Source organism: Schistocerca serialis, chromosome 2 (genome assembly GCF_023864345.2).
Source record: "Schistocerca serialis cubense isolate TAMUIC-IGC-003099 chromosome 2, iqSchSeri2.2, whole genome shotgun sequence".
In the NCBI taxonomy this organism is placed as follows: Eukaryota; Metazoa; Arthropoda; class Insecta; order Orthoptera; family Acrididae; genus Schistocerca; species Schistocerca serialis.
The window spans coordinates 1101626798-1101770976 of record NC_064639.1 but is presented as its reverse complement, the minus strand read 5'-3'; positions in this window follow the sequence as shown (position 1 = coordinate 1101770976).

The window sequence follows — 144179 nt, the reverse complement described above, 5'->3', positions numbered from 1 at the left end:
AGTAGAGAATGGCGCGAAAAGTCGTCCTGTTTAGGCACTCATTGTAAGTTGTTCTGAGTTTTTATTCCTTACATACATTACGTATTGACTGAATGTAATATGTGGGCATTGACTGTATTGCAGGTGTAGTTTAGTATTTCTTAGAAATGACACTATAATTCCAGCCACACTGTGACGAAATCAACTGCTGCACAAATAAACGAACAGTAAGACACGCAGGAGTCAAGATGGCAGCAGTTAATGGTTTCCCAAGTGGGAAAGCGTGAGAATCCCTCTTTCATCAAGAGTGATTACAGGCTGCTATTATCTTATAATGTCAAACCGATAAGGAAGTTTAGCGCGCAAAATATTGATGTGATTTCAATGATAACTATTAAGGTAAGCGTTATCAAATTTCCATCGAAAATAATCTACGTTTCCAGGCAAACACTCATCTGAATTATTTATTTATTGAGTATGCACCTGCACTAGGACTTCATCGTTACTTACCGTAGCTCCTTTCGGTATATGCAGGTTCTGAGTGAACAAGTCGACGAAACTGGTCTCTTCAAAACTTAACACAATAGACAGTATACTGCTTCCAATAACTTGCCTCTGTTCTTTGTGTACGTTCCGTTTAGCGACCTGCAACAATGCCATATCGCGTAGTTTAATGGCTGTAATGCAGTAAGCTCGATCCTGATAGGCATATGCGACTCACATTATTGACCGTTGACCGGCTGCAATGTTCGCTGTCATGTGATTCATCATCTTAACCCCACGTACGCATGTGGAACGTAAGGTAAGTTCATCTCCCTTTTAAGACGCCTGCCATGTCCCTTAGCATGCCTTGGGTAAATAAATGAAATACTAACCTAATCGGACACAATACTGGTGACTTCATGGAGAGAACTATTGTCGCTTTTTGAGAACCTTAGGTGGGGAAGAACGACTCCCATCCTGTCATGTGACCCTCCACGGTTTCGTAGGATATGACAGTGACGTGTGTATGTGCCGGATGGTCGTGTGGAATCAGCGCAGTAAGATAGGTCGGCGAGAGGGTATGGCAGAAAGGAAAATATCGTGTTTGGTCGTATTCATGACCTCACCGTGAAAGAAGCTACCCGATTTGTTCACGTATCAACGCAGTATGTCCAACATCTCTCCAAGGAATAGTACACCTCTTGTAGCCGTGTAACACGGCATAAGAAGAACGATCGTCAAAATACACTCCTGGAAATTGAAATAAGAACACCGTGAATTCATTGTCCCAGGAAGGGGAAACTTTATTGACACATTCCTGGGGTCAGATACATCACATGATCACACTGACAGAACCACAGGCACATAGACACAGGCAACAGAGCATCCACAATGTCGGCACTAGTACAGTGTATATCCACCATTCGCAGCAATGCAGGCTGCTATTCTCCCATGGAAACGATCGTAGAGATGCTGGATGTAGTCCTGTGGAACGGCTTGCCATGCCATTTCCACCTGGCGCCTCAGTTGGACCAGCGTTCGTGCTGGACGTGCAGACCGCGTGAGACGACGCTTCATCCAGTCCCAAACATGCTCAATGTGGGACAGATCCGGAGATCTTGCTGGCCAGGGTAGTTGACTTACACCTTCTAGAGCACGTTGGGTGGCACGGGATACATGCGGACGTGCATTGTCCTGTTGGAACAGCAAGTTCCCTTGCCGGTCTAGGAATGGTAGAACGATGGGTTCGATGACGGTTTGGATGTACCGTGCACTATTCAGTGTCCCCTCGACGATCACCAGTGGTGTACGGCCAGTGTAGGAGATCGCTCCCCACACCATGATGCCGGGTGTTGGCCCTGTGTGCCTCGGTCGTATGCAGTCCTGATTGTGGCGCTCACCTGCACGGCGCCAAACACGCATACGACCATCATTGGCACCAAGGCAGAAGCGACTCTCATCGCTGAAGACGACACGTCTCCATTCGTCCCTCCATTCACGCCTGTCGCGACACCACTGGAGGCGGGCTGCACGATGTTGGGGCGTGAGCGGAAGACGGCCTAACGGTGACCGTAGCCCAGCTTCATGGAGACGGTTGCGAATGGTCCTCGCCGACACCCCAGGAGCAACAGTGTCCCTAATTTGCTGGGAAGTGGCGGTGCGGTCCCCTACGGCACTGCGTAGGATCCTACGGTCTTGGCGTGCATCCGTGCGTCGCTGCGGTCCGGTCCCAGGTCGACGGGCACGTGCACCTTCCGCCGACCACTGGCGACAACATCGATGTACTGTGGAGACCTCACACCCCACGTGTTGAGCAATTCGGCGGTACGTCCACCCGGCCTCCCGCATGCCCACTATACGCCCTCGCTCAAAGTCCGTCAACTGCACATACGGTTCACGTCCACGCTGTCGCGGCATGCTACCAGTGTTAAAGACTGCGATGGAGCTCCGTATGCCACGGCAAACTGGCTGACACTGACGGCGGCGGTGCACAATTGCTGCGCAGCTAGCGCCATTCGACGGCCAACACCGCGGTTCCTGGTGTGTCCGCTGTGCTGTGCGTGTGATCATTGCTTGTACAGCCCTCTCGCAGTGTCCGGAGCAAGTATGGTGGGTCTGACACACCGGTGTCAATGTGTTATTTTTTCCATTTCCAGGAGTGTATGTTACCCGACCGGGACCGGAGACGAATGTCAACAACGATTTCAAACCCGATAGGAATTGCTGTGATGACAATCTCGTGAAGAGGCATGATGACGGCAGGCTATTTGTATAACGCCCTCCGGATAGTAATTTGTGTGGAGTACAAAACTTGCAACTTTCGTCTGATGTACCACCTACATGTTGGAGACAAGCACCATTTCAGTTAGCCAAGGATGAGAGAAGGAACTGACAAAGTATTTGTGGAAGAATTTTTAGAAGTAGCTGCTTAAAATCATTTACAGAAACCACGAAATACATCAAATTCGATAGATGGGTTTTGAACTGTTCTCTACACGAATACGGTTCCACCGCCTTAAGCAGTGTCCCATCTCGCTACTCGTGGAGCTAAACTGTTCCATTCTGACAACATCATTCTTTATACTTAATGTCACTGAACTTGTGGTGCAAAGATTCTTCGTAGGTCCTTGTTTGATGACAATGGCTGTATATCACTCGTCGATCTGGGGCCCTTGCCAGGAGCAACACACAGATATAGATCCGAAGGAGAACAGCGCGTTTCTTCAGGGGTTCGTTTACCAAACTGGAGAGCGTCATACAGATGCTCAGGAAACAACAGTGATGGACGCTGCTATAAGAGAAGCGTTTGCATCACTAAGAGCCTTATGTTCGAAGAAGACTCTGACAACACAATAATTTGTCCAATGTACATGTCGTTAAATGATCGTGAGACGCCTGGCTTAACCCACAGGACAGGACAAGTAGTTTAAATCGTGGAAAGGGGCCAAAATGAGGGGATGTTAGTTACACTCGAACATACAACTTTATTACTTGATCAAACATTTCAAGAACCCCAAAAAATCTTTTTTTTAAACATACAGATTTAATATTTGGCACTTAATTACTGGCTGAAAGCCACTTTAATTTAAAAACGGCTGAAGGCCAATAAGCATAATCAGAAATTTAAAAGGCAAGTCTTATCTTACAACGTTATTTATTTAGGCTGAAGGCCCAAAGAATCTGAGATTTTCAGAGCAAAAATTTGAATTCAAAATCAGCTGAAAGCCCAACGCTTAAGGCTAAACAACATTAAATTAAAAAAAAGGCCTTACATACAACAGTTCTTAATTAGGCAAAACTCAGCCAAAAGAGAAATTTAAAAGGCAAAGCCTTATCTTAAACCAGTTCTTTAGTTAGGCTGAAGGCCCAGAGAATCAGACACTTCAAGAGCAAACTAGTTAAATTCACATTGGTTGAAGGCCTAACACATAAATCTCCATAACATTAATTTTTTTAAAGACCAAAGGCCTTACATGAAACAGTTCTTTTAATTTAGGCTGAAGGCCTTAAGAGCAAAACAACTCAAATTCAAAATCGGCTGAAGTCCCAACACTTAAAATTCAGCAACATTAAAATTTTTTAAATGTCAGAGGCATTACGTGAAACAGTTCTTTGAACTAGGCTGAAGGCTTTAAGAGCAAAACAACTCAAACTCGGCTGAAGGCCCAAAACTTGAAATTCAACAACATTAAAACCTTAAAATGCCAAAGGTCTTACGTGAAACAGTTCTTTAAATTAGGCTGAAGGTCTAAAGAATCTTACGCCTCAAGGGCAAAACAACCTTTATTAAAAAAAAAAAAACCAACCAGAACAAAATAAAAAAAAAGGCAGTACACCCAAGGGTGCCCAGATGTTCGAGGGTCGGCATGGAATTCAAACACTAAAGCTTGCTTAGGTGAGACAGGCAGTCGGGCCAACCATTCACAATCCGACGACAACCCAAGCGGCCGATAGTCAGCGAACCCATCATCAAGATAACTTCCACATCACCCAACCAGGCACAACAGGTAGTTCAAGGGAACAATGTAGAAGATATTGGCGCCCGCATAGAGCTGTCAAACTACACATCGTGCTGGACAGCAACAACATGATGAGGAAACTACAATGCCTGAAATTTACGTCAACGGCCAGGGCAGGTAACCGGAACGTTAATGGCCACAAGGCAGAAGATTCCGCTGGTGCACTTCAATTCAAATAACCAAATACAGTGAAACTCCACCTGAGGGTGGCTAGAATTTTCCAACTTGATAACCATGTTTTTGCCCGCGGGAATATCCCAGCAGCTGACAACGAACTCCAAACGACACAATGTGAACAGTCTTGACTTGTTGGTAGATTAAATACAAACTCAATTTTCGTGTCCAGGGTCGGTGAGTCACGGACCTCGTAGCAACGGGAACAGCCGCACACACTCCGACACCACGTAGAGACCGCCCGCGGCCCCAACCAAACTACGTCCCGTGGAGAATTCCTCGCTGCTCCACGCCAACCGACAGACTGGTAGCATACCGCCCAGCCAGAAACTATAAGCGCCAGGTCAAAGATAGACCACGGTGCGCACATCGATACATACCGCTGCTGCCAGGATAACAGCATAATCGCGATAACCGCGGGAGACGTAACACAGAATCGCAATGAAGGTTTAATCCAGCTCATAGCATGAGCCAGCCACGGCTCAGACCCCTTCGGAAAAATCACATGAAATCTACGGAGGCTTACCGATAATCGTTCTTCCTGTGCTTCATTCTCTGTTGGAACAGGAAAAGGTATAAATGAAAGTGAGACCGGAGTTCCAGAGATAGATGCAGATATCATAAATGTCAGATCCATTATTTCCTAAACGATGTGTTACGATGGGCATATTGTTTGCGCATGTTACGTGGGAAAAGACTCTCTTTGTTCTGCGTAAGTATGATTACCGTTCCTTATCTTTAGCTTCTGTTTACATACAATGTGAATAAGCGAGCTGTATGTGCAAGACTTCAAGCTGTGTCCCACCCAGTAACAAAGCAATATATCGCAAGGAAAACACGGAGACCTGTTATTTACATGAATGGACACTAACAGAGACAGACCTGCCATGTACATGAATGCACACTGAAGTGAAAAATGTCATGGAGTAGCGATATACAGATGACGGTAGTATCATGTAAGTAAGGTATAAAAGGGCAGTGCATTGGTGGAGCCATCATTCTTACGCAGCTGATTCGTGTGGGAATGTGTCCGACGTGATTATGGGCGCACGACGGGGATTAAGACTTTGATCGCGGAATGGTAGTTGGAGCTAGACGCATGGGACATTCCTTCTCGGATATCGTTAAGCAAAACGATATTCCGAGATCCACAGTGTCAAGAATGTGCTGAGAATACCAAATTTCTGGTATTATCTCTCTCCACAGAAAACGCTGTGGCCGATGGCCTTCACTTAACGACCGAGAGCAGCGGCGTTTCCTTAGCGTTGTCAGTGCTACCAGATAAGTAACGCTGCGTGAGGTTACCGCAGAAAACCACGTCGGATGCACGACAAACGTATCCGTTAGGACAGTGTCGCGAAAGCTGGCGTTAATAGGCCATGGCAGCAGACGACCGAAGCGAGTGGCTTTGCTAACAGCACAACATCGACTGCAGCGCCTCTCCTGGGCTCGTGACCGTATCGGTTGGACCATAGACGACTGTAAAACCGTGGCCTGGTCAGAAGAGTCCCGATTTAAATTGGTAAGAGCTGATGGTAGGTTTCTAGTACGGCACAGACCCCACGAAGCTGTGGACCCAAGTTGTCATCAAGACATTGTGCAGGCTCGTGGTCGCTCCACAATGGTGTGGACTGCGTTTACATGGAATGGACTGGATCACTGATTGGAAATTTTTATGTTCGGCTACTTAGAGACCAATTTCAGCCCTTTGGACTTCATGTTTCCAAACTACGATGGAATTTTTATGGATGACAATGCGCTATATCATGAGGGCACAATCGTTCGCGATTGGTTTGAAGAACATTCTGGAGGATTCGAGTGAATGATTTCGTCATCCAGGTCACGCGATATGAATGCAATCGAAAATTTATGGGGCATAATCGAGAGGTCAGTTGATGCACAGTATCTTGCACCAACAACACTTCCGCAATTTATTTTTTATCCTATGGCAATGAATATACGAAGATACTCGTCAACATTTAAGCGTAGCTCTCCAGCATAAAGTAACAACAGCTATAGAGGGATATCAAGTTCTTTTATGCACTTTATAACGCCATTCGTCACTGTGAGAAAATCCTTGAAAGAATATTTGCAGGCCTGTCGCTACAACATGAACAACTGTCTGTCGTTCTGCACCACAGTACCATGATGGTAATGGAGATTTGCCCCATTTGTAGAGAGTGTCTGCACATCCTCCATCGCCCGTTCGATGTGGTTCAACATAGTCCAAATATCCCGAGGCTAATCGAATCCAGCGAGTTTCTTCTGGATACAAGGCAGCTTTAGGCATTGTAGGGAACAGTTTTGTTGCCAGCAGCGTTTCCAGTCATCGATGGGATTGAATTCACTCTCCATGAGAGTCCTGGCTGTGATGAGAATGGGATGTCTTAATCTCAGACTTTTTCGCTCCACAGGGAATACGTCACGCATTATTGAAAGGTCGATGTTATTAGCAGTTGATACGCTTGCTAAGCCCACTGGGCAGAATAGGTAATAGGATTGTGGAAGGGGCCAAAGGATGAGATTGGTTTCTCCTTCTAATTGTCATTTATTGCAATTTAATAACCTTTACAACCAAAGCGGCACATAGCCAGACCTTTACCAAATGCAACTCTTTCATGGCTGAAGGACTCCAAACAAGATAAAAATCCAATTAAGATAGCAATAAAGTAATTTAAAAGAAACAGCAAAGTGCAATACAAATGGCTGAGGGCCACAATTAAATTGCAAAATTTTAGAATATATTACCATAATCTTTTAAAGGCAGAAGGCCGCAATGTTTCAGCTTGAAAGGTAAATTTAGAAATTAATTTTGCAAAATTTTGAGAAAATAAAAAAAACAACCATAAGCCTTGAATTTAAAGTAGCTGACAACAGATAATTAAACACCGGTGGCACTCAGAAGCCTCCAGGGAGGTCGGTCTGACCTCGTTCACTTAGGCGAGACAGGTGGTGGGCCCAACTATACTTGATCTGTCGGGACCCAACCAGGGGACAGCTACGTACCGACTTGCTTCCCGTCAATCAGTACATGAGAACTCAAACCGGAAAGGCTACAAACCTGATAATCCACAATGGAGAATGTATTAGCTGTCAAAATTATGCACCATGTTGGACAGCGACAACAGGTGAGGAAATGACGCTGCCTGAAATTACGTTACTGGCTAGGGCAAGTAACCGGAACACTAACGGCGAATAGGCAGAAAATTCTGCTGGTACACCTGAATTTGAAACACGGTAATAGTTAACTTCACTCAAAAGAACACTGCCTGAATTTACGTCAGTGCCCAGGACAGGTAACCAGAACACTAACGGCCAGAGGACAGAAAATTCCACTGGTGCACTCAAATTGTAGTCGACCAAAATAGTTAATTGCACCGCATGGCGGCTAAATTTCAGTAGCTGAAACACCCTGTGTTGCTCACAGGAAAACCTCCCCAACAGCAAACCACCGAAACGAAACACCACAACACGAATGGACGTGGCTTGGGTTGTTGAAACCACTACTCAACTTTGATGTCCTGTGTCGGTAAACCATGAAGCTTGTAGCGATCGAAAAACTTCACACACGCTTCGACACTGCGCAGGGGCTGCCAGCGGCCCCAGCCGAGTGCACCACGCAGACATAACTGTCCTCGTCCGCAACAACCGACCGACTCTCTCAGAATGCCGACAACATCTCAAACATCAGTGGAAAGAACACTAACTACACACACAACCTGACAAACACTTGCACGAAGACCTGGATGATACGCAACAGTAGCTAAGCACGCACGAAGACAAATCGGGAGTCGATGCACAAACACACAGCCGACTCATGAACGACCGGCGAGCCAAAACGCGTCGTCCTGTAGGACGACCGACCGACGATCCACCAAGACCACGGCCCGGCTCAAGTGATTTGTGGCGGCAATGGTCGGGTGAGCCATGTCGACACAGACCTCACTGCTCCAACCCGACTGCACTAGTGCCGTATTGCAACTACCCAACTGGTAGGTCTGGACTGCGCTCCAGACACGTCCCAGCTGACTGGCAGAACCGAACTCGCTATCCGAACTGAACTAACTTACGGCAGACAACGACCGGAAAGTAATAGCAGTCAAGCAAAGATACCACGAGAGGGGATATATCGATACACGCTGCTAGCACTGGTCAGGGTCAGGCAAAGCAGCAACTCAGTGATAGTAGTAATTTAAATTAACGTACTGAGGTGGAAGTACGTTAAAAACGGGGTGTAAAATACATGATGGAGGGAACATGAGCCACGCATGGCTCAGCAGTCTTCTGGTATTCAAGCAGTAGCGCGTTCTTTCGTATGATATCAGGACGTGGCATGTGGCTCAAGACAGGTAGTCAGTATGTGGGAGTAGATCCTATTGACCCACTAACAACCGTTGAGTTGTACGTCTATGTTTTTTACGTGTGGACTATTAAGCCAGACAGGCGCACAGTACTCTGCTGCTGAGTACACCAAACCGACTGTTGATAACCGGAGAGTGTTTGCTGGCGATCCCCAGCGAGAGCCACACAGGTCATGAAGAATGTTGTTTCTGGTTTTGAGCTTAGCAGGTGTTCGTGTCAGGTGCTCCTTAACGGAAATTGTCCTATATAATATGATTCCAAGGTATTTTTGGTGTATGTTATGACCAAGTTTGTCTCCTTCAAAATGGACATCGACAGCTCTGTGTGACAATCTAGAGAACAGATTAAAACATGAAGTTTGTTTTATTTGAGTTTAGTTGTAACCTCCATTTGCGGAAATGGTAGCTGAAGATATATAGGTCAGAATTTAGTATTTCTTCAGTTCTTTCAAAAGTCTTGTGTTGGGCAGCTATTGCCCAGTCGTCTGCGTAGCCAAACTTTCTGGACTCTGTTGCAGGGATAGCAGACATACATGTATTAAAAGAAGAGAGGAAAAGGTACAGACCCCTGTGGTAAATCAGTATTTAACACTTTTGGGCAGGTAGTGTCATTTTCTGTAGTTACAGTGAGTGTCCTCCCAGTTAACATGTTGTCAATTAGTTTTGTTTTCAGTTTGCATGGGACAAGTTGCAATAATTTATAAAACAGTCCATGCCTCGAAACAGTATCATATGCTGCACTTAAATAGACAAAAGTAACTGATGTTTTCTGTCTCATTTGCTATCCTGCTTCGGTATATGTTGTTAAAGATAAGACTTCCACAATTATGGACGGCTATAGAGGCAGTATGGCTCAATATTTCTACATGGGACTTCCAACGACTTGTTGAGTCCATGTCACGTCGAGCTGCTGCACAAAATGAGGTCCGACACGATATGAGGAGGTACCCCATGACATTTTTCACCTCAGTGTGTACCTGAATATACGAGAATAAGATAGTGCCGAGAGTTTATCCAAATTCCTTCTTCACCACACTGGAAGTGAACTACACTGGTAACAGAAAACGGTGAGGTCGTAATCAAAATGGTTTAAACTACTGTCTCATTGCTACGGGAAGATCTACATACTGAATGCACAAACATGATTAATCAAATATTTCGTAATGTTTTATCTACAAATGAAAATGGAAATAATAGAATAACAAAAAAAAAGCACAAACGAAATCTAAGGCATCTGAAAAGTAGCGTAACTAAACAGTAGCAGCGTATCGTTCCTTATTGGACTAGTCTGAATTCCTTGCCACTTACTCGTTTGTGAGTGAAGCGAGAATTGATTGTTCACGTCCTCCGCTAGATGTTACACCACTGAGCCGTAGATCCTCAGGTAGCACCGGACACAGGCTACTCTCTTCTAACCATCATTTTTCCTCAAATTTAAGCGAAGTTTCATAACTGTCTTTTAAGTTCTCTGGTTATTTGGCCAGTAAGATGATTTGTCTTTCAATTTTCGAGCCCCCTCTGTCCCTCAACAACAGTGTACACAGCGACATACAGATCTAATAATAAACTCATTGTCTGGTCGTAGTTTAGCCCCATCGTTTTTTCATCTGTTTCAACAATTCAGACATTCTACAGCGGCGGTGTCAACAAAGTGGTCTCTTGTTGGAAGAAATGTGCTCGTCGCCAGGACCACTTTGTTGAAGAATAAATATGTAGACATGAAGAGTAAAGATGTATAATGTCAGTAAAGTTTGTCTTATTTAAAAGGCTTTAAGAGTTTTCATATAAAAAACATCGGGAGCATTACGTTTCAGCTAGCTCACGTATATATCACTACTAGCTCCGTGATGATGTATGTAATAAGGTAAAATAATTTATTAAATTACTAGAAGATATTAATATTTAATTGTTATGTGGAACTGGGATAGCAGAAAAATAAATAGAAAAAAATGGTTGTAGAACAGTAACTTCGGGAAAGAGCGAAACTGGAAGCCTTCTCGTACTATGCATTAAGCATTGTCTAACCGAAACGAGCGAAATGACTACAAATATACGATGAAGGGATACCCTCGGTGAATGGAGTAGTAAAGACAGGAGAGGAACTACTAAGCAAAATGACAAGGCCCTGCAGAAATCCCTGTATAACACATAATGTATTGGTTTACATGGATAAAGTGGAAAATATAAAAATACAGGAAATGAAGCATCCACAGGGGAATATAGATCTGTAAAAATCTGAAATTGACACAAAGTAGAAAATGTCAAAGCAGGCTAGAGAAGAAATGGAAAACCGTAGAGCCATGCTTCACTATAGGAAATACAGCTGTCGCATGTGGAAAAAATTAAGTAATCCTTTGGGGAAAAGAAAAGCTGCCGTTGGAAGATCAGTACTAAGGAAAGAAGAGAAGGCAACAGATAAACGGTTAAAACTTATATATTAATTTATGTAGATGAAAGTAGAGAATATAGAAACACAGTAAATGAAGGATGCTTGGGGGAATACAGAAGGGACATATAATGAGCAGAAAGTTTAAGTCAGTATCATGGAGAAGGTAGGGAGATGCATCAAAGCGAGCATTATTTGTTGTAGTGCTGTCAGAATTACCTTTAAACAAGGCACCTGGAGTAGACAACATTCCCTCAAAATTACTAATACCCTTTAGAGTACAAACCATGACAAAAGCATTTCACTTGGTACGCAGTATATCTAAGACAGGCAAAATACCGTCAGAATACAAGAAAAATTTAATAATCGAAATCACAGAGATGCCAGAACTTGGTAAGTGGGCGAGTCACCGTACCATGAATTTAAAAATTCATGACTGCAAAACGCTACGAATTATTATTCACAGAAGAATGGGAAGACTGCTAAAAGCCGACGTTCGGGAAGATTAGTTTAGGTTTAGGAGAAATGTAGCAGCACTCGAGAAATAGTGAACTTAAGTCGTCTTAGAAAATAGACGGCAAAAATGCAAAACTACATTCTTAACACCTGCTGAGTTAGGAAATGATTCTAGCTGTGAGGACAAGAATACACTCTTTGGAATTCTAAGTTATCCCGAACAAAGTACTGGATACAAAATGGTATCTTCAATTGCAACACCACTTCCGGGGTGCCTATATCATTGTTAAATGCAATAATTTTTATTTTAGTAACGGTTTCAGTATATTCGTGATCTCTTGTATTACTGTCATAGACAGCTACCTATGTTGTAATATGTTCTATGATGGTTGTTGTTTGTTGGATTGGTATGACTGTATATAAATTAGAATTGTCAAAGGATACGAATTAACCATTCTGTGCCTCTTTTATGTCTGTTATTCTATTGGTTAGCGTTCTTGAATTTTTTGTGGGAATTGTTTGTTATATGTGTAACATTTTTTAAACCAGTTGTTCAACTCTTTGCTTATCATAAGTAAAAATTAAATTGAGTGATTAATGAAACTAGTCTGAAATAGGAGGTCCTTTTGCCAGCAATGAGGTTATAAGATAGAGACAGTGCAACAGTGCGGTATGGATGTAAGTAGCAACACCAAGTGCCACAAAATTGTTATTAGGTATAATTCTGGAACTGTTAACAAAATGTATTTGTCTAAAGATACCCTGAAGGGAGCCACAGAACTGAAACAGGCTCTATTGCTGCTGTATAAACTACAGCAATAAAATTTATAGCAGCATTCTGGTTCAGTGCTATTCTTAAAATGTCACTACACGGCATCAACAAAGGTCTGAGGCCAGTCTTATTTTTATCTGTTATGTCATTAACATACAACATGATTAGCAAGTTTCCCAACACAATTAGCTGGGACAGACCTAGTCACTTCCACTTCTGTCAATGACTGTCCATCAGCTTAAACAGCTGATTTATCCATACGATGATATCCTCAGCAGAATTACAAGTTCTGCCTTACAAACTGTAATAATGATATCCTACCTGTAGTGAGCTGAGTTGGGAAAACAGTCGAGAGCTAGCAGGTTGACAACCAAATAATGGGTTGAAATGCCCGCTAAACCCGCTGGGCAGAACAGGTGATTAGGATTGTGGAAAGGGCCAAATAAGGTTGGGGTCAGTTTCACCTTAAAATTGTAATTTATTGTAATTTAATACTCCGCCAACAGACCCAGCCGACTGCACCGTATGGAGATAACTTCCCTGGTCCGCAGCAACCGACTGACTCCTCTCACAATACCGACAACATCTAAAATAGTCGTCAGTGGAAATAACGCCAACTACACACACAACCTGACAAACAGTTGCACGAAGACCTGAATGATACCCAACAGTAACTCAGCACACACGAAGACAAATCGGGAGTCGATGCACACAAACACGGCTGACTCATGAACGATCGGCGAGCCAAAACGCGTCGTCCGGTAGGACGACCGACCGACGATCCACCAAGACCGTGGCCCGGCTCAAGTAATGCGTAGCGGCAATGGTCGGGCGAGCCATGTCTACGCAGACCTCACTGCTCCAACCCGACTGCACTAGTGCCGCATTGCTACTCCCCAACTGGCAGGTCCGGACTGTGCTCCAGACATGTTCCAACTGACTGGCAGCCCGAACTCGCGACCCGGACTCCCTTATGACATACAACGACCAGGAAGTAATAGCAGTCGAGCAAAGATACTAGGAGAGGGGATATATCGATATGCAATGCTAGCGCCGGTCACAGTGACAGTAGTCATTTAAATTAACGTAGTGAGGTGGAAGTACGTTAAAAGCAGGGTGTAAAATACATGATGGCGGTAACACGAGCCACGCACAGCTCAACCTCCCCCCTCAAACAAGAACCCGGGCGTGATATGCCGAAACAAACTAACTGCCTCTTCTAAAAAGCCACAAGACAGTGCCTGAAAAAGGCCTCATGCGAAACAGTTGGGCCCACCCGTGCAGAGGAAACACGCCCATTGGCTACCCAACATCCCTTCCCCGGGAAGAGACCGTCCTAAGTCCGGCAAGACGACCAATTCACAGCCATTGTTAAGCAACGAAAACAGCGAGTTATCTGCCTGGGCTTCAACAATGCAGAGGAAACATGCCCCAGGCAACCTGACAACCCCACACAGCAGAAGGCACCGAGCTAAGCCTCACAAGATGACCAAAGATGAAGGGACTATTCGAAGCTGACAACCAAAGAGTTACCAGAGCTTTAAGACCTGAAGGTAATGTCTGAACTTAACGGATTATCAAAGCCTGCACTCAGTCCAGCTGACTGTCACCAGGTTGGGTTCCCTCTAGAAGACAAATAGTGTCTTCAAGGCCTTCAATAGCCTTAAAGGAAACCGAACAGCCGCTCTTGTCTCTCTGACCACCGCCGACCTGACGTCAACCGGTTGCAGCATGGCATCACGAACGTGCTACCAATTCTGGAGCACTACCCTCAGTTGATTGGCGCCTTATTGCTAACCTGTAAACAAGATGGGCTTCTTAGCGGGCCGATCCCTAGACTCTGCCATTATCAAACTCCTGAAACAATAACAAGGCAAACAATACGATGCCACAGGAACAATAGAGACAACAGTGAAACTGACTGCAACTAGGTTGGTAAGCACAAGCGTAACCATGCTCTGCTACCATTGAGACATCTGGTAAACCACTGGGCAGAACAGGTGATTAGGATTGTGGGAAGGGACAAATAAGGCAGGGGCCGGTTTCATCTTAAAACTGTAATTTATTGTAATGTAATACACACTTACAACCAAAGTGGCACATAGCCAAACTTCTACAACTATGAGTTTCAAACTCCAAATCTTTCATGGCTGAATGCCTCCAACAAGAAATCTTAAAAATCAACCAAGTAAATTTAAAATGACTGAATACACTCATTACACTTACATATAAAATAACTAATATATATATATATATATATATATATATATATATATATATATATATATATATATATATCACAGCTACGCTGAAAGCCTCAGAGCTAGGGTGGATAGACAAACATAAGCAAGATGCAATACAAATAGCTGAAGGCCCACAATAAAATTTTAAAATAAATTACCATAACCTTTCAAAGGCAGAAGGCCGCAATGTTTAAGGGGATACGGAATCACCTATCCCCGCAATGTTAATATATGCCTACTATAGGGAACATTTTCTCACAAACTACTGGAGACAGAGAGGTAAAAATTTTACTGTATGTGCATTCATATGTTACAACAATACTGAAACAACAGTTTATTGTCAAAGTATTTTCTTACAGAGATATTGTACATTTATTTTTAAGTAAATTTTTTCCATCGCTTTTTACTAGACTATCACCCCTAAGTCTTTTGTAAATCAAGTAATTAAAAAATCGTTGTTTCAGTATGTAATAGGGACCTATGTCACTACGTCATAAAAATTTCAGACTTCTAGGTTGACCAGTACCTGAGATAATGTTCCTAGATGAAGTAAAAAGTAAACTTACGGGAAACGGAGAAAGAAGATTAAAACATTCCTGATCCGTAGCTAATACCCCCTTCACAGTCTTCATAATCATCTTCAAGTCTTCTTTTGGCACCCCTCTGCACCTGTCTTGCTTTTTTCACTAATGTCTTGATTATATTATCAGCATGCCTTAGTCTGTGCTGATCTAAAAAGAACATAGCACGTACCGTGCGGGAACCAACACACATACCCAACTTTTGAAGGACCTGGCATTTACTTATATTTCCAAGATTGAAGGTTGCCACAGCATCATACACACCAAAATGTAGTGTATTAATTCCGACAAACACTGTTTTTGGGAGACGATGCCATATCACACTATTCAAGCACTCGTTGGGGTTCTGCGTTTTTCCGTGAAGACATTTCATCAGAAGACTTCTGTCAGCCAGATCTCTGAAAATGGGCTTTATTTCTGCCATGATGGCTGATGGTAGACTGTGGTGGTGAATGTATTTCTCTCCTGTTGTTAGTCCCCTATTGTATTTACACCAGCTGTTTTCACCTTTGGGGCACAAACCATGTTGTGGATGCTCATCCGTGGATGCGGTGTGGAAATATAAAGCCCATATAGCTCTCCTCATTTCTTCAAGATTGCCTGTATTTTGCCTGATTGCAAGGCCATAGCAGTTCTGAATGTGGTCTATTATGGAATCAGTCAATCTTCCTCTGCCATCCAAGGTTTTCCCATCATCTAGTTTTTTCCCTTTCATAACTGATTTTAACCTTCTCAGCCTGGCACCCATTCTCTTCTGCACATGTCCTATACATTCATGTTTGCTTATATTTACACTGTTCCCATATGGTTTGCTTTCCAAAACTTCTTTGAATGCTTTAGAGTCACCATCTCCCAGATATTTGACATAGCGAACATTATACCACTGTGAAGAGCGATGAAAAATTTTCTTCACCCCAGCAACCTCCATGCCACCACTACCACCATAATAATTAGCAATACAGTCATCACTGTGTTCATTTTTCAGCCTGCCTGTGCACCTACAGTATTTAGAGATTATTGCAACATCAATAACCTTGCCAGTATCAACACTAGTTGCTGTTACAACACCATTGTTGGAGGTGTGGCCCCTTTTCTGCCACGTGCCATCAAACGCCACTGTGAGGTCACGACTGCCGTCATTTTCTTCCACTGCTTCTTCCACAGCAACCTGCATTGACTTCTGTGCTACATCTTCAACTGCAGATCCTAGTACATAATTGTAAGCTTCAAACTTTGAAGGTGCACTTGGAAGATTTAGAACACCACATAGCATATCACCAGCTGCTTTGCCCTTACCAATTGCTCGCAATCCATAAACTAACCTAATATTTACACTATAAAGTTCGGTTTTCTTGTATCCATTATTTACAGTTACTGAAACCGAACTTGGAAACTTACAGCTGTATTTACAAACACTGCATATTAAATTAAACTGGGCAGCCAGGCCAACATGGGATTCTACTTTCAGAGAAACGTTTCCATGACATTTTTTGCAGCACAAACTGTTTTCAAGAGCTTCACACAATATATTCGTATCAATGAGTTCAAAAACTTCATTCCCTCTATCAAGTAAATTATATTTCTCTTCCAAATCTCTTAGTTTTTTATGAGAAGCACTGTTTTCATTTGGTGTAAGTTCGTTCGGCAAATCAGTAATAAGTGGATTCACATTTTCCAACAGTGATGATGATGAACTGCTTTGCTTTGCTAATGAATCATTATTTCTTTTCTTTTGCCAGTTCACACGCTTTTTAAATACTTTTGCTTTAGCTCTAGGCATTTTCACTGCGAAAAATGAAGCACTAAATACGAAATAACTCAACAACAACTACTTTCTTATATCACACTGTTTACAAAACAGTCCCGCCACAAAGTCAAAGAGTAACTTGAGGAAACCAGAGAGAAACATTTTCGGGCAACTAGTGTATAAATAGTCGCTGGAAACCGGGATATTTGAATTCATGTCACTTTAAAGGTACTGCCAAAAAGTTCATGGTCAGCCACGAGAGACGTGTATAACTAAAGCGCAATACCCGATCTCACAAATATATAAAAATAAAATAGTTATAATTGTAGTAGAGCTATGTATGATACGTCATTTTAAAGAGGAAACATGGCAGAATATAATACGCCAATAAAAAAAAATTCGATTTTTTAACCCAAAATCCGATTCCGTATCCCCTTAAGCTTGAAAGGAATTTTTAAGAATATGATTCTAAACCGCAAAGTTTAAGCTTGAAAGGTAATTTTAAGAATAATGTTCCAAGGCTGAAGGCGCACAATTAATTCTACAAAATTAAAAAAAAATATAACGATAAGCCTTAAGTTTTAAGTAGCTGAAACCGGACAAAAAAAAGAAAGATAACACAACAGCAATAACATTTCAGCAAATATCCACTTGCCGGTATTCAAACTTACTTACATAAAACACAGTAAAACCAAGAATTTTTGTATCATTGGCTATGATAGATTATAAACAGACAAGTAAACACCGGTGAGAAGTACAGTAAAGACAACAGCACTCAGAAGCCTCCAGGGTGTTGGTCTGCCCTCGTTCACTTAGGTGAGACTGGTGGTGAGCCCAACTACACTTGATCCTTCAGAACCCAACCAAAGGACAGCCACGAACCGACCGACAAACGACTTTCTTGCCACCAATCGGTACATGAGAATTCAAACACAAAATGTTATGGGCGTGATTATCCACAATCAGATATGTATTAAGCTGTCAAAACTACACACCGTGTTGGACAGTAAGAACAGGTGAGGAAAGGACACTGCCTGAAATTACGTTAGTGGACAGGGCAAGTAACCGGAACACTAACGGCCACAAGGCAGAAAATTCTGCTGGTGCATTTGAATTGTAGTCAACCAATGCAGTTAATTCCGCCACATGACGACTAAATTTCAGCAATACAAACACTCGGTGTTGCTCACGAAAACCTCACCAACAGCGAACCACCGAAACGAACGACACAACATGAATGGACGTGGCTTGGGTACTTAAAACACCACACAATTTTGACGTCCTGGGTCGGTGAACCACGAAAGTAGTAGCGATCGGACAGCTCCATACACTCTCCAACACTGCACAGGGGCTGCCAGCAGACACAACCGACTGCGCCGCACGGAGATAACTTCCTTGGTCCGCAGCAATCGACCGACTCCTCTCACAATACCGACAACATCTAAAATAGTCGTCAGTGTAAATAACGCCAGCTGCACACACAACCTGACAAACACTTGGACGAAGACCTGAATGATACCCAACAGTAACTAAGCACACACGAAGACAAATAGGGAGTCGATGCACACACACACAGCCGACTCATGAACGATCGGCGAGCCAAAATGCGTCGTCCACTAGGACGACCGACCGACGATCCACCAAGACCTGTGGCCCGGCTCAAGTGATTTGTGGCGGCAGTGGTCGGGTGAGCCATGTCGACACAGACCTCACTGGCCCCCACCTGCACTAGTGCCGCAATGCAACTCCCGGACTGGCAGGTCCAGACTCCGCTCCAGACACGTTCCAACTGACTGGCAGCCCGAACTCGCGACCCGAACTCCCTTATGACAGACAACGACCAGGAAGTAGTAGCAGTGAGGTGGAAGTACGTTAAAAACAGGGTGTAAAATACATGATGGTGGGAACATGAGCCACGCATGGCTTAGGGTTTACTTGGCCTGTTCTTCGTTTGTATATTTTTATCCCTGCAGTGATAATCATAGCATGGCGAACGCTCGAACAGGGCACCATGTGTGGCTTGTACACTGGAGGCACAGCTAGTCTTCAGTGTTGTGCCACAGTGGCGCACTGTGATGGAACAGCCTCTGTGTACCAACGTGCGGCTTGACGAGGGCTTGGGACTTGTCAGTGAGCAACATGTGGTACTACTGGAGGTGGAAGCAGTGGCAGTGTGCACCATTCTTCTCATGGCAGCATCCACTTCCTCCCTTGTTGGAGATACAGTTCTGCAGGGGTCGGAGACTGCCTCTGAAGAGGAACCACAGTGGTGCACCCTACTGGAAGGCTGTTCCTGTACAAATATGTGGCTGTTCGAGGACATTATACAAACCATGTGCGAGGAACACATGCTCTCTGCTCCTTTTTGACTTTCCTCTGTGAGGAAGTTCAAGTGGAAGTTTGTGGCCTATTTGGCCTTTACTCCCCCAAAAATCTTTTGATGCTTCTTTCTTGGACTGTTTTATTACATCTGGAACTGGCAAGGAGTGCCGATAATTTATTTCTTGTTCTTGTCGATGTGACGGTTTTTATTTTTCTTCTTACTGGTGACAGAGGACTGTTCCTCAGTGTTGGCTTGATACGTAATGTATACTGTCTTCAGTTGTTCTCCGTAAACCAGAGAAATGGTTACACAATGCATCTGCAGAGTAGTGAAGATAGGGTAGGAATTAATCAGCTCATAATCCTCCCTGGAAAGTCCTATACGGCCTTCTGGATAGCTAACTGGTTGATGACAGGGTGGCGGTTTTGGATGGTTTGGTTGTCCAAAAGGATAGGGATTTTCGTGGTGGGGGTATGTACCATGACGAAGCGAACTAGCAATCTTCTTCAGTACAGCACTTGTGCTGTACAAGTCCGGAAGCGGGAGGAATGGGGCTTCTTCACACTCTTCTTCCTCTTGTGCAGTTGCTTCGGTGTTCTTTTGCTGTGTCGCCTGCTCTTCGGCAGGTTCGTCGGTTTGCGTGGCCACTGTTGCGAACTCCTTCTCTCGTGCACCAGTTGTCTGGGTGGCGGTGTCTTCTCTCGTGGCGGAGTCTTCTTTGGCTGAGGGAAGTTCCTGCGTCAGCACAGCAGCCGTATGCCGAGCCTCGCCCAGTTCCGCCAACATGGCCGCCCTCTCTTCCGCCATGGCGGATTTGAAGGGGGACGTGGCTTCTTCTACAGCGTCCTTTACACGCCTGGAGACGACGTCTTCTGTACAGGAGACCACATCTTCATGTGTGGTGATCACTTGCTTCTGCGTCTTCTTCTTGTCCGATCCGTGCCAATTCCTCTCGTAGGCGCAGGAACGGGCGTTCGCCGCTTGTGCGCCGCCACAGTTGACGCAGGCACAACGGGTGTCCTCCTTCTTGCAGTCGCTTGTGTCATGTGCTTGCGCACACTTCAAACACGCGACTGCACCGCTGCAGTGCTTGGCGATGTGGCCAAGCTTTTGGCAGCGAAAGCACTGCGCTGCAGTCCTCTTCTTCCTGTTGCCGAACGTTTCTGCTAGCGTGAGCAGCAACTCCGCTGGGGCTGCAGCTTTGCGTCCCCTTCTGCGTCCCGACATCTCGAGCAGCAACAGCGACAACAGCGATCCGTATCTCTCCGCAGCCTGAGCGGGAATGAGGAACACATGGCGCTGCTGGAGGTGGAGAAAGTGATGGTGCACACCAGTTAGCTCAGGGTTACCCACCGCTCTTTCTGTAGCTGGCACTTACGGCCTGTCTACAGGAGTCGGAGCTGGCTCCTCATGCGGTGCCGCGGTGGCGTGCAGTGCTGGAGCGCCGTCCTTGCGCCAACGTGTGGCGGGACGAGGACGTGGCGCGGGTCATGTGCGAGGAGCACGTGGCGCTGCTCGAGGTGGAGGCGGTGGCGGCGCGCGCCATGCTGCTCAGGGCTGCCAACCGCACCCTCTCCCTGCCCAGCTGCCGCCTGCGGCGCGTCGACTCGCTGCGGTATGCGCAGTCCAGTGCCGCGTTTCAGATGCGACGCGGCTTCCGTCTGGCCCCGCTCATCAACAACAGGTTCGTTCAGAGGGACAGCGCTTTCCTTAATGTTGAATTAAGTTGTTATAAACTGGATGAAGTTAACAAACGCTACAGTAATTTCGGTAATGCACATAGGAAGTGTTGTAGGGTCGTTACTGTTCACAATATATTGCAATATATACCGTGTATCACATTTAATAACGACAACTGACAGAGCTCGAATTATGCAGAATAGAAGCTAGAATTTTCCAGTAATTAGGGGCTCATTTGTAAGGCATTTCAAGATAGTCAGAAATGTGTTCTTACAACACGACACAGACTTCAGTATGAAGTACAGGCCTAGTTAGCACAAGTATATTTGAATGGAAACTTCTCGGGTACATCCTAATTTAATTATGCACAAATATCATCCATGGCGCATGGGTGGGAAATAGGACACACACATTAGGGAGCACCATCCCTGATGCTGCATAGAGCACTAGGCATAGCTTTGGGATATCCAATGGATGAATGGCAGTGTTCGTAGATGAACCACTCGTCACTGAATGCCAAGCTCTATCACATGATGCAATTTACTGCTGATGACTTTTTAGGCTCCTATGTTGGTCAGACTGGATAGTTAGCCCAGAACAAATCCCGTGTCTCAGCGTCCAAGATTTTTATGTTTTTTTTCTTTATTCTGAATGGTCTGAGATGGTCCGCCACGAATTCATCTCCTGTGCTAATGTTTTCATCGCACAGTAGCAGTTCCAACATACATCCTCAATTATTTACTCACCTCAGCCTGGATTTTCCAGTCTGGCCTACACAGAAAGTCTGAGATGGTCCGCCACAGATTCATCTCTTGTGTTAAAGTTTTCATCGCCGAGTAGCAGTTCCGACATACATCCTCAACTATTTACTCACCTCAGCCGGGATTTTCCAGTCTGGTCGACACAAAGTAAAGTATACAGCACTCCATTTGATGTAGTTGAAGAACTGAAGCAGCAAATTATATAGTTTTGTGAAGAACAGATCGCAGCTCCCTGATGAGACATGGAACGTCTTCTTTGACAGATAAAAATCTATAGTAAATTTTAATGTGCAAATCTGCTGCACTACTACGGTATTTCCAGTTAAGGTAGCTCATAGGGGTTGACCCCAATTAGATGGGGAATAAAAGGAAAAAGATGATGTTTCATACACATTTGTACTAACTAGGATATTACTTCGTACTGAAGTCAGTGGTGCCTCGCAACCACACAGTCACCGTTATCCCTCAAATATCAAAGATCCATGTTTACTTGAATGTTATTGCTTCCAATACCGTATATTCTCACCAATTCGTTAATCCTGAAAAGGTGGAATACCCAGCAATGATGATGCAGAAGCTAATCGAAGCCATTGCATTCAAGACACATAATGTGTATCCACTGGGCATGTGTCTTGTAATTGAGAAACTATGATGATGATCTCTCCATTGGCAAAAAGATTCTGGACTAGTCCCCAGTTTGGATTTTCAGAGAAAACCACCAAGGGAGAGGTGACCATGACAAAAATACTGAGTAACCAATGAAAGGATTACGTTCAGCGAGCCTGGACGTGGTTCAAGTGGCTCTAAGCACTATCGGACTTAACATCTGAGGTCGTCAGTTCCCTAGACTACGTAAACCTAACTAACCTAAGAACATCACACACATCCACGCCCGAGGCAAGATTCGAACCTGCGACTGTAGCAGCAGCACAGTTCTGGACTGAAGCGCCTAGAACCGCTTGGCCACTGCGGCCGGCACCCTCAACATGAAATGTCAAAAGTCTGAACATTGTAGGGGTTAAAAAGGGAAAACCTGTAAATGAGGATTCTACGAAGAAACACCAACGACATGAAATGTCATACTATACCAGCTGAAATTCATTGCGCAGTATTGTCTGGCAAAAGCCGCTTGATAGCATGTATCAGTGCTCAAGGTCATCATTTTGAACCCTTGATAAGATAGTCATAACAATGATCACATGTACCGTATCTGAGTTTAGTATTCGCTTACTTTTGATCCAATAGTGCTGACATTTGTGATACTCCTTCTCCTGATGATGGGACAGTGGTTTGTGGCGCTGTTAGCTTGTTGCTATTCCATCAAGTTCCACAGGTGCTATTGTTCCACGGCGTTTCGGTGGAGTGCGATTTCGGCTCTGTGTTATGCAAGTGCAGACTCCGTTTTGCAGGGAATTTTTTAAGCATGGCGTATTTTTCTTTGCAACAGAGAAATGATACCGTAACTAAACTTACAAATATGGTTCTCGGGCAAGACTGACATCTTCAAATGCGGCGCATCTGAATATGTGGGTCAGTTGCACCGACGAAATATTGTCGTATTTTCACAGTGACATCCGACCTCTCGCCCGAGAACCATGTTTACAAGTAGTTCGTTGGGAAAGCCTCAAGCAACACATGTAGAACTTAATTTACAGTCCAACACAGTTCTTGAGAGAAGAACTCAACAAGAGAATTACAACATAAAAAACATTTAAAACAATGAAAGCGAAATTCATATCGACTTTACTCAGCTGATAGGTGGGGATCAATAATAGGTTTCAATAATAGTTTACAATACGTGGCCAGTGGTCAAAGGCAACAAAAAAATGGCTGTGAGCACTATGGGACTCAACTGCTGTGGTCATAAGTCCCCTAGAACTTAGAACTACTTAAACCTAACTAACCTAAGGGCATCACACACATCCATGCCCGAGGCAGGATTCGAACCTGCGACCGTAGCGGTCGTGCGGTTCCAGACTGTAGCGCCTTTAACCGCTCGGCCACTCCGGCCGGCTCAAAGGCAACAGAATGACAAGTTAGCTCCTTTAATTAATCATAAAAAACTAAACTCCGTCCAAACAGGCCATGAAGGCCCAACGGTACCGACCGGCCGCCGTGTCACCCTCGTCGACAGGTGTCAACTGTATGCGGATATGGAAGGGCATGTGGTCAGCCCACCGTTCTCCCGGCCGTATGTCAGTTTACGAGACCGGAGCCGCTACTTCTCAATCAAGTAGTTCCTCAGTCTGCCTTACGATGGCTGAGTACACTCCGCTTGCCAACAGCGCTCAGCAGAACGAATGGTCACCCATCAAAGTGCTAGCCCAGCCCGACAGCGCTTGACTCGGTGATGTGACGGGAACCGGTATTACCACTGCGGCAAGGACGTTGGCTTTTAGTTAAATATACGACAAAAAAATGGAAGACAACTCTCTGATTTAAATAAACGTATTTCCATTAGCACTTATCTAAGTATGAATTTACGACCACTCCCGTCACGAACTAATAACTAAAGCAAGATAACTTTGATACCACGGCATAAACAAAGTTAGTGACGCTCACACTGTAATAATAACAAGATTACCTTCTGCACAATGGCACATACCAATGAATGAATCTCCCTGTGTATCAATAAGAAACTCAATGTCGTTCTCGCTTTTAGAGAAACCATCCGGAATACCAAGCGTGCAAGCACACAAGAGACGTAAGACGCTGCGCTGTAGCAATCGACCACCCATGTATTAAACTAATTGATCATGGAATAAACTCATTGCACATACTCTACACTGTACACTACGCTGCGTCTTTCTAGCGGCCGAAATACTACCAATAACCCAGCAGCGGAAAAACCGTGATATTGTGTCCTTGAAAGAAAATCAGAGTTGGATACTATATTGTAATGTCTTAACTCCATCTGTTACGGAATGGCCAGAATCACGTAAGGGGTTACTTGAAGTAGATTTCCAGTTCCTCAGACTCTGGTGTTCTTGGAACGTAATGGAAAACCCACTGGCAGTTTGCACCAGAGATCTGGCAGAACAGCTGCCTCAACTGATGCAGTATACACCAGTAGCATCATATTTTCCATAAGCTACCTTCTCTCTATGTACAAGTCTTTGGCCAAGATGCTATGGAATAAAAAATGCTGGAGTTCTCTTTTTTCTCCTTAGCTTTTTGCAGCAGTTTATTTACTAAATATGATTACCCTCAACAAAAAACTATTAGGACCATTATTATTTTCGGAAATTTGGGAAACTAATAATATTCTTGTAGACTAGTGGCTTGGTGTTTCTCTTCCTCGTTCTATGTCCCTCGAAACCAATTGTTAATGGAAGAAGTTTATTCCTGTAATTAGCAAACAACTCGACTCTTTGCTTCCAGAGCCATCAAACGAGGACTTGGTGAGGAACAGTTGTAGCCGTGTTTCATGCTTCCTATAATGCAGGAAAGATATTAATTAGTGTCTTTGTGATATTAATATTGTTTGAGGGTAATCATTAGCTATAACTCTGCTAGGTACTTAAGTGTGATTTACAGAGTATCCATCTAGATGCAGATGTATTACGGAACGATAGATAAAGGATACAGCCATTGATCCATGGAAGAAACCATCCGGGAATCTATATCAAAATACGGAAAAAGTAAGATGAAAATTCTCGGTATAAGGCCTCTCCTGCAAGTCAAAAGTCTGTCGCATTTCTCTGTGTGTGGAATAAAATGACGCAATATACGGCCTTCACGCACGCTGGTCACCAGATTATTTCACAAGCAGCGTCCTGTTTACGGAAGTATTGTGTATGCTTAATTGTCACTGTTGAGTGCCAAGTGTCAGCTGATCCGTAGTATAAATTCTGAGAGATATTATCATATGTTTTGTTTGGCGATAAGGGGATAACAAGATATTGGCGCTTTGTATTTGCTGCATGCCATATACGCCTAGAGAGAGAGAGAGGGGGGAAGTGGGGAGGGGAGAGTACCTAATGGTAGCTGAACGTCTGAGGATGAAGACCGTACACAGTACCAAGTGGTAATGTATTCCTAGCTTTGCATAGTCCCTTTGAAATTTGATGCAAACCTAATTGTCTTTTCTTTCATTAATATTTTCGTTAACTTGATGCCAAAAGTCTGGAACTCACATTAGCGCTTGTGCCCAACGTCCTCAGTTATTTATTCTATATCATCCAATCACTGTTTCCCTCAACTTACTACCTCCAGAATAAGACAAATTATTCACTGGTGTTATAACACGTCTTTATTTTGTTCCCCATTTGTCATGTGGCCGCAAAACGATCATCAGTCTGAAACAAGTGAACAACCGATTGGGAATGGAAGCTGATCATAACGTTAGCTGCCAAGAATATGTCACTTTTGAAAAGAACTAGCGGGTGGACTGCAAACGATGCGACAAGTATCTGCTGTTCACAACAGTCGTGACAGTGGGCAGTAACACGTGACGTCACCTAGTATCATGCTTGATTTTCCTCCCACATAAAATTATGAAAACGACTCTGCACGACGAAACATGTACAGGAAGCGTCGGTGGCAAAGTCTGGATAATCTTTAGTGACAATATGCTATAGATGCGTTACCTGGTTGCTTTGCATCTGTTGTACCATTCGAATCGCTATTACAGTTCAAATGTCTATGGCAAAAAAGGACTGAACGGAATGGACAGTGTCTTGAAAGGAGGATATAAGATGAACATCAACAAAAGCAAAATGAGGGTAATGGAATGTAGTCGAATTAAATTGGGTGATGCTGCGGGAATCAGATTAAGAAATGAGACACTTAAAGTAGTAAATGAGTTTTTCTATTTGGGGAGCAAAATAACTGATGATGGTCGAAGTAGAGAGGATATAAAATGTAGACTGGCAATGGCAAGGAAAGCGTTTCTGAAGAAGAGAAATTTGTTAACATCGAGTATAGATTTAAGCGTCAGGAAGTCTTTTTTGAAACTATCTGTCTGGAGTATAGCCATGTAAGGAAGTGAAACGTGGACGATAAATAGTTGCCGGCCGAAGTGGCCGTGCGGTTAAAGGCGCTGCAGTCTGAAAGCGCAAGACGGCTACGGTCGCAGGTTCGAATCCTGCCTCGGGCATGGATGTTTGTGATGTCCTTAGGTTAGTTAGGTTTAAATAGTTCTAAGTTCTAGGGGACTAATGACCTCAGCAGTTGAGTCTCATAGTGCTCAGAGCCATTTGAACCATTTGATAAATAGTTTAGACAAGAAGAGAATAGAAGCTTTCGAAATGTGGTGCTACAGAAGAATGCTGAAGATTAGATGGGTAGATCACATAACTAATGAGGAGGTACTGAATAGAATTGGAGAGAAGAGAAATTTGTGGCACAACTTTATTAGAAGAAGGGATCGGTTGGTAGGGCATATTCTGAGGCATCAAGGGATCACGAATTTAGTATTGGAGGGCAGCATTAAGGGTACAAAACGTAGAGGGAGACGAAGACATGAATACACAAAACAGATTCAGAAGGATGTAGGTTGCAGTAGGTACTGGGAAATGAAGAATCTTGCACAGGATAGAGTAGCATGGAGAGCTGCATCAAACCAGTCTCTTGACTTAAGACGACAACAACAACAATGAGGATGTATATTTGTCATAAGTAAGGATTCATCAGCAGCAGCATACATGCAAATGCCGCCAACGTGGTTATCTTCTCAGCTGCCTTGACATCTCTCATGTTTTCCTAAGCTACTCGTAAGCTTCTCTACAACCACTGCAGGATCCTTTTCAGGAGGGTTAAGAGTACTGTAGAAATCTCAGTACCTATGGTCTGCCAGGAGCGCACCTTCTACAGTAGCATCACGTGCGACTGCTTATCGTGTTTCGATATGTCAGTCATCAAATGCGACTGAGCACCTGCCTGCCTGCCATAGATAGTTCGTTGTGGTTCACATTATCCTCCATAGCAAGTTATATTGGTTACAGTCAATTCCTAGGGCATGAGCTAGCGATTAATTTTGTGTTTCCTAGATCGTCAGGAGTGTCAGGCATTCGACAAAATCTCCGTGGAGTGTAGAAAGGCGATAAAGAGGTAATTGAAGCTAGAAGTTTCCCGACAATCTGGATTGATTGGATCAGGTCAAAGAGCAGCTGCAGAGTCATTCTCCACCCATAGAGAGAGAGATATTCGATTTCCTGTCTTGCCTCTCTATTTGGGAACCATACCAACTGCATCTACATGTCATTTATTATTTATTTGTACGCCTTATATGACAATTAAAGCCATGTTTTTGTCCTGTTCACTCATACTCCTTGTAATAATAGTCTTTGACACGAAGTCTGCCAACTGGCCGGAAACTGCGGAGAGGCACTCGGAGCCGTGCACTTAAAGGCGGCAATAAAACTGGCTGTTCGACAGAATTCCAAGTCCAGCCATCAACACGAACTGGCAACACTGCAGCACGTTGAAGTTAACTGGAGGAACTGTTGTCTTTCGCTCGAGTTGTTCTGGTGGTGTATATGCTTGAGCTTTAGTGAAAAATATCGCTCAGTGTATACGAAAAATCGGAAGTCTAAGCCCAGTCATTGCCCTATTTTTAAATATCACTTCACCTGTACGCCACAGTCACCAGCTTGATGCAATATTTGAAATACTATGTTTCACTCTCGAAGTCACCAGCACTTGCAAAAACATACAAAATCATTTCAGTTAAAGTTCTCGTGGCTAACTGTCCAGGTAGGAAAATTTATGGTTTAGAGTTTCCTCTCGATTCAGAGGACACTTTTCACCGATCCCTTCCCATGACGCGTGTTTCTGTACTTGCACTGGCGAGCAAGAAATTATTTATTATTGTACTTTAATATTCTGCATGAAATACTTTCGATAAGAGAGTGAGCATTGCGCTGTAACCACAGTGGTGTGTTCATTGCTCATGCTGGATACGACGTGGCAAATACTGAAGTATGTAATCTACAATTACTGCAGCCGGTAGTTAACTGAAAATCGTCTTGGTGCATAAGTTCGTGGCATTTTTGTTGGACGTGTTGCCAAGAAGTTTGCTATGAGAGTATCAACTGAAATTTTTAATTTGAGATTATAGTATTGTACTTACAGTGACGTACTGATGGTTGTATAGTTGAAGGAAACGTCGGGCGTTATTTAAGCTTTAAAAAACTGACTATGACACGCAAAAGTTCAGTTGTGATTTAAAAGATGAATGATGGCAGCGGAAGCAGCGTATAAGGCCACAACCATCGAAGGAAGACCATCAGAAATAGTTTTCTTTTTGATGTGAACTATTTGCCATATTCATGAAGACCAACGGGCTTCGTTAAAGAACGTTTAGACCCTTTATTCAATGTCAGTGTGCCACGTCATTGGCAAAGGTGAAGAACGGTAACCCACATTGAGCGACATTTGTATTCAATGGGAAAGGTTTAAAAGTTAGTTACAGGGGTATCACACTCCCCCATTCAAAGAGGAGTGGGCGAATACTGAAGATAATATTTTGCACTGGTGCCCTAAGATCGGTGTTGTGTACTAGGAAATGCTCCCCAGTGGTGTTTGCTTATCAGGTGCCTTTTGTTACCAACAACTGAAACGTATATTGGAAAACGATCAAGATGAGTGCGTCAAGCGCTGAGCAATGCTGCTTTGAAAAATATAGCTGACCAGCTGCTAAGTAGGAAGATCACCCCTCACCAAAATTTTTCTCTTGATCTTTCGCTCTCAAATACTTTCATTTTTCGCGCTTTCTTGAACTACCATTGTTTTTGGGACGAAAATCCTTTGATAACATCTTTAACTCCAACTAGATTAACACAGCCATGTAAGACTATTGCTGTATAATATTTTGTTGGTACCCTTACGATGATAGCATATTTTAATAAGACAAGAGAAATCATGAGCGTTCCGTAAACTTCAAGCTTTAGTAATCAATCAAACTGTGCGTTCACAAGAAACTGAAACTTATGTCAGCAGAAGCAGAAAATTTAACACGTCAGTGATTTTGCAGTTTCATAATTTTTCCACCGTCAGGCTTTTCCGTAAGGGATAGAGATTTATGGTGACTAACGGCGGAGATTATATGCTAAGATTGCCTTGCTGATTTTGGATCTGGCTACTTGTAGTTCCGACAGCAAAAAGCAAAGGGCTACTTATGTATCTAGCTTCTCTGCAAAAATGCGCCGGCCGATATGCCAAGCTTTTCTAGGTGCTTCAGTCTGGAACCGCGCGACCGCTACGGTCGCAGGTTCGAATCCTACCTCGGTGATGGATGTATGTGATGTCATTAGGTTAGTTAGGTTTAAGTAGTTCTAAGTTCTATGGGACTGATGACCTCAGATGTTAAGTCCCATAGTGCCCAGACCCATTTGAACCATTTTTGCAAAAATGCAACTAACAGTTATATCAGCTTCCACTCCACAGAGTGACCAGTCTTAGCTAGCATGTGTGTGCTGCATGCATTTTTTCTCATTGCCATATACAGTAGATTGACGGCGCAAATAATTTGCAGTGTAAGAGTGAAACATCCGGTCTCGGAAACTGACATACGGCCAGAAGAGCGGTGTACTGACCTCGTGCCCTTCCATATCCGCATCGAGTGACGCCTGTGGGCTGAGGATGACACGGCGGTCGGTCGACACCGTTGGGCCTTCATGGCCTGTTCGGGAGGAGTTTAGTTTATTTGGTTTCAGTAAGAGTGAAACAGTTGTAGATTCAAAAGCTTAAAATTTATTTACGCGATGCTCCGTCATAAATGAAAATGACCTACCTTAATAAATGGAAATGACATGAACATATCAAGTTGATTTAGCAGGATAACTCTGTGTTAACCCAGGATGTAATTAAATGATTAACGAGTTGCCAAACATATTATGCCAATTACATTAGCACTATGAAGAATACATGTGTTACCGCATCTCACTTCTTTCTTGAGCCTGCTCCCAGACACAGCATAAACAATCGCTTACTTGACTCAGGACCGAAACAAGTATTATAATTCTGTAAGTAGCTGAACGTGGGGCATATTTTCACTGTAGCGCTTACACTTGGTGAGGTTTGATCTAAATTTATTACCTGATGGTTTTATATTAACAAAGCCTCTAGGTTATCACATTATTCAAATACGAATTATCGAGGGATACTTGTTAGATCACACTGCACTGTTAACTGCCAATTATAGTCTGATTAAAATAGTTGACAGTCGACAGTTCACACGGTGGAGCTGGTTTCCTCCAACCAGAGAGCTCAGCGTCACGGCCGAAGCCTCCGCCGTTGCCAAACTGCCACAACAATTTGGTTATTTCATTTCCTGTTCCTTTTCCGGCATTCTTTCTTGATTTGACTGGATCCCGAATCTTGGGTCTGGCACTTTTGTTTCGTAGTTCATCATACATCATAAAGCAAATAGCACACACACATAACGACGCTAATGAAGTACACACGTTTCACACACAACACTAACTGAACGCTACTGGATACTTCCGACGAGACGCGACCCAGCTTCACGTATGCGATTATAATCAGAGATCGACTTACATTAGATAAGCTTCGCACGACATTGCGTGAAATTGAATTTTTGAAGGCTACAATTCAGCATTGCGACTGGGTGACCAGTCAAAAATGTAACAACTTCACTCTGTGTTGTACCTTAACGGATATTAAATACAAAATTAGCGCAGTGGTTAGCGGATAACATTGTCATGTTAATGGTCGAATGTTCGAATCTCTTCACGTGCCATGTAATTTTTAAGTTCCCAAACCTAATTAAAAGAGTTCAATTACACTTTTTATTTAATTAATTGATTGAAATTTATTTTTTATTTCTAATTTCATTTTCATCATCTTACTGACTTCTTTATTTGCTGTCATTTTTCTGCCTATCGCCATTTTTCCGTCGGGAGTCTGCTCGTGTATTCTATAATCTGCAACCAAATGCCAATGAGGACTGGCCATCGGCTGGTAACGCGACAGCTCGTGTAACCAGTGAGAGAACAGTTGCAGGTAACCAACGATAGCAAGAAACACAAGAAACTGCAGTTTCTTTTTAGCGCTGAAACTGAACTTTTCCGTCTTGTGTTTGCTCGTAGAGGTCAGCTTTAGTAGCCGTGAACGAAGCTATTGTGATTTTATTTCTGCCGTATATTGTTGATCGCCGTTTTCTCAGAACGCGAGGTTGTGGTTAGCTTACGACAAGAGTTTAAATCACGGCTACAAGACTCGTCTCCTGCCGCAGTTCAGTCGGTGGTCAGTTAAAATGGGCTGTCGACACAGCATCTCGCTTTGCCGACATATCTTTTCGCGGCCACTTCCAATATTGCTCCGCCTTACACACTAACAGGATTTTTGAAGTGATAGGGCCATCACAGAAGTTGGGATGGAAAACATAGGTACAAAGAAGGTAGTTGCGAAGAAACCATGGGTAACGGAAGAAATACTTCAGTTGATTGATGAAAGGAGGAAGTACAAACATGTTCCGGGAAAATCAGGAATACAGAAATACAAGTCGCTGAGGAATGAAATAAATAGGAAGTGCAGGGAAGCTAAGACGAAATGGCTGCAGGAAAAATGTGAAGACATCGAAAAAGATATGATTGTCGGAAGTGCAGACTCAGCATACAGGAAAGTCAAAACAACCTTTGGTGACATTAAAAGCAACGGTGCTAACATTAAGAGAGCAACGGGAATTCCACTGTTAAATGCAGAGGAGAGAGCAGATAGGTGGAAAGAATACACTGAAAGCCTCTATGAGGCTGACGATTTGTCTGATGTGATAGAAGAAGAAACAGGAGTCGATTTAGAGGGGATAGGGGATCCAGTATTAGAATCGGAATTTAAAAGAGCTTTGGAGGACTTACGGTCAAATAAGGCAGAAGGGATGGATAACATTCCATCAGATTTTCTAAAATCATTTGGGGAAGTGGCAACAAAACGACTATTCACGTTGGTGTGCAGAATATGTGAGTCTGGCGACATACCATCTGACATTCGGAAAAGCATCATCCACACAATTCCGAAGACGGCAAGAGATGACAAGTGCGACAATTATCGCACAATCAGCTTAACAGCTCATGCATCGAAGCTGCTTACAAGAATAATATACAGAAGAATGGAAAAGAAAATTGAGAATGCGCTAGGTGACGATCAGTTTGGCTTTAGGAAAAGTAAAGGGACGAGAGAGGCAATTCTGACGTTACGGCTAATAATGGAAGCAAGGCTAAAGAAAAACAAGGCACTTTCATAGGCTTTGTCGACCTGGAAAAAGCGTTCGACAATATAAAATGGTGCAAGCTGTTCGAGATTCTGAAAAAAGTAGGGGTAAGCTATAGGGAGAGACGGGTTATATACAGTATGTACAACAACCAAGAGGGAATAATAAGAGTGGACGATCAAGAACGAAGTGCTCGTATTAAGAAGGGTGTAAGACAAGGCTGTAGCCTTTCGCCCCTACTCTTCAATCTGTACATCGAGGAAGCAATAATGGAAATAAAAGAAAGGTTCAGGAGTAGAATTAAAATACAAGGTGAAAGGATATCAATGATACGAATCGCTGATGACATTGCTATCCTGAGTGAAAGTGAAGAAGAATTAAATGATCTGCTGAACGGAATGAACACTCTAATGAGTACACAGTATGGTTTGAGAGTAAATCGGAGAAAGGCGAAGGTAATGAGAAGTAGTAGAAATGAGAACAGCGAGAAACTTAACATCAGAATGGATGGTCACGAAGTCAATGAAGTTAAGGAATTCTGCTACCTAGGCAGTAAAATAACCAATGACGGACGGAGCAAGGAGGACATCAAAAGCAGACTCGCTATGGCAAAAAAGGCATTTCTGGCCAAGAGAAGTCTACTAATATCAAATACCGGCCTTAATTTGAGGAAGAAATTTCTGAGGATGTACGTCTGGAGTACAGCATTGTATGGTAGTGAAACATGGACTGTGGGAAAACCGGAACAGAAAAGAATCGAAGCATTTGAGATATGGTGCTATAGACGAATGTTGAAAATTAGGTGGACTGATGAGGTAAGGAATGAGGAGGTTCTACGCAGAATCGGAGAGGAAAGGAATATGTGGAAAACACTGATAAGGAGAAGGGACAGGATGACTGGACATCTGCTAAGACATGAGGGAATGACTTCCATGGTACTAGAGGGAGCTGTAGAGGGCAAAAACTGTAGAGGAAGACAGAGATTGGAATACGTCAAGCAAATAATTGAGGACGTAGGTTGCAAGTACTACTCTGAGATGAAGAGATTAGCACAGGAAAGGAATTCGTGGAGGGCCGCATCAAACCAGTCAGTAGACTGATGAAGAAAAAAAAAAAAAAAAAAAAAAAAAAAAAAAAAAAAAAAAAAATGGCGTATTTGTATGTTACCTATAATCCAGAGGTAATCGGCGGCCGATGTCGCAACACCCTAGTGGCAAATGACAGCCGTCGGCTATCAAGTAATTTTAAACGGACTAAAGTTATGTATGGTTCATTCTGTTGAAAGGCTCAGTGGCAGCAAATTCTTAAATCAATATTCTTATAGAAATAAGTGTACAATGTGCGTGCCGCTAAAACACAGAAACGAGTCCCAGTACGATCAAGTACGATCAAGGGAGTTATATGGTGTGGCGGCCCTCCATCCACAATCCATGAGCAAGGTTCCCGTTTTCACCTGAAGGGCGTGCGTTTGAACAAACAAGAATTGGGAAGTTCCACTCTAAAGAAATTTCTAGAACATTCCAGAACATTCGACAATATTCAACAACATTCCGAAAATTCGAGAGTATTCGAGACCATTCCACAATACTGAATGTTCTGAAACATTCCACAATGATCTGGGATGTTCTAAAATGTTCGGGAATAGTTTGGAACATTCGAGAAGATTCCAGAATGTTTGGGAACATCCCCGAACATCCTAAATCGTTGTGCAATTTTCCATAAAACTCTCGAATGCTGTGGAATGTTCTGGAACACTGTAGACCATTCGAAGCATTTTTGGTGTGTTCTTGAATTTGCCACTGATGGGAGTACCCGTCGGTAGGGGTATAATGCAAAACCCCGTCGTGGGGTCGAAAATCACTTTTTTATCAGTGACGAGGGGAGGAAGCGAAAAAGTAGTGCAGTGAGTGAATAAAGACGAACAGTGAAAAGTGAGTAGTGAAAGTAATACAGTGACTGAATATAAATCAAAAACAAAGTGTGTAGAGTATGTAAAGTGTACTTAGTGCCAGTTAATACAAAAATTGATTTGATTTATATTTTAGACAATGCCAGTTCTGAAACAAAACAGCGAAAACAAAAAGAACAGCCGGAAAACGAAACAGATGAAGGACGCGAAGTACGTTTAAGTCCTCAACGAACGAGAATGGGTACCGTGAGAAGCAGAGAAACCGAATAGGGAAGGAACAAACGGACTGAAGAATCCATGCTGGCCGGAGTGGCCGTGCGGTTCTAGGCGCTACAGTCTGGAACCGAGCGACCGCTACGGTCGCAGGTTCGAATCCTGCCTCGGTCATGGATGTGTGTGATGTCCTTAGGTTAGTAGGTTTAATTAGTTCTAAGTTCTAGGCGACTGATGACCTCAGAAGTTAAGTCGTATAGTGCTCAGAGCCATTTGAACCATTTTTTGAAAAATCCATAATTTTGACTGCGAACTCAAGTCAGCCGTGATAATATTACCCTCCGAGAAGCGCGGACGAGGACAAGTAAACAGCACAACATAGCAAATGAAGCATCCAAATAGGACCCGACAAAAGCATGTAACAAACACAAAGACGTCTTGTTCGTAGAAATGGATAACATCTGCCGATTTTGCAACACGAAAAAGTTCAGTAGAGAAACAGCAGGATTCTGCTCCATGAATGGAAAAATTCTACTACCACCTTTCTTAACACCTCTGCCGAAATTTTTACATTACGTAACCAGGGAACTCCATAATCGAAACACTTTCTTCAAAATATAGAAGCGTACAACGCCTGCTTCCGAATAACGTTTTTCGGTGTCACTTCGATCAAGACTAACAGAGATGAAATAGATTATGTGTTTTTTCCATCCAAGTACAAATGTATCACAACATGGGGACATTAATACCACTACACAACGAAAATCGTAAATTTCTGCAAGTACATTTAATCGGAAATGAAGAAACAGATCGACGATGCTTGATCAACGATGCATAAATATCAGTGCATTGAGACGAGAAGTAGTCCGAGATGTACAGAGGATCTTACACGAATACACTCAACTGATTCACATACTCAAAACAGCACTAGACAGAATGATTTCTGATGATTATAAAGTTCGAGCCGACAAAAGACCACATGGAGAACACTAACGTCAATTTAATGAACCTCACATAGACGAAGTCGCCATTGTATTTGTAGACAGTGAAAACTCAAGCCGTGGCATAATTGTACAACGAAGAGGAGACGACTACAGCGCAATGCAGAGACACACAGTTTATAAGGTGCCCTCCAATATCCATTAATATTTTTTGACGAAGAGGACAAATATCATTTTAATGTGAAACAGAGCCAACCTGAAACAGGCGTAGAAACGAACAAGGAGTTCTATTCTTAGCGCTTGATGATCAGAGACAATGAAACATACAATCATATTCTCAACACTTGTCGTTTATTCCAACAGTTGCTGACAAATACGTATGCATAAATAGAAGCGGAACGGTAACTGATTTACATAAGACTGAATCAGAAGAAACTACTCACGAAAGAATATTTTCACCTTAGAGACACAATCGTAAATGACGGAAACGTAGGAAGTCCAAGACACATGCACGAATACACTCAAGGTGCCATGACCGACATAAGAAAATGTGGACGACCTAACATCTTCATAAGATTCACATGTAACTCGTAGAGGCCAGAAATGAAACAACATCTAAGATACGGGCAAGTCCCCACACGTCGACACGACAAGATAGCCCAAGTTTTCCGACAAAAAAAAAGATATATTGAAGTCATCACAAAATAACACTTCTTTGGAAACGTTAGATGTTGGATGGACTCATACAGTCTCTCATAAGGCTACACGACGCAATTCACTCCACGGATATCGACAAAAACATGCAAGCAGAATTTTCCAGTTCACAAGAAGATCCGGAACTGTATGATATATTAGTGAAAAACATGATTCATCGACCATGCGGGCCATTAAACCTCAATTCGCCACGTATGAGAGCTGAAAAATGTAAAGAAAAATACCCAAAACCATATTTCGACGGCATAAAAGCCGGCGTTGATGGCTATCCCAAATACAGAATATCACCCAAAAACGGTGGTTTCACAGCAAAAATCGAATATAAGGCAGCGACGAACTGAAAATAGATAACCAATGGGTAGTAACAGATAACACACTGCTTTCCAAAATGTCCCACGCTCACATAAATGTACAATAGAATACTGCAGTTCAGGGAAATCCATCAAATATGTCTGTACGTATGTGAACAAAAGCAGTGACATGGCAGTATTTCAAACAGCCAAAGGTAGCGACAACAGAACAGTTCGACTAGATCCTCGTGTATCAAATGGGAAGATGCATCAACAGTAACGAAGCAGTGTGACGGATCTTCGGTTTTCCCATACACGAACACGAGCCAACTCTGCAACATCTAGCAGTACATTTGGAGAATGAACAGAGAGATTACTTCACAAAAGACACAGCCAGAATAATTGAAAACGAACCTCCTCGGAACACAACATTGACAGCTTTTTACCAACTGTGCCAAACGGACCCATTTGCGAGAACATTACTATATGAGTACGTCCCTAACTATTATACGTGGAACACAACAAGAAAAATCTTCCAATGACGAAAACAAAGAATTCCAGTAGAAGATCTGTTGTGTCGGTAGCTGGGCCGACACCGTGAAGTTGAGATGGCTGAAAAGGCACTCTAGACTAACGCAGACGGGCGTGAAGTACTGGAACAGGATACGTAATTAATGTTAGGAAGAAAAGTACGGAGCAGGTTTAATACTTAACTTTAATTAATCCTTGTGGTACATCGATCTTGACGATACACAGAAGACTTTAAGTACAATCACTGTAGGGCTAATGGCGCCTTGCTAGTTCGTAGCCATTAACTTAGCTGATTGCTATTCTGTCTCTCGGCTAATGAGAGAGAAAGGCTTCGTACATCTGGTCGGTAGCTAGGTTCTCGTACAACTGGGCGGTAGCTAGGTTCTCGTACAACTGGGGCGAGTGCTCTCTCGTATCACGAGACCTGCCTTGGTGGTGGCGCTAGGTCTGCGATTACACAGTGGCGACACGCGGGTCCGACATGTACTAAATGGACCGCGGCCGATTTAAGCTACCACCTAGCAAGTGTGGTGTCTGGCGGTGACACCACATTCCTCCCCCGCAAATCGGCGAACGGTCGTGTGATAAGGCTTCCGCCCGCCGTGGGGAGGACCACATGTTGACGTATGCGATGAGGTGGGGAGCCTAACAACAGGCGAGGCTGTGCCACCCGCACCCGGCCATCCGGTCCGAGGGGAGCTAGGAAACGCCTGAAAAACTAGTCCAGGGTGCACGTCAACAGGCGGTGTATGCGCCCGTAAAGAGACAGGAGGGACCGAAGGATCAACCTCCATTGCGTCGGGGTAGCCGACGCGCGATGACGTCATGTGGTCCGGAGCGGGCGGGAGTTCCATGGCGGAGGACAGCTGGTCACGGGAAGCGAACGGCGGCGCGTGACCCTGGGAGGCGCTTGGCGGCTGCAACGAAGCGTCGAATGCGGGCGGCGCCGGCGGGAGAACAAGCGGCGGCGGCGGCGGCTGCTGCTGCTGCGGCGGCGGTGGCGCGTCGCCATGGGGCAAAATGGAAGGCATCGTCGGTAACACCTGGAGATGAGGCGAGCCAGTAGATGGGTCCCCAGGGCGCTGACCGGACGGCACCGTCGCTGAAAGCAGACGGGGAGCGGCAGAACCCGAGCGACGACAGAGGCGCAGCTGATTGAGATGCCGACGCACCTCACCAGAGGCCCCCAAAACCAAATACATCGCGCGGCCGAGGCAGCGAAGAATGCGCCCTGCGAGCCAACGCCGTGAACCTCGATAGTTGCGATAAAATACAACGTCGCCTGGAGCAAAAGCAGGAGTCTGCCGCTGCACAGGAACCTGATGCGGCGGATGCAGCAAAGACATCAAGGTGCGATGAGGACGACCGTGGAGCAACTCAGCCGGCGAGCGACCATCTCGGGGCTGAGAGCGATACGAAGACAAGAGCAACAATGCGTCCTCCCGAGAATGCGACTCTTTCAATTTCAACATCTGTGACTTGAAAGTCCGGACCAATCGTTCAGCGGCACCGTTGGACTGAGGCGAAAACGGCGCGGATGTCAGATGTTGAATACCATTGGCCTGGCAGAATGACTGAAAATTCTGCGGACATGAATTGTGGGCCATTGTCGGAAACAATAGTCTGCGGAAGACCTTCAATGCAAAAGATAGCAGACAACGCTTGGATGGTGGCGGAGGACGTCGTGGAAGACATCCGGACAACAAAAGGAAAATTACTGAAGGCATCGACCAGAACCAACCATCGAGCATTCCAGAATGGACCAGCAAAATCAATGTGCAAGCGTTGCCAAGGGGAAGTGGCTTTTGGCCATGCAAAGACTTTCCGCGGCGGTGCGGATTGTTGTTCGGCACACGCCGGGCACGAAGAACACATATTCGTAATCGCAGCATCGATTCCGAACCAAGTACAGTGCTGACGAGCAAGTTGTTTCGTTCGCACTATACCCCAATGTCCTTGGTGAAGAAGCCGTAAAACAGAGGACTGTAACGAACGTGGGACCACGACTCTGGACTGATCATTATCAGAACGCAACAACAAAACACCACGTCGAACAAAAAGTCTGTCCTTGTGAGCAAAAAATCGGCGAATCAACGGATCCTCGATCCGAGACTTTGACAAAGGCCATTGCGTAGCAACAAAACGTAAAACAGTAGCAAGGACAGGGTCAGCAGCTGTGGCTGTAGCGACACGACGAAAATCAATCGGAAACGATTCGACCACTTCATCGGTTTCCGAATCAATGAACATGCAAGCAAGTTCGGAAGAATCGAATGCTTTATCCTCAGCAACAGGCAAACGGGACAACGCATCGGCGTTTCCGTGCTTAGCAGTGGACCGATACAAGATATCGTAGCGGTACTGCGAGAGGAAAATAGACCAGCGAATGAATTTCTGCGCTGTACGTGGAGGTACAGGCTTGGTCGGATGAAAAAGCGATGTCAAAGGTTTGTGGTCTGTGATGATGGTAAAGTGACGACCATACAAGAAATCATGGAACTTAGTAACACCAAACACGAGAGCCAAAGCTTCTTTCTCTATCTGTGAATAATTTCTTTGCGCAGACGAGAGCAATTTGGACGCAAAGGCAATAGGGCGATCATGGGAGCCAACTTTGTGCGCAAGCACAGCACCGATCCCGAAATCCGATGCATCTACCATCAACAAAAGGGGTTTCTGGGGATCGAATGGCGTAAGGCAAGTATTAGAAAGCAACGCCGATTTCAACTGGCGAAAGGCGCGTTCGCATTCCGTCGTCCAGACGAACGGAACACCTTTACGGCGTAAGCGATGAAGCGGAGCTGAAATGGAAGAGGCATTGCGCACAAATTTATTGTAATAATTAATTTTACCCAACACACTCTGTAGCTGTTTCACATTGTGAGGGGAAGGCAATTCTTGTATAGCACGGAGGTGCTCTGGGCTCGGATGTATGCCTTGGGCATTAATGACATGTCCCAGGTATGGTAAGTCACGAGCACAAAACACACATTTGTCCTTCCTCAAGCGAAGACCATTTTGCCGCAAGACCTGAAATAATGTTCGTAAATTCGCAAGATGATCTTCTTCTGTCTGTCCGGAGATCACTATATCGTCCAGATAGTTTGCTGCAGTAGGGACCGACGCACAAATAGTTTGTAAATATTGCTGAAACAAGGCAGGGGCGGATGCACACCCGAATGGCAGTCTTTTGAAGCGGTACAATCCAAGATGCGTGTTAACCACCAATACGCGCTGGGATTCGTCGTCCACCGGTATTTGCAAGTACGCATCGGCTAGGTCCAACTTTGAAAAATATTTTCCCGGGCACAGTTTAGCAAAAAGATCTTCCGGGCGGGGCAAAGGAAAAGTAGCAGTCACTAGCTGTGGATTCACTGTGGCCTTGAAGTCCACGCAAAGTCTCAATTTTCCGGAAGGTTTTGGCAAAATTACTAAGGGTGAGGCCCAGAGAGAAGCTTGCACACGTTCAATTACACCCTGTGATTCGAGATCGTGTAACGTTCTTGCGACCTCATCACGCAATGCGTGGGGAACATTGCGCGCCCTGAAAAATTTCGGTTGCGCGTTTACCTTCAGTTCTAAATGTGCTTCATAGTTTTTAGCGCAACCTAAGCCCGGTGCAAAAATGTCTGCAAATTCGTCACACAGCCGAGAAACACTGTCTGCAGGCACAGTCTGATTCACTGATAGGACCTGATTTACAATAGACATGTTAAACAACTGAAATAAATCTAGACCAAACAAGTTCACTGCAGAAGAAGAACGAAGAACGTAAAATGACACAAGTTTTGTTTGTCCCTTGTATGTTGCAAGAAGGCTGCACTGACCTAACACAGGAATTTTCTGTCCGGAATATGTAGTTAGCTTAACATTTGCGGCACGCAACGGAGGTGCGCCCAGTTGTTTGTACGTGTCGTGATTGAGCAATGAAACTGCAGCTCCGGTATCGAGCTGGAATGGTATCACTTTGCCTTCAAAGTCTAAGTCCACAAAAAGTTTATTGTTCTGCTGACGACAAGAGCGACTGTTTTGTGCAATTGGAACAGACACTGGTACAGAATCACTTGCTAATTGACGTGATTTCCGGCGACGTCGACGCACAGGTTTTGTGGGACGATCACAGTCACTGTTAGAGAAAGTGTCACTGGACGAAGTGGAATTAACGACATGAATGTCCATAGGCGAAGGTCCACGAGCCTGAGTGTCCTTGGTTCGATTCCGGCGCGAAGCAAAGGGCCTGGAATGATTGTGATTGTCTGATCTGAGCTTTTTCTGGCAAACACTTTGAACATGTCCTTTCGTATTGCAGAAAAAGCAAATAGCTCGGCGTGACGGGCAATGTTCACGCGAATGTCTAGTAGCACACCGCGGGCATGATTTCACTGCATTTGTGTGCTGGCGCGGCACACGTGGCTTAGCGCGCGGCGGCAGCTGTGCGGACGGCCGCGAGGGCAGTTGACCGGGCCGCGTTGCGCGAGCGCGCCCGGCGGGCCGGTTAATGTTACACACAGCTGGCGAAGTTTCAAAAGATTCCTGAGCACAGTCAAGTGTGTCCTGTCTATCCAATATGTCTATCACTTGTTGAAGGGAGGGATTAACTAGTTTCAAAATTTGCTCCCGTATGCGAACATCAGAAACGTTCTGTGCAATTGCATCACGCACCATTGTATCTGAATAAGAAAGACCACAGTCACATTCAAAGGCACAGTCCCTAGTAAGTCCTTGCAATGTTGCTACCCACTCCCTATTAGTTTGACCGGCCGTACGTTTTGTACGAAAGAACGTATACCGTTTTGCAACCACATTAACTGTTTCTTTGAAATAGGCATCTAATGCAGACAAAATTTCCTCGTAGGACAGAGTTGCTACGTCTCGTCGGGGAAACAATTTCACTATCACACGGTATGTGGACACACCGACACAAGAAAGCAAAAACGGCTGCCGCTCTTTACCTTGAATTCTGTAGGCTGCTAGATGAAAGTTGAACTGGCGAGACCACTCGTGCCAGGTCTCATCGGCTGCCACGTATGGTCGAAAGGGAGGTGCAACAGCGTTTAGTGGCAGCGGTAGCGAAGAAGCGGCGGCGGCCGCATCGGTTTGCAGCGCACGTTGACCCTGGACGAGCTGTCCAAGGGCATCCAATAACGCCTGCGTCTGCTGATTCTGCAAGCGATAAAATTCGGACAGTACATCTGGGGAATGTGGCGAAGCCATGACACAATTAAATGGAAGCAATCAGAAAGAACTCTTTTATCTCGTCGCCAATGTTGTGTCGGTAGCTGGGCCGACACCGTGAAGTTGAGATGGCTGAAAAGGCACTCTAGACTAACGCAGACGGGCGTGAAGTACTGGAACAGGATACGTAATTAATGTTAGGAAGAAAAGTACGGAGCAGGTTTAATACTTAACTTTAATTAATCCTTGTGGTACATCGATCTTGACGATACACAGAAGACTTTAAGTACAATCACTGTAGGGCTAATGGCGCCTTGCTAGTTCGTAGCCATTAACTTAGCTGATGGCTATTCTGTCTCTCGGCTAATGAGAGAGAAAGGCTTCGTACATCTGGTCGGTAGCTAGGTTCTCGTACAACTGGGCGGTAGCTAGGTTCTCGTACAACTGGGGCGAGTGCTCTCTCGTATCACGAGACCTGCCTTGGTGGTGGCGCTAGGTCTGCGATTACACAGTGGCGACACGCGGGTCCGACATGTACTAAATGGACCGCGGCCGATTTAAGCTACCACCTAGCAAGTGTGGTGTCTGGCGGTGACACCACAAGATCATCTAGCAATCTTGAAAACTGGCGCTTTAGGCCGAGTATACGCCGTATATCCGAACAAAGCCGAATGTGTCTGTCTCCGGATGTTGCTACACGAAATATGGCGACCAACAGGTTTTATAGATCTCAAGACTGTTGACGATTACCTATGCTAGACGTATATATAATCATGCCAATGATCAGGGCTACGGGAAAACGATAACCATAGGGAATTAATACTACAAGAATCTTCTCACACAGCCTCAGCTGAACAAATGAGAGACTTATTCGTCGTAATTTTAACAACATGTAGTCTATCCAATCCAAAACAGCTATTGGAATCCTCCAAAGAGAGTATGAGTGATGAGATACTGTACCATATTCGACAACGTAACCCTGAACTGACCATCGATTTCAACGACAACATCTTCAATGAATCACTCATCCGCCAAGAAGATAAATGTTTAGCAATAAACAACCAGACCTTAGTACAACTTGGGATGCAAGCACCACGAAAAGATGCTATCACTGTGTTAAACTTCGAAATTACAAAGGAAAATAGCTACAACATCAACGAACCACTTCTCACAGATCATGGATCGGATCGACAACAATACTGACAGAATCATTTACTTCGACGCACCGGACGGTACCGGGAAATAGTTTCTAATAAATATATTGCTGGCGTAAATAATTGTTAGACAACACAACGCTCTAGCACTGTCACCGTCCGGCATTGCAGCAACACTTATGGAGGGAGGACGAATTGCTTATTACGCCTTACAACTACCGTTGAACATAGCCGAAGAACAATTCCCGATATGTAATATCTCAGGAGCATTTGGACGGGGTTAACTTCTAAAGCAAGCTACAATTATCTTCTGGGACGAATGCACAATGGCACATAAAGAAACCACTCGAAGCCACGGACAGAGCATCACAAGACTTGCGAGGAAACTCTACTCACACTCTCAGGAGATTTTCGACAGATACTCCCAGATATCCCCAAGTCAATACCAGCAGACGGGATGAATGCGCGCTTAATAAAAAAATAAAACTAAAAATAAATCTATGGCCACACATACAATTACTGCGACGAACAAACAGTATGAGATCTGAACTGTCGAAAGGCGAAACAACACCACATTTTGCTCAACAGCTTTTACAAATAGGCGAAGGCACATGACCTACTGATCAGACTACCTGCCTCATTAAACTCAACAGTGAGTTGTGAAACATAGCCACTGCTGACAGCGAACTCATTGACCAAATTTATTCAAACATTGTTTACGACTGTGTCATTCCAGAGTGGCTGTACTTTTGGCAACTAAAAGTGATATTGTCGACGATATCAGCTTTAATATTCAAAAGAAAGCTCCAGTTGAAGAGAGAATATACAGACGGTTCGACTAGACGGTAAACGTTGAAAAGAACGTGAACTTCTCTACAGCATGTCTTAACTCTTTTTTAAGTACCAGGAATACCATTACACTGCCTTCGACTTAAAATTAGATCTGTGATCATACTACTCACAAATCTCAACTCATAAGAACTATGTAGTGGAATAAGGATGATCATCGAACAGCTATCAAATAACATGATCGAAGCCTAGCTTATGACTGGAAAGTACAAAGGACACACAGTATTCATCCCCAGAATATCACTGATCTCTACTGAACTGTCATTCCCATTTAAAATACTGCTGTTTCCAATCAAGTTAGCCTACAGTTTTACAATTGACAAAACGGAAGGACAAACTTTAAAATATTGCGGGATTAACCTCAAAGACTCCTGCTTATCTCACGGTCAAGTGTACATAACTTGCTGTGGGGTAGCAAGTTCGAAAAATTTATACATATGTAGCCCAGATAACAAAATGAAAAATGTTTTTTATGAACGAGTATTGTAAATAGTTAGTATCCGATTTCAATAAAAATTTTTACCTCTTATACTTTAACAAGTATTGTAAATGGTTAGAATATTTTTTAAATAAATTTTTATACTTCTTATACTTTAAAGTTTATCTTTTTATTCCAACTACCACACAACTTCATATCGAGTCCCAGAGCGAAGCTGGGTCCCCCAGCTAGTATACAAAATGTGTTACTTGTAGCTTGGGGTGGCGTTTACACACAGTGCCCTACAGTGACAACTGAGAGTACTAATACAATGGTACAGATGGGCAGACAGTGCTGGAATGTGCGGAGACTATCCAAATGATGCTTATTCATTACGCCAAGCTTCCGCTACTCTTCAACTGTGGTTGCTGTCAGCCGGAATGTAACCGAAACATAATTTCTGCCAGTGAAAAAATTAAGTGCGTGAAGAGCATCACTATTCCTGTACCTTGCACAACACAGATCCGTCATATGCTAGTTAATCGCAGCAATATTCCCTATGATTCACCACTTCTAGAGACGATTTAGTTTCTTCTTCAGTAGACCGTCAGCTCCTTGTGGTGGCAATAAAGAAAGATTAACAGACTAGTTCACCACAATGTAGATCCACTAGCCCACCATCTGCATCCCTACTTTGAATTTCTCATAAATTAAAACACTGGGTGAAAAAATATTGTTATGTCATATGTAAGTCCCAGTGTCTTTCCATACCATCAGTAATTTCGCCAAAAAATGTACAACAATAACATAAAAAAGTACGGGAATGATGCCGTCTTTTGCAACTGCATCAACCGAATCATTTTATCAGGTTTTATTCCATGATGAAGCAGTTGTGCCAAGCGACTTTATTCCACGTAGTAAAGGGTACAGTAATCAGTCGCGAATAATTTTTATTGCGTACCCAGATTTAGGTTATTGTGTCACCATCTTCAGTGCAGTAAATGCAAGTTAAAACATTAAAACGACTTATATATGCACATAGTCCCAGCTGGACTATGAATGTCAAAATCTGATTGTAAACAAAAAAATTCCGGATAGCGTTTCTGACTGTGTGGAACTCTCCCATACTTATGCTCCAACTGTTCCGTATCTAACCGTTTGTGAAACACGATCACGTGTATTCTGAGAAAAAGGACACTTTTTCATTTTCATGTAGTCTCGTTAGGAGAGCGCACTTTGCTGGAACAGTAGACTGAAAAAAAGTAGTAGTCTTCAGTACTAGCTAATACGTGGTCATGCTATGGAGAAGCTCCGGTACTCGCTAAACCAGAGACATTCAGGTGCAAGGGATTTTCATTGCCCAAGTAAGTACATGAAAATATCTTAAAATTGTCTCTTCACATGTATTTTCATTTTTGTCCACAATATTTTTACTTTATAAAGTTGCGAATTTATGTTAGGGATTTTCTGAAAGATTATGTTTTGATCAGGATCGATTAGTAGAGCCAAACTGTTTGGGGTATCTCCTTCTAACACCAGTGGAGCGTATTTGTAATTTTGGTGTGGTGCTCAGACCTTCAACGAATGAGAAACTTCCGCTGTTGCTTGGTCATGAGGCTAAGTAGCGTCGAATGGGCATACTGCATACTGTTTCCTGTATTCGTCGTTCTACTTTCTGCTTGTCGGTTCTACGTCCTGCATTATTGGAGATTTTGTGTTAGATCTTTACAATTACTTGACATAGTGTTTAATAGGCTATGTGTAGATCAGTCGTGTGACCGGTCCTTGCACGACACATAGGGGGAGTGAAGTGTTTTCAATAGCACTTGGCCTAGCGATCATTTGTTTGCCTATAGGAAGAACAAGCATACTGTTACTTAGACTAAGAGTCAAAACTTAAATATTACCCAAGCAAATTGAACAAACCGGTTGGTTGTTCGGTGTTAGGTGTGGTCTAGGGTGGGTCTTAGATGGCGTCTAAAACCACAATTTTTTCACGGGAGACTCCTGAGAAAACCCCGAAAAAAACTTGATTTTTGAGTATCAAATTTACCGACTGTGAGTACGGTCACTTCTGTAATTTATGTTCATGGTAGCTTGTCGAAATTTTTACCATAGATCTTAATACGAAGTTCTCGAGGAATATTAAGACCTTTTTCGATATCATTATCCGTTACCGACATCCAGAGGTTCACAGTTACCGTACTGCTGCACGTAAAATAAGCACGTAATATCCAATCTAAGGTGTAAATGTAGTTTTAACTGATGTTGTGAACACATGGTAAAGATTCTGGAGTGATCTGAACGATTCTGACATCACCAAACTATGATTTTAGGTGCCATTTCTTCACCAATAAAACTTTATGACCCGCTGCCTCTGTATAGCGGGCACTTCACGTCTATACATGCTGTCTGGGCTCGGAAATTATTCAATGGTGCCACTGGTGGCGTAAGAACCCTACAAAAAGTATTTTATCAAAAAAAGTTTTGTACTTGCAAGTTAAACACTGCGTTTTTCTGTATAGTGTGGGTGCACCATAAAACGTTTGCATTTTTATGTGAAGTAGTGTGATGTGAACTTGGGCTGGATACGAGACGCTTTTGTACTATAGTATGCATACTTATTTGTTGGTTATATGTATCAACGTATGTAAATGTTTCTAATTATGTAAATATACTGTCAAAACATTTCTTACCTAAAGAATCAGCTTTATATTAACAGTACACCCTGGTTAAACAGGGAAATGAAAGGGAACCAGGTGAAAAATATTCTTGCCGGAGCACTAAAAGGCGAACACGCTTCTCTTTGGAAGACTCTGACAGAAAAGTAGGCAACCAGCTGCTTCAATCCTCATTCCGCCACCCCGACCAAAAATTTTTGCTTGCGAACATATTCGCACGTCTTGTGCTGAAAGAGTGTAGCAGAGAGACATCGACAGTGCATGACAGAGGCGACGATGCCTGTAGCAGAAAATGAGAGAGTAGAAAGTGATTGGCGACAGAAAGTGACAGTCAAAGAGAGAGATGGATGGAGATTTCAGCAGTGGAAGCGAGAGAAAGGGGAGGCAGTGGAAACGTGAAAGAGAGATGAATAGAGACCGTACAATGGCTTGGGACAGGCTGAGTCTGTATTGGCAAATTTTTAAACGAAAAAAATTGCCCGTTTTTGCCCATCCGCTATAACCACTTGTTAAAGTTTCACAGTCTAATTTTCAAAAATCTGAGAAAACTATGCCCAGGGATATGTGTGGAGAGGAGATAGTGATGGGTGAAGAGAAAGTCAGTTGACTATAAGTGAGAAAGACAGTACCACTGGAACAGAAAAATAATAGGACAAAGACAATGGCAGTTGGGCAGAGTGAAGTGAAAGTGGCAGAGTAGCAGACAATGACAAACAAGAGCGAGAGAAAGAAATCAAGACAGTGACAGTGGGAAAGACAGCGAGAGAAAAAGGAGACAGTGAGACAGCCTGAAAGGGAGATGCTGGAATATGAAGGCTTTTTCACAAAGAAAGACAGAGTGAAAGGGTTTAGAATATTCAGTGTTAAAAAAGTGCAGATATGTTTGCATGCCTAAATTTTTGGTGAGGAAGGCCCAGAGAGGATTAAGGCAGCTGGCTCCCCACGTTTTCTGTCAGACTTTTTTAAAGAGAAGCATATTCGTCAAGCCGGCCGCTTTGGAAGAGCGGTTTTAGGCGCTTCAGTTCGGATCCACACTGCTGCTTGAGAGTTGTAGCATCGCGTTTTAGTACCTGAATAGTGTAAATTCGCGTAGTCGTTTGTCTACTGTTTTGTTTTGAACGGCCAGTGTCGGTTGGTCGCAGTCAGTGTGCTCCCTGCCGCCGTTGGATAAGCAGCTGCAGCAGCAAGTCGTATACTCCTAGCTCACTCATATTACTTAGTTTAATTCTTAATTTCTTTGCGTGTTTTTGGTACTTGCATTGTTTAATTCATAAATTTCGAGCGTATTATAGTATTTGAGAGTTGTAGCATCGCGTTTTAGTACCTGAATAGTGTAAATTCGCGTAGTCGTTTGTCTACTGTTTTGTTTTGAACGGCCAGTGTCGGTTGGTCGCAGTCAGTGTGCTCCCTGCCGCCGTTGGATAAGCAGCTGCAGCAGCAAGTCGTATACTCCTAGCTCACTCATTTGTTACATAGTTTAATTCTTAATTTCTTTGCGTGTTTTTGGTACTTGCATTGTTTAATTCATAAATTTCGAGCATATTATAGTATTTGAAAGTTGTAGCATCGCGTTTTTAGTACCTGAATAGTGTAAATTCGCGTAGTCGTTTGTCTACTGTTTTGTTTTGAACGGCCAGTGTCGGTTGGTCGCAGTCAGTGTGCTCCCTGCCGCCGTTGGATAAGCAGCTGAGCAGCAAGTCGTTTACTCCTAGCTCACTCATTTGTTACATAGTTTAATTCTTAATTTCTTTGCGTGTTTTTGGTTCTTGCATTGTTTAATTCATAAATTTCGGGCGTATTATAGTATTTGAGAGTGTAGCATCGTGTTTTAGTACCTGAATAGTGTAATTTCGCTTAGTCTCCTTCTGCCGCCGAGCAGTGTCAGCAGTGCGCAAGTAGCAGCATTACTGCATTTACTAGGCAATCTTGTATTTTAATAACCGTTTAAATTTTGTCGATTTGTTTGCGCTCTCTGTAGATTAGTTCAGACGTTCTTAGCAAAACAGTTCTTAGGATGGATAGGGACTGCAACTGCTGTGTTCGGATGCAGGCTGAGTTGGCATCCCTTCGCTCCCAGCTTCAGGCAGTGTTGGCTTCGGTCACACAGCTTGAGGCTGTTGCCAATGGGAATCACTGTGGGGGTCGGGGTGGGGGTTTGTCGGGGACGGCCAGCTCGTCCCACGCATCCCCTGATCGGACTACGACTGTGGTTGCCCGGGATACTGCCCGCATTGAGGCTGATCCCTCACCTGTGGTAGAGTGGGAGGTCGTTTCAAGGTGTGGCAGGGGGCGAAAGACATTCCGGAGGGCTGAACGGAAAGCCTCTCCAGTTTGTCTGACGAACCGGTTTCAGGCTCTGTCTCAGGCTGATACTGATCTTCGGCCTGACATGGCTGCTTGTCCTGTTCCAGAGGTTGCCCCTCAGTCTGCAAGATCCGGGCAGTCGCAGAGGGTGGGCTTACTGGTAGTTGGGAGCTCCAACGTCAGGCGCGTAATGGGGCCCCTTAGGGAAATGGCAGCAAGAGAGGGGAAGAAAACCAATGTGCACTCCGTGTGCATACCGGGGGGAGTCATTCCAGATGTGGAAAGGGTCCTTCCGGATGCCATGAAGGGTACAGGGTGCACCCATCTGCAGGTGGTCGCTCATGTCGGCACCAATGATGTGTGTCGCTATGGATCCGAGGAAATCCTCTCTGGCTTCCGGAGGCTATCTGATTTGGTGAAGACTGCCAGTCTCGCTAGCGGGATGAAAGCTGAGCTCACCATCTGCAGCATCGTCGACAGGACTGACTGCGGACCTTTGGTACAGAGCCGAGTGGAGGGTCTGAATCAGAGGCTGAGACGGTTCTGCGACCGTGTGGGCTGCAGATTCCTCGACTTGCGCCATAGGGTGGTGGGGTTTCGGGTTCCGCTGGATAGGTCAGGAGTCCACTACACGCAACAAGCGGCTACACGGGTAGCAGGGGTTGTGTGGCGTGGGCTGGGCGGTTTTTTAGGTTAGATGGCCTTGGGCAAGTACAGAAAGGGCAACAGCCTCACCGGGTGCGGGGCAAAGTCAGGACATGCGGGGAACAAGCAGCAATCGGTATTCTAATTGTCAACTGTCGAAGCTGCGTTGGTAAAGTACCGGAACTTCAAGCGCTGATAGAAAGCACCGAAACTGAAATCGTTATAGGTACAGAAAGCTGGCTTAAGCCAGAGATAAATTCTGCCGAAATTTTTACAAAGGTACAGACGGTGTTTAGAAAGGATAGATTGCATGCAACCGGTGGTGGAGTGTTCATCGCTGTTAGTAGTAGTTTATCCTGTAGTGAAGTAGAAGTGGATAGTTCCTGTGAATTATTATGGGTGGAGGTTACACTAAACAACCGAACTAGGTTAATAATTGGCTCCTTTTACCGACCTCCCGACTCAGCAGCATTAGTGGCAGAACAACTGAGAGAAAATTTGGAATACATTTCACATAAATTTTCTCAGCATGTTATAGTCTTAGGTGGAGATTTCAATTTACCAGATATAGACTGGGACACTCAGATGTTTAGGACGGGTGGTAGGGACAGAGCATCGAGTGACATTATACTGAGTGCACTATCCGAAAATTACCTCGAGCAATTAAACAGAGAACCGACTCGTGGAGATAACATATTGGACCTACTGATAACAAACAGACCCGAACTTTTCGAATCTGTATGTACAGAGCAGGGAATCAGTGATCATAAGGCCGTTGCAGCATCCCTGAATATGGAAGTAAATAGGAATATAAAAAAAGGGAGGAAGGTTTATCTGTTTAGCAAGAGTAATAGAAGGCAGATTTCAGACTACCTAACAGATCAAAACGAAAATTTCTGTTCCGACACTGACAATGTTGAGTGTTTATGGAAAAAGTTCAAGGCAATCGTAAAATGCGTTTTAGACAGGTACGTGCCGAGTAAAACTGTGAGGGACGGGAAAAACCCACTGTGGTACAACAACAAAGTTAGGAAACTACTGCGAAAGCAAAGAGAGCTCCACTCCAAGTTTAAACGCAGCCAAAACCTCTCAGACAAACAGAAGCTAAACGATGTCAAAGTTAGCGTAAGGAGGGCTATGCGTGAAGCGTTCATTGAATTCGAAAGTAAAATTCTATGTACCGACTTGACAGAAAATCCTAGGAAGTTCTGGTCTTACGTTAAATCAGTAAGTGGCTCGAAACAGCATATCCAGACACTACGGGATGATGATGGCATTGAAACAGAGGATGACTCGCGTAAAGCTGAAATACTAAACACCTTTTTCCAAAGCTGTTTCACAGAGGAAGACCGCACTGCAGTTCCTTCTCTAAATCCTCGCACAAACGAAAAAATGGCTGACATCGAAATAAGTGTCCAAGGAATAGAAAAGCAACTGGAATCACTCAATAGAGGAAAGTCCACTGGACCTGACGGGATACCAATTCGATTCTACACAGAGTACGCGAAAGAACTAGCCCCCCTTCTAACAGCCGTGTACCGCAAGTCTCTAGAGGAACGGAGGGTTCCAAATGATTGGAAAAGAGCACAGATAGTCCCAGTCTTCAAGAAGGGTCGTCGAGCAGATGCGCAAAACTATAGACCTATATCTCTTACGTCGATCTCTTGTAGAATTTTAGAACATGTTTTTTGCTCGCGTATCATGTCATTTCTGGAAACCCAGAATCTACTATGTAGGAATCAACATGGATTCCGGAAACAGCGATCGTGTGAGACCCAACTCGCCTTATTTGTTCATGAGACCCAGAAAATATTAGATACAGGCTCCCAGGTAGATGCTATTTTTCTTGACTTCCGGAAGGCGTTCGATACAGTTCCGCACTGTCGCCTGATAAACAAAGTAAGAGCCTACGGAATATCAGACCAGCTGTGTGGCTGGATTGAAGAGTTTTTAGCAAACAGAACACAGCATGTTGTTATCAATGGAGAGACGTCTACAGACGTTAAAGTAACCTCTGGCGTGCCACAGGGGAGTGTTATGGGACCATTGCTTTTCACAATATATATAAATGACTTAGTAGATAGTGTCGGAAGTTCCATGCGGCTTTTCGCGGATGATGCTGTAGTATACAGAGAAGTTGCTGCATTAGAAAATTGTAGCGAAATACAGGAAGATCTGCAGCGGATAGGCACTTGGTGCAGGGAGTGGCAACTGACCCTTAACATAGACAAATGTAATGTATTGCGAATACATAGAAAGAAGGATCCTTTATTGTATGATTATATGATAGCGGAACAAACACTGGTAGCAGTTACTTCTGTAAAATATCTGGGAGTATGCGTACGGAACGATTTGAAGTGGAATGATCATATAAAACTAATTGTTGGTAAGGCGGGTACCAGGTTGAGATTCATTGGGAGAGTGCTTAGAAAATGTAGTCCATCAACAAAGGAGGTGGCTTACAAAACACTCGTTCGACCTATACTTGAGTATTGCTCATCAGTGTGGGATCCGTACCAGGTCGGGTTGACGGAGGAGATAGAGAAGATCCAAAGAAGAGCGGCGCGTTTCGTCACTGGGTTATTTGGTAACCGTGATAGCGTTACGGAGATGTTTAATAAACTCAAGTGGCAGACTCTGCAAGAGAGGCGCTCTGCATCGCGGTGTAGCTTGCTCGCCAGGTTTCGAGAGGGTGCGTTTCTGGATGAGGTATCGAATATATTGCTTCCCCCTACTTATACTTCCCGAGGAGATCACGAATGTAAAATTAGAGAGATTAGAGCGCGCACGGAGGCTTTCAGACAGTCGTTCTTCCCGCGAACCATACGCGACTGGAACAGGAAAGGGAGGTAATGACAGTGGCACGTAAAGTGCCCTCCGCCACACACCGTTGGGTGGCTTGCGGAGTATCAATGTAGATGTAGAAGTAGATGCTTCGGTCTCAGGTTCAAATCCTGCCTCGGGCATGGATGTGTGTGATGTCCTTAGGTTAATTAGGTTTAAGTAGTTTTAAGTCTAGGGGACTGATGACAGCAGATGTTAAGTCGCATAGCGCTTAGAGCCATTTGAAACATTTGAACCATGTTCGTTATTTTTTGTGCTCTGACAGAACCATTTTTCGGCTGGTTTTAAAAAACTTCCACAATTTTTTCGCACCCATTCCACGAGCAGAATTTGTAGTGAATTGTGATGTGAAGTGGTATTCTTTCATGTGCTGACACAAAGACTCACAGATCACTCTTCTTTGTAAACCAGTAGGTGGTTTACAGGTTCGAATAATATTTATTCGAGCCATGTGACTACACCGCTAATCACACCAAGAAAGTTTGGAGATACTTGGATAAGTATGGGAGAAGTAAGGTATATCTTAGCCCACCTGGTTAGCTGTGCAGCCAAACGCACTGCTTTCCGGGCGGTAAGGCGTGCCGGTCCCCGGCACGAATCCGTCCGGCGGATTAGTGTTGAGGTCCTGCGTGCTGACCAATCTGTGGATGGTTTTTAAGGCGGTTTTCCATCTGCCTCAGCGAATGCGAGCTGGTTCCCCTTATTCCGCCTCAGTTACACTATGTCGGCGATTGCTGCGCAAACACTGTCTCCACTTACGTGTACACCATAATTACTCTACGAAGCAGACATTGGGGTTACACTCGTGTGGTGTGAGACTTTCAGAGGGGGGTCCACTGGGGGCCGAACCGTACAGTAACGCTGGGTTCGGTGTGGGGCGGCGGTGGGGTGAGTGGACGGCTGTAGCCTGTTGTGGGGTTGCGTACCACTGAGGGCTACGGCAGGGACGAAGCGTCTCCGTCGTTTCTAGGTTCCCGGTTCAATACAATACACTACAATACAAGGAATATCTTGATCCAAAATACCATGTAACTCATGGCCATTTCTCACGATTACTCACTTGTATTTCTTATCGTATGATTCCATTTGTTAACAGTCACCCAAAGCTCTAACAGGGAAATTGTATTGCTTACGTGCCTGTCACGCGTCTGGATACCGTTCCCACTACAGGCAGCTGAATCAACCTGTGTAACCTGTGGCTGAGTTTATTTTTATTTTATTTAATTATGCATTTGTTTTACCTGGCAAGATTAGGGCCTTGAGGCCCTCTCTTACACCTAACTGGGCATACTCAGATTGAACGAATTTCAGTTTGTACAGAACATTATGGACATACCAAGTGTTATACAGTATTAATGTTAAAGAAAAAAATAGTGGTTATAACAATAGTACAAGAATAATTTAACAATCAAAAAATAATTATAACAGTCAAGAATAATAATAATAATAGTAATGACTATGTATATTACAGTAAACATATTTTTTAATTTTACCCATTGCTTTTCAGTGTTTCGTCTGCGACTGTTTTATTTTCGTAAAATGAAGAATAAACCGCCTTCAGTCACAAATTGCGTTTATTTACTGCGCTATGCATTTCGAGCCTTGGAGGCTCATCTTCAGGTGCTTTTTAGTGATTTACATCAGGTTTTTTAGTTGTTTGCCTGTTGATATTACATTTTTGTGTTACAACATGGTATGTCGTAGATATTTATTAACGCTGTTAAACTTATATCTACAATATACTATGTTGTAACACAAAAAGGTAATATAAACAGGCAAACAACTAAAAACCCTGATGTAAATCACTAAAAAGCACCTGAAGTTGAGCCTCCAGGGCTCGAAATGCATATTGCAGTAAATAAACGCAACTTGTGACTGAAGGTGTTTTATTCTTGATTTTAATAAACATATTTTTCTTTTATGAATATCAGTCCTATTGCTAGTTGGGAGTTTTCTCGTTAAGTTCTTGCAGGTTGTGAGTTATTCACATCGAGCAGAGATATAAGACGATAGAATGGGGTGAAAGAGATATAGAAGAGGTAGCTAGGTTAGAGGAAGAGAAATAGAATGGTAAAATTCGAAGCTATGATGGAGAGGAGAAAGATAGAGATGAGAGGGGTACAACAATGGTGGCTATACCGTCCCTAATATGTAAGTCTTCAGTTCCCTCTTGACTGTTGAGTGGTTCTGGATAAGACGCAGATCACAGGGGAGCACGTTCCATAGTCGTATGGCTGAGATGGAGAATGACAAGGAAAAAGATTTTGTGTTATGCAAAGGTACAGCCAAGATGCTAGACGTATCCGATCTGGTATTGCGGTTGAGGAATGATGATAGGTGTTTAATGTGAGAAGATAAGTTTTGGGGGCACCAGTGACGAAGAAATCGATGAAGTAAGCACATCGTGTGGAGATCGCGTACCTTATGTGGGCGTATCCAACCTAGCTGGGAGTATGAAGTTTACTATCAGCCTTTCAATAAACTTCCATGTCGACGGGCTGCAGTAGCCCTATTCTTTTTTCTTCTGAGTGTTACCGTAATTTAAATGTAAAAGGAGCAGTGAGTAGATGGTCTATGAGTCAGGAGGGTGACACAACTTTTTTTAGTAGTCTGTAACGACTAGACTGGCGGTGTGTGGGCCAGGATCCTGCGCATGCACGAGGCGGGCGTGCTGCGGCTGCTGCAGAGCCGGTGGGTGGGCGGGCTGCAGCTGGTGGGGGCCGGCGGCAGCGTGCAGCGGTCGGGCGTGCCCTGGGCGCACTACGCCGCGCTGCTGCGGCTGTACGGCGCCGCGCTACTGCTCAGCTGCGCCGCGCTGCTGGCAGAGGTGGCCGCTCGGCGGGTCGGCTGTGGGCGCCTGCGGCACGGCTCCAAGCTGGCGTGGGCCCTACTGCCGCTGCCGAGAGCCGGCCTCAAGAAACCTGACACGAATAACTCAAACTGTTACTGAAGTGTTTCGGAATGCACACAGTAGTGGAATAGATCATGCATCATGTGTGGATATTACTAGCGAATCAATGTAGAAATTCTTGGTCCACAAGTGTGATTTAAACTATAGGTTACAGAAAAGCTGCAAAAGTGAAGCAGTGTCGAAGGGGTTCAACAGCACAAATAAAACAGGTTGTACAGCACAGCAACTGAAGTTACCAGAAGTAAAACAGACCAAATGTTGTTTACATTGTTCTGATACAGACATTTTTTCATATTTTTTTTCTGTAAAATGTGTATAAGCAATAGATAGTTAAAATACTAGCCTACTATAAACAACAAAAATAAAACAATGTGCAGAAATTCTGTAGTGCAACAGGTTTTCATTTCCGAAATTACAAAAATTTTCCCCATGGCATCATCCACATACACATTCAACACATATACTGAAACATCTCCTCCCCCTAGTCTCTGTGTACACCTCTTCTTCCCTCTGTCTGTCCACTTCATCCTTCCTCATCTATCTATCTTCTCCTCCTCACTCTTTGTTTCTTCATCACCTCCTCCCCTTCTTTGTCCATTTTGTACACCCCTTCTCTATCTGACCATATTTTTCTCACCTCTCCTTATGATCATATCATCCTTTCCCTCATGTTTCCATCTCTGTCTCGAGCACTTCCCTTCCCACCAACCCACCACCCCTCTACACCTTCCACCTGACTCATGCATCTTACCGTCCTTTCCTGTCACTGTCCATTACCTCTGTCTATCTCCTCCTCTGCCCATCTCAACCTGTCTCCAAGCATGCTCTTCAGTATGTGTAACCTCCACAATGCTGATACATAAATCAGGTCAATACTACTCCCACAACATGCCTGTCATGCAGGGCAGCCTACATTGCACACTCGAAAAAACGGTTTCTTGCCCCTGACAAGTAGGCTGCCCTGCAGTGCAGCATGGTTTGGTGGGCCGATACTGTTCCCATTCACCATTTCTGTCATGTAGGATAGTCTATACGCCAGTAGCTGGAAACCACGTTTTTCCATATATCTATGTTCATATGGCAGCAAAGAGATTATAAACCCAACAATACCTGTGGGATCTGCTGTTTCTGTGTCAAATTTGCTTAAAATTAGTACAGGGGTACACACATATTCTGTGATATACATTTATCTAACACACACACACACACACACACACGGATATATATATATATATATATATATATATATATATATATATATATATATATATATATATATATACACTCCTGGAAATGGAAAAAAGAACACATTGACACCGGTATGTCAGACCCACCATACTTGCTCCGGACACTGCGAGAGGGCTGTACAAGCAATGATCACACACACGGCACAGCGGACACACCAGGAACCGCGGTGTTGGCCGTCGAATGGCGCTAGCTGCGCAGCATTTGTGCACCGCCGCCGTCAGTGTCAGCCAGTTTGCCGTGGCATACGGAGCTCCATCGCAGTCTTTAACACTGGTAGCATGCCGCGACAGCGTGGACGTGAACCGTATGTGCAGTAGACGGACTTTGAGCGAGGGCATATAGTGGGCATGCGGGAGGCCGGGTGGACGTACCGCCAAATTGCTCAACACGTGAGGCGTGAGGTCTCCACAGTACATCGATGTTGTCGCCAGTGGTCGGCGGAAGGTGCACGTGCCCGTCGACCTGGGACCGGACCGCAGCGACGCACGGATGCACGCCAAGACCGTAGGATCCTACGCAGTGCCGTAGGGGACCGCACCGCCACTTCCCAGGAAATTAGGGACACTGTTGCTCCTGGGGTATCGGCGAGGACCATTCGCAACCGTCTCCATGAAGCTGGGCTACGGTCCCGCACACCGTTAGGCCGTCTTCCGCTCACGCCCCAACATCGTGCAGCCCGCCTCCAGTGGTGTCGCGACAGGCGTGAATGGAGGGACGAATGGAGACGTGTCGTCTTCAGCGATGAGAGTCGCTTCTGCCTTGGTGCCAATGATGGTCGTATGCGTGTTTGGCACCGTGCAGGTGAGCGCCACAATCAGGACTGCATACGACCGAGGCACACAGGGCCAACACCCGGCATCATGGTGTGGGGAGCGATCTCCTACACTGGCCGTACACCACTGGTGATCGTCGAGGGGACACTGAATAGTGCACGGTACATCCAAACCGTCATCGAACCCATCGTTCTACCATTCCTAGACCGGCAAGGGAACTTGCTGTTCCAACAGGACAATGCACGTCCGCATGTATCCCGTGCCACCCAACGTGCTCTAGAAGGTGTAAGTCAACTACCCTGGCCAGCAAGATCTCTGGATCTGTCCCCCATTGAGCATGTTTGGGACTGGATGAAGCGTCGTCTCACGCGGTCTGCACGTCCAGCACGAACGCTGGTCCAACTGAGGCGCCAGGTGGAAATGGCATGGCAAGCCGTTCCACAGGACTACATCCAGCATCTCTACGATCGTCTCCATGGGAGAATAGCAGCTTGCATTGCTGCGAAAGGTGGATATACACTGTACTAGTGCCGACATTGTGCATGCTCTGTTGCCTGTGTCAATGTGCCTGTGGTTCTGTCAGTGTGATCATGTGATGTATCTGACCCCAGGAATGTGTCAATAAAGTTTCCCCTTCCTGGGACAATGAATTCACGGTGTTCTTATTTCAATTTCCAGGAGGGTATATATATATATATATATATATATATATATATATATATATATACAGGTGCCTTTTTCTGGTATTTTGGCAGATAATTGCTATTCTGTTTTTACATAGCCTAAAAATTTACTTCTAGTTAGGACTTTCATGTCGTCCGAAATGTCAAGGAAAACCGGTGATTTGTTTCCTGTTACAAACAAAATTACTTTTAAATCGGAATTTTACGTGCACACTTAATAGAGTGTTCCAAAATTAGTCTAGTCTGATATTCGTTTTATCGATGTGTATTAGAAACTCTAAGAAGAAACGGCAATTCAGTTTAGTAGCACTGCACATTTGGTGGTAGCAGTCAGTGTGGGCCAGGGCAGTGCTCTGGCTGCAGGAATATAGGTTGTACTTCGTCTTTTATTGTCCCTTTTAATACATACTGATTAAACGAATATCGGAATAAAGTAATCAGGGACCTCTCTATCAAATGGGCACATAAGATCCCACTTTAAAGATCATTTCGTTTGTAGTGGGAAACAAATCGACGCTTTCCTTCATCAGTGGTTGTTACATGAAAAATGTGATGAGCAGTAACTGTTTGAACTCCCTCCAGCTACACAATGCAAAAACGAAATTGCAAAAATCTGATGAAGCACCAGAGAAAATGCGCCTGATGACTCTTAGGGCTGACACTGACACCAAATATGGGTGAGCCAGAAGTTTTGCAACACAAAATTTAAAAAAAAAATTCAAATCTTTATTAATATTCTTATAACAGGACTAGTGAGTGGAAGGGCTGTGAGGAAGTGGGTGTGACATTCTTCTGAACAACTTCTATTTATTACAACTGTAAACACAGCAACATTTTAAAATCCCAAGATTATGAGTAAGGGAAATCGTTAATATAATCCTAGACACAATAAATGATAATGATACTAATATTAATACAGAATTTCAAACAGTTGATTCCAGTGATTTGGGTCAGTTGATATAGAGGACATAAAATCTCGCCTGAGGCCTGCGATCATTTTTATGTTAATAGCTGGGAACCAACGCTGTACAATCGCAATAAAGTCATGAGATGTTTCATTGACTCTTTTATTAGAACATGTCACGCGTTTCGGGAGTACACCCATTGCAACGTAGCCTTCCAGCACTGGCGGTGGTATGAGTCCACCTAAGTAGGTAAATTACCGTCGCTTTGACATGTCCTACCGCTCCTGAAAGCTACCGTCTGTAGTAAATGGCTTCTTAAATTCGTGTGGTCCACGAAATTACTGGACCCTGCGAGTTATTGCTGGGTATTAATAATTTCTAGCAGAAGGTTTTAACGAACCGGTAGAAATTTGAATGCAACGGATAACGCATTTATTTTGAACCACTACAGAAGGCACCTATACAGGGCTTAATAGGCAGTATATAGCTTTTATTTGCTTGCATGACCTAGAATTCGACTGTGGTACTGACTGCCACCTATTCTTTATGATGGAATGAGTAAATAATCAGTCGAGGGTAGAGATTAATTGATATTTATTCAGTACCTATGGTATTTCAAGAACTAGTGTAAGGTGTCAGGCAAATCCAACACCTTCCATGAAAACCCTGACATGATAAGCAAATCCAGTAGTATGTCACATAGCTCCAAATAAATCGTGGCATTAAGTTAACCAAAGTAATACGAGTAACGAGTGAGCAAATGGAATACCACAGACCAACACAAGAATGCCTAAATGCATGTCATACCTTCCCACCGTGAGACAGACGCAGTTCCGAGGGGAGAAACGAGAACAGAAGCCGAGAGCAGAACCGCGTTAAGCTGGATGGCCCTACGATAAGGGACGGACGGACACCCACGTCGCCAGCTAACTGCTAGGACCACACCAGCTGCAAGTTTTAGCGTGAGACTTTTTCGCGTCTCTGTTACGTTGCAAACTTTAAAAAACATTGCCCCACCACGAAAAGTATAACGTTTCTCATTGGATAGATAGAATTTTTGTAGGCAGAGCTTAAGGTTAACATTGAGACCCTGATTGGTCAGATGAAAACACAGCCAGATAGTTTTTTTTTAAACCAAATTCGGTAAATTGTAGTAAGGAGAAGTTAAGAGAGAGTTGTTTCCGAGAGGGCGAGCTGGACGGAGCTGCGCCGGCTGCCGTCCCCTGACGAACACCAACAAGGTAATGAACGCACGCGATGCCGCATTTTTGAGCGCATAAGGCTTCACTCAGAACTGCAGAAGTCTCATCTGTTACATCCCCTTTTTCACGTAATACTAGTGTAGATCGTCAATTAAAGCTCATGGTGTTCACATTTGCCACTTGAAGTAAAAATCTGAAACGCGATGATTTCTCTGTTATATAGTTATTGAGAAGCCACATCAGCCACTGTAATTTACGACAAGTTAGATAAGTAATTAAAGATAATTGAGGGTCACTGTAGACCATTTTTATAGTTTTCTCTTTTGTGAAACTTAAATTAAAACTAGATTATAGATGTGATATGGCATAGGTCATCCTTCGATCCATTGTAGAACTTGGAAACCCATTCAGGGAATATTCGTTCACATTTTTGTTGAACGCGGTTGGTTTTTACCATCCTGTATTAAAACATTTCCTTTTATCAATAGTGCAATTTATAAACGATGTTTCGTAAGTAGAATAAAATTTCCAATGGTAAACTTAACTGCTTTTTCGACGTTATTTTACCAGCTAACTAAAAATAGGAAAGCCTTGAACCCCTTCCACTAAATTTAGATAGTATTAAGATTCTTTTACAGGGAGGGCAGTGGAGCTGACGCTGAAACCATTAAGTATTTGGTTATATCATCGCTAGTCTCACTGAACTCTTCTGAATTCTACATGACATGTGTGGTCTGGCGTCTCCTTACCAGCAACAGGTCCCAGGTTCAAACTAGTCAATTCCCTAAAAAACACGCTCAGAGCGTCGTTGCGCGAAAGTGGTAGGGAGACACGATATAGAACAAACAGAAACCACGCAGCATGTTTAGACTAGTTGTGTTTCTCTTGCAATGTACATCACCAAAACCGGTCTCTAGTTAACATGGTTCAGTTTCGCCACGTAATTATGGAATGGGACAGAGGAGCGCAGACCTGGCTTCAATGTAATTCTATACAACCGCACAATTATACCTAAACCCTCGGTTATTACATTCAGTTATTATAGATTACTCAGAACAAGTTCCGCAAAGACAATACAAGCAAAACTAGGTCAGGGTGGAAGAGTATTTCGCAAATCTTTATCAAATCAGTGGGCATTAAAATACGATACTTTTCCTAGTGACACGAGTATTTTACTTAACGCACAACATCGCCAACAGATCAACTCGTTATGGGGGTGCACAAGAAACATCACTTCAATGCTGTTCAACCCACATGGGCAAGTTTTAGTAGCCAACAGAAACCTAGAAAAATATGGACATACAGGATTATTCCTTCCCTATTTTACACTCGCTCACTATCGTACGATTATTCATCGTGTACAATATATTTTCAGGCCGAAACTACAATTTATCAATGCGGCGGTTGCTCCAACCGACCACGTGGCGCGAAAGCAAGTTCACAAAGAAAACATATGGAAAATAAATAAAAACCCCTAAATATTACTGTAAGTGGAGGAGCAGATTAAAATACATTGAATGAGTGAATTTCCGTTAAGCACAGAGTATTAAAGTGACCGTGCTCTTAAGGCACATGGTGCGTTGCCTGAACAAGGCACTAACGCAAGGTCTACTGAAATTCGAGTAAATTAAGAAAATCAATTCCCTTATGGGGTTCAGTGGTAATTTCGCACCTGATTTCAACATCTGTAATTCATTACAGAGCAGATTTCAGACAATCTAATACCTATGTTAACATTACCAAAACGAGAGCTGCGTCTCCATGTCTGTCCAGCACCACGACCCAGGAACAAGCGCTCCTCTAACCGAATTCGCCTAACTGTTCCGCTTACAAACGTGGTGGGGGTGGCGCGCCAACCTGACAGAGCCAATACGCGCGCCTACGTGTCATCTTCGCCCTGACCTGCAAACTTGGTCTCTGCTAAACTTGCTCACGCTTGGGGGGTTGGTACTGCCCTACCCCAGAACGACAATTCCTGCAGTGTTACAATCTGTGCCTAAAGCATTCTGCTAGTTCACACACTCACTCATTTATACCGTCCAGGCCGCACAAAGGAAAGGAAAATGGGAAACGTGGTACATAACAGAATAAAATTCAATAAATAACCCTGTTTAGTCCATTCTCTCCTTTTGGACACCAGCTGAGGTATTACCTGCAAGAGAAGAAACTCTTGCTAATAATTTCTGCGTGCTAGCAATTTATTAAAACATTGGAACGGTACAACAAGTTCCGTTTCACCATCTTCAGACATCACAAACTTCAACTCCTTTCTAACCAACCAGGCGTACGGCCTTAACAATTCAAAGAAAGGGTTCAATACGATATGGCTATAACTGGGTCAGCTGAACGTATAATTGAATGAGTTGAACGGCCCAACTAGTACACAGATAGCTACGGTCGCAGGTTCGAATCCTGCCTCGGGCATGGATGTGTGTGATGTCCTTGGGTTAGTTAGGTTTAATTAGTTCTAAGTTCTAGGCGACTGATGACCTCAGAAGTTAAGTCGCATAGTGCTCAGAGCCATTTGAACCATTTGAATCAGTACACAGATAAATGATTTTGAGAGTGCGCCACCTTAAATCACGAAAAACTTAACACTCCATTCATGAACAAGACAGCCACAAAAGCTCTATTCCCACACTATGTGTCTGTTTACCAAAAGAACAAATCTTCTTGCATTAAATAGCGCCGGTATTGCAACCAGACCCAGGTCCCGCTAAACTACATCGGCCAAGTCTTTCAGCAACGCCCAACATTTTCCACTACCAGCAGGAACCACTTGCAAAAAAAATTTCTGTGACAGCGGCACTGACTCCGATACCGACCAAAATGTTAACACGGGGATGCGGCGAGCGGCGTGCTGCAGGAAGGCGAGCCGACTCGTCGACACTTGCAGACGGACATCTGGATCACAAGAGACGTCGCGATGTGGCCGGCAAGGACCGGCTGCCAGCAGACGGCGCCACACTCACACCGCTCCTGGCGCCGCATCACAGCAAGTGCAGACGAGGCGGTGCGGGAATTCGAGTCGCCGCAACTGCTGACGTTTCAATGTCGGCGCATTCTCCCCCGCCAAACTGAAGCTCACGGGGAACGTAACCTGGTTGAAATTCGCACTTGCGAATTAGATACAATTCTTCACTCCATCTTACAATAGTAAGTAGCGAGAAAACAGCTCACCTTGGCCTGTAAATTATAAGGTGTTATCTTCAACGAGGGAAAGCAACATGATGGCTCCCACCCCCGCCCGCTGCCGCGCCTGTATTCGCACGTCCCGCCCGGTCTCCATCTCTCCACCCTCCTTACCCCCTCCCGAGGTGGCTTCCGCCAGCTCCCCCTCCCTGATGATGCCCTCCTCCTCTCCATCTACCCCTCCTACCAACTTTGATCCTCCCGCCCTCCTCCTGTGCTTGCTCCTCTGGGCACCCTCCCTCCCTTCTCTCCCTTTTCCCTCCCTCCTCCTTTTCTCCCCCCTCCTCCCCCAGGCCACCCCTCCCCCGTCCCTCTCCTCCTGCCCCCGTCTCCTCAGCCATTGGAATCCTTTTTCTCCCCTCTCCCCCACCTCACCCCTCTTCCCCTCTTGGCAGGTCCCCGGACTCGCACACGCTAAGTGGACATTCGCGCGCTAGAGATCACCGCCATCAGTGTTTCGTGTGTGCCGTCATGTTTAGTGTTCAGTATTCACTGTCACACTCCATCGTTCACCAGTGCCATCGTCTTCTTCAGTGTTTGTGCGTCGTATCAACAGTTTGCAGAGTGGATTATCGTCGAGTGTGAACGGCTCCGTGTTTGTCTTTATGTGTCTACTGTTTTATTGCCCACCGTTCTGTCACTTATGTGTCTTCTCAGTGTTTCTTCTCTTTGTGTATCCTCTGGCTGAAGAGCGGCGTAGAATGCTGCTGACAGCCTGCCTGTTGTACAGGTTTACAATAACAATAAAGAAAAAAAAAAAGCAACATGATGGCCTGAACAGTTGGAGCACGGCACTACATCCAACTACTACGCTGAGCAACAAATAGTTATAACACTAGTTCCATCAGCAGAAGAACACATTCTTATTCTTATTTTGTTGCATCCACCAGCACATATGGTTTTACTCGAAATATATGGGTTCTAAAAATCCTCCTATTTTGGGGGTTCCTGTCAAGCAAGGTGACCGAGATGAGGAAGTGCCAAATTCGGGCAGGTCCCACAAATCTGGGCAAAAGCTTTCAAATAATTTTATCTGCCCCACGACTTGTCGCCCCAAAGTTCTTCGCCCACATCTGATGCCCCGGGCTCAGCGATATCGGCCGTCTTCCAGCATTATAACGATTTTCCATTTATCCATGGGCTATACTCAAGATATCACGGGCACACTTCCAGTTAGCGAGGATATGAGCAGCGTCCTCCCTCTCCGGATGAAAATCATTGTGTGACCACAAATTCGTGAGTGGCGAATTAGGTTTGAACGCAAACATCAAGCTAGCTGGCCTCGTGCATGGCCGTATTGAGAGCGTACCCTAACCAAGATAAGGATCTATCCCACCACTATGATGGAAAGCGATCAAAGCCACCCTCAACTTGCGATTCAACCGTTGCGTCGGGGAAGGATTGAGACAGTAGGATGTGGTTGTACTGTGAGCCACCCCTATTACGAAGCAAAAATGATGGGATGCGGCCGATTAAAAGGATGTAGCGTTATCAGAAACCAGTGTGCGACAAGGCCCAAAGATACCAAAATTTCCTTCAAACACTTTATAGACGTTTGAGGGTTAATATTACGAGTGGGCAGCACCAGCTGAAACGCGTGAACGCATCTACACAAACGAAGACATACCGGTTCCCTCTCTGTAATGTGGGAAAGGCCCCACGACATCAACACACAATTTTTCCATAGGTTCAGTCGCAACCTCGGACGACAAAAAGCACTGTCGGGTATTCAAGACCAGTTTAATGATCCAACAAGTTTTACAATCGAACACCACCTCCTTGATCTGTTTATCCATGTCCTTCCAAGCAAAGTTTTCCCTAACCTTCATGCGCATTTTGAACTCTCCCAAATGATCTCCCACCCTAGTTTCATGATAATACTTAAAGACGAAGGAAACCAGGTGACCCTGCAACCTCGTTTCCCACTGCCAAACACAATTCATTTCCCTTTAAGTAATACAGCCTACAGCCTGACACTGTCTCCTTTCCTTATCCTTTCCTTAATGCTACTTATCACCGATTCTCCATCCTGTTGCATGTCCTTTAAAAGAAGTGGAAGCCCACTAAGAGTGGCGCAACTTTGATTGACCAGTGCCTCCGGAGTAACCTCCCATGGAGTTTCTTCATCATCCGGCTAATCCTCCGAGCCCTGCTCGAACATTTGGCTCAGGTCATCGCCCACAACATACATACATATATATATATATATATATATATATATATATATAAACCGATATCAGGATATATATATATATATATATATATATATATATATATATATATATATATATATATATATATAAAGAGGTTGGTGTTCCAAACACAGCTTAATTTTTTCAGGGGCGAATAAGACTGCTAAGGCCTCCAGTTCGTATACTGAATATTTGACTTCTAATGGCGATAGACTACATGAAGCATGAGCTGTAGAACGTCTCCCAGACTCTTCTTCCGCAAAAGGATAGCCGTAACTCCTGACGTGGAGGCGTCTGTTTGGTCGATAAATTCCTTGTTGAAATCAGCCGTAGGTAACACAGGGAAGGTGGCTAGAGCCTTATTTAAGGCGTCAAAAGTAACTTGTTGGAATGGGCCCCACTCGAAATTTTTTCCTTCCTTTCGGGGATCGTTTAATGGTGCCACTAGTTGGGCGAAATTTGACACAAGTTTTCGGAAATAACTGACCATTCCGATAAAACGAGCCACTGCTTTGAAACTTTTAGGTGTGGGACACGAATGGATCGGCTCAGTACGACCCTGATTTCCTAGCCCCCTGTCCAGAAACAATATGGCCCAGGAAGGATAATTCAGGCTGAGCAAATTTTCGCTATGGTCGCAGGTTCGAATCCTGCCTCGGGCATGGATGTGTGTGATGTCCTTAGGTTAGTTAGGTTTAAGTAGTTCTAAGTTCTAGGGGACTGATGACCTCAGAAGTTAAGTCCCATAGTACTCCAAGCCATTTTTTTAAGCAAATTTTACGTTCGAAGGTTTGACCGTAAAACCGCTTTTCTCGACCGTCTGATCACTTCTCTAACATGACCAATATGCTCCTGTAAATTCTCACTAAAAATTACTAAATCATGAATGCAATCGTACAAATACTCAAATTTAAGATCAGAGAATCCCCTATACAGGATAACTGACAGGACCAGTGACGCCGTAGACAGTCCGAAGGGAACCCTGTTATACTCATAAAGTGCCCAATCAGTAGAAAATGCCGTGACGGGTTTGGACTCCTTGGCCAGAGGGATTTGGTAATAGGCCAGGTTAAGACCAAAGGTCGTAAAGACCAAGACCATGGGAAACATGAATGAAAATCAGGAAGTGGTATAGATTGGAGGTCTACTCTTTTCTGAAGGACCCGATAATCAACAACGGGACGAACGCCGGTCTGTCTCTTGGAGCATAGGAGAGGAATACGGGGATTCATAGGACCTAATAACTCCTTTTTGTAGTAATTCCCCAACCGTATGGTGGCCGCCTCACGGGAATGTTATTGTCAAGCCGATCTTATTCTCTGCTTCTTTCACTTCACCTAACCTATCACTGAGCACATCACAAAAATCTTCATATCATTTAACAATCAGACATCTCTGTTCGGAAGACGATGGTCGAAGATTGTACACGGCAACATGCGTGTCCACTGACTTAGTTACATACTTCTGGCGCACCAGAAAACCATGCACTACATGTTTAAAGAATTTAAAAACATTTTGGCGATCAAATTCAAAATAAAATCTTTCCTTACTCCACCGTGGAACCAACCCCACCTTACAAATAAAATATGCATCTGGAATAGCAGGTACTGAAAGGTTACGGCCCACTCTTGACGGAAACCTTAATTAAGTCCTATGTTTGACTCTAGTAGACTTGTCTTGACCAGGTATGTAACTTTTGCCAGTGCTAGTCTGCTTTTGATGTCCTCCTTACTCCGTCAGTCATTGGTTATTTTGCTGCCTAGACAGTAGAATTCCATAACATCATCTATTTCGTGAGCATCAATCCTGATGTTACGTTTCTCGCTGTTAGATTTCTAATACTTCTCATTACCTCCGTCTTTCTTCGATTTACTCTCAGTCCGTAATCTAAAAAATGAAATGATCGTACGGCATTGTTGGCCGGGAGTCCCCCATTCGAGGGAGTTCGGCCGCCGTATTGCAAGTCCTTTTCAGTTGACGCCACTTTGGCGACTTGCGAGTCAATGATAATGAAAATGATGATGAAGGACACACAACACCCAGTCCCCTGCCGGGAATCGAACCCGGGCCCCTGCGTGGTAGGCGGTTACGCTACCACTACGCTACGGACGGGGACAGTCCGTATTCTGTACTCATTAGACGGTTCGTGCCATTCAGCAGATCATTTACTTCTTTTTCACTTTCACCCAGGATAGCAATGTCATCAGCGAATCGTATCATTGATATCCCTTCATCTGGAAATTAAATTCCACTCCTGAACCTTTCTTTTATTTCCATCATTGCTTTCTCAATGAACAGATTGAACAGTACGGGCGAAAGACTACATCCTTGTCTGATACTCTTTTTAATTCGAACTCTTCGTCCTTGCTCGTCCACTCTTATTATTCCTTCTTGACTGTTGTAATATTGTACATTACTCGTCTCTCCCTATGGCTTAACCCCACTTTTCTGAGAATTTCGGACATCTTGCGCCGTTTTACATTGTCGAATGCTTTTTCCAGGTCGACAAATCCTGCGAAGGTCCCTTGATTTTTCTTTACTCTGCTTCCATTATCAACAGCAACGTCAGAATTGCCTCTCTGGTGACTTCTCCTTTCCTAAAGCTAAACTGACCGCCATCTAACACATCCTGATTGTGCGATAGTTCTCGCACTTGTTAGCTATTGCAGTCTTCGGAATTGTGTAGATGATGTTTTTCCGAAAGTTATATGGTATGCCACCAGACTCATACACTCTACACATCAACGTGCATAGTGTTTTTGTTGCCACTTCCCCCCAATGATTTTAGGAATTCTGATGGAATTTTGTCTATCCCTTCTGATTCATTTGATCTTAAGTCCTCGAAAGCTCTTTTCTGACTCTAATAAAATGCCCTATTTCTTCTAAATCGACTCCTGTTTCTTCCTCTATTACATCAGACAAATCTTCCTCCTCAAAGAGGCCTTCAGCGTACTCTTTCCACCTATCGTTCTCCCCTCTGCACTTAATAGTGGAATCCCCGTTGCACTCTTAATGGAACCACACTTGCTTGTAATTTCACCGAAGGCTGTTTTGAGTTTCCTATATGCTGAGTCAGTCCTTACGACCATCATCTCTTTTTTCGATTTTTGTTCAGCCATTTCGTCTTAGCTTCCGTGCACGTCTATTTTTTTCATTCCTCAGTGACTTGTATTTCTTATCCCTGAATTTCTCTAAAATTTTTGCACTTCCTTCTTTCATCGATCAACTAAAGTATTTCTTCTGTTACCCGTGGTTTCTTTGCAGTTATCTTCCTTGCAGTTGTGTTTTTCTTTCCAACTTCTGTTATTACCCTTTTTAGAGACGTCAGTTCCTTTTCAACTTCCTGCCTACTGAGCTATTATTTATTGCTGTGTCTTAAAAAAACGAAACTCTGTCGGAACAGGTCATGAAGACCACACGGTACCGACAGGCCGCCGTGTCATCTTCGGCTCACAGAAGTCACTGGATGCAGATACAGAGGGACATGTGGTCAGCACACCGCTCTCCCGGCCATATGTCAGTTTACAAGAGCCGTTGCTTCCCAGTCAAGTAGCTCCTCAGCTTGCCTCACAAAAGCTGACTGCTCAAACTTGCCAATAGAGCACGGAAGACCGGATGGTCACCCACCCGAGTGATAGCCCAGCCCGACAGCGCTAAACTTCGGTGATCTGGCGGGAACAGGTGTATCTACTGAGGCAAGGCCGCTGGAAGTTATATCAATAACTTACAGAACTAAAAGTGTACCTCGTGATTCCGTAGTACTTCCGTATCCCATTTCTTTTCATATTAATTCTTCCTGACCAATCTTCTTCATCACTACTACACTGTGATCTGAATCTGTATAACACGCAGAAATATTTGACGGCTACAATGTCAGCGATGAGATATGAAAGTACTTACTTGACACACCGTTACGAAATCAATCAGATATATGCCGTAAAAACTGTGTACATTAATAGCGCTCTAATTGCAAATCGCTTCAAAATGGCAATGCAGCCTCTAAAAATACCACCACTTGCAAAGTAGATTAGAAATCAATTTAATAATGTTGCTCACGCAGCATATGTTCGCTTTATCGGGCAACAACAAAGTTATTGACTGTGGATTTTATCGTCAGAATGGAAATAATGAGGTCACCGTAAAAAAGTCATTAATTTGGCACTTATCTTGAATGGATTCCCACGCAGATTTCATCGAAATCGTTATGGCTCATTTTGTTGATTCTAGGGTGATTCCACTTTGACTGCTAGAAGGTCCAGATCTGTATTTTAGCAATATTTGAAGCATCCCAAGTCATGAACGATGTGTAAGCTGCCACGACATACAAAGTCGCCACCTGCCCGCTGCCATCCAATGTTCCTCTGAACAACTGTCTGTATATCCTCGACTGCATCTACAGGCTAAGTTCCCTGGTCGACTCCGGATCTTAGATCAGCAAGGCACCTCACACCTCTGCTTTGCCTACATCTGAACACTAACACGACAGCTGCTAACGGCTCTCCTCTACCTCGGGAAGAGGCGGATGGGTGAGGCTCAATTGCTCTCTAATGGGCTAACGATGCAAGCTTGTAACAATGCTTCCAGTATCCACCCAGCAACAGAGTGCACCGAGCTGATTTGTAACCTACTGCCACCATCCGACTACCACAAACTCCGCCGTTTCGTCAGCATGGTCTATCTCGCACCGTCATCACTTGCCCCATGCCGATGCCCTGCAGGTTCCCTTAACAGAGACCCTCGAAGGTAAAAATGCCACAGGTCACAGGAAGTTCCATGGACATGCAGTGCGCCTTCCAAGCGATCAAGTTGGATCTGATTCAGGAAGCCAACTTAGCGCCCCTGATTCCAGAAGCACCCCTGTCCACCACGACTGACGTTAGCGATTTAGTGACAGGAGCCGTCATTCAGCATGAGGTCAGCGGGTCAATTCAACTTTTGCACTTCTTCTCCTGTAAGGCGACCAAGGCACAGAATACGTGGTCAGCTTGCAACCAGGAGCTACTGGCAATTTATGAGATCGAGAGGTACTTCAGAGAGGATGCAGAAGACACCGTCTTGTCATTTACATGGGCATTTACTGTACCACGCAGTTCACTACAGATGTCCGTTATATGAAAGGTACAGACAACGCAGTCGCTGACAACTTGTTACACATCAGCGCCACCTCAGCCACAATCGAATTTTACAGGCTCATTCAGGCTCAGCAGGAAGATCCTCAGATACAGGACCTTTTAAATTATACCTTCTCCACCCTCATCGTTGAGCCAAAGCTGTTCTCCATGATACGTCCCAGTGATATACATGCCTGTTCGTCCCAGGACGGTTTCACAGAATTATTTACAATCTGTTTCACAATCTTGCCCACGTGATGTAAAACCTGTAACTCGCCTTATAACTGAGCGGTACGTTTGGTGCCATGTTAAGCGAGACTGCAAGTTGTAGACTAGGGCCTGTATATTGTGCCAGCGATGTATAGCCACCCAGCACTCTTGGCCCCCACTAGATGCATTTCAGATACTGAAGGGATGCTTCAAAACATTCATGTGGATTTGGTCAGCCCCCTTACCCATGCAGAAACTACTGCTACCTTCTCTCCATTGTTTACCTGGTAACACTCTATGAATAGAGGCTGCCCCATCCAAGACATAATTGGTGAAACAATTTCCATAGCTCTCGTGTCCACCTTGTTTGCACATTTTGGCTGGCTGGCCTCTATAACCTTAGACCAAGTTAGGCAATGCGAATCTTCATTGTCTGCTGAACTGTGTAAACTATGTGGTGTTATCTGTTGCGGAACCGCTGCCTACCACTTTCTAGCTAATGGGCTTGCCAAAAGGCGGCATTGCATCCTAAAGGTCACTCTTATGTGCCATAGTGGTGGCTGGTCCAGCGCACTCCTGTGGGTGTTGCTGGTGCCCACACAGTGCATCACAGTGTGTAAGCAAGACCTCAATGTCTCACTACCTGAAACTTTATATGGTGAGACCCTATCTGTCCTCAGTGATTTCATCTCTTCTGACTGCCCTCTACACCAACCTCGCTTCCCACCTTGTTTGATTGGGTACGATGTAACATTGCAAACCTGCATGTTTCCCAATTCCCCTGCATAAAATAGGTTTGCAATGACCCAGACATGTGTCATCACCTCATTCTGTATGATGGTACCGTCCATGCTACATTCTAGGCGCTATTCTCAGGGCTACATCTGATACATCCACAATGCCTATGACATTTTGCTTAATGGCAATCCAGCCACGTTCTCCATCAATCAATTGAAAGCTGCTTGGTATCTCATCGATGAGGCCTTTGATAGCGACTCTAGCCTAGCAGTAGCTTCCCTACTGCTACTGCTACTGGGCCCCTCCTTTCCAGACACTACTCGACGTCTGCCGCTTCCAGCTGGAGGATCTTAGTCCCAATGTTACAGAGAAGAAGCTGGTAGTCACATTGACCCATCGTGGCTTCTCGGTCTCATCTGAGCCCAGTATACCATATCTGGGAAGTTCTTATGTTACCTGATAACATCAACCACGCCACTGTGCATGCACATTTCACTGATGGTAGCTGTCTGGCCATCTCCACTAATCGCCCACCCCTCCAGACAGCAAGTTCCACATGGACCCACCCAACGCACACATAACAGAGGATCTGTCTTCCCCACCTCCCCCTCCCTTGCCCACCCCCATCGGCTGCACCATCTACACACCCGCGCATTTCCGTGACTATCATCTCCGTATCCCGCACCAGGCCACCCTCGACCCTGTCCCTGGTCGTCGCCTCTACACCGTGCTCCACACTGCCAGGGGGATGCTCTATGGGAACATTAGCATCACTGGCCAGAGAAAAGGACTCGCAGACTTATCTCTGATGGTTAATGATAGCAGTTCAGTTCATCCTGTGACTCGAGTGTGTTACGTCTTGTATTCTTTCTTGTATGTATTCAGTGTCTATCAAATAAAGTGTGTTGTGTTCTCTGTACACTGTGTCGTCTATCATTCGTTATCAGTATGTACCAGAGCCCTACAAGCTCTTACACCACGCAACATTGCACTGTACACACAGTATGCGAACACTCAATCCTTCTCACTAGCGCGTAACAGCTGCCATCAGGACGGTATAAGCTTTTTGCCTAACTGTATAACTCTTGAATAAAGCTTCAAAAAGTAGCAGCGTCCTGATATAACATACATAAAACGTCTTTACAATAAAAATGTATATAAGTATAACAGAATTATTGTTTACTTTTTCATTGATTTTTATTTGCATTTGTCGTGTACTTGAGGGAGGCAATGATAACAGCTGTCCACGTCATCTTCCATCGTAGCTCATATTACCTCGATTTTATTCCAATATTTTGACTCGAGTTCCTCAACGCAAATTATCAGGGTCACATTGTTTACTGTTATTTCCTGTTTCACATTTGTACTTGTTGGACATCGTGACATCACAGTAGAAGGAACATACATGTTGTTCATAACATATCAACGGACATGTGCTATGGCAGATTCCAGAACCAGCTTTTACAGAGAATTTATCTTAGCAGCAATGATATGAATGAAATTAGTTTGAAGATCGTAATACGTCACTACGAAGGGCACTTGAAGAGCCAGGGGGAAAGGTTTGACAGACATTTATGAGGAAAATGCCTTCTGAAGAGCTCTTGTTGGCACACATTTGAGGACGTAATTACTTAACTTAAGGCTAATTGTTGGCCTACACTCCTACTATGTTGCATAATAGTGATGTGAGTATAATGATTTAGCAAACCACTTTACTTGCATGTCGAAGGACACAGATCATTTAACCAAACGTTAATATTTCTTTCCATCCATGTATGCAGGGAGTACGATGGGTGCGTGCACTGTAATCATTCTGATTTGGCATTCACGGTGCCCGTAAGAGTAATACGTAGGTGTCTCAAGTGTATTCTTAGATTCTTCCCTTCATACTGGTTCTTGAAATGTCGCAGGGCAATTGGCGGCCGTTTTCAACTTACATGAATTCAGATTTTTCAGCATTTCCGTTAGACACTCTTTTGAGACAGTCGGTTTTCCATGTTGGCCTTCTTTGTTTATGTTCAAATATCCCATGTTAGTCCTTTTGGGGATGAGCCCAACTTACTAGACCAGTATTCAAAACTGCGATCCACAAGTGTATTATATGTAGTCATCTTTGTAGACACCGCATTTTATCACCGCCCTACCATTGAGCCAAGGTCTGTCATTTGTTCATTCTATTTCTTATCGTTTAAACTGATACAAATAAGTATTTATATTAATTCACAAATTTGAATGACATATTGAAATTATAACCACCTTCCTGGGTTTTAGAAGTGCACAATTTACGCTTCTGTTGATTTAAATGTAATTGAAAATCTTTGCTCCACTCGAAATTTCATCAACACCTGTGTGGATATTTGTGCAGCTTTTTTTCAAATAGCAAGTAGCTGAGTCATCTGTAAAAAGACTGAGATTCCTGTTAATATTGTCTGTCAGATCCTTATTACACAGCGTGACAGGGAGACCCCAAAACTCTTGCCTTAGATACGTCTGAAGTTACTTCTCCATCTGTCGATAATTCTTCATTCAAGATGGAAAGATACGTCCTCCCTCTTACGATATCCTGAAACAAGTCACAAAATTCATTTGGTACTTCGGATGATCGTAATGATGCTAAGTCACCTTGATGCCCTATTGAGTCAAATGAATTTTGGAAGTCAAGAAATGTTGCATCCACCGTACTGCTTTGCTCTTTGGCTTCCAGGATGTCATGTGCGAATAGCGCGAGTTTCGTTTCACGTGATCGATGTTTTGGCAATGCGTGCTGGCTGTCTTCGACGAGGCACCTTGCAATATTTGCTTGACACAACATGAATGTGGATGATTTCAATTGATATACAGGGTGTCCCAGCTATCTTGTCCACCCAAAATATCTCTGGAACAATAACAGCTATTGGAAAAACACTTTCACCGGTATCAATGTAGGGCTGGGGCCCATGAATATACATATTTGGAAACATTCTAAAACAAAATCATATGTGTTTTTTAACACAAACTTATGTTTTTTAAATGGACCTCCTATATTTTTTCTTCAGCAATCCATAGCATGACAAAGCACACACACAATGGCGTTGATTGCATCGCAATATTCCCATTACATCCCGAGATATTAAGACGCGAAGTTGACGCTTGAAACACCCGACATGCGCTGCTAGCGCACGTCCTGAGGTTCAGGCGTGAACCCCATGCTGCCCGTAATCGCGATGTGATTGACATGCGTAATCACACTTCCAGACTTATCAAGAGGTCCGAAACGAATAATACGGCCTGCTGCCATCCTGCATTAACGTCGTACATTCCAGCAGGTATTTATCCCATAGGCTAGGGGTGATGCGGTTCTGTAACATATCTGTGTACCGCAACGTTAGTCACAAAGTTAACTTCGCTTATCGTTAATCCGTTACTAAAAGGTAACGCCGTTCAACGTTAAAACTTTACTTTACTGTAGATCTAGCGCAAGTGACAGTTAATCATTCACTAGTAATAGTAAAATTAATGCTGATGGTTTTAGTGAAACGAGCAAGTGGACTAAAAGTTTTACCGTTGTTTAGGTAAAAATGTTTTGATTTGGGACGTTCAGGTAGGACATAGAAGATGAATGTAAACATGTTTAACCAATTAGTTTTATTATCACATAATTATCAAAGTTATGTTTATCTAATGCGTTAAGTGACAAATTGTTGCAAACAAATGTTTCTTAATATCACTGGGTAAAATGGCCCTTTGTAGAAGCTTCCACTGTGATACCAGCACTACATACTAAACATAGCGTTCACATCTCATGCTCAAAGTGATGCCCATTGGCTTGCATACATAGGGTCACTCTGCGGATGAAGGATGCCCTACTTCGTGCTACTGTTTCCTCTTTGATGGCTGTACAAGCATCAATAACGCGTTACTTCATGTCCTCTGGTGTTGCTGGTTCATGTTGGTAAACAGCATCCTTCATTGCTCCCCAAAGAAAATAATCCAGCGGTGTAAGGTCCGGAGATCGGGCAGGCCACCTAACTAGGCCACCTCGTCCAATCCACCTACCAGGGAACTTACGGTTCAGAAGTCGTCGTGCTCGTAAGGCGTTATGTGCAGGGCACCCGTCATGCTGATACAACATGACCATTCTCCGGTTCAGAGGTACGGTGTCCAAGAGAACAGGAAGATTGTGTCGTATAAAGCTGGAGTATTGTCTGCCATTTTGAATGCCATTTATAAAGAAAGGGCCGATAATGGCATCTCCAATAATCCCACACCAAACATTAACTTTCCACGGACGTTGATGCTCTACGACAATTCCTTTGTTGGAGAATGATGCCTCGTCGGTAGAGAGAACATCTGCAAAAAAATTTGGATTAGTCAGAAGTTTTTGCTGAGCCCACCGACAAAATGTTACCCTATTGCGGAAATAATTTCCATGAAGATCCTGGTGCAAATGAACATGGTAACGATGCAATTTATGACGTTTAAGAATACGCTGTGCACTTGATTTCGACACATCAACTTCACGTTCAATTTGACGTATGCTGATTTGAGGATTCACAGCTATGGTAGCGAGCACAGCAACTTCAGCACGTTCATCTGTGCATGTTCTAGGACGATGTCGAGGTCTTGGATTTAAGCTTCTCGTTTCACGTAGACGAGATGTGAGACGACCAAACATCCGGCGCGAAGGCGATGGCTTGTCAGGGAATCGTCTTCTGTACAGTCGTTCTGCCTGAACAGCATTTCGTCCACCTACAACAGGGTACAGTACAGGTATGTAGAGTAGGGTAGAAAACAGACATATTAACTTAATAATCACAATGTTTGCTAACAGTATTATCAACAAACAAGCAATCTCATAACGTATTTCCCGTCAACGTACATTCTCCATAGATCAGCAGCATTTCTACCATATCTTCCTGTCTGTACATTATACTGTACAGTATACGTTACACAACACAACGTTTATTCACAATGTGTACTACCTCCGTGCCGTCACTAGATTACTCTAATGAACGACTACACTGGAAAGCGGTGTACTGCACGCCAAAGCAACAACAAATGGGATGCGCGGAGGGTGGTGGAGTACAGGAGTTTGCATGGGTCGCAAATCATAAACAAGGCGAAGTGGTAACTGTGGCAGTAGTGGGAACTACGTTGGACACTTGACTAGGTGGAACCAGGCCCTGCGCGACAGGCACAATGGGTCATATAACGCATTAGATAAACCTTATTTTGGGTGTGCAGGATAAATAAGACAACCTGACGGGTGTACACCGATCGGTACCGGTTCATATTGTGTACGTAGATACGTAAAACGTGCAAGAGGGAAACCATTATGTGCTTATGAGAGTTGATGGCAGCAGACCGTATTATTCGTTTCGGAACTCTTGATAAGTATGGAGGTGTGATTACACATGTCAATCACATCGCGATTACGGGCAGCATGGGGTTCACGCCTGAACCTCAGGACGTGCGCTAGCAGCGCATGTCGGGTGTTTCAAGCGTCAACTTCGCGTCTTAATATCTCGGGATGTAATGGGAATATTGCGATGCAATCAACGCCATTGTGTGTGTGCTTTGTCATGCTATGGATTGCTGAAGAAAAAATATAGGAGGTCCATTTAAAACAACATAAGTTTGTATTAAAAAACATATATTCTTTCGTTTTAGAATGTTTCCAAATATGTACATTCATGGGCCCCAGCCCTACATTGATACCGGTGGAAGTCGTTTTCCAATAGCTGTTATTGTTCCAGAGATATTCTGGATGGACAAGATAGCTGGGACACCCTGTAGACAAACTACACATTACTCGGGTATGAATACTTTTAGAAAAGAACGTTGTTGACTATTGTGTGTTTGTTTTTATCATGGGAAGAAAGACAATGCGTAAAATCAATGTAGATGGTAACAAATAGTTCAGATTGCTAGAGGAAAGATCTGAGCTCGCGTCAGTTGGAAGCATCATACGAAAAATATTGTGGGAAAGACAGACCAAAGACTGCATTTAATTGTTAGAACTCTTTGAACAAGCAACTTACTTACTACTGAGATGACTTATAATTCACCGTTCAGTAGTCGCCTGCAGTACTGCTGCACGATATGGGATGCTTAACAGGTAGGACTGACGAAGGACATCGAAAATGTTTACACAGTGGGAGCTAGTTTTATCTTGTTACGAAATTGGGGCCAGGGTGTCATGGATGTGATAACCGGGTTGGGTTGGCAGTCCTTGTAACAAGATCATTTTTCGTAGTGATGAAATTTTTTATGAAATCACAAAAACAACTTTCTCTTACTAATGCCAAAATTTTTTGTTGACTCTCAAGTACATAGGGAGAACTGATCCTCATGATAAAATAAGAGAGATGAGCGCTCGCATGGAAGGACGTAGATGTTTTTCCCACGAACTATTCGAGAGTGGAACGGTAGAGAAATAATGTGAAGGTGATTCTCTTAACCCTCTGCCAAATAGTGAGGTGTTTATTTCAGAGCAATTATGTAGATGCACTACGTCGTATTTCAACTTGCAGAGTTCTCGAATATCTGAATTACTGCGTGTGACGATTTTTTTCTGAGGGCGTTTTGACGGCTCGATCATTACGTTGACCACTGAAACTTGCTTGTCACTCCCGCCAGATCTTGAGCCGCATTGGTGAACGTGGTAGATGCAAATGGGTGCGATAGTGCGAAGATGGACAGATGCGGGCTTCCGTGACGATACGAAGATAGCGGACAATGCGTGCTGCTCTCTGAAAGCGCACTGTTGTTGCCGAGGGTAGAGGCAGTGGGCGGAGACCATTAGTCGCTCCGTCTGAAAGAACTCTAATTGCGCCGCAACAATCAGAGGTGCCTAACGGCCGGCAGAGATTGATTTTGCAATAGACTGCTGCTGCTGCTCATTAAACAGACACTACACGAAATACGGCGAAGGACTAGCGCGCTGCCGTTCTGCGTCGTTTACATTCACACTACCAAAAACGTAACAGTTGTGTGAAGGAAGTTTCGTTACATAAATGCCTATAAATATTCAGATTGGATTGCCGCGTCTATCGTTCCTTTTGTAACCGTTGTAGTGTCAGAAAAGTCATTCACGGCATTCGTGTTTTTATCGCTTCAGTAACGTGATAAGGAGAGTAAACATCTGCATCTACACCTACGTGATTACTCTGCTATTCAAAATAAAGTGCCTGGCAGAGAGTTCAGTGAACCACCTGCAAGCTGTCTCTCTACCGTTTCACTCTCGAACGGCACGCGGGGAAAACGAGCACTTAAATTTTTCTGTGAGAGCCCTGATTTCTCTTATTTTATCGTGATGATCATTTCTCCCTATGTAGGTGGGTGCCAAGAGAATGTTTTCGCAATCGGAGGAGATAACTGGTGGTTGAAATTTCATGAGAAGATCCCGTCGCAACGAAAAACGCCTTTGTTTTAATGACTGACACTCCAATTCACGTATCATGTCTGTAACACTATCTCGCCTATTTCGCGATAATACAAAACGAGCTGCCCTTCTTTGTGTTGTACTATCATTAATTTTCAGAGCATAATATGGGATTTCTCGCTATGTGTTTTTCTACATTTCATTGTTCAACGAACGATAAGGCCGAGCGAAGTCCATGCGATGCTAATAACAGGCAATCCGAGGAACTGTCCCATAGATGAATGCGCATCTCGAGCCTGAGGTCGTTGCGCATTGTTGTTTAGTTGTAAAAACAAGAATTATTATTTGATCTACGTTTGAAAACAGTTCACGTGTTGACTTTGAAGTGGATACAGGTTGTTTTCGTGTCTTGGAGATGGGTACATAGTTTCTGATTTAAGGTTCAGATGCTGTAATTGGACTGCAAAAGTATGTTAAAGCACTTACTGAGTGAATGTCACGTTGTTAGAAAGAATGGCTTTTTTAAAGGAAATATTTTTAGTAAATTATTAAATTGGAGGAGTTCGACGAGGATATAACAATGAATCTTCAAAACAGAAGATATTTAAATGAAAAATTATCAACGCCTTTCCTTCAAGCCAATGTTTTAATTCGACACTGGAAAAGTAATTAGTTGAAACTGTAACTTACAATCTACTGTACTAAATTTCAGGCGAAACTACTAAAGAATAATACGTTGATTACGACGGATTACGAGTTACCGTTACCAAAATTATGTTCTTTATTTTTATAAAGACTCATTGAAACTGGAAAAATCAAAATCGAACTCTTGTGGAAAAACGTTCTGTTAGTATTTTAGTACGAACTTTTTTGCTCACGTCGGTGACAGGAGGAACTGACTAATTAGCAGATGATATCGAAATAAGTGGGGATATGTTGTGGATTACGCGTCTGAGGAAGCTCCGTAACGTTTTTCAGTACCAAATCCTCTGAGATAGGATAAAATACAATCGTATTCGCTGGTTCGTACAAGAATGCAGTATGGCAGAAAACCATTACGATAATATAGGTAAGTATTCTCCGCTACACAATGTAGAGCGTAATTCGTGCCTGAAAATCAATTAACTGCGACATTGATCATATGCACTACCTGACACAAAAACTGAAGCACCCATGAGAGGGGAAGGAAAGGAATGAAGTTTAAGAGGTTGAGATGGTAAGTGATGTAACTTCAGTGACTACAGGATCGAATCAAATGTAGAAAGACAAATGGTTCAAATGGCTCTGAGCACTATGCGACTTAACTTCTGATGTCATCAGTCGCCTAGAACTTAGAACTAATTAAACCTAACTAACCTAAGGACATCACACACATCCACGCCCGAGGCAGGATTCGAACCTGCGACCGCAGCGGTCGCTCGGTTCCAGATTGTAGCGCCTAGAACCGCACGGCCACTCAGGCCGGCCGTAGAAAGACAGTTGCACCACTTCTATCCTGGATGCACGCAGCGATTTGGTAACAAAGCCGCTGTATCCTCTCTTGAAGATATCAGTATGATACACAAATGTACGTGATAGACAGGATATCAGCACTGGGACGGAGTTGATGGCACAGTTAGTCCAACACATATTGTAAAGGGGACACATCTGTGGATCTTGTTGGTCTCGGAAGCATCTCAGCATCACGCAGAAAGTTCATAGAGGGGAGCACTCCTCTGCCAAAGAATTGTACCATGGTACCATGATAATGTTGCATGAGAAGGAATACATGAGGACACAGGATGTGCGTGACGTAGCATTGTGACGTCAGAGTTCACTCAGTCACTAGCAGCCGTATCCTCAAGTAATACCTCGTATCCAGAATGAGATCTTCACTCTGCAGCGGAGTGTGTGCTGATATGAAACTCCCTGAGAGATTAAAACTGTGTGCAAGGACCGAGACTCGAACTCAGGACCTCTGCCGTTCGCGCGCAAGTGCTTTACCAACTGAACTGGTAGATCACAAGTCTGCAAATATGTAGAGAAGAAGAATAAAGACCTAGAATTTAACAAACGTTTGTCTTACTTAAAAAGCTTTAAGGGTTTTCAGATAAAAGGTTCGGAGCCAGTACATTTCAGCAAGCCTTTGTTTCTTACAGCCACACATGGAGAAACACCAAGCGGCGGCCTACGTAATCTGCCTCTGGGCAGGACATCTACAGAAGACACCTGGAGGGTGGACAGGCACGTGTTATCTGTAGTACCACAGAGCAGGGAATAAACAGGAAACTAGTTGCTCTGAACATTGACTCTTATTTGCAAAAATTAATAAATTTCATGCATTAGCGTTCCCTCGTATTGTTTCGCCGTAAGTCATTCCGGTATTTGTGTAAAACGAGTTAAGGAAACCAAGAAAAACGTAAATACGCATGGCCGTAAGTGAATCTGAACTACGCCACTCACTCGCTGTGAAATCTGTAGATCTTGCAGTCACCAACGATGACTCAACAGTTCATATTGATGGAAATACAAATACTCACACACGGCGCATCTGCTAGTCAGATATCACCAAGAGATTATATTGAACAAATGAGACGTCCAAAAACTAAATGTTTCAAATGTCTTTCCCAGCGGCAATTCCATGAAACGTTCTTTATCTTCTCTGTACATGATTGGTTAAATGATGTTCTGCAACGGCTATATCGGCCGGAAGAGACCAAATGTCAGAAAGTGCTTGAAATTGCCTCGATATTCATAGAATCTGTAGACACAAGGATCTTAACACAACATTTTGTTTGTCAGTGGAATCAAAGAAAGGCGACAGAAACCGTAGCCGAAACGTCCATTTTGTCAGTGACGGTTATTCTAAAACATGGCACAGAAGCATATCCAGACATTTTTCCGTTTAGAGATTCGGGCTGCGCAAGTCTACGAACTTACACAAACTTCACGTGGATGCTTATAGCAGATCGCTCATTTTTGTTTTCACCAATGGTTGACAACTCGACTTTACAAACAGGGCAGCAGCGGTTGCAGTGTCGATTAATCAATGCATATCAGGTAATATTACCACATATAGAGCCCAGCTATCCACTGAATTTATATTACCAGTATGAGCCAGATTGTATTCAACCCTCTCAAACGTTGTAGGGTGAAAGGTATGAGTTTCTTTATCATTCCATGAGCCATATTTCAGTGCAAATCGAAGTTGATATGTTGTTGTTGCTGAAGTTGTTATTGCGGTCTTCAGTCCGAAAACTGATTTGATGCAGCCCTGCATCTTACTCCATCCTGTGTAAGACTCTTCATCTCCGAAAAACTACTGCAACCTAGATCCTTCTGAATTTGCTTATTGTATTCATCTCTTAAGTCTTCCTCTACGATTTTTATCCCCCGTCCCTCCCCTCACACACTTCAACCCAGTATTAAATTGGTGATCCCTTGATGTCTCAGAATGTCTCCTAGCAACTGATCCCTTCCTTTAATCAGGTCGTACCACAAATTTCTTTTTTCCCTAATTCTATTCAGTACTTTCTCATCAGCTATGTGATCTACCCATCTAATCTTTAAAATTCTCCTGTAGCATCGCATTTCAAAAGTTTATATTCTCTTCTTGTCTACATTGTTTATCGTCAATGTTTCACTTCCATACGAGGTAACACTCCATACAAAAATGTTCACAAAAGATTTCCTAACACTTAAATCTACGTTCGATGTTAATAAATTTCTCTTCTTCGGAAACGATTTTCTTACCATTGCTTGTCCACATTTGATATCCTCAGTATTTCGGCCAGCATCAGTTTTTTTGTTACCCAAATAGCAAAACTCATATTCTACTTTAAGTGTCTCATCGGCAAAGCTCAAAGTTTATAATTCTTCTCCCGGAACTTTAATTCCTATTCCAATTTCTCATTGGTTTCCTTTACTGCTTGCTCAATGTACAGAGTGAACAACATCTCGGATAGGCTACAACCCTGTCTCTCCGCCTTCTCAGCCACTATTCTCTTCCATGCCCTTCGACTCATATCATTGTCGTCTCGTTTCTGTACGCGCAGTAAATAGCCTTTTGCTCCCTGTATTTAACCCATGCTACAGTTTTAATTTCTTTTGAAACCACCTGGTACACCTATTTTCCTTAACTACTTCAATCAGACTTTCCAGTTCTAGTCCATGGTAGCAGAGATAGGACGGCCTATGCATGATCCAGGTCCAATTTATTTCCAAGGATTGCACAAAAATAAGGAAACACCGCGAGAAATACACCAACAGAAAAGCAGATGGGTGTAGCACCTGTGGTGTAGGGTTACCGTCTTTAACTAGAAATCAAAACGTCCTCGGTTCCGAGTCGCATTGGCAGCCGAAGACTTCCGACGTAACAAGTCACCGTCATTCTGCCAACAGCCTAGTCAAAGAGGGCGGAAGAACGGACAGAGTTTTAGGACACTCTCTTGTTCTTGGTATGGAAAACTGCCCATAAACGTGGAAGAATCAGCATGATCAACGCCATGAGGATGCAGCATTCAATGGAAACCACTGCATTATAGACACATAATGTGTATCCTACAGAAGAAAGCTGAAGATTAGATGGGTAGATCACGTAACTAATGAGGAGGTATAGTATAGAATAGGGGAGAAGAGGAGTTTGTGGCACAACTTGACAAGAAGAAGGGACCGGTTGGTAGGGCATGTTCTGAGGCATCAAGGGATTACAAATTTAGCATTGGAGGGCAGTGTGGAGGCTAAAAATCGTATAGGGAGACCAAGAGATGAATACATTAAGCAGATTCAGAAGGATGTAGGTTGCAGTAAGTACTGGGAGATGAAGGAGCTTACACAGGATAGAGTAGCATGGAGAGCTGCATCAAACCAGTCTCAGGACTGAAGACCACAACAACGACGTGTATCCACAGGACATGTGGCCTGTAATTGAAAAAGTGTCATGATGATCCCTCCATTGGTAGAAGATTCCGGAATAGTCACCTATTGAGATCTCCGGGAGGGGGCTGCCAAGGGGTGGTGACCGTGAGCGTCGGGGGGGGGGGGGGGAGGAGAGAAAAGGGGGCGATGGAATGTAAGAAGCATGAAAGTCGTAGGAAAGCTAGAAAATCTGAAAAGGGAAATGCTAAGGCTGAACCTAGATGTACAGGGTGTTACAAAAAGGTACGGCCAAACTTTCAGGAAACATTCCTCACACACAAAGAAAGAAAATATGTTATGTGGACATGTGTCCGGAAACGCTTACTTTCCATGTTAGAGCTCATTTTAGTACTTCTCTTCAAATCACATTTATCATGGAATGGAAACACACAGCAGCAGAACGTACCAGCGTGACTTCAAACACTTTGTTACAGGAAATGTTCAAAATGTCCCCCGTTAGCGAGGATACATGCATCCACCCTCTGTCACATGGAATCCCTTATGCGCTGATGCAGCCCTGGAGAATGGCGTATTGTATCACAGCTGTCCCCAATACGAGCACGAAGACTCTCTACATTTGGTACCGGGGTTGCGTAGACAAGAGCTTTCAAATGCCCCCATAAATGAAAGTCAAGAGGGTTGAGGTCAGGAGAGCGTGGAGGCCATGGAATTGGTCCACCTCTACCAATCCATCGGTCACCGAATCTGTTGTTGAGAAGCGTATGAACACTTCGACTGAAATGTGCAGGAGCTCCATCGTGCATGAACCACATGTTGTGTCGTACTTGTAAAGGCACATGTTCTAGCAGCACAGGTAAAGTATCCCGTATGAAATCATGATAACGTGCTCCATTGAGCGTAGGTGGAAGAACATGGGGCCCAATCAAGACATCACCAACAATGCCTGCCCAAACGTTCACAGAAAATTGCTGTGTTGATGACGTGATTGCACAATTGCGTGCGGATTCTCGTCAGTCCACAGATGTTGATTGTGAAAATTTACAATTTGATCACGTTGGAATGAAGCCTCATCCGTAAAGAGAACATTTGCACTGAAATGAGGATTGACACATTGTTGGATGAACAATTCGCAGAAGTGTACCCGTGGAGGCCAATCAGCTGCTGATAGTGCCTGCACGCGCTGTACATGTTACGGAAACAACTGGTTCTCACGTAGCACTCTCCATACAGTGACGTGGTCAACGTTACTTGTACAGCAGCAACTTCTCTGACGCTGACATTAGGGTTATCGTCAACTGCACGATGAATTGCCTCGTCCATTGCAGGTGTCCTCGTCGTTCTAGGTCTTCCCCAGTCGCGAGTCATAGGCTGGAATGTTCCGTGCTCCCTAAGACGCCGATCAATTGCTTCGAACGTTTTCCTGTCGGGACACCTTCGTTCTGGAAATCTGTCTCGATACAAACGTACCGCGCCACAGCTATTGCCCCGTGCTAATCCATACATCAAATGGGCATCTGCCAACTCCGCATTTGTAATCATTGCACTGACTGCAAAACCACGTTCGTGATGAACACTAACCTATTGATGCTACGTACTGATGTGCTTGATGCTAGTACTGTAGAGAAATGAGTCGCATGTCGACACAAGCACCGAAGTTCCTTCAATTGGGCCAACTGGCGGTGAATCGACGAAATACAGTACATACTGACGAAACTGAAATGAGCTCTAACATGGAAATTAAGCTTTTCCGGACACATGTCCACATAACATATTTTCTTCATTTGTGTGTGAGGAATGTTTCCTGAAAGTTTGGGCATACCTTTTTGTAACACCCTGTAGTAGTGAAGTGAAATGGAAAGAAGACAAGGATTTCTGGTCAGATGAGTATACGGTAATATCAACAGCAGCAGAAAATGATATAACAGGAGTAGGATTCGTTATTAATAGGAAGGTATGGCAGAGAGTGTCCGCCCCTCGTGGTCTCACGGTAGCGTTCTCGCTTCCCGAGCACGGGGTCCCGGGTTCGATTCCCGGCGTGGTTAGGAATTTTTCCTGCCTCGAGATGACTTGGTGTTGTTGTGTCGTCTTCATCATCATCATTCATCCCCATTACGGTCGGAGGAAGGCAACGGCAAACCACCTCCATTAGGACCTTGCCTAGTAAGGCGATGAGGGTCTCCCGCATCGTTCCCCTACGCTCTGTAAAGAAGCATGGGACTTCATTTCCATTTCCAAGGCAGAGAGTGAATTACTGTAAGCCTAGTTCAATGGTAGGGTTACCGGAATCAACAGCAAACCAACACCGACAACCGCAGTTCAGGTACATCTGTCAACGTCACAAGCATTCTGTCCAAGGCGATGAATATTTACTTTTGAACTAAACTCAACAATCGCACACTCTGTAAATGGTAATATTTTCGCACTGTGTCTAATGATTATTTGTTTCGCTCAAGTCTGTCAGCTGTAAGATCAGTTAGTCGCCAGTACATGAGACAAGATGTAACGCTCAGGAAATTCAGCTATAGTCAAGTGTGACATGGACATAAATCGATGATCATGACTTTTGGTCGGACTCCTAAGTATTCTATCAGTGACAACAAGAGGAATATTCATTTATTAGAATAAAAGTAATGCACGTATACTGAATACTATTTCCAGTGAACAAACTGATCGAGGTGTGACGTACTACTGACGAGCATTGTACAACAGTCTATATCGACGGAACTTGCGGGGCTAATAACGAATACTGGTGTGCGAAGTCTTTGTTGGAAAAGAATGCACTTTGTATATGTCAACTCGCGAAGAGCATACGGAATATAGTGGAAGGGAATTAGTATTTAACTATGTTCCCGATCAGATGTTGGCAATTTTGGCAATAGAAGCAGGCACAACAAACCTGGTGAGATGAAGTAATCATCAATATTCCATATATAACAATAGCATTAACTATATCATAAGTACAGCGATATTTCGCTAGTGCCAGTAGTGAAAATGTTTTATAGGCAATATCTAGTTGATATACGAGTCCGTAAAGAAGAAGCAACGAAGACTAATGTATGGTAAATTACTATATACTGGTCTTAAAAATCATCATTGAAGAATACAACCAAAGAAGCATAGCCATCAATTTCACCAAACACATGAAAGCGTTCTAGGGAATCCAGTGAGAAACTCAGCGACTGTTCGTAAAATCTTCGGTATCAGGGAAAGTTTTCTAATCATCTGAAAGGGTCTTTATCTAGTCTGCACCTGCTACATAAACACTCATTCAGACGACACGTGTTTCTGTATTATCAATACAGGTGTCTGGCAGATGTGTTCTCCATTCTCCTAGTCGTGCTCTTCTGTATGCGGTGGGTGGCTGTTGAGACTTACTTCGGTACTGCAGAATGAGATATAGCACAGGTGTTCGTGAAATTGTGAAATGAAGGTGTTCCATCTGTAAAACATTTAGACAGGGTATTTTAATGCAAAGCGGTTTATCAACATAGCACAGGCTACGGGTTTCTGCGCTTTCCGTGCAACTTTGATTACTTTTTCAGGAGACAATTAACAGTTTTTAATTAAAAAAGTAACGCTATTTAGGTTTATCTGTGCATAAATGTGCAGTATTGCTAACCACTGGAAATAACAGTTCATTTTCGTATAATTGTGCAATTTAGAATGTTTGGAGAATACATTCGAGGTAATTCTGTTTTATTAAATACACTGTATGCAATCAAAATCCGTACAACAGTTTTATTTCCAATTTCCGTTGCACTATGATTTGCTGTGCGTCAGTAGGTGTTTTCATCACATTATTATCGACATAGCATTGGCGGCCGAGACTTCCATTCTGCCAAAGGCATTGTCAAAGAGGGTGGAGGACCACACAGAGGTTCAGCACACTCTCTTGCCCTTGGGGTGGGAAACTGCTCCTAGAGGCGGAGGAATCAACAATGATCAACAGCATGAGGACGCAGAAGGCACATAATGTGTATCCACAGGACAAATAATCTCTTCATTGGCCAAAAATTCCGGAATAATGCAAAAGATTCCGGAATAATCCCCCGTTCGGACCTCCATGAGAGGACTGCCAAGGGGAAGGTGACATGAGAAAACGATTTAACAACCAACGATAAAGTTCTACGAGTTGGGGAGTGGAATATCAGAAACTTTAACGTGGCAGGGATGCTAGAAAATAGAGAAAGGAAATGCCAAGGTTCAATCTAGATATAGTGGGGGGCGGGGGTTCCGTGGAGTGGAATGGAAAGAAGACAAGAATTTCTGGTCAGAAAATGGTATAACGGGAGTAGGATTCGTTTTGAATAGGAAGGAGAGCAGAGTGTGTGTTACTGTGAAGAATCCAGTGATACGGTTTTCTCATCAGAATCGAGAGCAAACCAACACCGACAGTTGTGTTGTGTATTGAACTGGGGACCAAGGAACGACGGAGAGGCTGCGTCCCGCCTTGGCCCTCAAGCCCTCAGTGGTTCACAACCCCACAACAGGACACTGCAGTCCACCCACCTCACTGCCGCCCCACACAGAACCCAGGGGTATTTTGCGATTCGGCCTCCCAGTGGAATCCCCCCCCCAGGGAACGTCTCATACCAGACGAGTGTAAAGTCAATATTTGCGTGGTTTAGTAATTATGGTGCACGCGTATGTGGACAAAGTGTTTATGCAGCAATCAGCCACATTGTGTAGCTGACGCAGAATAAGGGGAACCAGCCCGCATTCACCGAGGCAGATGGAAAATCGCCTTAAAAGCCATCGACAGGCTGGCCGGCACACCGGACCTCGACACTAATCCGCCGGGCGGATTCGTGCAGGGGACCGGCATGCCTTCTTGCTCGGGAAGTAGCGCGTTAGAGCATGCAGCTAGCCGGGCGGGCCAACACCGACAATGGTATTTCAGGTATACATTCGGACATTGTAAGGTTTCCTATCCTTATTACGTACCCACAGCTCACAAAAATTTATTATAAGTCCAGTGGTCAGGATGAATGGGGTTCTGAATGAAATATTTCTCTTCAACAGCCTTTGGCTGTATCTTTGACGTCTGCAGCCCTGACCACGTGTGGCTGTCGTCCTTACCGACACAGAAAAAATCTAGTGCCACAACTATCGTTAATAGTTGAAAACAAACTCTGTAATTTCCTGACTTACCTACAATTACTTGACCTGATGACTTGATATATAGCTGAGAGGGCTGATATGTCTCTGCAGTGACTACGTAATTAACAACAGGTGGAAGATGGCATGTCCACAGCATCGACATCTTCAGTCACATCTTTCAACATCGGGAGTTGAAGATGACAGAAACAGTACTTGAGGATATTAAACAGATAACGTAGTATATAAAGGGAGATTGTCATGGAGGACTACAATGCGCTTGTAGGGGAAGGACTAGAAGAAAGTGTTGTGGGAGGATATAGGCTTGGTACTAGCAATTTCAGCTACTAACAGCGAATACTCTGTTCAAAAATCACAACAGGAGGAGATCTATTTGTAAAAGGCTGGGGATAAGGCAAGATTTCAGTTAGATTACATCATGATCAGATACTGCATTGTATGGCGTACACAGGAGCAGATATAGACTAAGATCACAATGTAGCAGTGACGAAGAGTAAGCTGAAGTTAAAGAGATTAGTCAGGAGGAAACAATACACAAAGAAGTGGAATACAGAAGTACTAAGGAATGAAGAGATAGTCTTGAAGTTCTCTAAGGTTATAGACACTACTATAATGAATAGCTCAGTAGACGGTTCAGTTGAAGAGAATTGGACAGCCAAAAAAGGGAAATCACAGAAGATGAAAATTAAAACGTAGCTACAAAGAAGTAACTGTGAAGAAATCATGGGCAACAGGAGAAATACGAGGGTCACTCCAAATAAATGCACACTATTTTTTTAGAAATCCATCTTTTATTCTACATGTTTGAAAGTTTTATAGTGCGTAGATACATCCTTTAGGAACAATATTTTAATTTCTCCACATAATTTCCATCCCTCTCAACTGCCTTACGCCATTTTGGAACCAGCGCCTGTATACCCGCACGATAAAATTCTGGACCAACCAGTTGGGCCACTGTTTGGCAGCGTGCACAAGGGAGTCATCATCTTCAAACCTTGTTTCACGAAGAGAATCTTTCAGTTTCCCAAAGAGATGATAGTCACATGGAGCCAGGTCAGAACTCTAAGGCGAGTATTTATTTATTTATTTATTGTTCCGTGGGACCAAATTAAGGAGAAGTCTCCATGGTCATGGAACGAGTCAATACATGAAATTATAACACGATATTAGAAACAAATAAAATGAAATATAAAATAACACATTCAGGTGACAAGTCGTAAGTTTAAATGAAGAAAATCAACAATGTAACACTGGAATTTGCTTAATTTTTTAGCTCTTCCAGGAGCTCCTCGACAGAATAGAAGGAGTGAGCCATGAGGAAACTCTTCAGTTTAGACTTAAAAGTGTTTGGGCTACTGCTAAGATTTTTGAGTTCTTGTGGTAGCTTATTGAAAATGGATGCAGCAGAATACTGCACTCCTTTCTGCACAAGAATCAAGGAAGTGCATTCTACATGCAGATTTGATTTCTGCCTAGTATTAACTGAGTGAAAGCTGCTAACTCTTGGGAATAGGCTAATACTGCTAACAACAAACGACATTAAAGAAAATATATACTGTGAGGGCAATGTCAGAATTCACAGATTTTTGAATAGGGGTCGACAAGAGGTTCTCGAACTTACACCACGTACAGCACGAACAGCCCGTTTTTGAGCCAAAAATACCCTTTTTGAATCAGAAGAATTACCCCAAAAAGTAATACCATACGACATAAGCGAATGAAAATATGCGAAGTAGACTACTTTTCGTGTTGAAGTGTCACTTATATCAGATACTGTTCTAATGGTAAATAAAGCAGCATTTAGCTTCTGAAGAAGATCCTGGACATGGGCTTTCCACAACAACTTACTTTCTACCCGAACGCCTAGGAACTTGAACTGTTCCGTCTCGCTTATAATATGCCTATTCTGTCTGATCAAAATATCGGTTCTTGTTGAATTGTGATTTAGAAACTGTAAAAACTGAGTCTTACTGTGATTTAGCATCAAATTATTTCCCACAAGCCACGAACTTATTTCATGAACTACATTATTTGTTACTGTTTCAATATTACACACAAGACCCTTCACTATCAAGCTGGTGTCATCAGCAAACAGAAATATTTTTGAATCACCTGTAATACTAGAAGGCATATCATTTATATAAATAAGAAACAGCAGTGGCCCCAGCACCGACCCTTGGGCAACGCCCCACGTAACAGTACCCCATTGGGACTGAACATCATTACCACTCTCCATATTGCGGAGAATTACCCTATGCTTTCTGTTCTTAAAGTAAGAGGCGAACCAATTGTAAGCTACTCCCCTTACTCCATAATGGTCCAACTTCTGCAGTAATATTTTGTGGTCAACACAGTCAAAAGCCTTCGTTAAATCAAAGAAAACACCTAGCTTTCGCAACCTTTTATTTAATCCGTCCAAAACCTCACAGAGAAAAGAGAATATAGCATTTTCAATTGTTAAACCATTTCTAAAACCAAACTGAACATTTGACAGCAAATTATGTGAATTTAAATGCTCCAGTAACCTTGTATATACAACCTTCTCGATAACTTTAGCAAACACCGATGGCATAGAAATAGGTCTAAAATTGTCAACATTATCAATGTCTCCCTTTTTATAAAGTGGCTTCACTACCGAGTACTTTAATTGGTCAGGAAACCGACTACTCCTAAAGGAAAAGTTACAGATATGGCTGAGAACTGGGCTAACATACATAGAACAATACTTCAGTATTCTGCTAGATACCCCGTCATATCCATGAGAGTTCTTTGTCTTTAGTGATTTAATTATTAGCTCAATCTCCCTCTTGTCAGTATCATGGAGGAGCATTTCAGGTAACAGTCTCAGAACACTTTTTTCTAAGAGCGCTATATGATTCCCTGTTGGGACTAGGTTTCTATTTAGTTCACCTGCTATATTCAGAAAATGATTATTAAATACTGTACATATATGCGACTTATCAGTAACACGGACATTCCCTATACGCACTGATTCTATATCCTCGACCTGTCTCTGCAGACCAGCAACTTCCTTTACGACTGACCATATGGTTTTCATTTTATCCTGAGACTTAGCTATTCTATCTGCATACCACATACTTTTTGCCTTCATAATAACATTTTTAAGCACCTTACAATACTGTTTGTAGTGGGCTGCTGCATTTAGATTTTGACTGTTTCTAACGGTTTGATATAATTGCTACTTTGTTCTACAAGATATTCTTATCCCTCTAGTCAGCCACCCAGGCTGCCTGTTTGTGCTAGTACCCTGTTTTGAACGTTCTAACGGAAAGCAACTTTCAAAGAGCATGAGAAAAGTGTTGAGAAAAGCATTATATTTATCGTCTACTGTATCAGCGCTATACACATCTTGCCACTCTTGTTCCTTTATAAGGTTTACAAAGGTCTCTACAGCAACTGGATCAGCTTTCCTGAAGAGCTGATGACTATATTTAACACGTGTTGCAGCACAAAAATCTTTTAAAGTTAAAATTTGTGCATCATGATCTGAAAGGCCATTCACCTTTTTGCTAACAGAATGCCCTTCTAGTAATGAGGAAGGAATAAAAATGTTGTCCATGGTTGTTCTACTGTTCCCTGCACTCTCGTTGGAAAGAACACGGTTTGCATAAGATTATATGAATTAGAGAGGTCTACCAGCATCCTCTTCCTTGCACAATCACTTATACAATTAATATTGAAGTCACCACATATAACTAACTTTTTGTATTTCCTATAAAGTGAACCAAGAACCTCCTGTAGCTTTAGCAAAAATGTTGTGAAATTGGAGTCTGCGGATCTACAAATAACAACAGTTAGAAGTTTAGCTCCGTTACATTTAACCACACCTGCACAACATTCAAACACCTTTTCAGTGCAGTACTTTGAAACATCAATTGACTCAAATGGGATGCCGTTTTTCACATACATGGCTACTCCCCCACACCGCAAAGAGCTTCTCGAAAAGCTGATAGCCAACCTGTATCCTGGTAAAGGAAGCCTCTGAATTATCTCCTTATTTAAGAAGTGTTCAGATATACCAATAATTTCAGAGTCAACATCTATAAGCAGTTCACTAACTTTATCTCTAATACCTTGTATATTTTGATGAAATATACTAATTCCCTCATTCCCTCATATACTAATTCCCTCGGATACCTAAGCTTTGTCAAAAGTGATTCCCTTGTTAGAGAGACTTCCCTTAAGCAGGAATACCTATCAGCTTGTAACAACAACGACGCTGTACTATTGTACATATAAGTAAATTTTTTTTCCAGCAGATTTTTCGATAAATTAGTGTAATTGATGTTCTGATTTCATTTCTTTTTTTTTTTTTTGTTTAATGTCATTGTGTTAAGAAAATTGTACATAAGTTTCAATGTGAATATTAATGTTTATGTCAAATGTCAAGCAATATTGTAATGGAATTGAAACGTAACAAATGTTGAAACTGTTGCAACATGTTTAAAATTGTAACTGTGCGTCTGGTCCATACGTAGGCAGTGTGTTAGAATATGTAGAATGTAAAACCTCGGGTGAATACCCTGTCTGTAAGGGAGCGGTAAAAGGTGGATGGCAGGCGTACGCGGGAAAATGCACGCGGGCACTGCACGGCATAACGGGCTCAGCAGTAGTAGTTGGAGTTTGGCATTGGTCTGAGCAACACGTTCTGGAGCGAGGAGGTTCTCCTGGAAGACGTAGTTTCATTGAGCCTCGAGTATGCCGTTCCAACGCCCATACAGCATGGCAAAATTCAATAGGCACTAAATGGAAAAGTATTGCGACGCTAAGAAGAATTAAAGTGCCGATACATCAAGAGCCATAGCTGTGGTTGTATGTGTGCTCTGTGCCTCGCCATCTCGCCGCCCGCCAACCGCCGCATCGATACAAACAAGTTGAAACTTTTAGTACTGTATTCGCATGGACCAGAGAATGACTTATGCAATAATAACTTAAATTTTACCAGAACTTCCCTATCATTTAATTATCCTCGCAACTAACCTAGATAGGGTCCTTTCCAAATGTTGTGCAATCCGAGTGTCTCGAGATGAAAAATTAAAGTTTGTGTTAATAATAATTACCCACAGACCTAGCTATGTTAGAATGGTGTTTAAAAAACTGTTTTGTTATTGAACCAGTAAATGAATAACGAAGGTCTGACAAAGTTGGAAGATAACTTTAATGTTGATTTAGTAATGAAGTTTAATTATTTCGAGACAGATAAAAAGGTATTTAAATAAGCAGGAAATAAGAGAAAAAGAGTAGTAACTCATATACTGGAAATCTTGAGCGCATAATGAATTCAGTAATCAAATTATTTTTAATACAGTGATCATAACAGTTTCAGGGTCCACCCCCCCCCCCCCCCCTTTCTATTCATTTTAATTGTGAATTGTTTTAAACTGATTTGACCAGCAAAGTTAAAGTCAATATAAAAGCCAAAATTTATCAGTGTTTTATCTTTATCAAAATTGGCATTGTATGTGTGACTCAAAAGTGCTATTTCTAGGGTAACCTATGCCCGATTTTAATCGGATCAATAGACAGTACGAAGTTTTGTAATATACATTATAGTGTAGTGTTATGTATTTATGGTTTTTTCCATTCCAGTACAGAACATGAAACTATCAGTTCAGTAGATTTTCTGGTTCTAAAATTCTACTATATTATGCAGTGTTACTACTTGTTGCTTTGCACGAATATCTGCCAACTAGTACAGGGAAGAAACTCAGTTAATGCCTAATTAGGCTGGCGACCGTATTATTAACAACTGGTAGCATCTTATGTGATGCTTTTTGTCCATCCTGACGTGTAGTTGCATTTCGGACTTATTTGACGTATCATTGTTATTACAGAGTGGGTGTAAGTCAGATTTGCCTCCATTCAGGTACACGCGGTCAATATATATATATACAAAAATCCTGTCTCGTAAGGTAAACCCCACTCACTTACCATAGTACAGGCTTTAAGGAGTATCGTGTGCCCTACGCGCACGTTACAAGCTGACTTCAGTCTAAAAAGGGTGCAGCTCTACCACTCACTACTGCAGGAATTTTCCCATGAGTGATCCCACCAACCCCACCTATGCTGTCACCTATAAGCTTTGCCAACCTCCCCTTCCCATAACTGTTGAGGTGCAGGCCATGTCTAGTGAAACCCGTCCTGCTGATAGACTCCACCGACACCACTGAAATGTGACCCATGCTTTCTGCGCACCCCAAAGTCTCATGTAATTACGCCTGACGGCTGTATTAAGATGAGGCCGATCGTGACGCTGAAACAGTTCCACGAAATGCACATTCGTTTTGCCAGTCTGGGTGTTGTCCATCCGAGTTTTGTGATCGCTTCCATGGATTATTGACTGACATGTGGCCGCACATTGTCGTGCAACAGAAAAACATCCTGCTTTTGCTGATGTGGTCAAACACGACTCAGTCGAGCCTGAAGTTTCTTCAGTGTCGTCACATAATCATCAGAATTTATGGTAGTTCCACTTGGTATGATGTCCACAAGCAAGAGTCCTTCGGAATCGAAAAACACGGTAGCCATAACTTTTCCAGCAGAAGGTGTGGTTTTCAATTTTTTTTTCTTGGGTGAATCTGCGTGATGCCACTCCATTGATTGCCTCTCTGTCTCTGGTGAAAAATGATGCAGCCATGTTTCATCACCTGTCACAATTCTTTCAAGAAATTCATCTCCACCGTTCTCGTACTGTTCCAAAAGTTCGCTGCATACCGTTTTTCTTGTTTCTTTGTGAGCCTCTGTCAACATCCTGGGAACCCACCTGGCACAAATCTTTTTTAACGCCAACACTTTCAGTATTCTGTAAACACTTTCTTCCCCTATACCAACTTAGCGTGACAATTCGTTCATTATGATGCGTCTGTCAGCAGTCACCAATTCGTTAACTCTCTGCACATTGTGTGGAGTGCGAGCAGTACGAGGCCTGCCGCTGCGAGGACAATCCTCAATATTGCCGTGCCCACTTCCATCACGTAACCTGCTTGTCCACCGACTAACTGTACTGCGGTCGACAGCAGGATCTCCATACACCTTTTGCAACCTCTTGTGAATGTTTCCCACTGTCTCGTTTTCACAGCACAGGAATTCTATGACAGCACGTTGCTTCTGGCGAACGTCAAGTGTAGCAGCCATCTTGAAGACATGCTGTGACGGCGCCACTCACGGGAACAGTTTGAACTAAGTTTGAAAACAAGCGGGAATGATGTATCTACACACTTTAAGACTTTCAAACATGCAGGATGAAAACTGTATTTTTACAAAAATAATGTGCATTTCTTTTGGAGTGACCCTCGTACTTCAGCTGATCAATGAAAGAAGGAAGTACAAAAAGGTTCAGCGAAATTCAAGAACATAGAAATACAAGTCACTTAGGAATGATTTACTCAGAAGTACAGGGAAGCTAAGACGAAATGGCTGATGAAAAATATAAAGGACTCGAGAAAAAAATGATTGTCTGAAAGAATGACTCAGCATGCAGAAAAGTCAAAATAACCTTCAGTGAAATTAAAAGCAACGGTAATAACGTTAACAGTTCAATGGGAATGCCGCTGATAAATGCAGAGGAGAGAGCGGATAGCCGAAAAGAGTACATTGAAGGTCTCTATGAAGGGGAAGACTTGTCTGATGAAGTGATAAAAGAAGAAACAAGAGTCAATTTAGAAGAGATACGATTTATCGACCTGGAAAAAGCGTTCGACAATGTCAAATATTAAATTCTGAAAAAAAAAATAGGGGTAAGCTATAGGCAGAGACGGGTAATATACAACATGTATAAGAGCCAAGAGGGGATAGTAATAAGAGTGGAAGACCGAAAACGAAGTACTCGGATTAAAAAGTGCTAAGATGGGAATGTAGTCTTTCGTCCTTACTGTTCAATCTACACATCGAAAAATCAATGATGGAGATAAGATTGGATTGGATTGTTTTGGGGAAGAGACCAAACAGCGAGGTCATCGGTCTCATCAGATTAGGGAACGACGGGGAAGGAAGTCGGCCGTGCCCTTTCAAAGGAACCATCCCAGCATTTGCCTGGAGCGATTTAGGGAAATCACGGAAAACCTAAATCTGGATGGCCGGACGCGGGATTGAACCGTCGACCTCCCGAATGCGAGTCCAGTGTGCTAACCACTGCGCTACCTCGCTCGGTGATGGAGATAAGAGAAACGTTCAGTAGTGGAATTAAAATTCAAGGGGTAAGGATATCAGTGATAGAATTCGCTGATGACATTACTATCCTGATTGAAAGTGAAGAAGAAGTACTTGATCTGCTGAGTAGAATGAACAGTGTAATGCGTAGAGAATATGGGTTGAGAGTAAATCGAAGAAGGACGAAAATAAGAGACGTGACAGAAACGAGAACAGCGAGAAACTTAACTTCAGGATTGTTGGTCATGAAGTAGATGAACTTAAGGAATTCTGCTACCTAGACAGCAAAATAACTAACGACGGACGGAGCAAGGAGGACGTCAAAAACAAACTAGCACTGGTAAAAAGGGCATTCCTGGCCAAGAGCAGTGTACTATATCAAACATAGGACTTAATTTGAGTAAGTAATTTCTGAGAATGAATGTTTCGAGAACAGCATTGTGTGTTAGTGAAACATGGATTGATGGAAAACCGGAACAGAGAAAAATCGAAGCATTTGAGATGTGCTGCTACAGATGAATGTTGAAAACTAGGTGGACTGATAAGGAAAGGAATAAGGAGGTTCACCGCAAAGTCTGAAAGGTATGTGTGGAAAATACTGACAAGAAGAAGGAACAAAAGGAAAAGAAAGCAGCAAACGGTATGTGGCGACGTTTTACGTTGTGACTCAGGAGTATGAAGTAAACTGAGAAACTTTACTGTGTCCAAATTCTAGGCAATATAAGTTTATAAAAGGACATATTTTACTGTTTACTATAAAAAATCAGCTTAGGCACAATCTGCTGAAGTTTTCTCCTGCAAGACAGGAAAATGTAAATTTGTTTTATTGTTTTGTATTGTCGTGAAATAAGGGACAGAGTGTCACAGAAATGATACGGGATTTGAGATGGCCATCATTAAAAGAAAGGCGTTTTTAGTTGCGACGGAATCTTCTCATGAAATTGCGACCACCAACTTTCTCCTGCGAATGCGAAAATATTTTGTTGAGACCGACTTACATAGAGAGGAACGGTCACAAAGATAAAATTAGGAAAATCAGAGCTCGTACGGAAAGATATAGGTGTTCATTCTTTCAGGGCGATATACGAGATTGGAATAATAGAGAATTGTGAAGGTGATTCGATGATCCCTCTACCAGGCACTTAAATGTGATTTGCAGAGTACCCATGTAGATGTAGATGTTTGCTGGTGATTTTAGCGGCAGTAAAAATCTGGTACAGAGTTTAATCTAATCTTACTACTTAATTAATATAAGATTAAGACATCTTGGTCACTCGGTCACTATCAGTATAAGCACGGCCTAAGCAGGTAGTAGTCAATATTTTTTATTTAAATTATATCATGATATAGTTATTGATGAACAGTGCATTATCCTTACTATGTGAACGGACGAGCGACGAGCTATTGTAGCATCTTGAGTAATTCTTATTATGTTGTTCAGATAATGGCTCCGAGTTCACGGTGCAGAGCATCTCGGAAGCTTAAGTTAGTGAAATCTTCTTCTTTCTTCTTTTCCTTCAGCGTTTGTCCCGCGTGCCTGCGGGGTCCGATACAAGGATCCGTTATCTCCATTTCGCTCTATCACCGGCTGTACCTGGGTGGATGGTCACGCATTTAAGGTCTTTATGAATTGCATCGGCCCACCGTTGCCTAGGTCGTCCTTTGGGTCTAGTGCCGATGACTTCAAGTGTGTAAACCGCCTTGGCAATAGAGTCATCACCGACCCGTAGAACACACCCAAACAATCGAGGACGACTCTCACGCATCTTGTCTTGGATCGGTGGAACACAAACTGTTTCCTAATGCTGTCATTTGAAACGTGATATAACTTAGTGAGGCCCTCTGTCCACCTTAGCATCTTCGTTTCCATTACACTTAGGCGGCGTTCTGTCTCAACTGTAGTCAGCCTGCACTCACAACCATACAAGCCGACTGGTCGGATGACAGGGCGATGGATTTTTTATTTTAAATTATCGTTCATCCTGCGGACGCAAGTGACTCCGGCTGTTGTTCGCCTCTTCATCCAGGCTGCCTGAGTTCTGTTTTGAGTCGGCTGTCAACGGTAATCGTGGAACCAAGGTACTTAAACTTACTCACACGAGTCAGATCTGGTGGGGAAGTCCTTGGATAGTCCTGAGGTTGTAAGGACATAACTTCTCGGCTGTGCATAAAGTAACTGCACCCAGTCAATGAGCTGCTTCGGCAAATCATGCTGTCGAAGTGCTAGCCAGATGAGACTGTGTGGCACCCGATAAAAGGCCTTTTCGAGGTCCAGGAATGCTAGATGCAGCGGCTTGGCTTTCTCATGATGTTTCTCGACTAAGTGTGATCTCAGGGGTCCTTTGGTATAGAACACGCTCAAAGATTTTCGTGGCAGAAAAGTCGAATCGGACGGTGGTTGGTGCACTCACCGGGATTTCCCTTCTTCTTAAAGATAGGCACGGTGATGCTCTGATGATGTAACCTTCTAAGGTCATTTCAGCAATCTTTGCATCAAGCGCCCCTAAAAAGGCAACCTTGATGAAAGTTGCTTGGCCAGTTTGTGGAGCGAAGGTACTGAAAAACTGGATTTTTCTGCTTAACTTAGTGAAATATATTTTTTTTAAATTGTGATACTTAACATATCGGATGGAACTGTTGCTTCATTGATACCCAGCAGTTTGTCACCGCCATACGTGTCGCGGGACCATCAATTGGTTATGATTTAGTGTGGATTGTGCATATAAACATAAAAGACCAAGGTCAGTAGGATACGATATATACAGGAAAACAAGAGAGAGTTATCATTTCAGCAACGGTGAGAGCAAGTACAGTAATCTGTGATGTGATGTCCCAAGTCGAGCGTCGCTGAGTCGCCTTAACCAGTTGTAAACTGGCGACTATTTTTGGTTAGGTGTCAGTTGTCATTAGGATAGGAACAGCATGACCCAAAAGGACCAGGAAATAAGCTGGGACGCTCACGCAAAAAGAGACCCCGATTTTTGAACAGGAATTCATTATGAGATACCACACTAATGTCATCTTTTGAACACAGAGAATGGCGGGAAAGAGGCACATTCTAGAAACTGTATGAATAATCACTACCAGTACCAAAATACATTCGTGCTGGGGTGTGCCATGGCTCGTAAGTATTTAAAAACTAACTTATTTGAGAACCACCAAGAACTAATGCTAAATAGACCTTTTGTAACTAACGACTTCAATCGTTTGATCTGCGTAATGTATTGTAAAGTTTCTCATAACAAACTGAGTGGCAATATTTTTACTGCAGCTTCAAATAAAATCCATCGTGAGTCATTGCCATCAATAAACGAATGTATTGTACAGTTCACAGTAAAATGCTTGATACAGTTTACCAAAATTCCTACACTGTAACACTGAAGGATGGATCCTTTATGAAAGTACACTACTGGCCATTAAAATTGCTACACCAAGAAGAAATGCAGATGATAAATGGGTATTCATTGGACAAATATATTATACTAGAACTGACATGTGATGACATTTTCACGCAATTTGAGGACATAGATCCTGAGAAATCAGTGCCCAGAACAACCACCTCTGGCCGTAATAACGGCCTTGATGCGCCTGGGCATTGAGTCAAACGGAGCTTGCAAGGCGTATACCGGTACAGCTGCTCATGCAACTTCAACACGATACCACAGTTCATCAAGAGTAGTGACTGGCGTATTGTGACGAGCCAGTTGCTCGGCTACCATTGACCAGACGTTTTCAGTTGGTGAGAGATCTGGAGAATGTGCTGGCTACAGCAGCAGTTGAACATTTTCTGTATTCAGAAAGGACCGTACAGGACCTGCAACATGCGGTGGTGCATTATCCTGCTGAAATGTAGGGTTTCGCAGGGATCGAATGAAGGGTAGAGCCACGGGTCGTTACACATCTGAAATGTAACGTCCACTGTTCAAAGTGCCGTCAAGGCGAACATGAGGTGACCGAGACGTGTAACCAATGGCACCCCATACCATCACGCCAGGTGATACGCCAGTATGGCGATGACGAATACACGCTTCCAATGTACGTTCACCGCGATGTCGCCAAACACGGATACAACCATCATGACGCTGTAATGGATTCATCCGACGTTTTGCCATTCGTGCACCCAGGTTCGTCGTTGAGTACACCATCGCAGGCGCTCCTGTCTGTGACGCATCGTCAAGGGTAATCGCAGCCATGGTCTCCGAAATGATAATCCATGCTGCTGCAAACGTCGTCGATCTGTTCGTGCAGATGGTTGTTGTCTTTCAAACGTCCCCATCTGTTGACTCGGGGATCGAGACGTGGCTGCACGATCCGTTACAGCCATGCGGATAAGATCGCTGTTATCTCGACTTCTAGTGATACGAGGCCGTTCGGATCCAGCACGGCGTTCCGTATTATCCTCCTGAACCCACCGATTCCATATTCTGCTAACAGTCATTGGATCTCGACACGATAAACCGCAATCGCGATAGGCTACAATCCGACCTTTATCAAAGTCGGAAGTGATGGTACGCATTTCTCCTCCTTACACGATGCATCACAACAACGTTTCACCAGGCAACGCCGCTCACCTGCTGTTTGTGCATGAGAAATCGGTTGAAACTTCCCTCGTGTCAGCACGTTGTAGGTGTCGCCACCGGCGCCAACCTTGTGTGAATGCTCTGAAAAGCTAATCATTTGCATATCACAGCATCTTCTTCCTGTCAGTTAAATTTCGCGTCTGTAGCACGTCATGTTCATGGTGTAGCAATTTTAATGGTCAGTAGCGTATATTGATTAATGCTTGCTTCAACATCATCATCATCAATAATGCGATTTGTGATGCTCAGTCATCATCATCATCATCATCATCAACCACGGGATTTGTGATGCTCACTGAGTTGACACCGACCACTAAAACCATTCGGTTTATGCGATCCGAGTCGCTTCGTCAGTTATGACGGAACCTTTATTTTATGCTGAGTGGTTGCGAAATAAAGGAATATAGAATAATTTATACAATTTATCTGCAGCGGAGAATACAATATTGCATTGCCTATGTTGTTAAGAAGACCAGGAACTGTGGCTACTATAGCTGTTATGAAATATATGAAATTTATTCACTGTTACGAATATGGATAAGCATCAGCTGTGTATGGAAATGACGACATGAAAATTAAAATGTCCTCCTCACTATGGGAATTACGTAATATGTGTACGAGTCGGCCGGGGTGGCCGAGCGGTTCTAGTCGCTACAGTCTGGAGTCGCGCGACCCCTATGGTCGCAGGTTCGAATCCTGCCTCGGACATGGATGTGTGTGACGTCCTTAGGTTAGTTAGGTTTAAGTAGTTCTAAGTTCTAGGGGACTGAAGACCTCCGTAGTTAAGTCCCATAGTTCTCAGAGCCATTTTAATATGTGTATGAGTACAGGTTATGACGCAGGAACGACGGCATGTCGAAGTTTGGGTATGGTTGTGGGCCGTGCACAGATAGCCAGAGCGGTTACGGCGGGCAAAAATATTTCCACAGTCATCACTCATTTATACAGCTCATGTTTATTCGTATCTTCAACTGCGAATACATTTCATGTACGCAGCATAAAAATTTGTGTACAAAGCAGTTTGAACAGCAGAAAACGAAAAAAGGTTTTGTGAGCTCAAATGAGCGTTTCTATGTTGTAAGACTCACTTCGAGGAGTGGAGTGCCCAGTCTGTTCCGTCCAGCAGTGAATATTGTTGTGCTTGGATATTGCTTGTATATGCGTAGCTAGTACGTTTCAGGCATGCGGGAGACAAAGCGTGAAAGTACCAGTGTTTGTTAAATAAATACAAATACTAAATTAGAATTATATTATTACCTTCAGCTGCTGACGGGCGTTGATATATATCAACGGGGACAGGGGAAAGTTTGTGCCTCTACCGGGACTCGAATTCGGGATCTCCTGCTCACATGGTAGACGCCCTATCCATCTGAGCCACCTAGGGTACAGAGGAGGGCGCAACTGCAGGGAATATCTCGCGCACATCTCCCGCGAGACCCACGTTTCACCTTGTATGTCCACACACTACATTCTTAGTGTCCCACCCCAACACTCTCGTTACTCGTGGAGGACATTCTTACCAACTCCCATAAGAGTTCGGGGAATATGTGTGCATCCTCACATAAGGAGAAGGTCATGGCCGTTATTGCCAGAACTATATACTTATATGGATATACACTCCTGGAAATGGAAAAAAGAACACATTGACACTGGTGTGTCAGACCCACCATACTTGCTCCGGACACTGCGAGAGGGCTGTACAAGCAATGATCACACGCACGGCACAGCGGACACACCAGGAACCGCGGTGTTGGCCGTCGAATGGCGCTAGCTGCGCAGCATTTGTCCACCGCCGCCGTCAGTGTCAGCCAGTTTGCCGTGGCATACGGAGCTCCATCGCAGTCTTTAACACTGGCAGCATGCCGCGACAGCGTGGACGTGAACCGTATGTGCAGTTGACGGACTTTGAGCGAGGGCGTATAGTGGGCATGCGGGAGGCCTGGTGGACGTACCGCCGAATTGCTCAACACGTGAGGCGTGAGGTCTCCTCAGTACATCGATGTTGCCGCCAGTGGTCGGCGGAAGGTGCACGTTCCCGTCGACCTGGGACCGGACCGCAGCGACGCACGGATGCACGCCAAGACCGTAGGATCCTACGCAGTGCCGTAGGGGACCGCACCGCCACTTCCCAGCAAATTAGGGACACTGTTGCTCCTGGGGTATCGGCGAGGACCATTCGCAACCGTCTCCATGAAGCTGGGCTACGGTCCCGCACACCGTTAGGCCGTCTTCCGCTCACGCCCCAACATCGTGCAGCCCGCCTCCAGTGGTGTCGCGACAGGCGTGAATGGAGGGACGAATGGAGACGTGTCGTCTTCAGCGATGCGAGTCGCTTCTGCCTTGGTGCCAATGATGGTCGTATGCGTGTTTGGCGCCGTGCAGGTGAGCGCCACAATCAGGACTGCATACGACCGAGGCACACAGGGCCAACACGCGGCATCATGGTGTGGGGAGCGATCTCCTAAACTGGCCGTACACCACTGGTGATCGTCGAGGGGACGCTGAATAGTGCACGGTACATCCAAACCGTCATCGAACCCATCGTTCTACCATTCCTAGACCGGCAAGGGAACTTGCTGTTCCAACAGGACAATGCACGTCCGCATGTATCCCGTGCCACCCAACGTGCTCTAGAAGGTGTAAGTCAACTACCCTGGCCAGCAAGATCTCCGGATCTGTCCCCCATTGAGCATGTTTGGGACTGGATGAAGCGTCGTCTCACGCGGTCTGCACGTCCAGCACGAACGCTGGTCCAACTGAGGCGCCAGGTGGAAATGGCATGGCAAGCCGTTCCACAGGACTACATCCAGCATCTCTATGATCGTCTCCATGGGAGAATAGCAGCCTGCATTGCTGCGAAAGGTGGATATACACTGTACTAGTGCCGACATTGTGCATGCTCTGTTGCCTGTGTCTATGTGCCTGTGGTTCTGTCAGTGTGATCATGTGATGTATCTGACCCCAGGAATGTGTCAATAAAGTTTCCCCTTCCTGGGACAATGAATTCACGGTGTTCTTATTTCAATTTCCAGGAGTGTATATCAACGCCCGTCAGCAGCTGAAGGTATTAATATTATTCTAATTTCGTTCTAGACGGCTGCAGGTCATCAGTGGTGTCTGTTCTTTCGTTCATATCCATAAATGACCTTACGGTGAGTTTCGTAGGCGGTTTTTTATAAACGTAATTTTGTTGTGCGAACATATCTCATGACTAAATTTTGCGATGACTTACAGTTAGTGTCGAAATATCTGTACTCATCGACATTCCCATCTCTTGTTGAAATTCACACACACAGACACGGTACATGCACTTGTGGAACTTCATTTGCAAGTAACACATCTTCACTTTACAAAACAACACTCTCAGTGTTTATGTTACAGTTGTGTGTTCAGTCCATGTTGAAGTTCACTCCAGTGTTGCCAAAAGTGAAATGTGATTTCTTACTAAAATGATTATTCAAACCCACCAGAAACAACTAGATTTTTTAGTGTGTTTAACAAAACCATTAGATCGTTATTTTTCGAAGCAGTGACTAATTTGAGTAATCAAAAATATGAAACAATTAAATTTGTTGTGTATAAACCTAGACGAAATCTGTCACAGTGAACTTACACAAGAGAAACTCAACAGCTCTGGATTATCAACGTCTTCCTCGACAGAAGGTTCAACACCAGGGGCAGTGGTAGTAACGGATAAAGCAAAGTTGGTGACAGAATTCGTGAGATCCCTCGCCTCATTGTGCTGAATTGCACAGCCTTACTGTCTTAAAACAGCATAACATGCAAGGAGACGAAACGCTACGAACGTAATTGTTGTCTACCGGTGTAAAGTGATGCGACTGGATGAACGTTGTGAAACTGTTTTAAATAATGTGGAAAACTATATTGCTGCTGATTTATTTATCTCTTACGTTAACTTGCTGGGTTCAACAAATAAACGAAAACACGAAATTTAGTATACGCACAGTACTAACACCTGAGAATTACGCCCTATCATGATAACGTTAGGAAAAAAGACTGTTTCAATAAAGCAAAGTATCCGAAATCGTTACGAACTAGCAGGATAATACGCACTTTCGGTATTGAAACGGTCAGTCATAGCGTTACAGGTCTATCAAGGAATTGTGCAAATGTAACAGTTGGGGCAAATACATAATAAAATCCAGTAAAAAAATCATTCAGCGCCACAATTAAGTCAACACAAGAGACAGAAGCAGAAAACGCAGATACTAACAAGTATGCAATTCAACAAGTTTTCACTTTTAGATCTGCAGGGTACAGAATCAAGGCAGCAACAAAACTTATGGGGAGAAGTTGTGTTATTTCTTTACTGATTGTCGATCTCCCCGTTAGCGGCCCCTTTCACAGAAGTGGTAAAAATCTAGTCTCCAGCGAGATTAGAACTTCTTCACTTATAGGGTGAATCCTTTACATCGGATACTATTCGCTTGTTATCATAATGTTTGTTACGACAGAGAATTCGCAACATAAATGCCGAAGTTAGATGCTGTTACTCTTGGAATGAGCTTCCTGGTTTCGAAACCATAGGTTTGCTACCATTGTGTTGTCCCTTAAAGGAGAATAATTCAGAATATAAACCGAAAAGACAAAAAAATATCGAGTGGCTTTCCTAGGATGACTCAGAACCAAACTAGCAAGTAAATCGACACTCACATAGGACGCCAAACGTATTTTACAGCGTTGCCAATTCTCCATTAGACTAGCGACAGGCAGAATACAAATGCCCAGGTGATGTGATTCTTGAATTGATTAGCACCGGGGAAGCTCACTCTTTGAGATGCTGGCTGACACTACATTGATTGGGAGAAGAGACACCTAGTGTAGGCCAATGAATTTTATTCGCTTTTCTGTAACTATGATTCTGGCCTGAAACGTAGTTACGATACCAAGATACACCGACTGAAACTCGAATATCATAACTAAAGGGGAGCGGAAATTATTTAGACGGTATTCCACTTCTGTAGCTGTTGTAGATATTTTTGTTTTTCTTCCTTAATCGAATTTCTACTTAAAACCCTCATTCACTGGGAGCGATTCTCTTTTTAGCAGTAATATGAGTCAGATTTGGCCACAAGTGCCGTAATATTTAAAATAGTAATCTGTGTTAACAATCACACCTCGCTAGTTCAAAAATGAATGTTGTGATTGCTTAGAGGGGTCGTTTGTCTGAAACAATCGAGAAATAATTTACGATAAAAGTGCGAGAACTGCGAGATACTGCATAGAAATTCCATCCCTACTCTTATCTAGGATAATCTCTTGTTGTTTTCTGGTTCCTCTGTGTTCGGAACCTTGCTGCTGCTACGGTCGCAGGTTCGAATCCTGCCTCAGGCATGGATGTGTGTGATGTCCTTAGGTCAGTTAGGTTTAAGTAGTTCTAAGTCTGGGGGACTGATGACCTCAGATGTTAAGTCCTATAGTGCTTGGAGCCATTTGAACCTCTGTGTCTTAAGCTGTCTGAAAAGTGAGTAGCCCATTCATCAGGCTCTTTTCACTGTTATTGAAAAAGCATCACCGGTATTTGTATATTAATTGTAACGATTAGATGATACTTTTCCTCTCTTTAGTTTTTACACAATGAATTACTGTTTTGTTTAAGAATGACATCTTCGACACATTACTGGAACAACTTTTTGTTCTTTGTTTCATGTTCTCTTCACAACTACTTCTCCTTTCAAATTATCAGAAACTCGAATCGAACTTGCATCGGTATGATACTTTTGTTTAATTAAATTCGTGGCTTTTGACTTCAACTTCTATGTCAATGCGAAACTTAACTTCCAAACGTTGCTTTAGTCATTTGAAACTATCTGTTACTTCTAGCATATGAAATTCGATTAACATACGTGAACACGGTCAATCATTAGTATGTTGTCTTTTTATCTGTCTTATTATGTATTAGAGGTAGTGCCAGTTTAAGGAAAACTGTTTTCAAGCATATAATAACATCAAAATGAATCTTAATTATGCACAGTGTTAACAGCATCTGATACTGCTAAAAAGTGAATCGCAGCCAACGCTTAAAGCACATAAACAAAAGTGTCTACAACAGCTAAAGAAGAGGAGAACCGTCAAAATAGTTTTCCCTGCTCTTTAGTTATAATATTCTAGTTTCCATCGGCGTATCTGGACATCGTAACTACATTTTAGGACAAAATCATAGTTACAGAAAAGCGGATGAAACTCATAGGCCTACACTAGGTGTCTCTTCTCCCAATCAATGTAGTGCCAGCCAGCTACAGTGCTTCTCAAAGAGTGAGCTTCCCCTGTGCTAATCAATTCCAGATACACATCGCCTAGGCATTTGTATTCTGCCTGCCGATAGTCCAGTGGAGAATTGGCAACACTGTAGAATACGTTTGCCATCCTATGTGAGCGTCGATTTACTTGCTGGTTTGGTTCTGAGTCATCGTGGGAAAGCCACTCGATAATTTTTTCTCTTTTCGGTTTATATTCTGAATTATTCTCCTTTGAGGGACAACACAAAGGTAGCAAACCTGTGGTTTCGAAACCAGGAAGCTCATTCCAAGAGTAACAGCATGTAACTACGGCATTTACGTTGTGATTTCTCTGTTTTAGCAAACATTGAGATAACAAGCGAATACTGTTTGATGTGATTCTACACTAGTACAGTGGTAAAGGGTTCACCCTATAAATGGATAAGTGCATTAGTTTTCAGTTCTAATCTCGATGGAGACAAGATTTTTACCTCTTCTGTCAAAGGGCTCCTTACAGGCAGATCGACAATAGGTAAAGAAATCCCACACAACTTCTCTCCTGTAAATTTTGTCACTGCCTTGGTTCTGTACCCTGTGAAAACTTCCTGAATTGCATACCTTTTAGTACCTGCTTCTTCTGTGTCTGTCAGTTGTGTTGACTTAATAGTGGGGCTAAATTACTTGTTAACTGGATTCTGTTATGTATCTACCTTTATAGCTGTTGTTGTTGTTGTGGACTTCAGTCCTGAGACTGGTTTGATGCAGCTCTCCATGCTACTCTATGCTGTGCAAGCTTCTTCATCTCCCAGTACGTACTGCAACCTGCATCCTTCTAAATCTGCTTAGTGTATTCATCTCTTGGTCTCCCTCTACGATTTTTACCCTCCACGCTGCCGCCAATGCTAAATTTGTGATCCCCTGCTGCCTCAGAACATGTCCTACCAAGCGGGCCCTTCTTCTTGTCAAGTTGTGCCACAAACTCCTCTCCTCCCCAATTCTATTCAATATCACCTCATTAGTTATGTGATCCACCCATCTAATCTTCGGCATTCTTCTGTAGCACCACATTTCGAAAGCTTCTATTCTCTTCATGTCCAAACTATTTATCGTTCATGTTTCACTTCCATACATTGCTACACTAGACACAAATACTTTCAGAAACGATTTCCTGACACTTAGATCGATACTCGATCTTAACAAATTTGTCTTCTTCACAAACGCTTTCCTTGCTATTGCCAGTCTACATTTTATATCCTCTCTACTTCGACCATCATCAGTTACTTTGGTCCCCAAATAGCAAAACTCCTTTACTACTTTAAGTGTCTCATTTCCTAATCCAATTCCCTCAGCATCACACGATTTAATTCGACTACATTCCATTATCCTCGTTTTGCTTTGGTTGATGTTCATCTTACATCCTCCTTTAAAGATACTTTCCATTCCATTCAACTGCTCTTCCAATATCCTTTGCTGTCTCTGACAGAATTACAATGTCATCGGTGAACCTCAAAGTTTTTATTTCTTCTCCATGGATTTTAATACCTACTCCGAATTTTTCTTTTGTTTCCTTTACTGCTTGCTCAATATACAGATTGAATAACATCGGGGATAGGCTACAACCCTGTCTCACTCCCTTCCCAACCACTGCTTCCCTTTCATGTCCCTCGACTCTTATAACTGCCATCTGGTTTCTGTGCAAATTGTAAATAGCCTTTCGCTCCCTGTATTTTACCCCTGCCACCTTTAGAATTTGAAAGAGAGTATTCCAGTCAACATTGTCAAAAGCTTTCTCTAAGTCTACAAATTCTAGAAACGTAGGTTTGCCTATCCATAATCTTTCTTCTAAGGTAAGTCGCAGGGTCAGTATTGCCTCACGTGTTCCGACATTTCTACGGAATCCAAACTGATCTTCCCCAAGGTCGGCTTCTACCAGTTTTTCAATTCATCTGTAAAGAATTCGCGTCAGTATTTTGCAGCTGTGACTTATTAAACTGATAGTTCGGTAATTTTCACATCTGTCAACACCTGCTTTCTTTGGGATTGGAATTATTATATTCTTATTGAAGTCTGAGGGTATTTCGCCTGTCTCATACATCTTACTCACCAGATGGTAGAGTTTTGTCAGGGCTGGCTCTCCCAAGGCCATCAGTAGTTCTAATGGAATGTTGTCCACTCCTGTAGCCTTGTTTCGACGCAGGTCTTTCAGTGCTTTATCAAACTCTTCACGCAGTATCGTATCTCCCATTTCATCTTCATCTACATCCTCTCCCATTTCCATAATATTGCCCTCAAGTACATCGCCCTTGTATAGACACTCTACATAATCCTTCCACCTTTCTGCTTTCCCTTGTTTGCTTAGAACTAGGTTTCCATCTGAGCTCTTGATATTCATACAAGTGGCTCTCTTTTCTCCAAGGGTCTCTTTAATTTTCCTGTAGGCAGTGTCTATCTTGCCCCGACTGAGGTAAGCCTCTACATCCTTACATTTGTCCTCTATCCATCACTGCTTAGCCATTTTGCACTTCCTGTTGATCTCATTTTTGAGACGTTTGTATTCCTTTTTGCCTGCTTCATTTACTGCATTTTTATAGTTTCTTCTTTCATCAATTAAATTCAATGTTTCTCCTGTTACCCAAGGATTTCTACTAGCCCTCGTCTTTTTCCCTACTTGGTCCTCTGCTGCCCTCACTACTTCATCCCTCAGAGCTACCCATTCTTCTTCTACTGTGTTTCTTTCCCTCATTCCTGTTAATTGTTCCCTTATGCTCTGCCTGAAACTCTGTTCAACCCCTGGTTTAGTCAGTTTATCCTTAAATTACCACCTTTTTGCAATTTCTTCAGTTTTAATCTACAATTCTTAGCCAGTAGATTGTGGTCAGAGTCCACATCTGCCCCTGGAAAAGTCTTAGAATTTAAAACCTGGTTACTAAATCTCTGTCTTACCCTTATATAATCTATCTGAAACCTTCTAGTATCTCCAGGGTTCTTCCATGTATACAGCCTTCTTTCATGATTCTTGAATCAAGTGTTAGCTATGATTAAGTTATGCTCTGTGCAAAATTCTACCAGGCGGCTACCTCTTTCATTTCTTAGCCCCAATCCACATTCACCTACTATGTTTCCTTCTCTCCCTTTTCCTACTCTCGAATTCCAGTCACCCATGACTATTAAATTTTCGTCTCCCTTCACTACCTGAATAATTTATTTTATCTCATCATACATTTCATTAGTTCCTTCGTCATATGCAGAGCTAGTTGGCATATAAACTTGTACTACTATAGTAGGCATGGGCTTCGGGTCTATCTTGGCCACAATAATGCGTTCCCTATGCTGTTTGTAGTAGCTTACCCGCACTCCTATTTTTTTAGTCATTATTAAACCTACTCCTGCATTACCCCTATTTGATTTTGTATTTATAATCCTGTATTCACGTGACCAAAAGTCTTGTTCCTCCTCCCACCAAATTTCACTAATTCCCACTATATCTAACTTTAACCTATCCATTTCCCTTCTTAAATTTTCTAACCTACCTGACCGATTAAGGGATCTGACATTCCACGCTCCGATCCGCAGAACGCCGGTTTCCTTTCTCCTGATAACGACGTCCTCTTGAGTAGTCCCCGCCCGGAGATCCGAATGGGGGACTATTTTACCTCCGGAATATTTTACCCATGAGGACGCCATCATCGTTTAACCATTCAGGAACCACACGTTTGTCTGGCCTCTCAACAGATATCCCTCCATTGTTGTTGCACCTACGGTACAGCCATCTGTATCGCTGAGGCACGCAAGCCTTCCCACCGACGGCAAGGTCCATGGTTCATGGTTATTGCTACATTGTCATACTTTAGTGGTAGTCATGTTACTCTACGTCAGAATGACAGTGGACTAAATGTAGACACAGACCGTCTCGAAGCCGAAAGTGCATATTATCCTGCTGATTCGTGACAATTTAGAATACTTTGTTTTATTGAAACAGAGAAATTGTAATTCATTTGTATTAGTACAGTGCGTATACTAAATAGCGTGCTTTCGTTAGTTTGTTGAATACATGAATTTATCATCAGAGCTAAATAAATCAGCTGCAATATAGTCTCACGCACTACCTAAAACAGCCTCACAAAGTTTTTATAGTTATTCCACTTTAGGCCTATGGACTAATTATGTTGATAGCGCTTCATCTCGTTGCATGTTATGCTGTTTTAAAACAGTAAGGGTGTGCACTGCAGCATAACGATGAAGCGAGGGATCTCGTGAATACTGTCAACGACTGTACATTCAGATGTTTTATATGCTATAACATTTCCTATCTGCTCCAGCACTTGTGCTCGCAGTTCATAACTGGGACTAAATTATTTCTTCTTTCTCAGTCCTGCTCGAATCGATAAATCGAATTCATCATTTTGAATTTCGTCCTATTTCTCGATTTAGTTTTAATAACATTAATGTGGTTAAGAACTCTTTCCATTCTCGCATTCGACCATGGTAACACTAGTCGCAAAAAGTGGGAACGTCGTCAATTCGTGGAACTAAGAACGTCACAACAGATATTTGTATTGCCTTTGGATTCACACTATTTAACGATAGTTAAATTTTTCCATTGAATATCAAAATCAGTTAGTGAGCCACGGTCATTATTACACCACTGAAGGAAAGTAATCAATGGCACTTTAACGACCTCAAGCGCTTCTCCTCAAAATTTCAGTGTTGTCTGGAAGTCATTGCACCTACTGAATTATCAATTGGCACACAAACTGTATTCATCTCTGATGTAGGACGTGTTCTTGTTTTGCATGTGACTGAGATTTTCTCATTCCATCAATCCTGTTTTAGAATTGGTATCCATGATATGACTTGGAATATACGTGATTTGCAAAATTCAAAAATTAAATTTCATTTTAGAAGATACATGATAACATGTTTTTTCATTAATGACTATTAACACAATGAGGTCATTTAACAGTCTGAGTGCGGTTAAGGCGCTCAGTCCGGAACCGCGCGACTGCTACGGTCGCAGGTTCGAATCCTGCCTCGGGCATGGGTGTGTGTGATGTCCTTAGGTTAGTTAGTTTTAAGTAGTTCTAAGTTCTAGGGGACTGATGACCACAGAAGTTAAGTCCCATAGTGCTCAGAGCCATTTGAACCATTTGAACAGTCTGAGTGGTCCCCTGCTTTGAATCCAAAATGTTTATTAATCATCTGAAAATCTGAAGCAATAGGTTTTAAAAATATTGAACACGCCACATTTCATTCATCAGAAAACATTACACAAAACATTTCTGCAGTGTAACACGTGTCTTTGATTCGCGTTGTTTCAAAGTGCGTGCTAAGCTGCCACCGCAGGCTCTATGGACAGTCATCACTTATCACATGTGATAAGTTGCTTGTTACACATCTAAACTCGTCTTTGGAAGTGTATGATTGGTATCTGAGAGACTGAAAAAATTTATTTTGATGTCGAAATACGTAAAACCCAGTCCTCGGTAAAAGAACTATGTGAAAATTTATTTCTGAATAGAAATATGTGAAGCTCACGCTAAACGATACGAAATCCGGTCTAGCCGGTAAATGAAACAGTTCGTCTGCGAGAAAGCAATCCGGTTTCAATGAAACTGATGTACACCATATGACTGCAAAAAAATGACTCAGATTAAAGTGTTGGCCCCCAATATAGCTCTCTTTAGTCTCACAAACAAACACTATATCAAAGCTACTATTGTACTTACACAGCAAATAGATACAAAAATTAATGCATCTGACTTTCAGATAAAACTGGTTGAAAATCTACAAGATAGCACTTCACTGAAATCTTCTACTGATATTAAGCCTCTGAACTGATATGATAGTATTTTCACAAATACATACTGACAATCACTGTGTCTTACAATGGACATGAACCTTGCTGGTAATTAAATTTATTGGCATACCTGGGTGCACGGAACACCCGTCTGCTCTGCAACCGTACCTGACTAGGATTATGATGAGAGTGTCAAAAATCAAATTTCATATGCCGTACTTGCGATTTGCATGGCACGACGGTAGATCACCAAGTTTCATAAAAATGCTTCTCAGTACACAATTCACGATGCGCAATGCTAGTGTACAGAAGGAGTCATGTGAGCAAAAATTAAATTGGGAACTAAACTTAATGACTAATAAATAATAACAAAGATTCCAAGTATAACTAGGGTTCATTATGCCATGACAACAATACACCTTTCCAAAAATTACTCACACCAAGACAGAGTAGCAAAAATGTTTCTTAATAACTCTCTTACGTACAGTCACCTTCCTTGGCACTTGTTCCAAATATTAGGCAAGTCCATGAGCTTCACCGTAACATTTCTACAGCACATGTTAACCATGCAGTGTTCCAATTATTAGAATCCATCTAGTTCCTTCCTTTTCAATACATAGGCAGACTGTCCAATACACAATGCTACTCCCACCTACTCTAACATTTGTAACTAGCTCTGGTTGTTGTTGTTGTGGTCTTCAGTCCTGAGACTGGTTTGTTGCAGCTCTCCATTCTAATCTATCCTGTGCAAGCTCCTTCATCTCCCAGTACCTACTACAACCTACATCCTTCTGAATCTGCTTATTGTATTCATCTCTTGGTCTCCCTCTACGATTTTTGCCCTCTAATGCTAAATTTGTGATCCCTTGATGCCTCAGGACATGTCCTACTAATCGATCCCTTCTTCTAGTCAAGTTGTGCCACAAACTTCTCTTCTCCCCAATCCTATTCAATAACTCCTCATTAGTTACATGATCTACCCACCTAATCTTCAACATTCTTCTGTAGCACCACATTTCGAAAGCTTCTATTCTCTTCTTGTCCAAACTATTTATTGTCTGTATTTCACTTCCATACATGGCTACACACCATACAAATGCTTTCAGAAACGACTTCCTGACACTTAAATCTATACTCGATGTTAACAAATTTCTCTTCTTCAGAAACGCTTTCCTTGCCATTGCCAGTCTACATTTTATATCCTCTCTACTTCGACACTCATCAGTTATTTTGCTCCCCAAAGAGCAAAACTCCTTTACTACTTTAAGTGTCTCATTTCCTAATCTAATTCCTTCAGCATCACCCGACTTAATTCGACTACATTCCATTACCCTAGTTTTGCTTTTGTTGATGTTCATCTTATATCGTCCTTTCAAGACACTGTCCATTCCGTTCAACTGCTCTTCCACGTCCTTTGCTGTCTCTGACAGCTCTGGTAGCTTTTGGGATTTTAATGCAATTACGGTAGTACAGTAAGCAAAAAGGAAATATCGCGCACACTGATGATCAACACTACACCGATAACTACTAAAAATCACTTCCTGTAATTGTTAATGAAGACAGAAAAAAAATTAAATTACCGCGGATAGAATTCACCGAATAAATGCAAATCCGAGCTTGTTGTAATATAACCATGGAATGAGGTATCTACACTTCAGTAAAGGACACAAAGTAGTATATACGATAGAATGTCACTGTCTTTCTAACCGTACAACTATTCAAGATTCAGTAAAAAAGAATACTTTTAACAAGGAGTATGTCATCAGCAATAGTAAAGATCAATGGCAACAACCACTTATGCTAAGCACAATATATGACTGTAATGCATAAAATGAAAGAATCTGATTTGCACTACAGTCCGTAAAATACTTGTGACAAATCGGTGTTCAGAATTGCAGAAAATACACAGAACTTCTGTTTCTTCACAAGGAAACTTCAACTGTTCTCCAGAAAATTGGTCTGTATTTTTCACTGATAATAAACGTACAAAACAAACTGCGTTGCTGTAATGGCATTCAGTGCATAATCACATCAATTGTTGCATCATAAATCTTGGAAGTAATTGGTAAGTCAATGACCGTAATTGAAACATTAATATGTTTATGTTTGCAAAACAAAACTTTATCTGAGTGCAAAAATCAGCAGACTGCCATGTAATTAACCATCGTGACAAAAAAGGTCGACAGATAAAATTTCCTTGTTATATGTCTTGTTGCACTTAAACTCGTCTTTGCACACGTGCGGTTGGTATCTGAGAAATTGGAAAAACTTATTTTGATATCGAAATCAGTCCACAGCAACACAATTATATGAAAATTTATTTTTGAACAGAAAGATGTTCACATTAGACGATGTGAAATCCTGGCTAGCCGGTGCATCAAACAATTCGTCTACGAGAAAGCAATATGTTTTCAATGAAATTTTCATATACCACATGACTATTAAACAAGTGACTCAGATTAAAATGTTGGCCATGAAATTGCAAATCTTTATATTTACTCTCGCAAACAATCACTACAACCTGTCACTATTAGTATAATGGTGAGACTGTCAAAAATCAAATTTCATTTGCTGTACTTACAATGTGCAATGCAAGATAGTATCTTATCAATTTTCATTAAATGTTACTCAGTACACATCTCGTGATATACAATGTAGGTGTATAGCTCATGCAGAATCGGTAACCGATACGCAGTGACATTCGTCCAATGCGTTGGGCGAGTTCGTTCGTTTGTTTGGAATGGGAGGCCGATAAGTGTTTTTCACCTTTCAGCCGCTCAGCGACGACAGAATCGAGGCGCGCACACGCATTCGTTCTCAAACGATTTGCAGAGCTATTCCGTAAAAAAATTTCATTTTTGTTTTACTTATAGCTTTATATGTTAGGTTCATGATGATATGCCTATCATTTCGTTAACGGTCATAGCTATTGTCATATTTACGTGAAGGTAAGACACTGCGCGAAATTCGGAAAAATGTACAATGAAAAATAGAGCCGCTATGATTTTGCATTTGGTGCATATTACATAATACCTTACTGCTAACATATTAAATTTTTCTTTACACATGGATAGAGGTACCTATCTATCACCAATCTCGAAAAAACTGATCTGATGTAGCACACACACTTGCGATCGCGCCGCGCAAGCGACAAAGCCAGAGTGAAAACAACATTCCTCATATTTCATACAGTTTCAGATACCGAAATGAGTTTTTGGCAGATGATAGCACACAAAGAGGAGAGTATTTTACCATATCATTATTATGTAAAACTTCATTATCTACTGTTCTACTCCAATAACTGCAGACTTTTTCAATGAAAGACTGTAATTTTTAAAGTCCATCGGTAGCTGGTATAACGAGAAATGCTATGGCTTTTAGAGCAACATACATGAAGACACTACACGTTTCTTTGTGCCAAGAATGTGCTTTATCGTAAGCTAGTGACTTTACTTTTCCTCAGTTCCTCACTTAATAAATCACTGTTTCACATTTCTCTCGCAATTGTGAATGCACAAAGGAGGTGAGACAGTGTAAACTCCGCTGTATTTTGGCAAAAGAAGAAAATTTTGATATGGTAAGCACAGAAATGGGTAGGCCGGTTGGGGTGGCCGAGCGGTTCTGGGCGCTACAGTCTGCAACCGCGCGACCGCTACGGTCGCAGGTTCGAATCCTGCCTCGGGCGTGGATGTGTGTGATGTCCTTAGGTTAGTTAGGTTCAAGTAGTTCTAAGTTCTAGGGGACTGATGACCTCAGAAGTTAAGTCCCATAGTGCTCAGAGCCATTTGAACCAAGAGAATTGTGTAGGTTTTACTCAGAATTCCATTAATATAATATCATTTTCTCTCCTCAAAATATGCCAGTAAAAAAATCCTTTTTAAATAATTCGGCCTCCACTACATGGCTGGCCATCTTCCTTTCCTTTGAAACGAAATACATAGCTAAACTGTCCAACACACGCTGCTATCCTCTTGAAATGATGTAAGCTCTCTGACCAAAATATGTAGTATTTCAGAGGTTGAGTACATTTATCAAATTCGCAACTCCATTCACATTTGTGGCCAAAACTACCTGAAAATCGACATGGCAAATTGGACAGTCATCTTTCACGAGCGTCGAATTTGGAGGCGCCCTGCTCCATTAATTTTCTGATAAATATTGTGATAGAGCTGTTGGCAAGTTGAAGAATGCAAAAACCAATTTTGTGTGTCCCTAACTAAGAGGCCAAGAGGTTTTGACAGCGTTTCACTAGCAGCATAAGAAGCATGTTGAATTGAACTGCATACACGTTTTATAAGGATTGAACGTGGAATGTCTTTTTTCTAAATTTGATGGACAACATTGTTCACGCCTACCATTATATTCGCATCGTCTGTTTCTATACTCTGCAGCTTGTTTGGATACAATTTGAATTCTTGCTATAACAATTGACTGTGCAATACAATACTCGAGGTCGGCTTATTTCAGAAATGCTCAAATAAGTGTATTGGTGGCAGAATTGTGGTACATTATTGTTATTCCTAAAAATTTTGTCACTCTTATGTCTCTTGATCTCTTGATTCATCGATTAGAATGTTGTGCATACTGTCACATCTTACGACAAATTTTCCACAAAATAGTGGCGCAGCACATGTTTAATAACTGCACTACTCTTTGTTCTACGCATTAAAAGTTTTCTGGCAACATCAGTGTCTGTGAAATTCTTCTTGCACAATTCACTTACGTGATCACATGACATTATCGCGCAATGGTTAGAAAAAAGTAAGGAAACCTCAGCTTCATTCAATTCTAACGATTATTTCATGGTTTTGAAAGTTATTTCTGTTTGTCTCACGCTGGACAATTTTGTATCACTGTGATTTAATATGTCAGCGTAACGTGCAACGAGGTACTACGACAAAATTTACGATTTGCTCTTGTGTCATCGCCTTGAATTCTTTCCGGCCAGTTTACAAATTTTTCTAACGTTTTACTGCCGAGGAGGAGGAGGAGATTAGTGTTTAACGTCCCGTCGACAACGAGGTCATTAGAGACGGAGCATAAGCTCGGGTGAGGGAAGGATGGGGAAGGAAATCGGCCGTGCCCTTTCAAAGGGACCATCCCGGCATTTGCCTGAAGCGATTTTAGGGAAATCACAGAAAACCTAAATCAGGATGGCCGTTACTGCCGAGCACAAAATATGTGGGTATACTGTTTTGTGCCTTTGCTTTATCCATGTTATGCACGAAAGCAATATTCACTTACATAAAAAGCACCACATTAACACCGGCACTGCATGCAGTTGCAGATTTATTAATACACTCACATTCAGAAGAAACAGAATACCTCGAACGACAAGAGATAGGACATTCATATTCACAGAACATGTACATTAGTATGTTCTGCAGAAATGATTAGCATTTCAGTCACTTCGGTTCAGCATGTGTCCTGTTGCCTGGTAGGCACAGGGTCCGCCATGGGCCCTGATAACTTGCGTCGTGGCATCGACGGGTAGAAGGCACGAATGCCGTCCTGTGGTATAGCCGCCCACGCTGCATTCACCTGGTTACAAAGTTCATCCGTGGTGGTTGGCATTGGATCACTGCTCTGTACCCGTAATTTCACCATGTCTCGCAAATTTTAGATTATCGACAATTCTGGTGGTCCAGGATGAAGGGCTGACATTTTGTGACGCCAGGAACGTACGTGTTCGTGCAGTAACATGTGGTCGCGCATTATCTTGTTGAAAAATGGCGTCTGTGGTGTTGTGCAGAAAGGGTATGGCTACGGGTCGCAGGAAGTCACTCACGTAGGTGGCTCTGATGACAGTACCCTGGACGTGCACCAACTGTGATTTGTGATTGTACAAAATAGCACCTCACACCTTAAGGCCATCAGTTGGCGCTGCATGTCTTGTGCAAGTGCAGTCACTGTAATGCCTTTCGCTCTGTCTACGGCCGGCCGCTGTGGTCGAGCGGTTCTAGGCGCTTCAGTCCGGAACAGCGCTGCTGCTACGGTCGCAGGTTCGAATCCTGCCTCGGGCATGGATGAGTGTGCTGTTCTTAAGTTAGTTAGGTTTAATAAGTTCTAAGTCTAGAGGACTGATGACCTCAGACGTTAAGTCCCATAGCGCTCTGAGCCATTTTTGAACCTCTGTCTATAGCTAACCAAAACGAGGCCATTATTTCCAAAGAAACAGAACATGGATTCGTCCGAAAACTCTATTTGATGCCATTCCCGTTTCCAGTGACGTCGTTCCAAACATCACTGCCACCTAGCATGTTTCAGCACAATCAAAGGTAGACTCAGAAGTGGACGACGCGCACGTAACCCATGCCGTAATAAAAGGCGACGAACTGTCACCCCTGATAATGTATAACCTGTTACACTCTTTAAATGTTGCGCCAGAATGAAGTGTTGATCTTTATGAGGGGTGGTCGCGCGGGATTAGCCGAGCGGTCTAATGTGCTGCAGTCATGGACTATGCGGCTTGTCCCGGCAGAGGTTCGAGTCCTCCCTCGGGAATGGGTGTGTGTGTTTGTCCTTAGGATAGTTTAGGTTAAGTAGTGTGTAAGCTTAGGGACTGATGACCTTTGAATTACCGCTTAAGTATAGATTGCGACATAATGCAGCGTGTGGTAATTACTCTACCTCTACACAGCGTCCAGTATCTTTTGAAGGTAAACATGCATTGTGATAATCAAATAAGATAGCGAGCGCGCAGATAAGAACGTGTGACGAAATCATATACTGTTGACACCATCCAGCCAACCTTGTGGGTTAAATAGTGCACAGATTCGCCAGGAGATGGCAGCTCTGGGCAAGCGCACGAAGTTTCCGCTTATGTAGTGCGTGGAAACGCCAGTAGGAGCGCCACACTGCAAATGAAGCACAGTCCGCGATTCTCGTCTACATTTCTTGTTTACTGAATTGTTCACGGGCACATCTGAGTAAATGGCTTGCTTTGCAGCATATAAAGGACCTAAACTATATCCTACAGCCACCAAAAACATGTTTCCATTAAAAAGATATTAATTCGGAAATCACAAACTGAGAGCGCGGTGAGCACAAAAATATAATTCAATAAATAAGATCAAAATTAAGTCGACGCGCCTCGCATGGCCTACAAAATTCATTGAAGTATTTTGCAAACAGGGACAGTAGGAAAAAATGCCTAGGGGAAAATGGCTGATATCCATGTACCTACTTAATATTCTTTTATCTTTCATTACTGACGTAGGTCGCTTAAAATTGTGTAAGTGCTATTGTACATCATGTTAATATCCAGAGTAGCATTTGCATAAAAAATTCATCATAAAATAGTTTCTCCATAAATTCTGAAATTCAAAAACGTGTATCCAATGTCGTTTCGGGTTTCTGGTACATGCTGGGATAAAATGACACATCTTTTCTCTGAGCAGACACATTCTTTTTTTACGATGAAATCAGTAGCACGAAGATAGATAATAACTGAAAGAAAGAACTTATGACATTTCCTCTAGGTACATAAAAGGTGACACATTTTAAATTTCACTACTGCTATATCCAGAACTTCCCAATTCAAAAATTAGAATTGAAAGAAAAGAACTTATGACATTTCCTCTAGGTACATAAAAGCTGACAGTCATATTTTAAATTTCACTACTGCTCTATTCTAGAACTTCCCAATTCAAAAAATGAGAAGATCGCTATCTTATCGACACAACCCGCATATTTTTTTTGTCTGCTTACAGACTCCAGTACAATCTACATGGCCCCATTTTGGATTAGCTCATTCATTCCAGCAACCGTGTCTAAGGTGTATTGCAACAACCCTCATAGTTTTCAAGAACTGCAGCAGAACATTTCGGATGAGATTGCAGGAATTCCAGCAGTCAAACTTCGATCCACTTTAAGCAGCTCTCTGACGTGGGCCCAAAAGTGCCAAGAAATTAATGGTGGGCACTTTCAACATCTACTATAGTCAGGGTAGTACTATATTTTCTTTCCTCTGCTGCGTTTCTTTGTACCACCGAACTGTGTACTCAGGGCCACTCTTATCTGTTCCACAATGTTTGTGGCCTACGTTGTAATGGTCTGATTTTCAGAAGACACACCGTCCATAATTTCCACTTGAGCGATGCCAGGTAAGTAAACAGCATTAACTGTTCATTTACATACATTATGTGCTATCTGTAAACTAAAAATATTTTTTTTTCTATTTGTCGGTTTCCTGTCGAATGGGCAAGTTTCTGGTAAGGTGATCCAGTGGTGTTCCACCAACGGAGGGATCGGTAGTGCAGGCCACTGAACGAAGGGCACCGAAGGTTCGCAACAGAGAGAACAGCTATAGATCACTCTAAAGAACTGCAGTTACCTTCCATATTTTATTGTATATTTTTATTTGAATTCATTTTGTATATAATTTCATACATAATTTTTAAGAATGAATGATCGTATTGATATTACTTGGTCGGTGGTTACGAGACGGGAATTGCCTGTAACGATTTACATACACGCGCGCCGCAGCTGCTCCGAGTGTGACAATAATGAAATGAATACAGCGATAGCACAGACAATTGCCTTGCGTTTGTCACTGTTAATGATCTGACATTACGTGAGCTAAAGGTTTTGAAATGATGTTAAAATTAATCTTCCGAACCAATATGTCTGCTAAAGCTTCGCTTGTATGACGTCAGTAGTAGGAATTTTTTGGGGTTTGCCAGACTTAAACGTACACTACCAAGAGCGATTACCAAAACAAACACTCAGGTAACGAAAAATTATTATAATGAAGTAATTCTTATTCTTTGAGCATCCTCAACGACAAAAACTCGACTTCCTTTAAGTGATCAGTATTTGTTTTCAAATTCATTCCTTAATAAAACATTCTCTGTTATCAGATTCCGTGAAGCGAAATCGATAAAATTAGAGAATTTTATTAAGTAAGCAAAAACAAAGAGAAAAAAGAAACTCCTGAGAACTCATGTTTTATACTATAATTAAAAAATTAAATATTATTCTGATTTGTGTTCCCATAATATTATTCAAGAGGGCAGCTGAAGCTCGCAAATTATTACATGAAAATGAAACTATTAGCGGTTTATGACGGCAATCCAGCAGTGCTCTGCAATGGCTTATCGCCGCTAGTAGACTCTTACGTATTACTTAATAGTTCAAGGAGAGGAGCTTTTCAGAAAGGAACAAAGTAAGTTAATATATTAACTACTGACTTATACTCTGAAATTAAGCACAATGTAATACACTTACAATGCATACTTTTTCGTTGCACAAGCAGTAAGCGTCAGAGGTGCTATTACACAAAAACTTCCTTCTTGTACAGCGAGACAAAAGAGAGTTAGTCAATTTTCACTCTGGCGGCGCTTTGTATATTTATTACGCCACTGAGGTTGATGAGTTTATTCGAAACAAACATTGTTCATCGGAATTTCCTTAGATATTTTATATGTTTTGGACGCACTGTATTCTCTTTCATTCCACACTTCACCATATTTTCACAACACGAGACTGTTTACTATTTTATCACCGTGGCACATATAAGCCTTAAATAGGGATGGCATAGAACCGCCTTGCTGTCTCTCATTAACACGATGTTCAAAAAACGCTATGACTTATGTATCAATCTTGTATCACTCTTGAAAAAGTCTTTCATGTTTAATTATCTACGTAAAAAAATATCAGAGTGTGATTAAAATAGAGTGTTTCTTCGTTCATTTCTGTCGAGAACGTCTTTTGTGTAGAGTAGTACACCTACAATGGCAAGAAAAGAAGATCCCGTCGTCGTGCAAGACAGACAATATATAAAACTATTGAAGACGTCGAAATGACCACATCTGTCGCCGACAAGAAAAAGAATACCATCAAATCTGTCGCTGCACACTCTCTACTGGACGGACCTGCAGTGTTTTGTGGTTGCAGACTGAACTTCAGCATTGACATCAATGATTCGTTTACCCACGGTAACGGATGGTTAACAGTCGCTGTTGTACGTGGTGGTACAGGCGTACCCAATGTTTCCGGACTGGAAAGCTTCGTTGATCGTGACATCATAGCCTATCGAACATATCATGTCACCGAAAATGCAAATAAAGACTTTGGCAAATCAACATATATGTCACCCTCACCCTTTTCCTTGTATACACGTAGTAGACGTAAGATATCAGTTAATGAAACTGTTTTTATATGGATTAAAGGTAAAGGTACCTGTGAATATGTTAAATTTGTTGGAGATTGTACATTGTATTTTCACAAATAAAGTGATCTGTAGCGCAGCTTAAAAACGGACAAGGGTACATCTAGGATCTGTCGACATAGAGTATGCAACAGCATGTTACGTCAGCTCTCTGAGCGCGTGACCTTTGACCCCACCGATAAGTCTACTAGTGAGTGATCTTAGAAAGGAATTTATTAATGAACTTATTTTGTACAGGCAATCAACATTCAAAAACCATTATTGAGAAAATAATAATTTGTGAACTATTAATTTTGTGTATGACGTTGTACACAACGGTAAGGAGAGGTGGGCAACTGCCGTCGTCGGAAAGCTGGACTGAGCAGGAATTATTACCTAACAACACAGATCAGCTAATATAATAATAACAAGGATGAGGCTCTCTGAACTGAAGTACGAACGATGGTGTTGGAACCGCGAATAGGCGGCGTCTGTGTAGCATAGAGGCTCCAAGCGCAAGTGGGCTATGTGGCTGCCGCCGGCCATCCTCTATCGCGGCGGCAGAACCCGCCCGTATACAGAGCTGCTGGAGGAGTGGTTGAACGGGAGCACACACCACTGGGTCTGCCAGATCCCATGCGACCACTACTGGCGACTGACGGGAACTTGCCACTCTGTTGCCACCTTATGATGTAGTAGGGTGTATCGACTTGTGACATTAAGAACTTCAAATAGTACTGTTGAATGTACTGATCTTTGGAAAGTGACTCATAACTCATTACATTGAGAGAAGTGGTTTAGTACCAACACTGACGTTTCCAACAGTGATAAATTTTTTTTTAATGTCATAGAGGGAAGAAATACATGAAAACAATTCAGTCAATGCGTCAGATTAGAATTCGAAACCAGTTATACACAAACTAACTGATATTAGAATAGTATGTGTACATTACGTTTTCAACAAATCGTAACATTTATGGATGGCGACTGATAACTGACTTCATGCTAAAAGGCGTTCTGAAGCCTATTAACTGGAAAGAACAGAGAAATTTATCAGATATTAGATTGTGCAGAGAAAGGTAGAAGAAAATCTAGTAGTGAAACTTTGGAAATTTGTGGTAAGTTCCTATGGGACCAAACTGCTGAGGTCACTGATCCCTAGGCTTGCTCACTAATTAATGTAACTTAAAGTAACGTACACTACGGACAAAACACGCACCCTTGCCCGAGGGAGGACTCGAACCTCCGACGGCGAAAGCCGCACGAACCTAACAAGGTGCCTGAGGCAGTGCGGCTGCCGTGCGCGGCAGTAGTGAAACTGTTTGAAACGATATATTGAAGTAATACAGAGCACTTTAGGTAAACATAATCTGTGTTTAGCCAACTACACCTTATCTCTATACCATCTTCATATATATACCATCTTCACATAGAGAAGGCTTACTGCTGGCCGCTGTGGCAGAGCGGTTCTAGGCGCTTCAGTCCGGAACCACCCACAGTGCTTAGAGCCATTTGAACCATTTAGAAGTCTTAATGGCCAATGATCTTCTTCAGTTAGAAAGCACTCATATTGCTCAAACTCTTACGGGAATCGCTCAGGCCGCCCAAGGGTTACTACTGCAGTGAATGACCGCTACCTACGGATTGTGGCTCGGAGGAACCCCGACAGCAACGCCATCATGCTGAATAACGCATTTCGTGCAGCCACAGGACGCGGTGTTGCGACTCAAACCGTGTGGAACAGGCTGCATGATATTCAACTTCGCCCCCGACGTCCACGGCGAGGTCCATCTTTGCAACCACGACACCATGCAGCGCGGTACAGATGGGCCCAACAACATGCCGTATGGACCGCTCGGGATTGGCATCACTTTCTCTTCACCGATGAGTGTCGCATGTGCCTTCAACCAGACAATCGTCGGAGACGTGATTGGAGGCCACCCGGTCAGGCTGAACGCCTTAGACACACTGTCTAGCGAGTGCAGCAAGGTGGAGGTTCCCTGGTGTTTTCGGGTGGCATTATGGAGGGCCGACGTACGCCGCTGTTGGTAATGGAAAGCGCCGTAACCGATGTACGATATGTGAATGCCACCTCCGACCGATAATGCAACCATATCGGCAGCATATTGGTGAGGCATTTGTCTTCGTGAACGACAATTCACGCGCCTATCGTGCACATCTTCTGAACGACTTCCTTCAGGATAATGACATCGATCGACTAGAGTGGCCAGCATGTTCTCCAGACATGAACCCTATCTGACATGCCTGGGATAGAATAAAAGGTATGTTTATGGACAACGTGACCCACCAACCACTCTGAGGGATTTACGCCGAATGGCCGTTGAGGAGTGGGACAATCTGGAACAACAGTGCCCTGATGAACTTGTAGATAGTATGACACGAGGAATACAGGCATGCATCAATGCGAGAGGACGTGCTACTGGATATTAGAGGTGCCGGTGTGTACAGAAATCTGCACCACCACCTCTGAAGTTCTCGCTGTTTGGTGGTACAAGATGCAGTGTGTGGTTTTCACGAGCAATAAAAAGGGCGGAAATGATGTCTATGTTGTTCTCTATACCAATTATCTGTAAAGGTTCCGGAACTCTCGGAACCGAGGTGATGCAAAACATTTTTTGATGTGTGTAGTTACGTTCCTGACATCCGATGGCTTTTTCGTATCGGAAAGCCACGATCAAGCTGCAATTTGGCACTACCTATTCTAGACCCAAGGCCCACAAAGTAGAGAGACTTTTACGCGATGTGATACATGTTGCCGGCCAGTGTGGCCGAGCGGTTCTAGGCGCTTCAGTCTGGAACCGCGCGACCGCTACGGTCACAGGTTCGAATCCTGCCTCGGGCATGGATGTGAGTGATGCCCTTAGGTTAGTTAGGTTTAAGTGGTTCTAAGTTCTAGGGGACTGATGACCTCAGATGTTAAGTCCCATAGTGCTCATAGCCATTTGAACTATTTTTGATACATGTTGACCCGAAAGAGCTGCGAGGTATCCACTTATCTATCGTCTCCAGCGTTGTCTACGTTAAGTTCACTGACGATGAGCTCTGTGACAAACTTCTTCGACACTCGACAGAAGGTTATAGGTTCTGCAACACTGACGGTGTGGTAATGCTCGAACGTGTTGGACTGGGAATACAAAATGTGGCTACCATTTGAAGTTTCAGCAGATTTGGTCACCCTTGCTCTTCTACCCTATGGCACAGTCCTCTGCCATACGGCCGAAAAATGGAAGACCATCGAAATTTACTCTGTACTTGACGGAGTGCGGCAGGTCCATATAGAATTGCACCTCCGTATACCTTCGTATCTCACGATCGCTGGTAGCCGGGTGATAATTATTAACGACGGTCAGCCGAGGATCTGCTTCGTATGTGGACATGTAGGACGTTGTTGTTGTGGTCTTCAGTCCTGAGACTGGTTTGATGCAACTCTCCATGCTACTCTATCCTGCGCAAGCTTCTTCATCTACCAGTACCTACTGCAACCTACATCCTTCTGAATCTGCTTAGTGTATTCATCTCTTGGTCTCCCTCTACGATTTTTACCCTCCACGCTGCCCTCCAATGCTAAATTTGTGATCCCTTGATGCCTCAAAACATGTCCTACCAACCGATCCCTTCTTCTAGTCAAGTTGTGCCGCAAACTTCTCTTCACCCCAATTCTATTCAATACCTCCTCATTAGTTACGTGATCTACCCACCTTATCTTCAGCATTCTTGTGTAGCACCACATTTCGAAAGCTTCTATTCTCTTCTTGTCCAAACTAGTTATCGTCCATGTTTCACTTCCATACATGGCTACACTCCACACAAATATTTTCAGAAACGACTTCCTGACACTTAAATCTATACTCGATGTTAAAAAATTTATCTTCTTCAGAAACGATTTCCTTGCCATTGCCAGTCTACATTTTATATCCTCTCTACTTCGACCATCATCAGTTATTTTACTCCCTAAATAGCAAAATTCCTTTACTACTTTAAGTGTCTCATTTCCTAATCTAATTCCCTCAGCATCACCCGATTTAATTTGACTACATTCCATTATCTTTGTTTTTCTTTTGTTGATGTTCATCTTATATCCTCCTTTCAAGACACTGTCCATTCCATTCAACTGCTCTTCCAAGTCCTTTGCTGTCTCTGTCAGAATTACAATGTCATCGGCGAACCTCAAAGTTTTTACTTCTTCTCCATTAATTTTAATACCTACTCCGAATTTTTCTTTTGTTTCCTTTACTGCTTGCTAAATATACAGATTGAATAACATCGGGGACAGGCTACAACCCTGTCTCACTCCTTTCCCAACCACTGCTTCCCTTTCATGCCCCTCGACTCTTATAACTGCCATCTGGTTTCTGTACAAATTGTAAATAGCCTTTCGCTCCCTGTATTTTACCCCTGCCACCTTCAGAATTTGAACGAGAGTATTCCAATGAACATTGTCAAAAGCTTTCTCTAAGTCTACAAATGCTAGAAACGTAGGTTTGCCTTTTCTTAATCTTTCTTCTAAGATAACTCGTAAGGTTAGTATTGTCTCACGTGTTCCAACATTTCTACGGAATCCAAACTGATCTTCCCCGAGGTCAACTTCTACCAGTTTTTCCATTCGTCTGTAAAGAATTCGCGTTAGTATTTTGCAGCTGTGACTTATTAAACTGATAGTTCGGTAATTTTCACATCTGTCAACACTTGCTTTCTTTGGGATTGGAATTATTATATTCTTCTTGAAGTCTGAGGGTATTTCGCCTGTCTCATACATCTTGCTCACCAGATGGTAGAGTTTTGTCAGGACTGGCTCTCCCAAGGCCATCAGTAGTTCTAATGGAATGTTGTGTATTCCCGGGGCCTTGTTTCGACTCAGGTCTTTCAGTGCTCTGTCAAACTCTTCACGCAGTATCTTATCTCCCATTTCGTCTTCATCTACATCCTCTTCCATTTCCATAATATTGTCCTAAAGTACATCGCCCTTGTATAAACCCTCTATATACTCCTTCCACCTTTCTGCCTTCCCTTCTTTGCTTAGAACTGGGTTTGCCATCTGAGCTCTTGATATTCATACAAGTGGTTCTCTTCTCTCCAAAGGTCTCTTTAATTTCCTGTAGGCAGTATCTCTCTTACCCCTAGTGAGACAAGCCTCTACATTCTTACATTTGTCCTCTACCCATCCCTGCTTAGCCATTTTGCACTTCCTGTCGATCTCATTTTTGAGACGTTTGTATTCCTTTTTGCCTGCTTCATTTACTGCATTTTTATATTTTCTCCTTTCATCAATTAAATTCAATATTTCTTCTGTTACCCAAGGATTTCTATTAGCCCTCGTCTTTTTACCTACTTGATCGTCTCCTGCCTTCACTACTTCAACCTTCAGAGCTACCCATTCTTCTTCTACTGTATTTCTTTCCCCCATTCCTGTAAATTGTTCCCTTATGCTCTCCCTCAAACTCTCTACAACCTTTGGTTTAGTCAGTTTATCCAGGTCCCATCTCCTTAAATTCCCACCTTTTTGCAGTTTCTTGAGTTTCAATCTGCAGTTCGTAACCAATAGATTGTGGTCAGAATCCACATCTGCCCCTGGAAATGTCTTACAATTTAAAACCTGGTTCCTAAATCTCTGTCTTACCATTATATAATCTATATGATACCTTTTAGTATGTCCAGGATTCTTCCAGGTATACAACCTTCTTTTATGATTCTTGAACCAAGTGTTAGCTATGATTAAGTTATGCTCTGTGCAAAATTCTACAAGGCGGCTTCCTCTTTCATTTCTTCCCCCCAATCCATATTCACCTACTATGTTTCCTTCTCTCCCTTTTCCTACTGACGAATTCCAGTCACCCATGACTATTAAATTTTCGTCTCCCTTCACTACCTGAATAATTTCTTTTATCTCGTCATACATTTCATCAATTTCTTCATCATCTGCAGAGCTAGTTGGCATATAAACTTGTACTACTGTAGTAGGCATGGGCTTTGTGTCTATCTTGGCCACAATAATGCGTTCACTATGCTGTTTGTAGTAGCTTACCCGCACTCCTATTTTTTTATTCATTATTAAACCTACTCCTGCATTACCCCTATTTGATTTTGTATTTATAACCCTGTAATCACCTGACCAAAAGTCTTGTTCCTCCCGCCACCGAACTTCACTAATTCCCACTATATCTAACTTTAACCTGTCCATGTATCTTCTTAAATTTTCTAACCTACCTGCCCGATTAAGGGATCTGACATTCCACGCTCCGATCCATAGAACGCCAGTTTTCTTTCTCCTGATAACGACGTCCTCTTGAGTAGTCCCCGCCCGGAGATCCGAATGGGGGACTATTTTACCTCCGGAATATTTTACCCAAGAGGACGCCATCATCATTTAATCATACAGTAAGGTAGGACGTGTGGGTACCGAATGCCTGCAACGCTGTCTCGTGCAGACGCCTCAGCCGATCAGATTCGACCGTCGGTAGCGACCTCTATGCCGATTACGTATGTTGCGTCGGCGAGACGGGAGTCACCGGCTGTTTATGACGACCCTTCTATATTGGTGCAAGTGTTGAAGGCCCGTGCAATAGTTCTCGAGGAGCCCCCTGCGTCTTCCAGCGCCGATGCCTCTGTCGCTCTCTCGTCGAGCCCAGGCGTATCGCCCGACAACGACAAGCTGACAGTGCGGTGGTAACTGAAGGACTGGATGGCGCGTCCACCCCCTGCCCTGCGCTGGACACAGAGGCGAGACAGCGTAAACAGAAATCGCCGAAGTGCCATAAGAAACGGCGCACAAGGACTGACGTAGTATAACGGCCCGAGGAAGCGGCGATGGATGATGAGATGCGTCAGCCGATAAACCGGTCCGACACGGTCGATACTGACGTATCACACGGTTCGCGCTGTCTTCTCCCGCTACCGGCGGGTCCGCGCACTCTGGGGATGCAGGAGATCAGCGTAGCCCCGCCCCCGGGGATGCACTCAAGACTACGTCTGCCTCTCGAGATCCAGTGGTATCGACCTCCGTGGGAGAGTGGGCGCAGGAGATGGAGGTGCAGGATGCATTTTGGGACCCTGACGATACACTGATGTACTGCTGGCAACGTCTACGTTGACGGCGACAGACGCCTAGGTCAACATGACCCACACCCTTCGCTTCCTGTCTCTACGCCCTGAAGACGCTCCACACCGCGACTACCGCCCACCTGTAAACCAAGGACAGCCCCCACGACTTGATGGAACAGGCATACCGCCACTCCACGATCAAGGTCAACGGCGTTATTTCCGCTCTCAAAACCCGTATGTTGAAAGATACGTTACGAGCTCCGGTTCTGGATGTTGTTTTCCATCAAGAAGTCCGATCAGGATTCTGTATCGATACCTACAGATATGACGCCTACGCTATCCCTTCATGTGTGGGCGGAGGAGGTATGGCTATTCTGCTGAGGGAAGGGATTATGGCAACTGATGTACCCTATTTACCGTCGTCCCGGGGGGTCGTACTCACGGTTGGCACAGTTCGTCTGGTGAACCTGTATGAGCCGTTTGGCTCGATCAGCGATATTCCCGTCGCCGGTATGGGCCATCTTTCGGGTGGTGTGCTCAGAGCACGCCGTGGCGCCACCTACCGGGCCAATCGGGGAGCGAAGGGTAAGCTCTAGCAAGTAGCGAGGATTTTGCTTTGGGACGCCTAGGAGTAACTCGTTTGGGAGGTCTGACGGACAGTAAATGTGCCGTGCAGCAGGAAGAGCACATGTAAAAGGGGCTGTTTACCCTGGCGACGGCGCCGTAGGAAATATCGCCGGCGTGGAAGCAGTCACGTTACTGGGAAGCCGTTGGTGTATTTCCATTGCTATATGTCTCCTGGCACCGGGATCTGCGGTAGCTGGCTTCGGCGAACAAGCAAGAGGGTAAGGGGCTTGCTTGTGTTGTAAATTGTGGCCGGAATCGACTAGTGGGTTCTGTGCTGTTGACTTCATTTTCTTGGCCGGCCGTTGCTACTCCTACTGAGTCTGTCCTCGAATGTGTTTAACGTCAACTTGCTTGGTACGCAATGTTCCAGTGAGAGCTGTATGTGATGCGATGATTAACATTTACTAGGGCCTGGAGTGATGATACATTCTGTTTGTAGACTGCTACTGTCAGTGTTAACCACCATTAAAAACAGTTTGGCTGGTCCTTGTCTACGTGCTGCATGGTTATTGTATTTATATCACACGACGGGGTTAAGCTGGCCAAATTGCTATACATATATATGAACAATACTTTTCCTGGATATATTTTGCTGCGAATTGCAATAACATTACCATTACGTTTCTATATGAAATGATAGTGTGTCTGAGAGACATGTGTCTAACTCTAAATGGGTAGTTTCATAAATTCTTACCAGTTGTTATTGTGTATTTAAAAAAGTTTGAAAGTGATGCTATTAATGAAAGTACAAGAATTCCTTCAATGACGGTATGTGGATATTGTAATTAATTCTGATTTAATCACAAATTTAAGTGTGGCTATTTGCTGTAAGTCGCTTTGTATTTTGCATTGGGGCGGGGGTCTCGATATACCGTTAGCCTGCACGCTAGTTACATGCATTTTGATGTCGTTTCATCGGGATTTCTGCTGTTTGTCTTGGTAGCGGGTGTGGGGTCCTGGGTTGTGTCCTGTTTGTGCTGTTGTGTATTTTCCGCCCCCTCTGCCCGCGCGTGCCGGCTGGCCGTGTATCCAGTTTGCTCGCGGCTTAATGTATAATTGGCCTCACGCACGTAAGATAACTGATTTGTACTGCTTAGGTGATGTTTATTAATAGGCTGATTAATACTACAGATGATGTTCTGTAATGAATTATTGTGTTTCTAGTTACTTATGGCAGATGACAGTCTGTTGTAGATAACCACTAGTTCTGTGATTGTTCGTGCCTATTCGTGACCGTTGGTGCTCCCGTTTGGGGGTCCATGCCGAGCCTGTATTGGAAACAGCTGAGTAGGCGGGCGTCCGCTTCTGGACGTAGTTTGTTGAATCCCACGAGGTTGCTTGGTCACATGAAATTTTATATTTTATACCCTATATTGTAGGGTGCCTGCCATTTGAGTAACGTGGTTGTGTGCCATGGTATCTGATTTGTTGTTGCCTGTACTCTAAATTACTTTGGTAATACCTATGACTCGTTAAATCTTAGTAAATTGTTCTTCAGGTTGTTCATAGTTTTGAGTAAATAATTTTAACTCATTTCACTAAATGTGTAATAGGCCAAAGTGCCGTGGTTTATGAATGTTTAAATTTTGAAGTAACTTGCTCTCGTCTAAATGGTAAATGTAAAGATGTGCGGTAATTTTAAAAAATCTGTTGATGATTTTATTTGTTGTTTGTCTTTTTTAAATGCGCCAAATAAATGTTCAGTGCAACTGTCGATGGTGATTGACTGATGTGTCTCTTGGTCCAGTCCTACCACCCCACAATCTATTGGGCTGAGCTTGTATCGTTGTGTAAAAGGTTGAATTCCTTGCTGTGCTGACACATCACTGTATGCTCCTTGCGGCACCCACAGAAGGAGAGAACGCCGCACCTTTTTTGCCGAAGACATACAACTACTCTTCCAGGGCAATGCCGAACACTTGGTAGTAGGTGGAGATTTCAATTGTGTGCTCAGACCATCCGGCCAGGTGTCGCACTGTACCACCTGCCCAGCACATCAGGGGCTTGTAAAAGACTTGGCTTTGTTGGACACAATCGTCATACAACACAGCGATAGAAAGTCATACACCTACTTTACTAGTCATTCCGCGAGCCGTTTGGATCGAGTTTACGTCACACGCGGCCTGCGATCGGCAGTTGACGACGCTGAGATGTGGCCGGCAGCGTTCATGGACCACCTAGCGTATGTGTGTACTGTCACCCTCCCCCGACAACGGGTCCGACGGAGTAGAGGTCCGTGGCGCCTCAGTGTGGCCCTTCTCGATGAGGTAAATTGCAGGAGCGAAGTTGAGTCCACATGGAGCAGATGCCACCGGCGATTACCCGCCTACGGTTCCATACCTCAATGCTGGTTACGATGTGTCAAGCCTGACTGGTGCCGAACACTAGCCAGATATGGCCGAGATAGAGCGCACTGGTATACTGCGGCAACTGATTTCTACTACACTACGCTCCGCGAACTGGCTGAGCAACCGCCGTCGCCGGAACGACAGTCGGCAGAACACCATGTCAAGGCACAACTGCTACGTCTCACCGCTGTACGTCTCGCAGGTGTGCGGGTGCGGGCGAGGACAACTGACGATGTTAGAGGGGAACGACCTTCCCTCCACCAGATCATTAAAGATACGAGAAGACGCAAGAGGCAGCTCGTTACGGAGGTCGAGACGGAGGATGGACGACGAGCTGAAACGCAAATGGACATCGTCCGAGCGTTCACACAGTCATAGACTCTTCTCTACGAGCGAGAGTACAACATGGATGTACGAGCCAGGGACGTCCTATTCGACCTACCTGTCTCTCGGCACCCGCAAGATGATGCTATGCTCTTGTCGGAGGTGACTGTGAAAGAAGTACGAGAGGCTATGTTGCGTGGTGCTCCCAACAAAACGCCAGGCCCTGACGGATTCCCTCTTGAATTTTACAAAAGGTTTTTTGATCTTATGGGACCAATGTGGGTTATGATGTACAGAGAACTCCTGAACCCCGATTTTCAAGTATCATCTGAATTCACTGCGGGCCTCTTGATTCCGGTGCCCAAACCCGGAGGAGGCTGTCGCGCACTTAATTTTCGACAACTGACAGTGATAGACACCAACTACAACCTGTTGTCACACATCCTCCGTAAGGGACTCAGATATACGGTAAAGGCTGCCATTCACACTGATCAAACCTGCCTCTCACTAATGTGTTTACGACTTCGAGCACGTATAGAGACATGGTGGCACTGATGCAAACATGCCGCCAACATGGTGCTCTTGTTGCGTTGGATTTGGCGACGCTTTCGATTGCGTCGAACATGGTTTTCTGCGTGCAGTTATGGAACACATCAGTATCCCACGCATGACGACATCTGTTGTGCTTCGTTTGATCCATGGGGCGGTCTCGAGAATTATGGTAAACGGATATTTGTCCGCGCCCGTCGGTATCAACAGGTCCGTCAGACAGGATTGTCCTCTTTCTGCCACGTTATTCGCCATTGCCCTCGAACCAGCACTTCACGGACTGTGGAGACGCTTGGAAGGTCTTAGCCTCCGCTCCGTGACCTTTCGACGTGGCGCATACGCCGAAGATGTGATGTTCTTAGCACGGACTGGTGACGAAATACAAACCGTGCTTTCCTGACTCCAACTGTATGGGGCGATGGCAGGCAGTCTGAACAACCTCCGGAAGTCACACTACATGGAGGTGGTACGAGGGATGCCTGCAGAACAATATGTACCCCTGACAAAAGTCTCAATGCTCAAATGTTTATGGATATCGCTCCAACTACAGATATAAGCTACGGTGGCCTTTACGTATCGTAAGGTCTTGCGACGACTCCGTATAGAGGCTCACCTCAACAAATTTAGATCGTTGGACATTTTGCAACGGCCTCAGTACGTCAATGTGTACATGGCTCCTCAGCTTAACCATTACGACCACGTATTGCCGATGACAGGATACAGGCAGTGTTCGGACACCTGGTGAGCGCTGGTGCAGTTTTTAAGATCCGTTGTGCTACTCTTACTTTACTCTTCCACAAAGGAGGTGTTGGATTCACTCATGTCAGGCAAAGAGCTTAGGCGCTGTACCTTCGCTCAATGCGAAGACTCTGGCTTTCACCAACAGGCAGTCTTCCTGGGGTCGCGATAGCACAGGTGGCCCCACACACACTGTGCCCACCGGTACCCATTGGACATTTATCGCCCTCGTTATCACATATTAGGACTTTTACGTGGAACACGGCTATATGTTTGGGATTATACCGGAGACACGGAATCCGTCAGCAAAGATTTATTATAGTGTTCTCCAACGCTGGAATCCAGCTAACGACTTTGCACGACGCTACCCCACGGTCGACTGGACGAGGTTTGGCGCCCTTCCTGTCCACTTTAATGCGATCGACGTAGTGTGTGGTCACTAACGAGAAATTTCCCACCCGACGAAGGCTACATGCCATTCACCTAACTGACGACCCCATGTGGCCCCCTTGCGCCACGACAGACACGGACGAACACAGACTGAACTGTGGGCCCGGACGTGAGTGCTGGAAACTGATCCGCCAGATACTGGCTTCCCTCCTAAGCCGCCCCTATGTTTCGATTGTGCCCCTGGATCTCTTTCTTCCCGACACCGTCGATTTCCCGATGACCCGGATGAATGCGGTCAATTGGGTACAAGGAATAGCGATACACTAATACACTGAATGTACCGCGACGGCGAAAAGGAAGTCTTCGGTTTGTGGCAATACATGATCGACGAGTTCCTGGTCTTAATTAACAGAACGCAATACCGGAACCGTTTTGCTAACTATTTGGGGTAGTCATTTATCGACCCACCGCCCAGCTGGGGTGTACCGGCTGTGAGAAGAAGTTGACTTGCAAGCTTGATATTTCCACGATACTCCTACGGTAACATGAACAGTCTCTGACTGCGTGCAGCGGCCCCGGACTCTCCGATGTTGATGACTGGTGATGCCCATTGTAATGATGACCGCCTCTTGCTTGCCGCCAGCTTCGAGAAGATCATCCCAGCGGGCAAGATGGCCCTTTTTAGTTCACGTTACCGCCTTAACTTATGGGGTATGGCTCCCTTGCTTTTGTTGCTTATTATATTAAAAAAAAGTGTGATGGTGGGAAACATCGTGGCCAAGCTTCGGAATTTGACCCCTGCGTGCCTTGCCTCCTCCTGCCTGCCTGCCACTGACTGTGATCCTCAAAACAAAACAAAAGTAAAAACCTTCATAGGCGGTCTGGATTCGATTCCCGGACGATGCATTTGTTTTTAATTTACTGTTCAGTTTCCGCATACAAGAGATAGAAGAAATGAAGTAATTATTTGTGCGGTCAAGCAAACCAAAGCTCTCGCGTGACTGCCACGGTCGCAGGTTCGAATCCTGCCTCGGGCATTGATGTGTGTGATGTCCTTAGGTTAGTTAGGTTTAAGTAGTTCTAAGTTCTAGGGGACTGAAGACCACAGATGTTAAGTCCCATAGTGCTCAGAGCCATTTGAACCATTTTTGAAATAAAAGCTCTCTCCCTTTTATTTAACAAAAAAAACTATATGAAAAACTGTGGTCTAGAATATGAATCAGCAATTTTGCGAACCTGGGTAAAAAAAAAAAAAAAAAAAAAAAAAGAAAAAACACGAGCGAGAGAGAGAGAAGGAAAAGAGGTAGCTAAAGTAAAAAAAGTGGGATAAAACGTCTGCCATGCAAGCAGGAGATCCCGGGTTCAAGCCCCGGTCGGGGCACACATTTTAAACTGTCCCCGTTAATATTTGCCGGCCGCGGTGGTCTAGCGGTTCAGGCGCTCAGTCCGGAACCGCGCGACTACTACGGTCGCAGGTTCGAATCCTACCTCGGGTGTGGATGTGCGTGATGTCCTTAGGTTAGTTAGGTTTAAGTAGTTCTAACTTCTAGGGGACTAATGACCACAGATGTTAAGTCCCATAGTGTTCAGAGCCATTTGAACCATTTTTGAACCGTTAATATTTAATAACACCTGTAAGCAGCTAATCGTCTGGATTTCACTGTAATTTCACACCTTATCTCTGTCTCGTAAAGAGATCCAATGAAGTAGTCAGGCACCTAACTTTTTATTTCTTAAAGCTCGAACACCAATCAACTGAAAAATCTGAGACAATACAAAGAGCAGATTGTCCGTGCGCTCGCCGCCACAGAATAATGCTGCGCTTCACTGTGCATCGATAGATGTTCTGGCGACTCCCACACTGTAGAGCGGAGTTCCGGGAATGATGTAGGGATATTTATATTTCATCCGACGTCCAACTCTCTTGTGTACTGAAGGCGTTCCTTGAACTTGTTCAGCCTCCGGTGCTGGCAGTGGCGGTACAACCTCTTGCGGCGCCGAGACTGTGTCGACTGTGTCCAGTAGTGTGGAAGGGGACACTTCCAGTGTGTATGTTCTCTTCTGTCGATAACTCGTTGACCACTTGGTCCTTCCCATTTTGACCTATATGCATGGTATGTTCATCACTGGGGAGAACCCTGTAGGGCGGCGGCGACTTGACAGCGTCTATCCTTAGCATCAAATGTGTACATGTCCATAGATATTCGTGAACGAACGAGTTACCGCCCCATGTCTCGAGACAGCGGACGGGCGAAATCTGGCCATATGCTCGCGCATCGTTTGCAGGACGTAAGGCAATTCGGCCTATCGTGCCCGGGTTTGATCAGCGAAGAATTCTGCGGACAGTCCTAAGGGTTCACCATTAACCAATTCTGGAGTGGATTCTCTTAAATCTGCTTTTTACGCTGTACGGAGGCCCAACAAAGCCAGTGGCTGACGACCAACACTACGCTTGGGACATTAACGCGGCTTTTAACGTGCTGTGCCAGAGTTCCACCATTCCATTGAATTTTGGGTGATAAGCAGTGGTATGATGATGGCGGAAATCGCAGAATTTGGCCAATACTGAGAACAGCGTCGATTCGAATTGACGCCCCTAGTCTGTGGTGACACGTAAAGGGCAGCCGAAACGGGCGATCCACGATGAAAGAAATACCCTTGCCACGGTTTCCGCGAAAATATCCGTTAATGGAATCGACTCCTTCCATTTGGTGAAGCGATCCACTGCAGTGAGGAGATAATGGTACTCTTTCGACGATAACAGAGGCCCCACGCACTTGTGTGAAACGTTGTGTCGTAAGTGGAAAGTTTCCTATCGCTTTGTGCACATATTGCCCAACCTTGGCCCTCTGATAATCTAAGCACGTTTAAGGCCAACTAAGGCAGTCGTTATTTATAGTGGGACGCACGAATCTGTCCGTCATTAGTCTGACGCTGGCGTCCATTTCCGGATGAGTCAAAGAATTGCCGTCGCAATACCTCAGGTACAAAGGTCTCGGTTTTCACCGTGATATGTCGCACCAAATGTTCAACATGTTCAAATGTGTGTGAAATTTTATGGGACTTAACTGCTAAGGTCATCAGTCCCTAAGCTTACACACTACTTAACCTAAATTATCCTAAGGACAAACACACACACACCCATGCCCGAGGGAGGACTCGAACCTCCGACGGGACCAGCCGCACAGTCCATGACTGCAGCGCCTGAGACCGCTCGGCTAATCCCGCGCGGCTATGTCGCACCAAACTCGGAAATGTTCACCAGCGGTTCGTGCTTGTCGCAGACGTAACCCGGATGTAGCGTCCCAACGGAATTCGGCGAGTTGTTGGTCTGTCTCTGGCAGCAGCTGACTCCTTGTAGTCAACAGTCTGAGAGATCGATTCCAACCAAGACAAGAAACCCGCCACGAAGTTTTCAGCTCCTTTTATTTGCTGCAGCTCTGTCGCGAATAGGGCCATGAATTCAAGTTGTCTAAATTGTCGCGGTGAGCAGCCATCCTTGTTCCTGCTGAAGTCGAAAGTAATCGGCTTGTGGTCTGTGGGAACCGTGAATGGCTTGGCTTTCACTTGTGCCCGGAAGTGTCTGACAGCTTCATAAACTGCCAGCAATTCCCTATCGTAAGCGCTCCATGTAACTAGTGATGACGTAAGCTTATGGGAGAGGAGTCATGGGGCTACCAGTGTCCTTCGACATGCTGGCATAGAGGTGTGTCAGTGGCTTGCTCTCTAGCCATCCACAACTGCCAACTGAGGAACCGGGTGTGCCAACACGGCTGCCTGACACAGGCACTCACTCCTTGGTCTTATCAAATGTCCACTGCAAATGTTGTTTCTCCACTGCGTCCTTGCCGGCTAACGCTGACGTCAAAGGTGCCTGGACCACCGCCGCATTAGGCAAATGTTTTCTGCAGAAATTTACTGCTCCACGGAGCCAGCGATAGTGGCAAGTTTATCTTGCTGTGGGCTAATGCCCAAGAATGGCACCGGATATTGTCGAAGTAAACTCTTTGATTGACCGAAATACCGTATGCGTCAATGCTTTAGTAAACAGTCTTTAGATGCATTTCGTGCGATTTGTCGCACGCCGAAAAGACCAGAAAACCATTGAGGTATGCGAAGCAGTACGGTAAACCTCTTAGTACTTCATCGAAAAACCGTTGCCAAGTTTGTGGCCTATTCTTCAAACTAAACGGCTTACGGTGATATTCAAATAATGGTGTCGCGCAGCCGTCTTCGGTATATCCGCAGGCAATCATTGACACTAGAAATGGTCGCGCCTGCCAGCGCGTGCGTAAAATCTATAATATGGGGTATCGAACAGTGATCTGGAATGGTACGGGTATTGAGTGCCCGATGGTTTCCACATGGTCTGCAGATCTCGTCTTTCTTCTTTAGTAGATGAAGTGGTGATGACTGCGGGCTGTCGGATGTACGGACGACTCCCGAGCGCCATAGTTTTTAGAATTCTGCCTTACCTGCGGAGAAACGATCACGAGCTAATTGGCGCTGTCACTAAGACACTGGCTGACCGGGTGTGGGGCTGATGTGGTGGACTGTGTTGTTGCCCTTAACTGTGTGCACACCCGGCATGTATTTGCAGATTGCTAAGCGTGGCGTCGCTCCCCGTCTGTCAGCGAACGTAGGCAGAGAACTTCGTCCTAGGGTACCTTTAATGCACTGAGTACCCCAGCGAATGCTCGACGAGCCCACATCTACTTCAACTACGTAGCGAAACATGGAATCCACGCACAGTATTGCATGTGACACATCGGCAATCACGAAAGTTCGTGGTAAACGTTCTTGGAAAGCGAGGTCAACGTTTGTCTGGCATTTTCCGTAAGTGATTATTGAACTCTGCTTTGCTGCTGTGAGCTTTGATTGAGATGGAGGAAGTGTTGTGGACTGGCAAGACAGCCAATCCACTATGACAGGAAGCCGAAAGGCACGCGTTTAAGCTCACGCAGGCTGGCGTGAGGTCTGGAACAGGACAAGGAATTGAGTCTAGTAATAAAGTACGTAGCTTCTGGAATACTTAACTTTAATCCACAATTGGTGAACATCGGTCTGACGGTACATGCATCACAAGATAAATAGCAAATGATAATGGCGCCTTGCTAGGTCGTAGCAAATGACGTAGCTGAAGGCTATGCCAACTATCGTCTCGGCAAATGAGAGCGTAATTTGTCAGTGAACCATCGCTAGCAAAGTCGGCTATACAACTGGGGCGAGTGCTAGGAAGTCTCTCTAGACCTGCCGTGTGGGGGCGCTCGGTCTGCAATCACTGATAGTGGCGACACGCGGGTTCGACGTATACTACCGGACCGCGGCCGATTTAAAGGCTACCACCTAGCAAGTGTGGTGTCTGGCGGTGACACCACAGGAAGTTTCACATCGGAACTTCTATGAGGCAATGCACTGACGTCCGAAGCTGAGAGCATTACATAAGCGCTGCCGGATTTAGCGTCTGTGACAAAAAGTCGATGAGACAGCGAGGGTAAAGAAGAAAGGTTGCCCATCAACGCTCTCACCTCGCATTGGTAGGCGCTGGTGCTCGAACTCGCGACCGGCCGCCGCCGCAATGTGGGTGACTCCAGGGTGATGTGCGCCACGTCGCTTTGTTTCCGAAGCGACGGTGGTACCAGCAGACAACGCTCCTTAAACACGTTGCCATCTTCCTTGCTCTTCTTGTATGTGGCTGCCTTGCCTCCGAGGATGTCGATATGTGTCGCATCAATTCGTCAATGTTATTTCATACGTCATCCACTTGTTGAGTAATGTCCGTTTCTTGGCGTCGTTGTATCGCTACAGCTTTCTAAAGGTCTGTACCGCTGCGTTCGAACGTCACAGACGACGTATGCCTCCCATCTAACGAGGCATAGACCTTGTTGGCAGTGAGAGCAACGATAAAATACCGCGTGCGTCGGAAAGCGCCACAGCCGTTCCAACTGCCTCTGGCAACTGTACGCGCCATATTTGTCGTATCTGGCAACTGGGTGTCGTCGATTAACCATCGCAGGTGTCACAAAAATTCCGAAGGTGACTTATGTTCTCTCTTTTCACCATGTAGCGCTTGTTCCACCGACCGACGTAGCCGCTCAAGGAGTAACTGTCTATAATGCGTATACTTCTGCGTGGCGGGCGGGCGGAATATTATACACTACTGGCCATTAAAATTGCTACACCAAGAAGAAATGCAGATGATAAACGGGTATTCACTGGACGAATATAATATACTAGAACTGACATGTGATTACATTTTCACGCAATTTGGGTGCATAGATCCTGAGAAATCAGTACCCAGAACAATTACCTCTGGCCGTAATAACGGCCTTGATACGTCTGGCCATTGAGTCAAACAGAGCTTGGATGGCGTGTACAGGTACAGCTGTCCATGCAGCTTCAACACGATACCGCAGTCCATCAAGAGTAGTGACTGGCGTATTGTGACGAGCCAGTTGCTCGGCCACTATTGACCAGAAGTTTTCAATTGTTGAGAGATCTGGAGAATGTGATGGCCAGGGCAGCAGTCGAACATTTTCCGTATCCAGAAAGGCCCGTACAGGACCTGCAACATGCGGTCGTGCATTATCCTGCTGAAATGTAGTGTTTCGCACGGTAGAGCCACGGATCGTAACACATCTGAAATGTAACGTTCACTGTTCAAAGGGTCGTCAATGCGAACAAGAGGTGACCGAGACGTGTAACCAATAGCACCCCATACCATAACGCCGAGTGATACGCCAGTATGGTGATGACGAATACTCGCTTCCAATGTGCGTTCACCGCGATGTCGCCAAACACGGTTGCGACCATCATGATGCTGTAAACAGAACCTGTATTCATCCGAAAAAATGACGTTTTGCCATTCGTGCACCCAGGTTCGTCGTTGAGTACACCATC